Source organism: Diplotaxodon limnothrissa, linkage group LG4, assembly GCF_057381915.1.
Source record: "Diplotaxodon limnothrissa isolate DT_005_m linkage group LG4, D_limnothrissa_male_GT1.1, whole genome shotgun sequence".
NCBI lineage: Eukaryota > Metazoa > Chordata > Actinopteri > Cichliformes > Cichlidae > Diplotaxodon > Diplotaxodon limnothrissa.
This window is the reverse complement of record NC_140599.1, coordinates 30090491-30234669: the sequence shown is the minus strand read 5'-3', so window position 1 is coordinate 30234669 and position 144179 is coordinate 30090491. Positions and strand designations below refer to the sequence as shown.

Below are 144179 nucleotides of genomic sequence, written 5' to 3'. Positions count from 1 at the left end.
AGTGAAGGTGATGGGTGGGGGAGGGGTGTCAGGAATCTCACAGGAGGCAACATGTGAAGAGAGAGGCTGGCACAGTGGTGTGGCTCTGGATTCCAGGCTGACTGCAGGTGAGGTTGTGGGGGTGGGAGCAGACACTGTGGTGTCGAATCTATTGAAAAACAGATTCAACTCGTCGGCTCTATTCTCACCTCCCTCAGCTCCCCTGCTGTTGGTTGGCCTGAATCCAGTGATGGTCTTCATGCCCCTCCACACCTCTCTCATGCTGTTCTGCTGGAGTTTCCACTCCAGCTTCCTCCTGTAATTGTCCTTAGCCTCTCTGATCTTGTCCTTTAGTAACACCTGGACCTTCCTCACCTCCTCTTTGTTGCCCCCTCTGAAAGCCCTCTTCTTGTTGTTGAGGAGGGCTTTGATGTCCTTAGTCACCCACGGCTTGTTATTTGGGTAACAATGAACAGTCTGAGCTGGAACAATGGAGTCGGTGCAGAAAGTTATGTAGTCTGTGATACACTCAGTAAGCCCATTGATGTCCTCGGCGTGAGGCTCACAGAGTGTTTCCCAGTCGGTCACCTCGAAACAGCCCTGTAGTTCCGCTATTGCCTCCTCTGACCACCTCCTAACAGTCCTAGTGGTCACAGGTTCCCTCCTCACAATTGGCACATAGCGGGGGGTGAGGTGAATCAGGTTATGATCTGACCTACCAAGTGGGGGGAGGGAGGAGGAGCTGTATGCATCCTTGACGTTAGCATACAGTAAGTCTAAAGTTTTCTCTCCCCTGGTGGGACAGTCCACATATTGTTTGAATGTTGGTAGTGTATTGTCCAGTGATACATGGTTGAAGTCACCCGAGATCACAATAAAGGCACTCGGGTGCTGAGTCTGTAGCCGAGCTATGGCAGAGTGGATAGTGTCACATGCAGCTGTGGGGTTAGCAGAGGGGGGAACATAAACAGCCACCAAGATGACGTGAGAGAATTCCCTGGGTAAATAATACGGCCTGAGTCCAACAGCACACAGTTCAGTGTCCGGGCAACAAATCCTTTCTTTGATTGTTATGTTGGCAGGGTTACACCACCGGTTGTTAACTAAAACAGCAAGCCCACCTCCTTTGCGCTTACCGCTAGCGATGCTGTCCCTGTCCGCCCGAACAGTGTGGAAGCCTTCCACGGAAGCATTCTCATCGGGAATGACCTGGTGCAGCCATGATTCGGTGAAACACATCAGGCTACACTCTCGGTATTCCCTCTGACTCCGTACCAGTGCTGAGAGCTCGTCGATTTTACTTGCCAACGATCGCACATTTCCCATCACGATAGACGGCAGACACGGTTTAAACCTCCTCCTCGCTTCGAGCCTCCGCTGTCTCACCGTCACCTTTTTTCTTCTCTTCTGTCCTTGACCTCTGCATCCCCGATGTGTTTTCCTCCAAATTTCAGCTGGTACTTCTGCGGGCACTTCTGCGGGCCTGGCCAGCGAGCCGGCCGGCATCAGGGCGATCAGCTGATCTCTGGAGTAAACAGTCCGTGCGTGTAGGAGATGTGCCGCGGTCCCGTTCCATGATAAAAGTAACAGTTCCACGGCCACCAGAAGAACAAAAACTCTCTCAATCCACATGATTGAGTAAGAGATAGAAAACGGAGGAAAATACAAGTCAGAAAAAAAAAGAATACGTAAGAAAAAAGAGCTAAACTAAGAGAAAAGCAGGAGCGACTGTAACAGGCTGCACGCTGGTTGGCGCATGCGCACTGAGAATGATTACAAAATTAACTTCTTTTTGTGGTCATTAAGACTTCAAACTAACAACTGAGCACGTGAAGTCATCAGAAAAGTGTTTCCCGAGGTCACAAAGTGAGGAACCCAGGGCTTCCCCCCCCCCCCCCCGATTTCCATTTAACTCTGTTTGTAACCAGAATAGTCGCCCCCTAGTGGCCAGAAATAATGCAGGCATTTCTGCAGTGGCTTCTCTTGTAGTTATAGTTGTAGGTTCCCAGATCCAGACCAGCTAATGGTCCAAAGTATAGGCACATTTCTCACAACAGACATTGTGACAGTTTGGTAGAAAAGAGCAGGCGGAATTAATGATGGTGCAATTCCATTAAGTGTCCCAGTATGCCATGACAGTGAACCAGGATGCACAGTGGGAATGCAGCTGTCATTAATTAACTGGCTTTTATTATAAGCCAAAAAGTCCAAAAGCCTAGATGGTAGTTAACTAAACTAAAGGTACACAGACACAAAATCTTTTTAAATATATGTTGGATCTGAATATGTGTAGTTACCGTAATTGTCGGGCTATAAGCCGCTACTTTTTGCACAAGCTTTGAACCCTGCGGCTTTTAGTCAGGTGCGGCTTTTCTATGGATTTTCCATGATTTTTGTGATATCGTAAGACGATTTGTTTTGTTTGTTCCGCTGTTGTACGGCACTACGTTGCCTGGCGGAAGGATCGGGGTTCAAGAGTGGTATGTTAGTCACATGTCCGTCCGCCAGGCAACGTAGTGCCGTACGAAGTAGCGCGAAAAACAAACTTCAAAGTAGCGCTACGCATTCAGCGGGAGGCGTGGATGACGAGTGGCGATAAACTTGCGAAAAGCAAGTTATGCCCAACTCCACCGGTGGATTCTGACAGCGTGGAAAAGTGCGAAAACATCCACGATCACCAACGGATTTTGAAGGGCTGGACTGCTGCATGATGGAGAGGAGGACACCGCCACGGCCCTTCTGAGGGTGTTCGACTCTGACACTGACAACGAGGATTTCTTTGGTTTTGAAAGTGATAACGAAGGAGAGAAGCGGAGAGTGGATGACGAAGCCATCCTGAGCCTGTTCGTTTCCGACATTGGAGAAGAGGACTTTGGTGGTTTTAGAGCGCAGGAAGAAGAGAAAGATGGTGAATGACTGACTTTTCTTCTTGTTAAAGCCGTGTCACTGCACCTGAGCCTAAAAGGTAGTCCGAATCTATTTTTCTGGTGTGCTGTAGGTTACTGTTATGTACTACATGTGCAAATATGTACCCATAACTTGTTTTTCAAAATATTAATAAAAGGGGTGTGTCTCCAAACAGCCATCTCTTTCCTGACAATTCCCTTTGTGCATATTCTCTTACATATGATAAGTCAACATTGAAACACCTGCGGCTTTTAGTCAGGTGCGGCTAATGTATGTACAAAACAGGATTTTCCCCTGATTTTAGCTTGTGCGGCTAATATTCAGGTGCGCTTTGTAGTCCGGGAAATACGGTACTCATTTTGATTCTGCCAGCAACGCCGGCTCCTGCCAGTCAGATTTTTATTCTACTAACATGGTTTACCAAATAAGTTCTCTAAGAAAAAATATATCTTTTTTTTTCTTGCATTATGTATATCAGCAAAGTTTGTCTTTGGCAGAGAGGACTGTTAATGTTTTTTACATCACCGAGGGAGACCGGCATTCATATCCTTAATAAGGTTGCTTAGATTTAAGCAAAATAAAAGCTCCCTTTAATTGATGGCTTTTGTTAAATGCTGATTAAGTCAACACAATGCGTTTCACACTTCAAGACACTCTTTTACCCTGAACCTTCACTTAGTTTTGCTGCAATAGCCTTAGACTGCTGGGGTTTTCTCCTTCAGGCATTTATGTCTATGTGTGTATACATCACTGCTGTATTTAACCATTAACAATTATTAAACTCTGTCTCCCTCTGCTTTCTTCTCTCTCCCTAATCCTCAACCGGTGGCAGTAGATGGCTACCTCTACCTGAGCCTGGCTCTTCCTTTTAAAAGGGAGTTTTGCCTTCCCTTTGTCGCCAAGAGCTTGCACTTGCTCTGAGGGGTTGTGTGACCTTACCATATAAAGTATCTTGAGGCAACTGTTATGAATTGGCGCTATATAAATAAAATTGAATTGAATATAACTGAATAGGTTTCAGAACTAGCTCAGGTATGTCAGCGATCTGGGCTGAAATGGCTCCTGCAGAGAAATAAATTATATGCAATCTGAACTTGCCCACTACATTTAAATAGCTACATGATTCAGAGCTGCTGCTAGAAGGAGCCGGAGCTTTTCCCTTCATTGTTCATAAAATAAACATGGAGTGACTTTTGGTGTGAATGCAGAATGCGCAGTAAATTGCATGTGAGAGGTCAAGTGAAAGAAGTTGACCTTGAAGAGCATAGTTCAGAAAGGCCTGCTGCAGAGCTGTTTCTATCCTGCAAGTCAGTGGAAGGCGTGATATTTTTTAGAATAAGATTGCAAATTCAGCCGTAACATTCAGCAATAAGGACTAGCTTCACTTAATTTATGAAACTGCCTTTTATTATGGAATTAAACACTATTTCTTGTGAGAGCTGATTTGCTGTACTTCAGCCTAATCCACTGGAATTAAATGTTTGATTATGAAATCTTTAAAAGTGAACTGTAAACATGAACTTTTGAATCAGTTTTCATTGCACGTTGTTGCTCACCAGTTATCGACGTGACGGTCTCCTGTACTGGCATTTCTCTCCTCATGCAATTATGCATCTTCTGTATGTGTTTGCACTTTCTTTCCAAAAGTCTTCTCTGATCATTCCCAACCTCATCATGATCACTTGTTACCATGACAACTCTCTCATAGGACCAATCGCCCACCTCTCTCTCTTTCTCTTTCACTAGCTGTCTTTCTTCTGCTGGTCTCCATTTTCTTTGTCGTGACTCCTACTCACCCATCAGCCACTGCCATCACCTACTTTAATTTTTTAACAGAGGATTCCACTTTCTTCGTTTACTTAATCTTTTTTTTACCCTCCTTAGTTTCTTTCCTTTGCTTTTTTTGTTCATGAGATACCTTCAGCTGTGGGAAAATCAGTCGCATTTCCTTTTGTTAGCATCACCAGCCAGCACAGTCACAGCATCTGGCAGAGTACCCCTCCAGCAAACTTGGCGAGGTCACTCCAGTGTCTCTGCGAGGTTCTTTGGGGGGTTTTCCAACCTCCCTGACCTTAGACTGGAGCAATTTGGACAGGCCCTGTATGCAGTATGTGTTAAGGTCAAGAACTTCAAAGTCTTCTGTGAACCCCAGTGGCGTTAGGCGCAGTAGCTGAGGCTTTAAGTGCAGCCTTACACAAACAGGGACTTGAGGTCAGCGGTGAGGAAGCAGAGCATAAGACAGTTGGTATCCAACTGCTACTAAGGCACTGCTTTCCTTCTAGGACTCAAAATCTGCTGCCTGAATATGTTTACACAGTGATTTTTGAACATTGTGTGTTTAGGGACAGTCTCGCATTGTTGGTTTTTGTGTCCAAGTTGGACTTTTACAAGAACAACATTTGGTGGAGCTGTTCTGACTTCCCATGTTCCCAAAACTATTGGAATGACGTCAAAAAAAGGGGATCAGAAGAGAGCTGAAAATCTCTAATTTTTAGTTATAATTTCCACATGCAATTGTTTTATACAATAAAAATATCTAATGCTGGAACACATGACTGCATGTGAAAGGGGCTGCTTATAGTGGTGAACCCACAGAGATTTATCACCAACTCTGCAGTTCCCTGACCTCTCTGGGGCTTAATATGGATTTTTTTTTCTGTCAGAAGATTTACTGATTTCTTTCATTGTCAGCCTTCATGTAGCAGCAATCTTATTTTCAGATCAATGTTTAAAGCAAAAAATCTCCCCAATAATCCTGAAATGACACATGAAGTTAATGACATTATGCATAGTGGAGCATTTTGTTTTTACATTTTCTAGAGAATAGCAAAAAGAGAGCGAATGTTGGATCAGTGCTGATGATAGTTGAGGTTGTAGGCATGGGAAACTATTTGCTAAGAAGTTTGTCTCATGGTAAGAGACTATGATTAGTAAAAATTAGTATAAATATAAATCTAACAAACCATTTTTGATGTGCGTTTCCACCTCTGGCTACATTGTGGCACATTTTGATGCTGCCAGTTAGGCAAACAATTTTCTGACATTGTGCAGCATGCAGCGTGAAAGCTTGTCAGTATATTGGATATGTAAGTGGACTCTCGTGATTTGATATTTTTACATAATATGATTTTTTTGTGTGTACATAGAATATTAATTAGTTCTATGGCACGCCCTTATCAGCATTTTAAAACCACATAAAACAGCAAGCTCTTGTTAACATTCTTTCCTTTCTTAATAATATTGATTATAAAGGAGCTGCTATGGTTACGACCTTTCATTTGCTCTTATGATGTTTAATGCTCATTTCAAACATAGGTAAAGTTTTTTTTCTACTCGTTGGTCCGAGTGACTTCAGTTGGAGAGGATTGCTGATGGTTCCATTGTGCTTGCAGTACTCCCCCCAGTGAAGAACACCATCCGTGGGCGGAGGCTGCTGCTTTTGTGTAGTTTGGCTGGCGGTGCACCTCTTGAGTTTTGTAAGATTGCGTATTGTGCCTCTGCAGCCAGGCTGAAGACACGCTTTTACAATTGTGTCAGGTTTTACTGCCATTTTAAAGATCAGTGCAGAAATTCAGAGATTCTACAGAGGGTGATTTTGCTAAAGTTTGAAAAGATGAGACTTTATGTTTAAAAAAAAAATCACTTTGCTTCTGCCTTTGACTTTTTCTCCTCATATAGCATTGCTGATGTGGAAGTTTTGTCCGAGTGACAATGGCGATCATTCAGGTGAATACTGCAGTGGGTACCTGTCCCCTAAGCGTCGTATAAATATATGGAGCTGTTGCAAAATCACTGTTGTTGTGCTAAGTGACCAGTGCGATGGGTATAATGGGGCCCTTATATGGTTATCTCATGCATGGATGGAGCTGTGGCTCTGAGCACAGCAGGCCCACCCTCCTGCTCAGTCTGTCTTGGAAATGTTTCCACTTTGGGAGTTCTTTTCAAGCAAGGCTGATCAGAAATTTTTCCGATTGTGAAGAATGGGATGATAAGGATAAAGACGATACAGCAATAATGAAAGGCCAACCTGTTTGTTTGTAAGAAGCTGCATTTTTGGCTAGGCTAATGAATGTTAAAAGACAAGGCTGTTCCATCTATGAAGGGTAAGGTTGATGAGTCAGAATCACAAGCTGGAAGTATTATATCACAGAAATGTTTGTCTTGTAATCAGATAATCAGAATAGTCTCTGCTAAGCTCCTCTTAATGATTCTACACACTCTTACAAACTGGTCTTGTATGTGAGCAGTAACAGTTGGCTAATGAGGCTACAGCAGATTATTTCTCAACGGACCTTTTTTTTTGTTTTCCAATGGTGGAAACTTAATTCAGGTGGAAAGGGTACTGGAATGACTCCAGTGTGTACATTAAAGTAATCGTTGTGTTTTGAGACCAAGGTTTGTTTGGGTTTTTTTGTAACTTGTACAACATTAAACTGATTGGGCGGTGCTCACAAGCTCCAGGTTCTGGCTTTAAGGAAGCCAGGCGAATGGCTAGCAATCAGAAGAAAGCCAGCATTTAGATATGGGGACCTTTAAAAACTGCAGCTAGAACAGCTTGTTTGAGATCAAGGATGACCTCAATATGAATGTTTGTTTTTTTTTTACGTGTGCATCATACAGAGTTACTCTGAAATACTTAAGATGTTTAACTCGTCAGATTTCATATAAGTACTTGACTGCTAGCTCAGACTGAGAGGAGCCCTGTGGAGTTGTAGCCCAAACATTTCTTTCTGGTAATTTTCAGCATGCAGCATTTTGATGTCACACATCAGACAGACCTCAGTCGCCATCGACTACCAGCTGTTTCTTACACACACATGCAAGTTTGTCTTTTGATGTAACTGCACTCACAAGGTTTGCTTTCGTTATCACTCGGAAACAGGTGCCCTGAAGGGAGGAAGTTCCATCGTATAACCTTAACTAACCAGTCAGCATACATTTAGCTAACAAATGCTAATGTTTAAAGGGTACAATCAAAATCCATGTCAGAGAAAAAAAAAACTAGTATTTCATTTCAGTGTGACAGTGTTTGCTCAAACTAAAATCGAGGCTCCATTTATCATTTAGGCCCATCTCGGGAGCGCCCTCTGGGTGGATTTTTGGAGCCATATGATTGATAGGAAGCACAAATTTCTCTGATTTCACTCACTTGGAGCCATGTTTTCATCTAGCTGGTGGCTGTAGCTTTAATCTTCACTCTCTTCTAAACTCTATTTTTGGTCTGTATTAACTCTGGTGGGAATTATCTCGCTCTCTCGTTGCTTATTGCTGTACCTGTGGTGCTGGGCGGGTAATCAACAGTGCATTTTAAGAACTTTCTCAATGGAAACAGTCGCCTGCTATGAGAATTTTTTTAGTAAGCCTGAGGATCAGACGGCTAAACACTGAATTCCAGATTCAGGTGATAACTCTCTGCAGGCTCATCTCTACCAGAAAGCTGTTTTGCATTTCTTTGTCTGACTTTATCGTGTTTGCATTTACTTGAAAATCGCTTTAACTTAGAAAAGGGTTTCCTGTGCTCATGCCTCTCACCCTCCAACAAAACATGTACATATTTTGTCAGAATGAGTGTTTTTGTTTCACTAATGAATATTAGAGGGCAGCAAATGTCAGTTTGTATAGCGGGAGAAAAGGGTCTGACTCACTCGAGGCTATGCTGAGGGTCGCTGAAGTAGGTTTTAGTGATATTGTGAGATGTAGAATTTTCTTTCAGGCTGTGTTTCTCCCTTTTCTTTCTCGTCGTTTTGTTATTCTGTCTCTTCTTGTGCGCTGTCTCTATCTAGCGCTGGTAATGTCTCATCCAATCCCATCTCGTGGCACTACAGGAACCACAAAGCCAGGAGACTAATCTAATCATTTAGGGCCTGTGCTTGAGTAGTAAATAATTTTCTTGGCATTTCAAAAGATTTTTGAGTAGGTACAAGTGTGTGTGCGTGTGTGTGTGTGTGTGTGTGTGTGTGTGTGTACAAGTATTTCACTTTGCTCTTTCCAGCGTTTTCTCTCCTGAAGACAGCAGCAGCAGCCTTAGACCATTTTTTCTTCTCCTACAGTGACACACTATGGTCTATATTTCATGTCACTCTGACTAAACTGCTCCGCTGTTGAGATGTCCACTTTAAAGCTTGATGCACTCCTTCTGTATGGATTTGGCTGCCATGCCAGCAAAGCACTTTGCCTTGAGAAAGGAATTAAACCCCTGAGGTTTTTCTAAGATAGATTAAATAGGGAGGGGAGCTGAGAACGCTGGGCTCATGGGAGGGGCACTACCCAAATATAGAGAACCTGCCAAATGCCAGTGGGGTGTGGGCGGAGAGGCTGGCCTTTCTGATGTGTGTGTCTGTACGTGTGGGTGGGTGCATGCATGCATTATGAGGATTTTGAGGATGTGTGTAAAACTATAGATGTCTGCTCCTGTATATGTGTGTGTGTCTCTGTGCACACATGTTATGCACATGCAGTGGAGGTAAAGAGCCAGGATACAGCACAGGGCAGGTTTTGACATTGAACAGATGACCTCTGTGAGTGTATAAAAGTAGCATGAAACGCATTGTTGTCAAGCTTCTGAATTTTTTCGATTTGTCGTTTAACTTACTCATCGGTGTCTGCTCAGATGTTTTCTAGTTCAGGGTGAGTGAATCAACAAAGGCAGGTAATGCGCAGAACGCCTTTTGAAGAAGCGTCAGAATGGGAATTGCAAAAATAAAAAAACAAAAATAAAAAAAAGACGGAGAGCAGAGTCGAGCGAGAGAACGGGGGTTTTGTTTGCTACGTCTCACATGTTTGGTTACTCAAGCTAATGAGCAGCAATTAGACAGAAGCCAATTAACTCTGGCCATCAGACTGAGACAGAGGGAAATGATAAGAGGAGGAGTGAGGAAGTGAGAGAAGGGAAAAGAGTTTGAAAGGGGGGGGGGAGTAAATGACCTGGGAATCACAGCCGCTGTTATCTGCCAAGAACCTTCATGTGTGCGCTTGCATGCAAATGAGTATATGTGCTTGTTTGTGTGTGTACTGATGGGACTGTGTGCTTATGTGTGTTCCAGCAGAGGGAGCTGTGCATGCCCATGTCACTGTAAGTGCTCTACATGACCATCTGGCTCTCACTGTCAGACTGGATGCTGAACCTACAGTTAACTCCCTCGCTGCCAGCATCCACATCGCATCCAGATGACAGAAAAAAGGCCCTTGAACAGATGCTACGTTTGTCCCACTGACGACAGACAGAGGTAAGGACATCTTTGGCCATTTGTTATCGTCCAAACGGAACTACTCAAAGATCTAGGCTGCAGAATCACAAATACAGATGACTGATGACACGCTGATGGAGACGCCGCGTGACTCTGACTCTTCTCTGGCAGCCTGCATGCTGACCAGATTGTGTATCTGCTTCAGGCTGTGGAGAGAAGAAAGCAAATGGTTAATTTCTCTTTCTGACTGCTGATGCAGTGTTCCAGCTGAACCCCTTGGAGAGCCTCTTGCTCTCTCTCTCTTACATACACACACAAACACACATCGTCAAATACACACTTCTAGTGTAGTGTAGTGCTTGCCATCCTTCTGAGTAGCCCGCTGCCCTCTCTTTAATTAGGCTAATTGAAATGCAAGAATAACCATTTTCTTGATTGCTCATTATTTTGGGGCAGTTTAAAATGTAAAGCATGCTTACACATGCGGGAGCAATAAAGAGGCAAGCTTACAGTACCTCTCTCCTTGGACGACCCTCTTGCCTGGCAAGGATGGCCTCTGCAGACCGGGGCTCGGCAGTCTTACCCTCGGCCCTGGTTGGCTCCCCTTCTCACTTTACCCTGCTGTCCTTGCATCGTTGACATTCTGGCTTCTTCCTACCTCTGTCTTTCCAGAGGGAGCATCCCCCTGCCAGTGGCCTTAGTGTTGTTAAGTAAGAGAGTCAAGTGGGATTTTCCAGACATCCTTGAGACAAATTGTAAGAGGCGGTTTGTGCTTAAGTGCTCTTGGCAGGTCTACAGGTGGTTTGTCGGCTTTTGCTGTGTTGTTGGCGACTCTGTAAACCCCTGAGCAAGCCCACTCTTGGCCCTTAACTGTGACAGGAGCCTCCCCAGGGCAGCCTGAGCTTATAGAGAACAAGAGGGGGAAGAAAGAGAGAAGATTTTTTTATTTTTTTTATTTTTTTGAGAGAGAGAGAAATACACCTGAGTACATCTGGAGCAAAGAGCCGAGGAGCGAATGCATGTGTGTGACAGCCTGAGAAAATGTTCATATGTTTTGTGTCTTCCTGACAAGGTGGTGAGTCATTCCCTCAACACAAACTCACACACGAATGCACCCACTCAAGCATGCGTATACACACACACACACACACACACACACACACACATTCATCTCTTGCCTAGACTGCATGGGGGCAGATCATTAGGCCTGCTCATCATTAGCCCTGCAGAGAGGGGGTTGCAACAGGGTACAGTAATATTCACCTCATGATGTGAATTCAGTCATTTGTCATATGTACACATTATACACATATGGAGTCATTTGCCTTCGAGGAGCAATGCAATTTCCTCATTAACTTCTTGAAATGTAATGAGTCATTGAACCAAGTTCTGTAGCTCTGTTAATTATGGCCCCGTTTCAGCAGCTCTCTCCATGGCAACCTAAAGTTCTGCCTGTCACAACATGAGAGATGAAGGAATAAAGACGTTTTCCCATTATGCTGCTACCCAAGAGTGCATATTTCTCCTCAAGACAGACCTGCAGAATGCTGTGATCTATTAGCTCCCTCTGCTGTTTGATAGGTGAATATCAATTTAATTTAGCAAGGTTTTAGGTTACAATCTTTCATCTCTAACCGCTTATCTAATGGGCAATGGCCAGAGTCCACGGCAGAGAGATAAACTAACAGTAAGTGGTTGTTTTCAGGATTTGTTTTTTTAAAATTAGTTTTTTATTGTTTCAAAAGTGTTTGTTCAAGTTCCATTCTCAGTCATGTGAAAGAAAAAAAGTTTTCACAGTCAAGTGAAAAACTGACTGCATCTGTTTCCATAGGAATTAAAAGGGTCAGCAGAGCATTCTGGAGCATTCGTGTGTGTGATGAGGTATGTCACAATCATCCCAGATGTGGATGTCCTAAAAAATCCACCCCAAGGTCAGACTGTGGAGTGTAAGATCTCAGAATCTACAGGCCTCAGTTAGCATATTAATTGTTAATGGAAAGGACAGAATTACTATGGTTTCTTCGAAGATTAGTGGGGTTAGGTTAATTGGTGATTGAAAATAGGCCATCAGTGTGACCGTGAGTGCTAGTCTGTCTCTCTTTGATAGCCTTGTGTCAGACGGGCAACCTGCAAAGCTGCACCTGAGCAAACTTCAAGACTTCCATAACAATGAGTGGAAGCACAGCACCACATTTAGTGAAAACCAAACAGGATATTGTCACAAACACTTCATATAAACTTCAAGCATGTTTTGGGCTTGTTTTGAAGCCATAGGAGTTGGGCACTTTGTGTTCATTAAGTCAACAAATAACTCCTCCGCATACCGAAGTCGAGTCAAATGTGAAGCCATCTGTCCAACAGCTTTGCCCAAACTGGGTCACTCAGCAGCAGCAAATCAACAACAGAATGTTTGTAAAAGAAAAGAATCAGGTTAATGCAGGTGCCCAGTCAACGTGCAGACGTAAACCTGATGAAACGAGAGCTGTTCATAAACAAATGCCCACAAACTTCAATGAAATTTTAATGTTGTAAAGACGAGTGAGCCAAAACTCCTTTACCATGATGTGAGAAACTGATGACGTTGTACTTGTCTAAAGGTGGCTCTACAAGCTGCCAAGCTTTTGACAGGACTGCTTAAAGTACTGTGAAAACTTTCTTCTACAGCTGACGGTTTCTTAATTTTGCTTTTACTCTTTAGTCATACTATTAAAATTGTCAAACACAGAAAACCTATGTGAAGACCACTAACTCGAATTCATGTACCAAAACATTCACATGTTTGTTGTGTTCACAAAATTTTACCCCTGAAGGTCAACCAAGGAAATGATACGTGGCTATTAATGCTGAAAACCTAATAAACCCAACTGTAACACCAGTCATCACCCCTAACTGGTCATCTCTTTAGAGTATTTATTTTATTGTTTGATCTGAGAGTCATACAGTAACTATGACTAATATTACCAGAATTCTTTTTTTTAAATAGAAAAGCTGAGGTGTAGGTGTCTCTGAACAGTGAAAACTACTTGTCCCAACATGTCAGGGTGTCAAGGGGTTGTAGTGGTGTACAATACTGCACGTTTTGCTATCGATCCAGTACCAAATGTGTACTGGGCTTGTAATGCCGATACCAATCCTTTTAACTCATAAAGGCAGCTTATGCGTGGGAGAGCAGTGTCTCGTGACTTATGAGATGAATAATCATCAGTTTGCAAATTCTGAACACATTTTATTGACGGCTGTAGTTAGTTAACACAACAACAGCTTTTCATGTACATTGAAACTGGACTTTTGGAGACCTGGAAAAATAAAATAGAAGTGACAGCCAATGCACAAAAGGTTGAGACATTTTTAATAGTTTGTGTTTGAGGTACATTTTTTCAATTCCCCCCTCAAAAATGTAAACACAGTTCATTGGCCTTTATACTGAAACAAAGTATCAATCATTTTGTATTAATATTAATCTGATAACAGCGTTGATACTATCGATATTCGGTTGGTATTGTCATAATGATAACAGGCCTGAATCTGCTGGTTGGTGGTCTGAGGAGTCTTTTCAGCTATCAATATTCCCTCATCAAATCCCTGTATTGTTAAGCCATCAGGCAAATTCGCCCGCAGTGTCTTTTCACCACCTTTTTAGTACGTTTTTGGTGGGTGGAAGTCTTGTATGTTGGGTCTTATGGCTCAGGCCGCATTTTGAATTTTGAGAGCTCAGCGGCATTAAGGCTATTAGCATGCAAATGAGCTGTTTCCACTCATTATTGTTCTGGCAAACAAGCGTCTGTTAATGAGTGTGTGTTTACAATGCACCTACAGTCTGAAATGAGCTAGAGCTAATGAATGTAAACGAGCAGAGTTCAGAGTGCAGTTTGGCGAGGGCTACCGGTTTGCTCTGAAACGTGACAGCTGATATGAAAGTCACAAAAGATTTTTTACAGAAAAAGTGAGAAATAGAAGAAGCTGGATACACGGTGTAAACCGCTAAAGTCTATTTCTCTCAGCGTCACGCTTACCTTTCTCTTGTTCTCTTGTAAAACAGCTGAAGCATGAAACAGCTTGCTGCCCTTCAGCATTTCTTCTGACGTGACAGAAAGAGAAACTGAGCCGTGGGTGCAGCTCAAATTTCTGCACCACCAATTACAAGCTTCTGTGTTGTGTCTTAAGTGGTCCACTGGTGAAGCTGCCAAATGAAATATCTTGGGAAGACTCATGGCTTTTACGTTATTTATTTCCTCGCATTGTTGTCTGCATTATTTTTATATTTATCAAAATATGAGCAAGGGTCATCCTCATCATGGAAGCTGCTGCAATCAAAGCAAGATTATCGTGATCGCTCTTTAACAGCGGTGTATTTACTTGTAATAACCATTTTCTTTTGAGACGTTCTGTGGATGGAAGCCAAGACAAATTACAGACTTGCCCATAAGAGGGCTGGCAGAACACTTTACTGCAGGAAACAAGCACTCAGGTCATGCACTGGGTTTGTCATTCCCCATAAATGTACTCTTCTGCTTGTTGGAGGGTGACTCATGACAAAGTGATTTCCCCCACCCCCCCACCCGTGAGTTGACCACTGCCGCTGCCGGTGGCCTTTGTGCCTTGCTAAAGAGTGTTTTTAGGTGTCATAAAAGGTTTATTCATCGGTGAACTTGTTTATGACAGGATGCCTCTGTATTTTTGTAGTGGCCAGCCATCACTCAGTGACCCAAGGAGTCACTGAGTCACTGAAAAGCGCGCAGGTGTCCTTTAGCATTAGTGCTGTGAAGCACCGGGTTTAGGCACTACTGATAGGAAGCAGTGCACTCTCTCCAGGGGCCGGTGTCAAGGATATGTGGAACAACGTTTAATGTGTGCTGCTCTGCTGTTGGTTCTTTTAGCTAGAACACAGAAGAGGTAATATACAAAGAACTTCTTTGTACTGAAGTGAATTCAAGTGTTAAAAATAATGATAACGCTCCAATGTGGCTGTCTGTGTTCATCATGTCTGCTTTTTTTCATCTTTGATGGACTCTTTTTTTTAATTTTAATTTTAATTTTTAATGCTTCTTCTTCTTCTTCTTCTTCTTCGTGGTGAATTCCAGTGTCCTTCCCTTTAATGTCCAAGCCAACCGATCATCGTTCTATTGATACGTAACATCAGAAGGTTTTTTAATGGGTCTCCCGATCTCAGCTTGTTACATATAGATGCTTGTAAAGAAAGCGCCACACTGGGCAAACTTTATTCTTGAATAAAAAGAACAGAAACCAAGATGCAGTGGGGTGAATTTTTCCATATAAAATTTACTTGGATGATTGAGTGAGGGCCACATTTGCTTTGATTGACAGGTGTCCTTTCATAGGGAGCTGTTAGGCCTCACATTCCTAATTCATGTCAACGCCACTGTGTTTGCCCTTTGGAGCATTTTAAATGGACAGTCTGATTTAAATGAAGACTTACCATGTGGCACAGTCCCCTTCAGAAGTTTGTGCTTCAGATCTGGTGAATGAAATTCTAAAGTTTTATTTGCCTGTTACCTGTGAGTTGATATGTCCACGTGTGGTCTCTGTTTTCCACCCATGCAGGCAATGGAGACTATGAAGTGCATGGTGTTTTGCTCCCTAGCTATTGCTAGCAACACAAAACAAAAGTGCACTATATTCACGGGGAGGTCCTCGCCGGTGCACTGTGTATGGTTTATTTAGAGAGTCGGAAATACACAGCAGATTTAGTGCAGATCAGAGGCTTTACAGTTTTACTTTTTATGCATGCTGCTGTCATCTTGTGAAATCCGGGTTTGTCTGGCTAAGTGGGAAGTCTGACTTGAGTGGATGTTCTAGCTGTAAATTCTGACTGGGATCCTGGGATTTCTGGCGTTCTATTTCAATTAATATGCAGCATCAGCAGGCCACCCTCGCATTCAAGATCCAGAAAAACAACTTGGTGGCAGCCAAAAAGCTAGCATTGAGGTTTCAGAGTGCTGAGTCCAAAACCAATGGGGGTGACATTATGGTGAGTAGGCACATTCAACATCCACCCATCTATCCATATTTTTTTCCACTTATCCAATTTAGGGTCCCAGAGCTGGAACCTGCTCCAGCTGTCATTGGGTGAGAGGTTGGGTGCACCCTGGGCAGGTTTCAAGTTTATTACAAGTTTATTAAGGCTCTCACAGAGAGACAGACGCCCACTGATACTCACATTCACACTTAAACACATGATTTAGAATCACCAATTAACCCAAGGTGCTGGGAGACAGTCCACACAGGGGTAACATGCAAACTCCACACAGAAAAGCACCACCCAACAGGTGAATTTGAATCCAGGACGTTCTTGCTGCGAGGACAGTTCTACAGGCAGAAACATGGGTGTGCCATGGGCTCCCCAGTTTCACCCATCATGGCCAAATTGTACATGGAAGAAGTGGAAAAAAGAGGGCTTTGCTATCCTACCCTGGAACACCACCAAGCCATTGGTTCAGATATGTGGATGACACCTGGGTGAAAATCAAATCTCAGGACGTACCACAATTCACGGATCACATTAACTCGGTGGACCGACACATCAGATTCATCAGGGAGGATATTAAAAATGGCAGGTTAGCCTTCTTAGACTGTGAGAGTTCCTTCAGTAATGGGGGACATCTAAAAGCTGACGTGTACCGTAAACCTACGCATACGGATCAGTATTTAAAGTTTGACTCTCATCATCCACTGGAGCATAAACTGGGTGTCATCAGAATGTTACAACACAGAACGAATACCATCCCCACTGACACAGTGGCCAGGGAGGCAGAAGAACAGCACATCAAGAAGGCCCTGAGTAAATGTGATTATCCCAGCTGGACTTTTGTCAAAGCTGGGAAGGCGCCAAAAGAAAGCTCCAGCTGATCCAGGAGAGAAGGACAACCGCTGCCTAAGCAAAAACTTGTAGTCATGCCGTATGTGTCAGGAGTATCGGAGCAGTTGAGACGCATTTTTTCTAAACACTGTGGCTTTTAAACCCCAAAACACGCTGCGCCAAAAACTGGTCCACCCCAAGGATCGGGTCCCCCGACACTAACAGAGTAACATAGTGTACGCTGTTAAGTGCAGGAGGATTGCCAGGATTTATACATCGGGGAAACCAAACAACCTCTGGTGAAGCGGATGGCACAACACAGAAGAGTGTGGGGATGAACAAAAGTATTTTACCAGCATAATATAATCTGCAGTATGATCATTGCTTTAACAATGTAACAGATAGCTTTAAGATGGCCTTAAGATGTTTATGCATACTGTTATCATATTAACCTTGTATTTCAGATGCAGTTATAATTATTTTATACACATTGCATATCTGTGCTTATTTTGAGTTGATGTTCGGTTCATTAAGGGTCTTAAGCTTCACTGGCGTGACTGTCCAGGTGATACATACTGAGGGAAACTAGAACATAGAAGAAACTGCAATACATGCTTACAAAACACTTATATCAGGTCATTTTTATTATCATTTATAAGTTCATATTTTTGTATTAAGCTTTTAGTAGAGGTTCTTGATTAAAACATTTATTTAGTAGATGACATATACATAGTTTCAGTTCGGTTATTACATATATGAGAGTGGCTTCTGTCTCTCTGTCTGGTGAGAGGTCAGGAGCTAGTCGGCGAGGTGCAATTGTGGTTAGCACACACACACACACACACACACACACACACACACACACACACACACACACACTCAGTTAGAGAGAATCATTTATAGGTGAAAGTTTAATCATGTTTTGCTTGGGGTTGCAAAAAGAGCAGTTTGTCGCAGAACTGCTGCTGATGTGTCAAGATGACAAGCGAGCATCCGGCAGTAACAGGATGTACCTGTCATGAAGATGACGACAACGTTCTTTTTAAACTGTGTTAAAAGTCATTGTGGTTTTGATCTGATCTATGTATAAAATGTATCTGTGACGTTGAAGGGGCGTCATTAAATTTAAGCCCAGGTGATATAAAATATCTGTTTATGCTTTGATTAAGTCGAAGATCAATTGCTGTCTGTGGTGATCTTCCCACGCGTGTATTAAAATCATCGTTTGCCTTCACCCGGCCGGATCAGTGTGGTTATTCTTCAATCACCTCTTGTACCCTTCCTCAATATTGAACCCTTAACATTTTGGAGGCTCGTCCGGTTATTGAGGAGGGAGAGTGAGTTAGAGGTTTGGATGGGGAAATCCGGGGTCCGAGGTGGTCAGACGGGCAGACTTGACCAGTGGTCAAAAGTGAGTGGACGCACGCCGGCGCATCATATCTAAAAAGGTAAGACACTACCTGTTGAATTATTTCCAAAGTGTGTCAAATTGGGCTGTGAAAATTAAGTCTACTCACTGAAATTACTGGTGGATGTCTGTTTTGATTTTGATTTTGATGAAAGTCTCTTGATAGTATTGAGGATATAAATGATTGACTGCGGTTGGACCGCTTAAGGATTTAATACGGTTGGACCGTGTAAAGCAGTTGAAATGCTGAGTGGATTTAGTTTAATAGGTAATTGGTGAAGTGTTTGTGACAGTAAAGTCTCAATTGAATATAAAGCCGGGCTTGGACATCAATAGAATTTTGTGATGCGTGATTTTATGGGGTGTTTTCAAAGTAATTAAAGTTTTTAGGACGGGAGCGGTGCTCCTAGGACTGCACCAAGTTCAGGGGTGGGAACCCCCTCCCTTTTCCAGATGTGGAAAAGGGTCCTCCGGCGTGAGGTTATCCCAGGTGGCACCTGCCAATGACTTGGGACCTTGGTTAGAAATAGCCACTGGTATCTACCAGTTTGTCGCCCGGGACGACGGGGTGCAGTGTTTGGACAGGTAGAAACCGGGTTTCGGGCGTGAAACCTTAACTTAAAACTTCGGGCCAGGACTCTGCAGTCTATTTACACCTACAGGCCAGTGGAGGATTTTTCCATGATGAGGATGTACACATCCTGGACAGGGAGGAACGCTGGTTTGAGTGCGGAGTCAAGGAGGCCATTTACGTGAAAAGGGAAAGACCATCTCTGAATCGAGGAGGGGGCCTAAGGGTACATCTTTCGCCATCTTACAATGCTGTGATTGCAGCCATTCCCCAACACGCTGATCAATGGCCATGAGTACCATTCACAGTGGTTGTTGATCAATGGTCATGAAGATTTGCATAATTATGATGAAGGAACTGACCTCACTCTACCTCATATACTAGCTTTATGCAGAGGTTAGAAAATCATCCTTGCTGCTTGTAAACTATCTGGGTGTATCTTGTTTTGCTGAATTCAGATGTCCAAGTCCATAAAAAATCAGTGACCATAGCATCACAAAACAAGTTATTATGAGATTGTAAGTAATGATTTTCTCTGTGTTGAACTGCTACACCCAATGCTGTGTTCCTCCACCTGCCAAATCCAACTTTAACCTCTGATCACTGTCCTATTTTTCTGCTGCAGAAGGTAAAAGTCGCTCCATAGGCTAATTGAGTTGTTTAAAACCAAACAGCAGACATGCTTAGAAACTCTCTGCTGAACATTTGAGTACATAGAGGCTCTACAGCCTGTTTGTCTCTCCTCACTAGCTTGTGGAGAAGAAAACAAATGCTTGAGTTACATTCATCAAGTGGCTATTAAAATGAATGAATAATGATCTTGGACTGTAGCTGCTGCAAACAAAGTGTTTAGCATCAGATTACCAGTCTGTCAGTGTTCACAGCTTCTTTTTGCTGCGCCCAAATGCCAAATTAAAACAAGATTGGAGCTTTGAAGACTTTCTTCTACTCATGCCTTTTGTTTGCTAATGCAGCTGCTTTTCTGTGACTATCAAAATCCCAGATGAAATCCATCACAGCCCTTTTCAGCATACCTTATGCTTGGTTTTATTTGAAGTTTGTACCATTTCAAAAAGCACTGGCAAACTGTAGAAAAAGAGTGTCAGAGCTCATGTGAGATCGTCCGTGACTAAAGATCAGTGTGTATTTGCTGCAAGCAACCAAACTGTCATCAGGTATGAACGCAGAAGGAAATTCCTACTAGGGTGACATCATTATCTCCATTACTGCTATGGAAACAGACGTGCCACTATCCTCCCCTGCTTGTATTCAAGGCAAAACAGTGTGAGAGTGAGGAGTGTGTGTGTGCGTGTGTGTGTGTGTGTGTGTGTGTGTGTGTGTGTGTGTGTGTGTGTGTGTGTGTGTGTGTGTGTACATGTAATAACATCCACAGGGAGGACTGTGGGACTCCAGGGGGTGATGTCATAGTGATTCATAACACACACACACACTAATGACTCTTTTTCTCTGTCTCACACAACACACACTTTCCATCCCACATCTAATAACGCTTCTGTCACGGTCCTGGGTCTCCTGACCCAGCGTTTTTAGTTCTTTGTGATTTTCGTATTATTGTACTTGTGTGATTTATTCCATGGCTTCTAGTTTTGATCCCTTGCCCTTCATGTCTCCCTGTGTGCCCCTCTGTGTATCTGTGAGCCCTCGTCTCTCCTTATGTTTTATTCCATGCTTCCCCTGCCCATCATGTCTAAGTTCTCCCCGTGCTCTCTCTTCCCCCTGTGTGCCCTCTATGTATTTATGAGCCCTCGTCCCCTTTCGTGTTTATTCCGTGTCTCCCCTGCCTGTTACGTTGGTGTTCTACTCGTGCTCTCTCTCCTCCTGTCTGAACCTCTGTGCTCCTTGTTTCACCTCTCCCGTCAGTGTTCAGTTCACCCCGCCCTGTCTCGTTATGGCTATCAGTGTCACCTGTGTTCCCCGTGTGTTCCCACTCCCCTCGTTAACCCTCTGTGTATTTCTGTCTGCGTCTCCCTCTGTTCAGCGTGACGTCGTCCCTCATGTTGTGTGGATCTCCCTGTGTCTCTTCGCGTATGTTAGTTTACTTTTCCCAGTTTAGTTTTGTATTTCCTATGTTCGGCCATTCCAGCATTAAAGCTGTGATTTTGAGTTCATCCCCGTGTCTGTGAGTTTTGCGTTTGGGTCCTCCTCCTGCCTGCCACACAGCCGAGCCTTGACAGTACGACGTCACCAGATATGGACCCAGCAGCACTCAACCCACCGGAAGAACTGCGTCTGGACATTATCTACTCCGTGGAAAGACTCCTGCATCTGTGGCTCGAACATGAGGGAAAGGAATTTCGCCGTGCTGTGGAAACCAAACTACAGCGTTTAATCTCTGGTCTTCCCTGGCTACTCAGTGCGCTCCACCCACTCGAACAGGATTTAATCCGCAACGAGCTCCACCTTCATCCCCCAGCTGCTACTACCCACCTGCCTGAAGGGCCGGATGTGGAGCCGCTCGGCCCGTCAGAGCCATCATCAGAAAAGAAACGGCATTCACGCCGCCGACGCGCCACCCCACAGCCGGACATTCGGCCTTCTAATTCACCTGCTGTGCTACCAGAAGCTCCGTCGGCTCCCTCGCAGCCCTTCACAGCTCCGTCAGCTCCCTCGCAGCCCTTCACAGCTCCGTCAGCTCCCTCGCAGCCCTTCACAGCTCCGTCAGCTCCCTCGCAGCCCTTCACAGCTCCGTCAGCTCCCTCGCAGCCCTTCACAGCTCCGTCAGCTCCCTCGCAGCCCTTCACAGCTCCGTCAGCTCCCTCGCAGCCCTTCACAGCTCCGTCAGCTCCCTCGCAGCCCTCCACAGCTCCGCTAGCTCCCTCGCAGCCACCCTCAGTTCAGTCTCCTGTGTCCCCGCTAGCTCAGCCATTAACTCCACCACAAGCTCCATTTTCACCTCTACCATCGCTTCAGTCATCAGTTCGGTCTGCCACTCAGTCGCCCTTAGCTCCATCATCCACACTACCACCTGTTTCTCTTCCACCACAACCGTCACTACACCCAGCCACTCAGGCTGCTACTCAGTCAGTCATTCAACCCATAGCCCTGCCGTTAATATGCTCTGTAGCTGAGCCACTAGCCGCCCGACCCGCAGCCACTTCAGCCACTCCTCCACCCGTCACACCTCCACTACAACCATCACTGCAGTCTCTAGCGCAGTCACCTGCAGCTCTGCTTTCCCCAGTGCAGTCTCCAGTGTCCCCAGTGCAGTCTCCAGTGCAGTCTCCAGTGTCCCCAGTGCAGTCTCCAGTGTCCCCAGTGCAGTCTCCAGTGTCCCCAGTGCAGTCTCCTGCAGCCCTGCTTTCCCCAGTGCAGTCTCCAGTGTCCCCAGTGCAGCCTCCCTTAGCACAGTCATCCACTCAATCACCAGCTCCACTTTCCCCTCAACTATCACTACCACCTCTAGCTCAGTCTCCTGTGCACTCACCTCTGGTTCATTCTCCTGTGAAGTCATCAACTCCCCTGCCTTCTCCACTCTCACCACCTCCGTTACAACAGACATCAGTTCAGTCCCCTGTGCCAGTGCAGACGCCCTCAGTTCAGTCTCCCGTGCAGTTATCTACTTCACCACCGTCAGCAGCTCAGCTCCCACTCTCACCCGTGTCTCCAGCAGCTCAGCTCCCGCTCTCACCCGTGTCTCCAGCAGCTCAGCTCCCGCTCTCACCCGTGTCTCCAGCAGCTCAGCTCCCGCTCTCACCCGTGTCTCCAGCAGCTCAGCTCCCGCTCTCACCCGTGTCTCCAGTAACTCAGTTAGCTGCCCAGCAGCCACTCTCCGCTCAGTCTCCTGTGTCGCCAGTTTTGCTCATTCACTCCATGCAGAGAGGTAACTGGATTTCTACTCAGGGTACTTTCCATGGTTTAGCCGCCGTTGGCACAGTTTGCCACTCCAGGGCTTCCCCAGAGGCTAGGTCTCAGTCACCAGCTGATTCTGGACCCCTGAAGTTTAAGCAGCCCCCTAAGAACTGCACCATGTTCGCATTGCCTGGGCAGAGTCAGTGCTCAGTGCAGCGCCAGTTGTCCTCATGTCGGCCGAAGGACTTCATGCCTGTTGGCGTGGTCTTGGCCTCCGCTGGAGGGTCCGAGGGGCCCGTTCAGCCTCCTGTCTCCGCTGGAGGGTCCGAGGGGCCCGTTCAGCCTCCTGTCTCCGCTGGAGGGTCCGAGGGGCCCGTTCAGCCTCCTGTCTCCGCTGGAGGGTCCGAGGGGCCCATTCAGCCTCCTGTCTCCGCTGGAGGGTCCGAGGGGCCCGTTCAGCCTCACGCCGCATCAGCTGGAGGGCCCGAGGAGCCTGTCCAGCCGCCATCTGCGACCGCCTCGTCATCGCCTGGCCCGGCTACATCCGCCTGTGCTGCAGCTCCGCCTGGCCCGGCCTCAGCCTCTGCAACCTCGCCTGGCCCGGCCTCCTCAGAGTCTTCGTCCTCGCCTGGCCCGGCCTCAGCCTCTGCAACCTCGCCTGGCCCGGCCTCAGCCTCTGCAACCTCGCCTGGCCCGGCCTCAGCCTCTGCAACCTCGCCTGGCCCGGCCTCAGCCTCTGCAACCTCGCCTGGCCCGGCCTCAGCCTCTGCAACCTCGCCTGGCCCGGCCTCCGAGCCTTCGTCTGCCGCAGCCTCCTCTTCAGAGCCTTCGTCTGCCGCAGCCTCCTCTTCAGAGCCTTCGTCTGCCGCAGCCTCCTCTTCAGAGCCTTCGTCTGCCGCAGCCTCCTCTTCAGAGCCTTCGTCTGCCGCAGCCTCCTCTTCAGAGCCTTCGTCTGCCGCAGCCTCCTCTTCAGAGCCTTCGTCTGCCGCAGCCTCCTCTTCAGAGCCTTCGTCTGCCGCAGCCTCCTCTTCGGCTGCCTCGTCTGGTCCAGCATCCTCATCGGCTGGTCCAGCATCCTCATCGGCTGGTCCAGCATCCTCATCGGCTGGTCCAGCATCCTCATCGGCTGCCTCGGCTGGTCCAGCATCCTCATCGGCTGCCTCGTCTGGCCCTGCGCCCACCGGGCCATGGCCGGCACGCCTGGGACTGGAGGGCCGCCGCCTCCTTCGCCGCCGCCGCTGCCTTGCGCGCGGCCGGCCTCCTGAACTGTTTCCGCGTCGCCGCCGTTGCCTTGCGCGCGGCCGGCCTCCTGAACTGTTTCCGCGTCGCCGCCGTTGCCTTGCGCGCGGCCGGCCTCCTGAACTGTTTCCGCGTCGCCGCCGTTGCCTTGCGCGCGGCCGGCCTCCTGAACTGTTTCCGCGTCGCCGCCGTTGCCTTGCGCGCGGTCGGCCTCCTGAACTGTTTCCGCGTCTCCGCCGTTGCCTTCCGCGCGGTCGGCCCCCTGAACTGCTCTGTGTTTTGGGTTGTTTTCTTGGGCTCCGGTGTTTTCTGTGCTCTTTGTTTTCTGTTCCGAGCCCTCCGTCCTGGACCCCCGCCGCCCGCCCTGGGTTGTTTTCTGTTTGGTTTTGTTTTTCTGTGTTTGGGCTGTCTGGAGCCAGCCCTTGAGGGGGGGGTACTGTCACGGTCCTGGGTCTCCTGACCCAGCGTTTTTAGTTCTTTGTGATTTTCGTATTATTGTACTTGTGTGATTTATTCCATGGCTTCTAGTTTTGATCCCTTGCCCTTCATGTCTCCCTGTGTGCCCCTCTGTGTATCTGTGAGCCCTCGTCTCTCCTTATGTTTTATTCCATGCTTCCCCTGCCCATCATGTCTAAGTTCTCCCCGTGCTCTCTCTTCCCCCTGTGTGCCCTCTATGTATTTATGAGCCCTCGTCCCCTTTCGTGTTTATTCCGTGTCTCCCCTGCCTGTTACGTTGGTGTTCTACTCGTGCTCTCTCTCCTCCTGTCTGAACCTCTGTGCTCCTTGTTTCACCTCTCCCGTCAGTGTTCAGTTCACCCCGCCCTGTCTCGTTATGGCTATCAGTGTCACCTGTGTTCCCCGTGTGTTCCCACTCCCCTCGTTAACCCTCTGTGTATTTCTGTCTGCGTCTCCCTCTGTTCAGCGTGACGTCGTCCCTCATGTTGTGTGGATCTCCCTGTGTCTCTTCGCGTATGTTAGTTTACTTTTCCCAGTTTAGTTTTGTATTTCCTATGTTCGGCCATTCCAGCATTAAAGCTGTGATTTTGAGTTCATCCCCGTGTCTGTGAGTTTTGCGTTTGGGTCCTCCTCCTGCCTGCCACACAGCCGAGCCTTGACAGCTTCTTTTGTTTGTGTAACAGGTTCGGTTTTTATTTTAAAAAGACAGGGGATTTGAAAGGTCATACATTTACATGACAAAGAATGACACACAGCAACAGCACATATAGAGATACTATAATAGGCAAACCCAGCACGTTCCTCACTTTGGTAAAGATGCTCTCTGTGATAGTTACAATCTAATAACAGAAGATTAGATATTACAGACAGACAGAAAGACTAACTGTTCCCCAGGAGTTACCCAGAAGGAACAGTGTGACATGCTAAGAAATATTACTATTCCCCATGACATTTTCTCCTTTTCTAAAAGCAACTCGATGCTTTAATGACTTTAGTCCCATAGCAAAGATCATTGTGAACCATAATGACAGATAATAGGGCTCACCTGGATGTTGCACCTTTAACTAAAGGTGCAACATCAAAATTTTTAAATTATGAATGGACTTCATCTTTAAGCACTTTTCCTCTTTGATCTTCAAAGCCCTGCATGCACCTCATTTATGATTTTCGTGATAGAGTTGCTAAACTTTGAAAGGCCTTCTAACCAGGAGGGGACTCCGAGGTTCAGTGCAAAGGCGCTTTCACATCTAAACCTAATATTTTCGATTACTTGTGCTGCAGAGTTGAACAAATTTGAACTTAAAAATGAGGCAGGCAGCCAGCAGCAGGCAGGTGAGGTGAAAAAAGGCTTTCTTGGAAACAGATTTACTTCTTGTATGCAGGTTGGATCACATAGCTAGTTGGGCAGTTTTCTGTTCTCTCAATTGCTCTACAGATCTTTACATTTGTATCTGTTTGAAGTTGTGTATATTTATCTGCTAAAATGTTTCCTATAATGAACTTTCACCTCTGTACCATAGTCGGGTCTTTATCTTACAAAATAAAAAGGGGAATTTGTTGTGATTTGGCGATATATGATAAAGCTGAACTGAACCTCTCCCACAGTCTTATGGTGTTTTACATGAGGTGGCACATTGATGTGCAAGAGGTAACTGATAGTTGTGTGAAGTCATATGTATGATCCCTGCAATCCATGATTTCCATTCCAATCCATTGCAGGTTTTTGTTTAAATCTACATTGCGATGTTCTTTGCAGATACTTAATGCCCAAAGTGACAATGAAAACAGCTCGTGTTAACACTGGAAAATCTATCACAAGTAGAGGAATAAGCAGGTATAACAAACACAAATAGAAATGAAGTAGTCCTGAATAAACATAACGGGGTATTAAATAACCCCACTCAGACATTTTAGTTGCTAAAATAGCTCGGGCCCAGCCTTGCACAATGTCTTTTGTGAAAGCCCACAAGCCACTGGCTGACCCACTATCCCAAAATATGGCTTCTAATGACTGTAAAGCTGTCCTGTTTATATGCTGTGTGAGTGATAATGAATAACAAAGCGTAGGAATACAAAATTTAGGGAGTGTGTAAAAATTGAATGCAATGTATGCTAACAAGGCCCAGCTAGGAAGTTTTGTTGTTTATGTCAGCGTGTTATTAAATCTGTTTTTCAGCCTTCATCATATTTTGTAACAAGGCGTGAAAAATAAGTGTGTTTTATAATAACCTGCAGTTTAATATACCTGCTTGTTTTTAATGTAATACGTGTTAACAGACCTCTAACAGTTACTGGTTCAGTTTAGCAGGTACAATACTGGTGAAGAAATATTACACCATAAACTGTTTCTTAAACTGCAGTGTCATTCCAGCGCAGGGTGTTAAACTTGGACTGACTGATTGGGGTCAGTGGAAACAAACTAGTAGTGATCGTGTTGCCTTCACAAAGAGTATATGGCAACCCTGACTGCAAGCATTTCCCTCACTGATGCAGAGGCTGGGCAGAAAAGGACAAGCAATAAGAATTTCAAAATGATGAACAGCTGCAAATTGATAAACACATTTGAAGCAATATAAAAACATTTAGTTGTGTTTTTAGCCTTGTTGGAAATATTTGGTGTGTCTGTTTGTCTGCTGTAGCTGGTGCTGCTAAGGTCACATTGAGTGGATTTTAAGAGCATTTTCTCAGCTTGAGTAAGAGTGAACCAAAACTGTAAAGCTGTGAGCCCGAAAGAGTAAAACCAGCGAGGTGAAATATTAAGAGTTGCTTGAATATTCTCTGGATTCTCTTCTGGGTTTGCCACTGGGTTCAATCTCTTTCGCATACAAATAGTCAAGCAATAAATTCTTAATAGGAAAATAGTGATGAAAGCTGATTTAAGTCAACTCGGTATGAACTAAGACAGCATTGGACTTTGTGGGGTGTGAGTGGATGCTGGTGTGGGTAAAACAGCTTCACTGTTGGCTAACTGAGGGTTATACAGGATTCCTAATGACTTTCTGTTCCTTTAAACCACAAAAACAGAAGAGAAATACAGTCGACATGGCTTTCTGCATCTATTAGGCTGACTCCAACTGTACGGCTGCTTCGGAATAATTATAATCACAGTTTTAGCAACGCTTTCTTCATATATTGTGAGGCTTTGTGAGCATTTTAATTGCACGAGGCTTAAAAACAGCTTAAAGAAAATAGCAGTCCCACACACATTTTATTCAAGGGATAAGCCAAGGGGTGGCAGGAGATGGCTGCTGTAGACTAGCCCTGTGGCCACCCCACATAACCAATAATGACACCTATTAAAGGGCTATGTACAAACATACTCATACATTCTCTGACCTGCAGTGATTTTCCATGCAGGAAAAATAAAAATCCATGTGACGATGGATGTAATGGTCTTAGCTTGGCCACCCCTTTAAAATGTTCTGGCTACACCACTGACTCCAGCACCAAATAACTGTGTACCGTTATACTCCAGCATGTTATTTCTTTCTTTACATTAAAGCATTGTTTATTTATATGGCTTCAATACAAGTGGTCTATGCATAGTGTGTATATTAAAACATATATCAAAAGTCCTTCAAGAGATTACAAACCTGGGCACTTTTAAAAATCTCTGTATGTCAAAATCTCCATCGTCTTGTGCTGACACGCTTCTTTGGCTAACAGCTACTTTATGTGGACTTTTACAGCACTGATTTTGTGTTTTTTAGATGTTTATATATTTACTCAGGCTGTCATGTGGTATTTGATATAACAAAGATCTTTCACATTCAGGTAACTACACCACCTCCACGTAGTTGGCTGGGTAAAGCCCCTCCCACCCATCATCCTTCTTCCCTCGACACCATCCTTGGTCATCCTCATCCTCGATCTTTAGAAACTCTTCACCTGGAGGGAGGAAGAGAAAATTAATTTCTGTATTTGTTTTTTAAAACTATTGCAACATTTTTTTAAACATCAATTCAATTCAATATTATTTATATATAACAGTCACCTCAAGGTGCTTTATATTGTAAGGTAGACCCTACAATAACACATACAGAGGAAAAACCCAAAAATCATATGACCCCATATGAGCACTTTGGCGACAGTGGGAAGGAAAAACTCCTTTTTTAACAGGAAGAAACCTCTGGCAGAACCAGGCTCAGGGAGGGGCGGCCGTCTTCTGCAAACAGTTGGGGTGAGCGAAGCCTTATAACCCTTATTTGTTTTGTCAGGCCAGCAACCATAAAAAAGAGCCTATAACAGTTTAAACATATATTTTATTTAACTGTAAAATCAATGATTCAAACCATTCTGCTTAGTAATTTCATGTAATAATAGTCGTAGTACATTTGAAATAAAGCTGCTTTCAGCAAGTAAGGCACCAAAGTGCAGTTTCTCTAACGGCCACTTGAGGCAGCCTTCAAAAGCTAATACCCAAAGATTCACCGATAAAGTTGCAATCGATACATAAATATGTTTCTAGCTTTATTTTCAAGCTGATATACTAAAGTTCAGAGAAGGCAAGATGGGTAAATAAGGGCAACTAATCAAAATGTACAAAAGCTATCAAATAATCTGGGAAAACTTAAAGAGTAACAAAAAAAAAAAAAAAGAGGAAGACCCTTGGGATTGAGACACAGATGAAAAGAGTCACTAAAGGAAAAAGTAAAAATAATGCAAGGCATGAAAGGAACACAGCCTTCAACATATAAAAAGAAAACAACCAAAAGACACACTAAAATCAGACCAGACCTGAAAAATGTGGTGCAGACACTAACAGAAAGATGAGATAGAGGAAGGAACTGCGAAGTATAACTGCAACGAATAGCAACCAAGACATGAAACAAAACAATGCTGAAACTCATTACCAGAATGATCGTGAACTAGAAACAGGAACCAAATAAGGCGCACTATACTAGGATAATAAAGATGTGAAACAGGAACCCAACAATAATCAAAAACTGTGAGAAAAAGAATCTAAAAACTTAAAATCAACTTAAAACATTGAGACCAAAATACGTCGGCACTGCTGGTCTCTGTATATTTCATATACTTTTGTATACTTGGATTGTTACCGGTTATTTTTTTTGATGTACAGTACAAATAAATGGCTTGACTCGACATTAATGTAGCAATGTGGCCTCTTTGAATGACAGCTTCAGGTCACTGAGAAAAGCTTTTCTGCTGTTGACCATATAGGATGCAAAAACCTAACAGAGGGTCAGTTCTGACTGGCTACCCCATTGGAATTGAAAGTTTGCGAGCCAATGAGTGTGCGGTTTCATACGACAGCTAATCCTCCACTTTGAAATATGGTATGGACTTAATTTTGTATTCAGTGTGAGCCAGAATGTGTGACTGAGCCCATACACTAGGCAGGAAAGTATTTATGTGAGCCCTGCGCCCTCTCCTCCAAATATGGTCCACATTCTAGCTCCAAAAACATGACTGCAGCCTTAAAGCCAAATCTGAGGCTTCAAAATATGAATATACAGAGACGCGGCTGAGTTCACAGTGACGTCATTCATCTTGCAGTGTTTACCTGCTTTAAAGGACAGCTCATCTGTCTCCTGGCCGACGTAATCATACAGAGCTCTTACTTTCACTCCCCCGATCATCACGCTGTCAGTGGAAAAAAGAGAAGAAAGAGATTAATCTTTGATTGCTTCAAAAAAAGCTAGACAACATTAACAGTTCCCGTTCGGAATAATATCCTCACCTCTTCTCTATTGTTCCTGATTTTTCCACTTCTTTTTTCCCTTTTTTGCTTTTCTTTTCAGGTGTCCATTCCTGAAAAAACATTGGAATATAAGTAACTAAAATAAAGTGCACAGAGTTAAACTTAAAATGCTGGAAAATAAAGGGAAATACCTGGAAGTGAGGCCAGTCAGTTGGCATGCCCGGGCCGTGGGTGTTTTTCCACCAACGAAGGTCCTCTTGCTCATCGATGGCCATCAGTGTGTTGTGGAGCTCATTGTACACGGCCCGCACACTAAATGCCGAGAGATAAACACAAAAATCTCAAATTAGATTTTAATCTATGCTGATCCGTTCCTAAAATTTTGCTGGAAGAGATCATCTCTCCTCTAATAGTCCTACTTATCAAAAACAGTCGTGCTGTCTCGTGTGAATTTTGGATATTTTCCACAGCTCTTTTCTCACATTTAGCTTCAGAGAGGTTCACACTGCTGGAAATACCCTGTGTCCTTTAGGTATAGTATGTCTCATAGTACTTAATAAACACCATGCTATAAGAAACCCAATGATCTGGAATATATGTTACAAATTTTATGTGTACTCTGGATACTGATGATTATATAATTAAAAACATACTTAATTCACTTACACTGCAATCCGGGACACTTTAAGTTAAGTGTTCCCCCCAAATTAAGCAGATTAATAGTGTATATAATTTCTCTCCTCTCCCTGTGGCTTTGGCTCATTTTTATAAAGTAATTAAGTTGCCATCGTATCCAGTATTTCCTTTATCAGAGTAGAAGAGAGTCGGTGATGTGCTAATATATAGTGGTATAGCTTTTAATTAGAGGTAAATTAAGTCAAATTATTGATTTCAACATACTTAACTCTAAAGACAGCCCGACACAAGCTGCAGGGTTCACACATAAGACGAATCTGTGCTACTTGTTTAATCAAATACATCAATCCTCTAATCAGCAGCGGCAGCAGCACCTTTTCTCAACACCGCACACGTACAAAGCACCGTGCTTCACCTCTCATTGTTGGTAATGTCCAGGTGTTTGTGGATGGAGAGGAAAGCCTGTTTGAGAAATACAATCCTCTTGCGCTCCTCCTCCTGTGATTGGTCAAAGACGGACTCCATCTCCTCCATGTAGCGAGGAGCATAGTTGTTCACCTCCTCCAGGACCTTCTCGTAGCGGGCACGGACCTGAAAGTATTTCAAACCAAATTGGCAAATAAAACTTGAGCGGTGGAAATCTAACTGTCAAAAAAGCAAAACAAAAATTGTATTAAATGTGTGTCGAATGTCTTACACAAAACATTGCATCCCACTAAAAACATGCGAAACAAAGAACTTCAACAACAGTCTTCTAAGAAAAAACTTTGATAAACTGAAGCTAGCTCGCCAAGATAAACAAAACCATTTCAAAATGATTTCACCAGGTTCAGTCAGGTGATTAACTGATATAAAAATATTAACAAAGCAAAAAATTGCAACATTTAACCTCCCATAGACTATGCAGTCACAACTGGTAATGAATTTTAACTTGATATAACGCTTCACCCCAGTGCTGACATCACAGGTTTCCTGTGAAGTAGACATTATTACAGTACAACAGCAGAAACCACGTCATAAACTTGTGAGAGGATATGAAGATGACTGATTTAAACCACACGAAACATTTCCAGCACTCTTGCACTCCTTGGTCGCTCCACTCTGTCCCGTTTGTATAATTTGACTGTTTTCTGCGCTACTCTGGAGACTAACTATGCTGCTGATTGGTGCTGGCACCTGTCCGTCATCCTGCCTTCCTCAATTGTTTGCTCCTTCTGTGTTTTACCTGCTGCCACTTTGATTCATCTGGCGCCGTACTCCAACCGCAGCGGGGCTAATTATTGCAGCTGCTTTAAAAGGGGCTGTCAGGCCAGGGAGCAGTCTTTTCCATGTTTGGAATGGTCACTTGTACTTTGGTCACGTAATTTATAGTGAAGGGTTTACGCCTGCTAGGTTCTGATTCATCAACCTGCTTGTTTTGCTCTCCACTTGGGGGATTTGTAAATTAGGAAAGGTAACAGTACTTCTACTTATTGTTCACCACACAGTTAGATTCCTTTTATTAGAGATACTAGTAATAAGGGTCTTTCTTTTCTCTCTAACGTTTGCTTTGGACAGGCTAGTAAGACGTGTAATTAATTTCTTTGCTTTTGATAACTAGAATACAGATATTACATACTTAGCATGTGGAGTTGCATCCACATGCCCTCTGATTTATTAGTTTAAAACCATAAAGGAACACAATAACCTACTTAACAGTCACTAAACCTTTTCCCTGTGGTTTATTAATGTCACTCCCCTTTCTCCTGGTAAACCAGGATTGTAACAGGCACCCTTCCACCGAGCATCAGTGGTAAGGTACGGATCTACTCATGTTCCAAAGTGAGATTCCTTAACTCATCATTCATGCTTCACCTGTTTTAATTAATTAATAATTATGCAATAGTATTTTTTTTTAATGCTCCGTGGCCAGAAACTCCACAGTGCACGTAAGACAAAACTTACAGAAAGTTCAAGAAAACCAAATTAAAAAAATAAGGAAAAAAATAAGAAAGCAGTGACATGTGGTGTGCACCTTCTCGGCCTCCTGTTGAGCCACTTCTCTCTCCTCCTGGATCTTCTTCTGTTTGTCTATGGAGACGTCCGGGTTTCCCTGAGCGTGTGCCTCTCGCTCTCTGGCTACCTGCTCTTTACGGCTCACTTTATGGTATGCTCTTCTTGCTTTATCCAGCTGTGGATGCAAACCAAAGCACAGACTGACTATATGGAGTCAATGCACAATAGATAGGGATAGAAATACACCGATTACACTAACACCAATTGACTTACAGGCACTTCAGAGGCACTTAAGCTAAGATGCACCTGACTCTGAAAAGCACATTACTGAATAAATTCATTTTGAAATAGCAGTGCATTAGCTTCCTGTTTTCTAAATATAGTATTTGAATTGAGGCCATTTACTTAATGAGAAACCATCTGCGATGCCACAGTCACTTCTAGTATATATGAAAAATTGATCCCCTAAGGGCTCGTCTTTTGAGGCAAAATTATATTTTTGATGCATGTCCCTTGCTGCTCTCATTTCACTGTAAGGTACAGATTCAAGTGGCTCATTGCATCAGAACACAAACACTCTTGAGAACTGGGTTTCTGGCACTGGCACAAAATAAGGCTTGGGAATGTCACAGAGAAAAGGCTCCCAGAAGCGAACATTAAAATGTCATGATGACCAGAGCTGTCTGGAGTGGAGCTGTGAAGCCATGGACTGTATATAAAAGATGTATTGATGCCCTCTAGTGGTTACAGAGACTTTACATGGACTCCACTAGCACTAAGTTAGACTCCAGAGTAAACCTCCAGAGAAGCTAAGCAAAATGAAGTTAAGCAGGAAGTAGCAAAAACTGTAGTTCCTCTGGTGACCACTTGAGGCTGGCTTCACGAGAGTGAGTGAATCTCCACAGACTTCCATGTTAAAATGTTCAACTAGTGTGTGTTGCACCTGGGTAGTTTATCAGTTTATGAATGCAACTTGCGAACCAAACATGCTAGCATTCACTGATTACTTAGCATCCTTTTACTCATATAAAGTGCAACAACAACATGGCAGCTGACATTATGGCTTCAAAATGCAGAGTTCAAAACCAATGTGTAATCTCAAGATGGCTACATCCTCATTTTATATATTATCAACAGTTACACTGCTAATAAAACATGTGCGTAGCCTCTCAGGTCTGATAAATGAAGCTAATGTGGTTGCTAAATCTTTAGAAATCTAAAACAAAAACACATGACTTCAACCTCTCTGATCACTTTGGGGTTTTAACCACTAGAAAAACTAAATTAAATTGAAAAAAAAATATTAGCTACGTTTTTCTTTAGGAACAGGTGTATTGCTGCTGGAGCGCGAGAACTACACTCCACTTTTATCTCTCAAAATCAGGAAGGAAAATATTGCATCGGTGAAGCTTATTTCATTAAAGATTTCATTAAATGAGAAATAATTTCAAAATGGTAAATGAACTGGTTCTTATATAGCGCTTTTCTACTCTTCTGAGCACTCAAAGCGCTTCACACAACTTGTGCATTCACCCATTCACACCAGCACATTTTTCTAGATGCTTTCTAAGTAACATTCATACACATTCGCACTCCGATGGATGCTTCGGAGAGCAACGTGGGGTTAGTATCTTGCCCAAGGATATTTGGCATGCAGACAAGGAGCAGCCTACGATCGAACCACCGACCTTCTGGTTAGTGGCTGATCGGCTCTGCCACCTGAGCTACAGCCAAATGGTCAAAATGTTGATTAAGTAAAAATGTGAGTGAGTGAGTAAGATGGTAGCGGTCTTCAAAAGCCTCCAGGCTGCAAGTTTATTGTTAATTTACATATCAGTAAAAACAAATTCTTTATTTTTTAAGACTGAATTTGGGAAGAGCTTAATTAAATGTAAAATAATACTGTACGTTTTGAAACTGCTTCTAAAACAAAGTGCTCAAAGAGGCAAAAAGCATGTGTGCAGAAAAAAGAAAAATAAGAACATATTGTTCAAAGATTATCCCAATCAAAGCAGTGTGACAAATAACAGCTGCCACAAGCGCCAAGACAAACTGTACTTTAGTGGCTGCCTCAGTATGTAATTTATTGCTTCACAACATACTAAACTAACTTTAACGTGGCATTTTATATCTTTGTACACAGCTCAGTGACTGAGATCAGACAAAAGCTTTTAATTAATATGACGATGTGTAACTACCATAAACAAATCTGGAAAAAAAATCTGACCTTTTTAAGTCGTTTGGCCCACGGCTTCTGAGCACGTGCAAACCCCGTCTCAATGTCGTGGGACTCCTTGAAACCCCCAAATAACTTCTTGTGGAAGGTGTCCTTCTGCCAGGTCCTGACCCGGTCCCCATCCTCCGACACCAGGGAGCGACAGATGGTGGCGTGTAGGGCGGCAAGCCTGTCGGCGGAGGACAGAAAACACTGCCAAGCCTTCATAAGAGAGCCATATAGAGGACCTGAGGGAGGGAGGAGGAGAAGAAGATGACACACCATTAAAATTACTGTTGTATTTCAGTAATAATTGGGACATGATTTAGAAATAAGATCATTTCCACGTTCATTATGTGTTGCGGTTACTGATCTTACTAGAGTCCACCACCGGCTTCCACTTGTTGCTCCATTCACTGAGCTGCTGGGCGTACTGCCTCTCCACGCGCGCTCTCTCTTGGAAACATGCCACTATGTCATTACAGGCCTGGAAAGCATCTTCTGTTCGCTTCGCAGTGCGCTGATAGTTCCCAGGCTGCCAGGACACAAAGAGAGAGGAAGATTTGCTTTCCACATCATAAACACATGAAGTGGATGGAAGGTTAAATTGATTTGATGCTTTAAACTCTAAGTCTTTTAATTTTTTGGCTTTAAAAGGTTAGAAGTTAACAAAAAATGTTCCAGTGTTCAGTGATTCAGTTTCTTTTCTTTAGTTTTATTATTTCAGTGCCAGAGAATCCAAAACGGTACATTTGTTCGGTGTATTCTTGGAAATATGGAGACCCAAAACTGAATAACACAAACAAAAAGATTACTCCAACTGGTATTACAAGCACACTGCTACTGTTGCTTGTTACTACTACTGCTTCTAATTTGTAATACTAGTAACATATTAAAAATAGACTAATATTATAAGTAGAAATATTAGGGCAAATATTCGCTGCCTGAAGCTTCGTTTTTTATAGTAACTCAGTTTTGTTGTTTAGATTACTCAAAGCAGACCTATTATGGTCATTTCCAGCGCCATGTTTTTAATCTCGGGCTCTACTAGAGTAGCTTAGTATGTGTCACAGTTTAAAATAATCCTTATTTAACCTATGATGGATCTTGGTGCAGACCCTCAGTTAATCTTGTGTCCACCCCCTTTCCTTTAACCTAGCCGTCTTCTGATTGGCTGCCCCTCGTAAACAGAAGGTTTGAACAGCAAGTCATTTTGTCCTCAAGAAAAGGGAATTCAAATCTTCGTCTAAATTGTAAATAAATTTGCCACATATTTTAAGGGTAACTGTTTAACTACATTTAGTACAGTTTAAACCCTCAAACCCTTGAATGGAGCCGTGGATCCTGCATGTTCAAACCTTACTGCACACTACTAACATATCAGAAGCTATTTTCCTGGCAACAACTAATAATCTATACTCAAAATGAGATTTGATTGCAATACTGTGGAAGCTCATTGAGAGAGAGGTGAGAAGATTGAGCCCTCTCTTAACTGTTCCCTTAATATATGACTGCTCTCAGGAACTGCAAACAAAGCTTGGCTTTGTTTAAAGCATGGCTTTAAACAAAGCCTCCAACACATCTAAAGCTCATCAAAAGCTCACTAATTACATTTTGTGTTTAAAACAATGATTTGTTTTAATGGTTTTGTGCCAGAATATTTGTTAGCCAGAAACTGTAACTTTCTGGAGGTTTGCTGTCAGTTGCTTCAGCTTTCTGCAATGCTAAGCAGACTCCAGCTGCACACATTCACTCTACATATGTATAGTAAATATATATAGTATTGATTTCATTTACTTGTGTGTGTTTCTCTAAATGATCCTCTAAATCATTGTCATAATGACGTCTTACTAAGTTCCACTGAATAATGCACAGTACCACAGCTAAATGAAATACACCCATTACCGTCTTCCTGTTAATCGTGTTGTGCAGACGTTGGCTGCAGTTAAATCTGGGGTACAGCAGAGGGTGCTACCAAGGATAAGAGTGAATTGAGCTAAACAGCTAAAATAATTATTTCCACATGCTTCTTAATAAAATACCAACATGAAAAGAAAACTGAATTTTATTTTACTTTTCACAAATAATGTATGGAAAACTGTCTGACCAGATGATGACTGCTACATGAGACTCTTGCTGCTGTTTAATGCATGAAATCAAAATGTTGGATTCAGTAAGTGAAAGCATCCCCTATGAAACTGAAAGTCCACATAAGCGTGATTTCTTGAATGTTTAGTATTCCTTTGTTTTGTAGTACAAAAGACAAAAATATTAAGGTAGAAATGCTACCCTTCCATCATAGTCCTTCCATAGCTGTGACGCTGCAGCAGCAATGTAAGGCTAATCCTCCCACGTGCCACGAGTGACACTTCACTGGCACTGAGTTTCCGCTGGTAGCACAAATGCCGGCCACAGTGTGAGGCGCGGTCGAAGCCCGTCCATAAAAAGCCAGACAGAGTGAGGACAAGAGAGCAGCAGAGGCAGGGCCCTAAATGTAATAACATCTCTGAAGCAAGTGTGTTGTTTGTGGATGTGGAATTTGGAAATCTCTGCAATTTTCCTGGCAGCTGTCATCAGCTCCTTCTCAGCACTGACTCCTACTCTCTTTTTCACTTTCTGTCAGACTCTATCTGGTTGTCACTGACACATTTAGACAGCTGCTTCAGTGTGATTGTTCGCCATGCTGTTTTAAATTACTTGAGGCAATATAGTTGATGTAAATACCACAAAAAAAAAAAAGACATGAGTGAACAAGACGTCCCTAAAGCCAATGTTTTACCTGTCAAACACACATGTAACTAATAACCTCAATATTGGGGCTCTGGTTACGGGTTTTGTACGTGTTGGATCACAGACATGGCTTACTTGGATAGCTCCAAGAGACTATAGTAAAACTGTCTGCGTGCTTTCAGTGCGTCATATACTTTTGGATACTGTAACACAGAATACGCTTCTTTACTTATTTTCTTTGGCAAATTCAGTGTAAGATGATAAGCCTCTAGAGTTACAACAACAGCCTTTTCTTGCAATGTCCAAAGTCTGTAATGGGACTCTTAATTAGTAGTTAATTAAATGCAGGGACAACAGAAAGGTCAGTTGTTGTTTGTGAAAAGTAGTGCTAGCAGCAAACATTAAACAAATATGCAGTTTTGTGCTTCAGGTAACTAAAGCAATCAACCGATGCATCTTTATTATAATGTGACATTTTTCTTAACTCATATTTTTCATGTATCATACATATATCTCTTTTTCATTCTAATTGCAAATGATTTGTTTACTAATCCTGCATTTTAATGTTTCTGTTCAAGTGTAGTTTAGAGTGCTTTAAAGAGTGCTGCACGTAGAAGGACAAAGACCCTGAATGTAAAAGTTTTTCATTGTCTGTATTAACACCCTTCAAAAAAAGCAATCAGAGCCCTCAGTGTGCCTTTAATGAAACACTGTAGTTTTAAATGCTTTAATCACGAGGTGTCATGGTCCCTGTGCCTCCCCGGCCAGCCCAGTGTGGCCACAAGTGTTTGTTGTTTTTCTCTCACTCTGTCTCTCCTACCTGTCTGCCTGGGCGGAGCTCTGATTGGGCTCCTGCCCTTGGCCCACGCACCTGCAGCTGATCTCGAGCGGATTGCAGTTCTCTGGCTCTTAAGGCTGGGGCTCTGAGCTGTTCGTCGCTGGAATATTGAGTAACTCTCGTTAGTACTGCCTGGCTTCCTTGCGATTCTACCGTTCCCGTGTTTGCCTTCGACTTACCCTCGTCTGTGTAAACAGGTTTACCTGGATCAGCCCTTTTGTGACCCCTGGACCCCGTGAGTAGGAGAGTGAGCTGAGCTGCTTGTGTGGAGACTGTTTGGACGAGGAGCAGAGCGAGTGCGAAGAAGTGTGTCTCCCCAGCCAAGTGATCCCCGGGACCCTGGTGTTCCCCCCCCCTTCACGTGTATATAGTGCACCAGTGTGATTAATAAAGTGTCGTTGAACTGTGCTACCTCAGTCTGCGCCTGAGTCCGTTCCACTCCCGTGACACGAGGAGTGTTTCACACAAGCGCCCTCCTCCTTCCTCCTCTATCCTTCCTTTCTTTTTGCCTCTGTTGTGGTTTGCACTGACTTTCCTCACTCGTCTGCGAATTAAGCAGAAACAGCTGAGGAATCCAGTTTGAGGCCAGCGGCAACGCTGCAGAGACCCAGTTGGCCAATAACCGAGGCAGATGCAAATCCGCTACTAGAGAATCAGTCCAAGCAACAAAAGCGGTATCGAAGGAAATGACTAAAGACTTCTGCTGAAAAAAAATTACCTCTCATATAAATAAATGATCGCATTCAAACTGTTAAAAGCCTGGCGAGTTTTCATTATAGAACTGCATTAGTGTTAAATGTAGATGAATGGATGGGATGATGAAATTGACATGTTCCAGATTTTATGTTTCACAACCTGCATATGTGTGTCAAGTTAAAGTATTAGCTGGTAGTAGTGTAGCAGTACCACAGTAGATGCTGCTCTGATGCTTCGTAGCTGTGATAAAGTTTTAAAGTAAATGTATAATAAGTAAAAGGTAGTGAAAGCAATGGCAGTAAAACTATTAATAAAAGATGAAATGGCATAAAAGAAACATTTCCAGACTATACTCCAAAGTGACTTTACCGCAACTCAAGCAAAGAGCAGATGACAGATTCAGGGAAAGCGAGTCAAAAAATGTTTGTTCTAGAAAGGAAAAGAAAGTCTGTTACAAATCAAACTCTTAAATCTTTAGTTTTCTACTTGAAAACAAGTGAAAATGTGTTTGAAATATGTGATAATCGCATTTTTACTTTAGTAGCAGACATGCAGGTGTCACAGAATGCCCTTATTTAATATAACAAAGCATATAATAGCATATATAATCCCTTTATATAACTGTGGCATTAATGTTTTAAAAGGGACATGCACTGGGTCCAGAGACTGTTATCACTATGTATAAAGTTGAGGTGACTTTGCCAATGCAAAACCGAAATGCTGAAGTTTGCAGTATAATGACAGGCAGGCAGCCTTTGAGCACGGCGGCAGGATGACACAGACGGGAACTGGCCTGGAAACACATCCAGCACAACAGGAGGCTTCCAAATTACAGGAGGGGAGAGATGAAAGTGGGGCAGCCAATTGAGGCCAATAGCAGACAAAGCCAATATTAAAGCGGCAGCACACTCAAATTAGACAGTCAGGCACTCTGAAATGTTTACAGCCTTAAAATATGGTGGCAAAACTGGGCTATGACTGGTAAACAGAGTGTACGGTAGTTCACAGAGATGGGTATATGGCCGATATGCTGTGTGTACATTTAGGCTTCGGTGAGAGAGATAATGCTTAGGATTTATCTTTTATGTTTGTGGAAACAGGTCTGTTCTACAGACTGTTTATTTTTCTCATTCTGTCTACGTTGGTGCTGTGAAATAAAAGCCACTTTTGTATTGTATATAAAAATGCAGCAGAAGGTCTAAACTTGATCCCTGTTTTCCTTTTGTGCTGCAGATTTTATTCTGTACCTCTCTGATGTCTCTGTTTAGTGTGAAGCTGCAGCCTGTTAAATGAGCTCGGCACTTAGCCTGCAGCCTCGTTATCACTGCACCAGGTAAAGAAACGATCTGGGACTGGGACACATCCATCATTAATATATCAGTGTGTCCTAAGCGTACTGTTGTTTTCTTATGGATTAAATAAACATGTTAATTAGCGACATCTGGAGATGCTGGTGGAATAAGTGCAACAATGTAATATAACCAAGAACTTTTTAGACTTCTTCTTGATACAGTTTGCACTGAATGGATCCCGATGGACGTGTAGCCCATTTTGGAGAGGAGGTTTTGAAACAGAAAATATAGTTACATTTTTAGATGATTTTTTAACTTAATATCTTTCTTTCTTAAGATTTCATTTTGACAGTTTTGCAGGGAAGCGTAGAAAGGAAAGAGGAGGAGAGAGAGTGGACTCAAACTCAGGCTTCTGCACTTCAGACATAAGGTAGAGACACCTGCTTAACTGCACCAGCCAAACCAGAACCCTAAGTAAGGCCTTTCTGTCAGTACTGGGAACACTGAGGCACCATGAGATACTTTACAGCACTCGTCAATTTATATTTATTCATCAAGCAGCAGCAGACCCCCTGATAGCAGTCACCTTCAATCACCACAGCCAGCTGCTTTGTGTATACATGTGGAAGTTTCTGCTATGGCTTGACTTCTAACATCTGTTTTAGTTGTCATTTGGAAATGTGTGCTTAAGAAAGTGTGTCACGTCCAAAGACAGAAAAAAAATGGAGAAAGCTTCAAGGTCTGAAAAGTGAAGCCAGCTTGAAAGTGCGTAAACCTGATTTCTTTTTTCATGTGCACCAGGGGGTGATACCTGTGGCTACAGAAAGACCTCGTGTCCCATATAATTCAATGGCAAGACAGTCCTCGGAGCTGATCTCTGTAAACACTTTTCTGATAAGTTTATGGGCTCAGTCAGCGATTTCAGCCCGTACTGAATAAAACATTAAATCCATTTTGTTTTAGAAAGGAGGATAATCCAGGATACGCTCGTCTCATCTTTGTGGTCCTGATGTAAATTCTTCACAAACAAATTAAGATGTATTAGCAGAATGCAAGCATTTCAGGTTTCTTTTTTTTTCCTCTACAAGGAGCTGCATAGAATTATTTCAGCTGTATTTTCATTTGCTACATACGGGCTGTCACTGCTGCTCCTGAGACTGAATTTCGGCCAGTTATGTTCCACAATGGGATCAACAGGAAGTGAAATGGCTCCCATAGTTCTAAGGCTAGCTGGTGGCAAGATATTAAGTATATATATCAAACTATTCTGTTAAGTCTCATGCAAAAAAAGAGCACAAAAAAAAACAAAGAAAATAACTTTCTGTGAAAGCATTAAGTTTTTATAGGAAAAAAACATTTTTTATTTGGTCCCCAGACTCAGTCCAGACAAACACATAGAATAAGTCAATGAGCCAAAAGCCTTCAGCGAGAGCTGTGTTAAATCCTTGCGAGGCGGTTCGGAGAGTAACTATTCATACTTAAAAATGAAAACACAGCCTTGTTTAAAAAGTTGTGTTGCCTGAACGACAAAACTCTGGACTGTTTTGGCTGCATGTTCGCTCAGACTTGAGATACGGGGGGGAGCTATCTTGTGTAGTATATCTCCCTGTCCCATCATAAGGTATAAACATGTAAACACACAAAGCCAGAGCCCCGCACACACACACACACTGAGTACACATACCATCCAGAAGCTGCGATTGTAGGCATCTTCAAGGCTGTTTTCTGATGGCAAGGTCGACATCCTGTTTTCTGAGAAAGTAAAGAATATCTGATTAGTTTGGACTATATTTTCTATCATGCTGCCTTTCACTGTGATCTTTATGTAGCTGCCATTATCACCTTTCATTTATTGGCTTTAGATTGTTGCAGCTTCAGTATTTGGGACAAATGTTTGAAATAAGGGACACGTTTAGCCAAAATTATTTTCAGGTACAAAATGTAGATACTTCATAAAATTTAATACTTGAGTTCTTGTTTTATCAGACATGCCCCACAGACCTGACATCACTAACACCACTGTTATAATGGTTACACGATAAACTACTGGATAAAACAGGGATTTTACTTTTATAAATTTAAGCTGCAAATATTAATTTAAGCTAATTACCAGTCCACTCTGTTATTTTAAATGTAGTTATTTTTACATATTCACTGTTTTCAAGTCTTTATCTTTTACTTTTATGTATCTATTTAACAATTTCCTTGGTTACTTTTGATGGACTGTTTCTCTGTCTACTGCATTTAGCTATCCCTTTCTCCTTGTTGTGTTTTTCAGTGCTCTTAGTGATAGCTCAGTGGGTGGAGATAACTCTAAATTAAATCAGCCCTTTTATATAATAATGTATTTGATCAAATTACCACTTCCCATAAATCCCTTGGCACCAACATGATTCACCACTGGCACAAGTGCTCCGGGTTGGAAATCAATTCTCTCCTGCTATTTTAGGCTCCATGACATGAAGGCATTTCATATCTGTTCAGATAAATAACTAGTTCAACACATGTCAGGACCCATGTGAGACTATACAGCAGGTGTAACACAGTGACTGAATCAAATATGGAGGCTTTGTACGCCCATCTAAGCGTTGGAAGTTGACGTGCACGTTAAATAGGACCGGGATAGTGCAGAAGCTCTGACAACACCAGCAGACATGGACTGTCCTCTCCCAGCATTCCCAGCTTCTGAAACATGAGCTATCCAAAAATAAACAGGGGCTAAGGGTCGGCACATCCTATCACACACTCATTTTCTTCCCATGCTAGTCACGCTTTGCTCATTTAATATTGACCCATAAACATCACACTTTCTTTGAACGTAATCATGCTCTTAGCTGAGTGTTACTTTATGTTCATGTGGTTCTACCTCAAAAAAAAGAGAAAGTTTTCCAGTTAAATATTTAAGCACACAGCAGCTTTGCTTCAAATCCTCGAAGCACCCAAAAGCTGAACTCCACCCTGACAGAGCCTTCGTGACTGGCCTGTTTTTCCTGCCTGCAGACATCTCCCCTCATGGCTCCGTTATGCTCACAATTAGATTCAATGATCTTCCCTCAACATCCTGCTGTTCACGGGGCATCACATGCTCCGCTAAGAGAATAATGTCCTGCCTCTTCCTGGCCTCAATCTGCCTCAGTTTGCTTCATCACCACCACTGAGGACTTGTAAATTACGCAACCCAGATCTCTGCAAGAGGTCATGAAAATAAAGAATACCCTCTCTTTTAACCCATTTGACCCTGACTTCCTTTCCCTCTTGCTTTCTGGCTTTCCTCATTGTATGACCAAGTTTCCAGATAAAATGTGGGAGTGGGGTAGCTCCCGTCATGATATTAATTAATGTGACTACACGGTTTACTACAAACGGTATACTTTTTACTACGTTTTAGAGTTGCAACCACACTACTTGTGTCTGTGTAATAGCAGATTTATGTATAAATCCCTTATAAGCTGGTAGGAAAGTAAAATCTTTAACCTCCATTCTGGGTTAGCTGTGACTGACTTGTATGTCTCTCCTCAGGTTTATCAGCATTATGCTTCAGTTTATGTGTTTAAAAAAAAAAGAAAAGAAAAGTATGCCGTGCAACTCTGTATCTACTGGGAATGTTTTGTTAGTGACATACGCCTTTCAACAGTGATTTCATAACTCCTTAAATCGATTTTGAGATCCTCTAAAAATGTGGGACTGGCCTAAAGATTTAAAAACCTCCAGAAATATTTATATAAAGATGAAATAAAGTGATCCCTAGTGTCATTTCCAGTTAGCTCACTGTGACGTCTGTGGTATTAGTGAGGCATACCCCATTACTTCTTACTTTCTGACTTTAAATAAGCCACAAACTATGCATCACGTGGTTGCTTTTTCACACAAAAAATATACTACTACTTACCGCCTACAAGCACAAATCTATATCCACCATGAATCCTCCAGACTTTGTATAATATATGTGCATGTCAGATATAAAATTAGCTCCCCCCGATTCTAAAAGGTTCGCGATTGATTATCAGTATCTTGCATTAACTCAGACTTCATGGATCTAAAACTCCAACTTCTTCACTTGAAAACCCAACCAGCTGAACCCAGAGCCCGTTCAAGTCCATCTGGAGCTTTGATCCAACCAAACTCTCTCACATCTGTATGCTGAACGCACTTTTGCACACACACTCACTCCTCCCTCTGTCCCCGTTTCATCTGTCATGCATAACTCAACACACACGCATTGCATAGAGGAAATATATAGCAACAACTGAACACAGAGCAGAAATAGGAGCGCCGTCACTCCATCTGATCTCACTGAAATGCATCCATTCAGCCATGGCAGGCTAATAGTTTCCTTACCTCTGAACGCTGGGGCCCCTCTCTCATTCACCCCCTGCTCTCTTCTTTTGTTTGCCTAGTTAAAACAGTTTTTTCTTCCCGTCTCCAGTCTGTGTGGAGTCTCTCAGGCTCTTTCCCTCTCTGTCTAGTCTTCTTTATGCTCTTCCTCACTCTCTCCAACTTTGATTTTTCCACCCCTGTTGGACAGTGTTGCTCCTGCTCTTCCCCTTTCTTTGGCCCACTGTTTGTGTCAGATGAGTTGGCTTTTTTCCCCCCTCCCTTCCTCCTTCTCCTCTTGCCTCCCTCCCTCAACGTCTCTCACTCTCTCTCTCCTCCTCTCTCAGTAAAACAGCTACAGGAAGCGTATTCCTCTTGTTCTTCGTCAAATATCTACTTTGTCTTTTTCCCTTTCATTTGGTCACTTTACCTCCCTCACACCACTGTTAATGAAGTGTGGCAGAACATTGGTTTGGGGTGTTTCTTTGTGTCTGTGTGTGTGCATCTCTAAGTGAGTCAGACAATAGCTGAGTCACCCAACCAAAGTTTATGTTTGGCATGTGTGTTTGGGAGTTAATAACCCTAGTAACCACCTTTTAGAGTTTTAAAAAGAAATACAAAGCAGCATGGCCAGATAAGGAAACTCCATCTCTCTGCGCTTGCCTTTAACCCCCTTTTTGCTCCCCACTATTTTCCCTTGGGATCATTTGGTAGGCCTGCTTCCACAGCTGGAGGATACATCCGGTGTGTGAGTGTGCATATGTGCATGTTTATGTGTTAAAGGCAGAGCTGTTTGAGTGCAAAGCCCTCTAACGAAAACTTGCCCGCACTCACATATGCTGCTTTTGGTGACATAAAGCCCCGTGCAGTGCTGAACTCATGAAACTTCTCCTTGCCAGAACATGCCATGTAAATAACTAGACAGCTGTACATTGCAGTGCTTACACACAGCTGCAACCTGCTGTTAGGAGACAGTAATCCTATGCTGGGAGTACTATAATCAAATGTGGAAGCATAGGAGACAGATATCATGACAACACCGTGAGATCCTGTCATTAAAATGATAATAGACATAAATGTCAACACCTGATGTCAGATCCCACTCAAACAGTACAATTGTATTCACCATGTACACTTCATATGTTTAACCCTCAAAAAGCCAAGATGTTTTAGTGATTAAAAGGACCCAGTGTGTTAAAGTTTTGTGTTTATCATGTGCTGTTTCCCTTGTGCAAGATGTATTGCACATATCTGCAACATGGAGTTAAAAAAAACAAAAAACAAAAAAAACTGAAACACTAAATCACATTTATTTAGGAATCCTTGTCTCTTCTTCTTACAAAGCAAATTTTCTTGTTTCAATAATACCACAAAATCATACTTTTAAATTTCAGGCATGTTTTCAACTATCCTTGCATCATGTTCATCCCAAAATGCAAATGAACTGGTGACTCAGTAACATCGCCTGTTTCTTCCATGCATCCTTTTTAACTTTAATTTAAAACTTTTTTTTTGTATTTGAGGAATATTTTAAAATACTTTGTGCAGAAAAAAGCTCAGAATACATTAAAATATCTGAAAATCGGGACTTTAAAAGTGAGGTGCACTATGTGGAATAGTTACAAACAAATACATTTCAAAAATAGCCCAACTCCATGCATGTGTTTGGACTGTGGGATGAAGCCAGAGAACCCAGGTAGACACTGGGAGAGCATGTAGACTTCACAACCCAAGACCTCCTTCACCACAAGTCACAGACTTTGGTCTATTGTAAATGACGACTCATCCACCTGCATTGTTTTATAGTCCCAACGACTGCAGAAAACAACAGCCAACCACTGACCACATTTTGGGACCTATGAATAAAACTGCCCTCTACTGGTTACTAAGGGTAACTGTACCTGCAACCCTCTGGTCTAGCCTTAACTTTAATGGTAATAAAGTAGTAATATTAATCATTGTGACCACCAGGGGGCAGAAATCCATACAAGACAAAATTACAAACACAAAATCACGTTTTTCACTAACTCTACTCCTCACAGATTCACTCATTACAACTGCTTCCCTTTCATTCGCATACATATATTCTAGATTAGAATAAAGAAAAAAATAAACATTTTAATAAAGTATGCTTTCAGTTTTATCTATTGTTTCAAGGGCCTTTTTACCACATTGTAGGTTCAACATCTACAATCGAAACTGTTTCTGAAGTCATGGTGCTATTATACTCTGGTACAGTAGGTGGCGACATACGCCTTTAAATAGCTTCACAGTCTGCCACTGAAGCCAAAGAAGAAAAAGAAGACGAAGACTACCGCGGTAGCAGAAGCAGAAGCACAAGCACGCTTTGTTTTCTGGTGGAAATGGTAAGATCATATTATGAATGTTGCTCAGGTTAAGGTTTGTTTTGTGTTGTTATCTGTGGCAGTTTCAGGTGAAGCGGTCCGACTGACGGCACATCTGTAGGTGGAAACAGTTGCGACCTTTTGCTCGGACATTACATTTTTAAGGTCTCTTCTAAGTATTGTGAGCAAAGGCACCTTTGAACATATCTGAAGTAACTTGAGCTGGTTGCGATGCTGTTGTTGGTTCACATGTTTACTAGCAGTGGAAGTAACCCGACCATCGTGGGCCTGTCTCCACGTGGTCAGCCTTTAGCATGGTAGCTCACAGTGTGTTGCCATGTGAGGAGTAATTGGAGTATGATCAGGCAGTAAGACTTGAATTAATTTTGGGTTGTAGTGATTAGTAATACTGCATGATCGCTTTTATTTCAAGCGGTATGAGGATGTGCTTCCCCCCTCCCCTGATGACTTGCACTGGGCTCTGAGTCTGGATGAAGACAGCTGTGCATCTTTGGCCCTGACAAGCCAGAGTTTCTGAGGAGAAAGCAAACCAAGTGTTACACGTGCTGAGCTTCTTTACACTTCACTGACTTTGTTTTTTCTTATTTGTTAATGTTTTCAGGACTTTGAGTGAAACCGCTCAGCTGCAGCGGAGCCTTAAAGGTAAGGATTATTTGGGGTTTTCAGCACTCATTCTTTAGTTAGGATGTGTAATCTTATGAGTCCTTGCAAAATTAAGAGACAGATGCAGTTTCAGTCTGTGTCCACTTGAGAACATTAAAGACTTCCTGAGGACTATGATGGTGGGGTGAGCATCCATCCATCTGTTTATTCATTTTCAAATACTTGTCTGGAGCATGTGGGCAGCAGTCTAAACAGAAAGGCCCATCTCTACCCAGCTCCTCCAGGTCTTTTGGGGCTGTTCACATGCCAGCTAAGAGATGAAATCTCTAGTGGGTCCTGGGTCTGCTCCAGGGCCAGCTCCTTGTTGGACATGTATGGAAATTCTAATGTTAATCTGTGCCAGAGTAAATAAAAGCACCCTTAGAAAAATAAGTATTTTATTACAATCCTTCGGAGGAAAGCCAAACCCTGTTAGGGTTCACAACAATCATTTGTATTCAGGAAAAAAAGATAAAACAGGATCTGTTTTATTGTGACTGATCAGTTATTAACCAATAGGAGTGCAGCGTTCCTCAGTTTTTCAGGCGGATCCTCCTTACGTTCTTGGTGGCTGCTCTGTTTTATATATGCTGTCTATGATTTGTAGCTGTCCTTCTCCCCTGATGACTTGCACTGGGCTCTGAGTCTGGATGGAGACAGTCGTGCATCTTTGGCCCTGACAAGCCAGAGTTTCTGAGGAGAAAATCAGAAACTCTGCTGTAAAAGTAATAGCTGTGACCAAAAAAAAAAATCCCTAACTCTTTATTTTTGTCCTTTCAGTTCTGAAAAGGTGGAAATCCTCCGAGGATGGACATTAATCAGGTTCGTGTCATGTAACACTGCTTTTTCATATCTAAAGTCTCATTTCTGGTGATGCTTTGCACTGGGCTCAGAAATCAGTGGTGACAGAAGTGCAGCTCTGCCCTTGACAAGGCGGAGTCTGAGGAGATGAGCAAGCAAAAAATTAAAATTGTAGGTCTTCACTGACTGAACTGTTTGCCTGACTGCTGTTTTGTTACTTTTTCAGGTACTGATACTCCAGAAGAGAACTTCCTCATAACAATTCTGTGATTATTTTCTTATTTGTTGTGATGTTTTAATTGTAATATCTCATATTTGCTCTGATTCATCAAATAAAATCATACATCTTATGTTTGTTTGGTCTCTCTTCTACAAATATCAGCTGAAGATGTGGTGACTTTGTGTTGGATAGCAAAAGTCTTGAACAAGGGGGTTTGAGTGAGTCATCACAGGTAACACACCTGTGATTACTCAGTTTGTGGTGTCATGCTCACGTGCTCATAACAGCAGGCATGTATCCAGGATTTAAAATGGAGTGGTGTCTTTGAGTGGATCCTGGTTTAACAATCGAGCAGTTAAAATACCCTGACATGTGCATGCATTGAGAGACGTGGCTACACTGAAGCACCATGGGGATTCTATTGAAGCACATGACATAGATGGGTGGCTCTGCTAGGAGGCCTAGGGGTACCACTGTTCACCTCTGGTACTCTAAGGCTTTTTTATTTTTTTTCTTCTGTCATTCACCACAGCACTACATGTCTGATTTGACATACTTTATTTTATTTACATCAGGTAACTTTTCTGACGCAGCTGAGGAATTTATCTTCTCCCAGATCTGAACCAGCGATCTTTTGTTTGTTAGGCCAGCATGTAAACCACTGATTCACTGTGTGTGTGGTATTGTAGTATTACTGTTATGTATTTTGATTGATCTAGTAAGGTCAGCGCTGCTTCCCAGGAAAAAAAAGATGATTATAAAACAGTCAGGAAAACACCTTAGGCCGGGCTTAAAGTACAGAACAGCACCACTGCTCCTTTGGACATTCAGTAGCTAACATACGAGGACAAACAGGCCAAGAAAACTTTCACTTGTACCTTACGATTTTCTGTTACCTCATTAAGGGTATAATGTGATTAGTTTGTGGTTTTTTTTGTTTTGTTTTGTTTTTTGCTGCTGCTGCAAGAATTACTTTGTTACGGCTGTATTTGCAGATTAGAAGTGGATAACTTATTTTATTTCTGTTATTATAAGAGTGACTTGTTCTTACACAGTATTGATTTAACAAATTAAAAAATCGGAGGCACCAATTTGATGATCTCAAGAAAATATCACATTAATTTGGACTGATATCTATCTGGAGATAGAGTCACTTAAAAGAAATGATTCTAAGGCCCTTTAATATTACATTTTTGCTCTGTTATTCACCTGGGTGTAGACTTTTTGTCTACACCCAGCATATATTCTGCACTGTGGGATTATAAAGTAACACTTTCATCCCTAAGGTTGCTTAATGTGCTAAAATATTGCTATGCCATGTTTTTTCTTTAATGGCACAGTATCAGGCTGTTGCCAGATTAGCATGAAGTCTTCAACAATTTCTTCAGATGATGATAAATTTGTGACCTAAAAAGTGAGTTGGGTAGATGGAAAGATGATGAAAGAAATCATTCAAGAAATTACAAACCATTAATTAGAACTTTGTTTCTGTATCTTTATTATAATTCTAACAATTTATCTCTTAAAACATTTGAAATTCATATATGTTTTATATGAATGTGTGTATATGCATATCACATATACATATATATTCTGTAAGTTACTTTTCAGCAGTTCATATTCTCATTTTTTTAAAAGATCTCTTAAAGGAAAAGAAGTGCTTTCTATAGAGTCAGACCGATTCCCTCCGATATTCACTTCTCCAATGCGACTACGAAACGCAAAGAAAGGCTTAAAAAACAAAAAACAGCATCTCACCAGTCACTTAACAAGATCGTTGTATGAGCAAGATGTTTTTTTAAATCTTATCCAGAGTTCTTAATTGGCCCTATGTGCACTAGCAGACTTTGAGACATGTAGAGTCACACTCGACTTGTTCACCCCTTCAAAACCTCCGAAAGGGAAATGTGAAAAAGCTGGTAGTGGAAATGGGGCCGTTGCATATTATGCTGGTAATAAAACAATGAGCTATGAGCATACTAGCACATGTTAGCGACTGCAGAGGGTGCTCTGTACATACGGGAAGATGCAAACGATGGGTGAATACGGAGCAGAGCTCCTAATCCCATCAGATTATCAACAGTGGGAGGAGGGGGTGGTTGCAGAGAACAGGTCGAACTGTATAGAAAGCAGAAGAGTTAAATAAATACAATTTACCTTTTCATGTTAAACATTATTTGGAAGACAGAGATTCTTTAGAACTTTTGAGATATTTTTTTCTTTTTTACATCTTAAACCATAGTTAGACCATTATTTTCATCGTCCTTATTGCTATTTCCCTTGAATTCAAATATAGTCTTTCCTTAGCCATCTGCAAAGAGCAAATACAAAAACTGTCCCCCCTTAGTTACCTTTGCTAAATCGCATATATAGTCTGTATGGATGCATTCATGCATGTGCACTTTTAAGCAAGGTGACTATGAAAATTCTTAAATCTTTTGGCAAAAATAGACTGACGAAAGCAGAAAAAATGCACATTTGATATGTGTTCATGGACTCAAAAGCAGCAGGAGAGGTGAAGCGTTGTTCAAGGTAGAGAGGTCATGACAGAGCCCTTATATTTAATCTCAGCAATAGTAAGACAAGCAGGACTTGGGGATGGGATGAGATGTAAATGTGCCACAAAAGCTGATGTCGGGGGGATCACACCGGGTCACAGGAGAAGAGTTAAACTTGGGTCTCAAATCAATCGCCAGGGAGTGAGATATATATATATATATATATATATAGATTAGAATGTTATAGAGAATTTAAAAAATATTATTTTGTATTATTCTAAATCATTTTCACTCAGAGCAACAGCTGCTACATTTTTACAGCATATTAAGTGGTGAATAACTTTTAAAAGCGTGAGAAAAATATATTTTGAGGCCTTAAAGGTTAAAAGGTGATTTTGATTAAAGCTTCACAGTCTCACAACAAGAGAAACAATAAGGAGAAAGGGGGGAAAACATAATATTCTTAAATGTGCTTCACATTTAATTGCAGTGCTTCTTGTCACATAGAAGCTATGTTAAGGGTACATTATGCATCTTTCAGTTCAAAAATACCTACATGTACATATATATATTTATATATCTATATAACCACAACAATTATCTTCACTTCACAGTCAGAGAAATAAGCTGACTGCACGAAAGCGCCACCTTAGCCACCAAAGGCAGAAACCGGGACTCTCTGAAGATCCAATAACAGTAAGGACGATGATAGTAATGATAGATAGTAACAATAAATCTCTTCATATCAATATCAGTATTCCAGTATTCCCATTTAAAGTTTAAAAAGTGTAAGAACAATCATAGTATTAAAACTCGATATAAGCGTTTTTCTCTGGGATCCCCTCGGCCGGGTTTTTCCTCCTGGGTTTCGTCGACAGACGGAGAGAGGCCACTCCTGGAAGGAGCCGGGGGGATTAAGTGGGAAAGAACAAGAAAATGGCAGTTTTTACTCCTTCCCTCCCCTCTCCTTTCCAGTCTGCCTCGCACAGAAGGCCTGAATGAGAGTACAACACTTGCCTTGATGCTGAGAAAGTCTTTCTCCGTAAATAAAATCAGTCTCTTTGCGTCGTCGCAAATCCCAATGAAAGCACAGTCTGTCTCCGTTTTGTACATCTCGGATCCAAACGTAGCGTGTGTGTCTATATATAAGGTGTCCCATAAATTCTAACACAAACACAGGGAAGTGCTTGTGTTTGTGTTTACATGTTGGTGTATGCATGCAGGCATGGATAGAGTAACTCGGGTGCCTGTGTGTGCATATCTGTGTGTTCATTTACTTTTATGTTGTTGGTCTGGGCACTTATTTTTGCTACAAATTTGTGATACAGTGACCAGTCTGTATATACGTCATTATAAGACTTAAGATAATAAAGAGCTATAGAGAGAAACACACATACACGCGTGATCCCGATCACAGGATCTGCAGTGAGGACAGAGCCCTACCAGTGGTGAGGTAAAAACAAGACGCAACCAAACACGCAGCTTATCCACACGCAGCTTATCCACCGGCGACCTCGCCTCGTTTTAAAGAGACGCGGAGGCCGTCGCGATAACCTGCCCTACGTTCACCATTCACACAGATAAAGCCTCACTCTGGCACACATTCATCCTCATTCACCCTCAAGTACTCAGTCCTCTGGGATATTTATTATGAAGTCAGCATCCGCTCTTTAATCGTAAACTTTAAACCAGCCAGCTGAGGGGGTAAGAGCACTACTCAACAAGATGACTACGTGACACCTTTTCATTTCTTCAGGCTGCCTCTTTTCCAGTCTAACTGGCTTATTTTTGTTCCTCTCAAGTATTTGTAATCTCTGCTGCAGCCACAGACATTTTGGATGAGAGGGCGTTTGCGTTAATTGTGTTGATTGGTGTGACCGTGCGTGCGCGTGGGGAGTGTATTTGTGTAAATCAGCCTGCCACATGTGAGCAGCGCCAGCCGGTGTCTTTATGGATCGCCAGCCCTTCCTCCATCCCTGTGTTTCCACCTCCCCTTGGGCCTCGACTTCCTCTTTCTGATGCTCTCTGTGTGAAATCTGGCCCCCCTTCATTTGTTGTGTGAATCCACCATGGATAGCAGCAGCAGTTGTGTCTTCCTCCCTCATTGGCTTCAACCCCTCCTTCTGTGCCTCTCTCTCCATCTCTGTATTTGCAGCCTCAGCTCCGACTCCCGTCGTCCCTCCTCCTGTCCGTCTGTCCATCCCGAGGTGAGAGAACAGAAATGGGAAAGGGGCTGCTGGACAGCCTGCGGACAAAAGAAAAAACGCAGGACACGCGTGATGTTTCCAGCTTTCTGTGTTTGTTCGTCCGTGGTGTGGTTGTGTGTAGTTCTACCCTCTGACCCACGTTTGTAAAATGGAGAGAATAAATTGGTAAATCTGCTGTGACTCATGCAAATGGACAAGCAGTGTGACTAAGAAAACCGGGAAAACATTGGCCATCGCACTTGATGCCTGAGCAGTTGGGTGTATCTAAGTTCACCCTGTTCTTCCTGTAACACTGTAGTTAATGTTGCTCCAGGATCGTCACTGCAGCTGACCGATCATGGTGCTCGGAAGTCACAGCTTTGTGACACAAGTTAGGAAAAGTTTGACTTTAAAGTTTTCTGGAAGTCAGGTGAGGTGATAAGACCAGCAAGATGGCAGACGAAGCAGAAGTCTGTACTAAAAGGCCGAGTTTGGGGCTTGGCAAGATAACTTCATATTTGACCTTGAGTTGTGTGTTACTGTTCCATAAACCCTAACTTATGATCTTATAACAGGGCAACTATTTGTACTCGTTGACCTTATATCAGATTTATTTATATAGTGCTTCTGTATTCTTGCCAACCATTCACAACACTTTATCTGCCTCATATTCACGCCGATTTAAAATCAGAAAAATCTTTATTTTTATATCTGTATAAGCTTATTGGTGCTGCCCTGCACAGCAGTTTCAGTTTCTGCATGACCCTTGGAAAAATTAGTTGCCACTCTTAGAACAAATAATTATTATATCTTTGTCAGATCTTCCTGTATCTAATGATAGTTATAATACTAACATTATCGTGAAAGGTCTGCCTTCTGTTCAGATTTCAAATTAATTAAAGTGCACACTCTCTCATACAGAACTTTTATTATCACACATACTCAGTTATGCTGTTTAAACTCTTCAGATATTTCTAACATTACAGTTTGCTCTGTAAAATATTCTGGTCAGCTGCCAGTAGAACCGTCCATACTCATGGCTGGTCATAATGCTGACAACATGCATTCTCATAGCCACATTGGGAAACCCTGGTTTGCTTTATGGAGTTGGTATCCACCTTTCGGTCACCTCCTAGCCTGATTGGTAAAGTTGGGAAAAGTGTATTCACACAAGGAAAAGATATCGTCGGCAAGTTAAATTCAGTTCCAAGCACAATCTTCAGGTTGTGTTTGTTAAATTTCACTGCACAGACTGTAGTTTTGTCCTATGCAAATCTAAAAGTAATTGTTAAGTTTTTATTTTTAGACATTCTGGAAAATTTGTTCATGCATTCATGTCTAGTGGGCCTGATTACTGCAATGCTAGTTTTGCTAGAGATAAGTAGGCTGCAGTCTATTCAGAATTCAGCTGTAATGTTATTAACTAAAACTCACTCCAGTTTTGGAAGGGCTAAACTGGCTTCCAGTATCCCATAGAAGTGATTTTGGAATGCTCTTATTGTATTTTAAGCCCTAAATGGTCTTGGACCATGGTACAACAGTCTGTTACTTTACGTCCCATCTCGCACTCTTAAATCTGTCACTGCCAAAACGTTAGACATATAATTTCCTCGGAGAGATAAATTTGGGATGTAGTGTTTTCTGTTGCCAGCTTATCCTGCCCAAAACGTTGGAACAACCTACCTCAAAATATTCAGGAAGCAATCTCTAAGAGTTTCTCGAAAGCATTGGTCTTTAATCTTGCAATTAACTTGTGGCCCTACTTGAAATTAATCACTGAATCCAATTCAAGCAAGAGGGTGCTGTTCTTCAGTGACAATAAATCTAAAGCTGTCAGGATCCTGAGGTAAGAGGGGTCATTCTAGGAACCCACCGGGTGTCCTCTGCTGACTTTGCAGGGCTTGCAGTGTAGCCAGCAGATATTTCTCCAAAGACTTCCTGTGCCACTAATTGATTAAAAATCCAAAGGATTATTTTTTTAAGGACTATGATAAGCAAAATGATGTTAAAGTGATGGTTAAAAGATTGCATTACAGCAGTCATTTGTTCTGAAAACTTTTTTACATGTATGCACCAAAGTCAGTTCACATATGATTGGTCAACAGAAGTCACACCACAAACAGGAAGTGGAAATCGCTCACCTACAGATGTCTAGACAGACAACCTGTCTAGACAGGGCTGACTAGTTTAAAGGGCTGACAACCTTTAAACTATAGTAACTGGCCCCATGTTACTTTTCCCCATGGTGTCCCCAATCACCACTATGTGTAGACTTGGAGATATATAACAAAATAAGAAAAATAACCCGAATAACAAGGAGTAATAACACAAAAATCTTTTATCTTTACCTAATTCCACTGATAATGAAAAAAGTAACATTGATGCAATGTCAGGTCAATTTATGTCTTGGCAAAAATCATTTTAAAAATACTGAAACTGCCATGTTATTTTTATCTTATGGAGCCCTGGAATTCCCAAAAGGTGAGCTTTTTATCTGCAAACAAGATCACTGAATTGTGGTGAATTAATTGTCTTGTGCATGCAGAAATTAATATGCTGCTCTAAAAGCTTAAGCTACCCTCAGCCACATTACAATGGGCAGAAATAAAATAGCGAAGTTTTATATTGACGAATATAATTTACAGTGAGTCTCTAACACTTTCAGATACACTATATTTGGTAGCTGTCCACATTTGAAGTTGTATGTATGTCAAGTTATCAAAGTAATAGCTTATGTATGCACAAATGAGAATAATTTAGTGCATATGAGTACGAAATTTTACGACATAGGACTTCAGTAGCATGTGGATTTTTTAAGGTAAGATAAGGAGAATGCTTATTATTGGGGCGATCGTGGCTCAAGAGTTGGCAGTTCATCTTGTAGCCCCAGCTTGGACAGTCTCAGTCGTTGTGTCCTTGGGCAAGACACTTCACCCACCGCCTACTGGTGATGGCCAGAGGGGCCGATGGCGCGATATGGCAGCCTCGCTTCTGTCAGTCTGCCCCAGGGCAGCTGTGGCTACAACTGTAGCTTGCCTCCACCAGTGTGTGAATGTGAGAGTGGATGAATAATGGAATTGTAAAGCGCTTTGAGGTTCTCGAAAAGTGCTATATAAATGCAATACATTATTATTATTATTATTATTATTAACATCGGGTGTAAGTGCTATAAGCACACATAGTACTGAATGGTATTAACCAGATAGAAATCGCATTTTAAAGGTGGCATTAAAGAGGCTTTACAGGTTGCACTTAGCAGCCATACCTGTCCATTACACTCCTCAGGGCTCGTTCTATATTCATGCGGTGACCCACTCGTGTCACACCCAAATCCAGATAGTCGTCCTTGGTCAGGGAGGGCAGGTGGGTGCCATCAATCTCATTATCCAGGAAACGCTCTCTGTGCTCCCCCAAGTTCAGGTATCCCAGCCAGTCTGCGACGTCATACTTGGTCCAGTAGGGCAGCGGCTTGGAGGCGAAGGGCTTTGTGGGAGAAGGGGGAGGTAAATGGGGGTAACTCAAGCAGGGAGGCGGAGGGAGAGGGTGTAGAGGTGGAGAAGAGGCCCCAGACAGGAAATGAGTTGGAGAAAGTGATCGAGAAACTACTAAGGTTGAGTTTGGAGGAGGCGGCGCGCCAGAGGGGGCAAACAGGGGAGGCGAAGGAGAGAAGTAGGGGTCTCCGAGAGGGTTCCCAGGTGATGGCGGAGTGACCGAACCGCGGAGATCATAGATGGCACTGTACAGAGGTGAGGTAGGGAGAAGTGGAAGGGATGATGGCCGTGGTGGGCCCATATTGGGTCTCTCTGAGGGTGAGATGAGGGGGCTGGGTGCTCGCCTTCGCTGGAGAATGTGTGATTCTGCTTTACGGGACTCACGACTGGGGATAAACTGGAATTCCAAGGCTTTGGTCCTGTAGACAGGTCTGTGTTTGGGAGAAGTAGGATAAGGGGAGTAAGATGTCGGTGACAGTGGGGAATGTGAACGTGGCGGCTGAGAAGTTGCTGGAGGCTGCGGAGATGGTGATCGTCCCCAGTTGGGGTACTGGGAGGCAGGGGTGGGAGACAGAGACAACGATGGCTGCGATAATGAGATCGGCGACGGCGACAGAGATCGAGCTGAGGGCGGGCTCAGAGCTGAGGCTGAGTCTTCTGAAAATCTGTGAGAAGAAAGAGAGAAATTATCACAGGGGAAAAACAGTGATGTAAAAAAAATTACAAACATACACACACTAAGGGAAACAGTGTCCAGCTATTTTAGACCGTGTGGAGTAAAGTGCAAAAAATTGATTTGAAGGTTAACATTTTTATATTTTTTCCTGTCACATTATCAAAGTTATCACAGCCATGAGTCCATGATAATGATAATATCACAATATTTACACAAAATTAATTCCTTAACCATAGTTTTACAGTATTTTACAGACAAAGGGCTTCAGCATGGTTTGGTATGTTGCATTCAAAATGAGAGTAAACAAAATAAGCAGAATGTATTTAAAACTTTTTAAAAGGCATTATAATATTCAAAATATTATTATATCTTGGTCAAATCATCACAACCTCCTAGCATTAACCAGGCTCCCAGTCACATCATTTAGATTAACCTCCCTCTTTATAAAGATTTCTTATAGAGATTTCTCTAGTTCTTCTTATAAAAGAACTGTGAGGCCACTAAATACCTGAGACTTCTCATTTCTGATTCTAACTTGTTTAGCACGTGGCTAAAATGCAACCTAATCCTATCCCCGGTGGACGTTAAGTGACAAAATAATAATTCCCTATATATTTGTAATGTTATATATGTAGTGTTCAGTGTGTAGACAAAACATCATCAAAGGAAATAGACCAACAAACTGCAGAGACTCAATCAGGTCAGCCACAACATGTGACACACCTTTGAGTCAAGCTGCGGGGCAAAGTAGTGTATTTTAACGGAGCTGCGAGTAGTAGAGGAGAAGAAGCAGCAAGAGTGGACAACAAACTGGTCATTAAAAAGAAAATAAAGTCCTCAAAAGCTTCACTCGGCAGTGTAACAGCTTAACTGAACCTATGCGAGTGACTCAGTGGGTTTGTTTTGGAACGTGAATATCTCCCATGTGAGAAAAGGAGCTGCAGGAACAGAGAAGCGTAGTAATCTCCCTACTTTAGTCAGCAGTAGTTAAAGCAGTTACTGAAAAGCAGGAAAGCTGTAATTAACCAAAACACAACTCTCTAATAATGACTGTCCTGGCATTGGATTGTTTTGTAATATTATTATGTGCACATTTTTAAATTGATATATATATATTTTCATTTTTAATTATCACTGTCAATACGGTATGCTGCAATATCCTTGATTAGAGATAGAAAACAAAATAGTGTGGAAGTGCTCTATTACCTGTTTCTGCTTCTGAGAGAAAAACATGGAAAAAGCCAGAGAAATAAGAGAGGTTTACACAGTATAGACACACTTACGCAAGACATAAACAGACAGTGCACAGTTTGAGGTTTTTTCCACAGAAGCTTGCACATCACAAGTGATGTATTCAGACATTGACAGAATGACAGTAACGAAAAATGAAGTTCATGCTTTGACGAGAAAACATAATGCAGTCAAGTTACGGCAAGCCGTACCTGTGTCTGCTCAGCTGTGTCTGGCTGCTCCAGCTGTCCTTGGTTCTTTGCTGCAGCTTGCTGCTCAGTTCATTGATGATGCTGGGCTTCATACTGGATGCGGGAGGGTAAATTTTCTTCCCCTCTAAAAGCGCCCCACGCTGGCCGCTCCCATCGCCAGACATCTGACTCTCTCCCCAAAGAGGCTTCATCTCAGGAGTGCGTGGCCGCTCAAAATATGGTGAAGTGGGACGTCCCAGATTCTGCATGTCCCTTACTCCATATCTGTCCTGGCCGCTTTCGTCCTCTGCCACTCCCTCCTCGATCTCATCCTCTTCCTGTTCATCTCGCCGCCTGTGGGAGTGGAAGGACGCGGGAGCAGTGCTGGTTTGTCTTTGTAGCTCCCCGGCACGACCTCCCTCTCTGAACCTGCTTGTTTTAGGGTAGGTGGATGCTGCTGCCGTAGCGTTCTGCATCTCAAAAGTCTGTCCATCCAGGTAGCTCATGTAAGACTCCAGAAAATCTCCTGCCCTCTCTGCATCCCCTCCCCCTCCCATCCGTCCTCCAGGTCCTCCTCTCTCCCCTCTATCTAGTCTGTCTCCCCTTAGAGCCAGGATGCTGTCCAGGTGGTGGTCACTGCTGCTGCGACTGTCCAGCTCTTCGATCCCAGAGTCCACCACAGTCTCCTGGGACTCTCCTTTCTTGGCGGTCGGGGGAAGACGGTGGTGCTCTCCTGGCCTTCGGCTTCCTGTGATTGCGGCAGAAGATGCCGAATGCGTGGTGTGTGTTCGCTCCTGGTAGAGCTGCGTGGAGGTGCTTGTTGTGGTGGCAGCGGTGGTGGTTGTAGCAGCACAGCTAGCGGTCGTGGCATGAGAGGCAGTGCCCCTTTGTGGGACAGTGGTGGCAGCAGTGGACGAGGGCGCTGGGGGACCACGGTAGGCTGGAGGAGGAGCAACAGTGTGAGGGGGAGGTGTTGGTGAAGAGCGCCCATGAGTGTGAGTGCTGTTGTAAAGATGGTGGGACATAGAAAAGGGTCTGTGGTAAGAGCCAGGAGGAGGTGGGGGTGAGACTGATGGTGGAGGTGGAGGGCCCGAGGTGGGCTGCAGAGTAGAGGGTGAGGGTGGAGGCTGTGGGTTGGGTGATGTTTGTGATGGGGAGGGAGCAGACTGAGTCAGGTTTGCCACCTCACTGTCATAAGATGTGAGACTAGAGGCGGTGGAGTCCCCGGCCTGAGGTGAGTGAAGGGGTGTATGAGCAGGAAACCCACTTATAAATTGTTCTTTTTGGGGGGGCGGAGGGGGCGGTGGTGGAGGAGGTGGGGGTGGTGGTGGAGGGGGCGGGACCTGCTGTTGGCGGGAGGTCAGGTTGTTGGAGAGCATTGCGCGTTGTGAGTATCCCGATATTCCCCTGTCGAAGCTGTTGGCGAACTCTAAAGGGGGCGGGAGTGGGTCTGCGTAGACAAATTCATCATCTGCATCGACTGAGGGGGCAGGGGGAGGGAGAACCATTAGCCCACTTCCCGTGCTCCCTGTAGTGCTCCTTGTCTGCTGAGCACTGGTAGGAGGAGGAGAGGGAGGTGTGAGGGATAGTATAGTGGCATCACTTTGACTTTCCATCCTGAGAAAAGTGGGCCTCCGCGGCTGCTGTGACTGAGCGGCCTGGTGGGCGGCGCTTTCAGCCGCTGCTGCATTAGCAGCTGCCTGTTCCACCCTCCTCATGTAGCCCTCTCTCTCCTTGTCCCTCTCCCTTTCCCTGGACAGCTCCCTCTCCCTTTCTCTCTCCCTCGATCTCTCCCGCTCCCTCTCCTTGTAACTTGGCTGATACGGCTGAGACTGATAGTGGTGTGTGTGGACTGTTTTGTCCTCTGAAAAGCGAACTCTTAGCCCCTCACGGGCCCCTCCTCCTTCCCGCTCCCTCTCCCCACCGCCACCGTCCTCACCCCAAACTGTCCCAACTCCTCTGAGGATTCTGGGTGAGGGTGGCCGTCCGACAGTGGCTGTTGTGGCCGCCAGAGAAGAGGAGGTCACCAGGTACGAACTTGAAGACTGGGAGGCGGATGACACTGGTTGAGAGGTGACACTAGATGAAGGAAACACCACGCTCGACATTTGGCGGGTAAAGTGATGCTCCGCTCCCCTCCTTAACCTGCTGTCATCTCTCAGAGCACGCTCTCTGGCAGCTAGGGCAAGGCCTAGTGGCGATGTGGGGTCAAGAGCCTTTCCTGTTAGAGGGTGGATGAAGGTGGTGGTAGTAGCGGGTGCTGGCTGCCTGCCTGCTGCTGTGTATAAATCAGTAGGCACAGACTTGGGCTGATAGTCCAGAGCAGATGAAGAGTACTCAGGTAAGCCAAAAGCAGGAGGCATACTGCGAGTATGATGGATGAAAGTATCCCCAGAGAACATGCCCTCATCAATGGACTTGGACGGGCGCAGCCTCGTTGATGAACTTTCAGCCTGTGTGTTAAGCGGTTGCTGTGATACCTGAGTCCGTGTTACTCCTCCTATTCCATCGCTCACTCCTCCGAGGCTCACATCCTCCTCAGCAGACATGAACAAGGAGGCACTCTTTCTGCGGGCTTCGTGAAACCGCTCCCTGTCTCGCCGAGCTGCGCCCACAATGGCGGCCCCAAACTGGCTGGTAAAGTCCAGATTATCCTGGGCTCGAATAGAAGGCAAGGATGGAGGTGGGGGTGCTGGAATGGATGGTGGAGCAGGGGGCTGTGGAGCAGGGGTGGAGGGTGGAGGACCATGCGGTGTTTTGGATTCATCTGCCTCCCCTGATGCTGGAACGTCAGCCTCCACGCTGCTGCCCTGGCTGCTCCGCCCACTGCTGCTGGTTGAGGGGGCCTTAACGATGATGGTGGGAATAGGAATGGAGCTTTTCTCCATGGAGCCTTTGCCCCCCAGCGTGCCCTGGCCCATACGCAGGTCCTCCACTTTAGACTGCTTTACCAATGGACCCTTACCTCGCCGCGCCCCTCCTTTAGGACCACCTGCTCCAGCGCCAGCTGCACTGCGGTCTGCACGCTGGGGTTGACTCTGGGTAGTCTGTTGTTGCTGAGGCATTACAGTGGCAATGCTAGACGGGGGGACAGCAGTGCTGTATCCTCTCCTAAGACCAGCTGCCTTGGCCCCTGCACCAGCCCCTACGCCAGCTCCAACAGGCTCCCCAGTGTAGGCAACCTTCCGCGAAGCAGTCCTGCTTTGAGCAGTGTGGGCAGCTGCGTGTGCATACGGGGTTGTGTGGTCCACCGCTCCAGCACTGGGGCCTGTGCTGGCACCACCAGTCCTCTCCCTGCCTCCATGAGTGAAGTGTAATGCCTGGGAGTAGGGCTGGTAGTGTGCAGAGGTGGATGTGGACTGGGACACGGAGACAGAGGGCTGCTGCGATGTTTTTGTTCTCCAACCGAGTGGCGGAGCAGAGGAGAACGGTGGATCCGGTGGGGCTGTGGTGGGAGGAGGGGGGATGTCATCTGGGCCAGGCACCGACAAACTCCGGGCAAACTTCATGGCTGGAGGATGGAGGAACTGCTTCTCCTCCTCAGGCACCCCTACATAAAAGGAAAAAATAGGGATGAATTGGGGTTTAACTATGAGCATATAAGAAATAAGAAAAAAAGAAAGGGGGGGGGGGGGGGTGTTAAATGTACAAAGGTAGAGAACAAGAGAAGCTGAGAGTAATATATGAGAGTGTCTGTCTAAATCTGCCTGCCCAAGCACCTGCCAGCAAGTCTGTCCTCAAATCTTATGTTTGTTAGTATATAATTCAGTTAGTGCTACATATTCCACAAGCACTAGCAATTAGTAAGCGAAGCACAGCAGCATTTTTGATGTGGATCACAAGAGAGCACATGAATATTTCTGAGGGAACCTTAGCAAAGCCTTACTAAGCAACACACCCATAAAATAACCCATCAGAGGGAAAGAAAAATGTAGGTTACCAGCACTACTTCAGCACTACCAGCACTGTTAGAAATAGTATAAGACAAACAAATATCTTTTTTTCTACAGATAAAATGCACAGAGTTTAGAGCCACAGACAGGACATTTTTGGCTACAGACAAACAGGTCAGCACAGCACAGACCTCTACTGGCCCAGAGGACAGACGGACAGGTGGACAGAGGGGCAGACGGAAAAAACAGACAGCCTCACCGATGGATTTTTGCCGCAGCATACCGTGCGGTGGGCCATGACCTGAGGTGTATTGTCCACGGTCGTAGCCTAGGCCCAACCCCGATGACATCACCCCCATCCCGGACTGATCCCCGTAGTTTGGCTGAAATGATAAAAATCAAAAGCCTGAGAGTCATGAGACGCACATGTATATAACACTGCATGGGAACAACAATAGATGAGACTAAAACAAGTCTGCAAATAGTTTCTTGTTTTGTTCTTCTTCACCGGTACAGCACTTGTTCACTTAGCAATATTTGTATGATTTTAAAGGTACTTTGTGTAATCATCCTCAGCAGAATTTGTCTTAACTTTCGCCACCAGGTGGCAGCATTCTACTGCTCATTGTTGCAAATAAAATTTAAGATGTGCTGCTATTCTTTTCACAATTTCTCTTTAGCTACAGCCATTTTTTCAAGGTTCTTTTCCTTTTGCCAGGACTTGCCATATATTGTTATGTTAATTTTATTATAAATTGTAAAACTTGTTGTGAGCAGTTTCATGTAGGAACTATTTTCTTTGAACATTTATTGCCATCTGCTTTGTTTATAATAGTTGTGCACCAATGGTTGGTTAGTAGATTTTCATCGTAGGACCATGTTTAGATTATAGCAGTAACATTTATAGACAAAAGTAAATACTACTTCTGGCTACTTTCGGCTTAGTCATAGTATGACCAAGATTGTCAAAGAAGACTTCATTTTTTATTCAATATGATGCATAATGAGTGACTAAGACCATAAAGTCATCAGCAATTGGTTTATATGTGGTTTCTAGTCTATCCTAAAGACTTGTATATTATAGGAAGTCTTTTGTCAATTACAGCTATCGCCATCTTGTGGTCGTTAGATAGAATGCAGGTTTAGACACTTCTGTATTGTTTTAATTTTTCCAATGTGGAAGAATGTCTATACTTGTGACAAAGACCTTCTTTCCCCATAGGCCTATATGTCCATTCTAACAGGCATTGGCCACTCAATTATTTGTTTTGTTTGTTTGTTTTTTAGCTTAGTTAGTTTTTTTTGTTTTTTTTTCAGCCCTAAAGCTTCTTTTATAAGCATAGTTTAACTGGTAATGTATTGATAGCATTTTTTTACGAGATTAAGCATTGTTTTAAGTGACCTGATAATACTGAGAAAGGCCAACTGACCACACTTTACCGCGCTATTATCTAAAACTACTTCTATCATATTTTTCTTTGAAATTTTATCCCACATATTTTTATCTCATTTTATGGTAGCCATGTTGGCACATACACACAAACACACACACACACACACACATCTCTGAACACTCGTAAATTTACTGCAGCACAATACACACCTCATTGCCATAGAAACTTCTTCCCCTGTCCCTTTTTGGCCCCTGTCCCCGTGTCCCCGGCGCCTCATTGGTGCTGATTGTCTGCTGAGCTGCTGCAAGAATTTCATCGAGTTTATCTGAGAGAAGAAAAAAGGGGGAAAGAGACAGACAGAGAGAAGCAGAAAGAAAGAGAGCAAGAGAGACAAAGGAACATACGACAATGAAACAGAAAAATGGACAGCAACAAAATGAAGGGAACAATGTGCAGGAAGGGCCACACTTGACAAAGGTGGATGAGAAAGAGAGGAAGAGGTTCAGGAAACATCCGCTGAAAGACACGAGGTTTCTTACTCAAAGCCATCTGATAGACTGTCCTCTTCTTCTCGGTAACTTGTGAGGATTCGAATTCTATAGGAAGAAACGCAGGACAAGCTCGGTAAGACACTGCGTGGTGAGTGCCAAGTCATTTTGGACAGACATAAATACAATGCCTTAAACGGGAGTGCACCAGAGCATACCTGATTTTTTTTTCCAAGGGGTAGCAGCTGGAAGGAGGACAAAAGGAGACTTAAGTTTTGGCAGGATTGAAAGTGCAATAGCGTTGTTAATGTGAATACTAATCATATTCCCCAGAGCCCGACAAACTGAGTCACCTCTCCAAGCTTTTTCGATCTTCGATGTAAAACAACGTGCATCACACCCACGCTTTAGGACGGCTAAAGCATGCACACTAGTGTTACAGTAAATATGCTGTACACACATACAATATGCTCTGACCAACACACACACTATTGGAAGCAGACTGAAGCCAACTCCCACCTCTCTCCACTGTGAAATGGTTAAGATCCCGTCAGCAGGGGAGTGAGGACAAAGGAGACAAAGAAAAGCAGAGTTAGTGGTTAACCGAGTGAACAGGCAGGAGGAAAGTCGAGGAATTAAAGGTGACCCTTAGCATTCGCTGGTTTGAGTGAGTTTGTGTATGTGTATGCGTGTGTGTGTGTGTGTGGGGGGGGGGTGCTCATCTGCGCTACTCATACTCGAGCAGTTATATTTCATAATGTGTGGTTTATTGAGCTTGATTAAACAGCAATTAAATCTAATGCACAATGGTTAAACCAGCTATGAAGGGTTTCTGTGCTTGTGTTTGTTTCATCTCTCACAAAATCTACACTGCACACATCTTTTCAAAATAAGCCATATTTTTATTGAAACAAGTGTCCAAACATATTTAAACAAAGCTTGAATGTAATTACTGTCAAGAAAACAACAATTTGTTGAATAAAGTGCACCGCAGGATCACTCTGGTTTTAATGCCCTTGTTATCTTGCAGCATGACTTCTAGCTGAACCGGGACACTGCACCAATGACAGGGGTGAGATAGTTTAATAAGCATCACAGCTAAATGAATTCTAATGCATTAGAGTAAGCATATGGCAGCGGCTGACATGGCTTCATCACACATTGTGCTCCTCTCACCTTGATTTAGTAGAGGAGGCACAAGCAACCAGATTCAAGTGCAAATGAAGAAACCAGATCTCAACTTTGGTTATTAAAGGACGAATGCACTTTATATTGAGTCAGACTTTAGATAAAGAGAGATTAGATTTACATGCTAAGCATCGCCATGGAGTATAGTGAACAGCACCCATGGGAGACTACTGTAACCCCAAAGATGGCGGTTGTCCCACCTCTGCCCTTAGAATAAGCCAATAAAATAGTCGAACTGGGACTCAACTATGATATTCATTTTGTTATACTGACACATGCAGACAGCAGAGGTTCACGGCAGATTTAGTTGCCTCGCATAAGGTAAAGCTCCTTGTTATCAAAGCAAAGATGTCGTAAATGCACTTTTTGACATTGTTCTTGGCTTACTATATCTATAACTTGAGTGCTCTGCTGTTGGTGAAGTCATAATATCGTGCAACTTTTCTACAGAAGTATAATATTCTGGGGCAAAGTTTTCAAGCCTGAATCTAAACTTCTTTTTTTCATCAAATTTCATGCAGTTTTTATGTCCCAGTGGCCAATGGTGTTATAGTTATGGATACATTCTCACTTAATTAGTACAGGAGTTTCAGAATAGTTGCCCAGAGACATTTAAAAAACCACTCCAAAGTGGAAAGACTTTCTTCTGCCCTGGCTGGGCACGAAGTTTTCAGGCCAAAAACCCGGTATGATCATATGATAACAGTATATAAGGCTTGACAGATTTTTCTTGTTTTAAATTAACACATAAATAGATAATATTGATGCAGATACCTTGTTAGGAATTGTGAAAAAGATATACAATAGAGTGGTTACAAATTATGCAGCATATGCTTGTATGTTTCTTAAGCTTAGTTTGGCTCCTCCCTCACTCATAAGGGGTCGCCACATTTGGTAGCTCAGCATATTTTTATACAGAATCCACTTCCTGATGCAACCCCAAATGGATTTGGAGTTGCATCAGGAAGGGAATCCTTCACTTGCTAGGTGAACAGTACTAAAAGCAACAATATTAATATGACTATTATTGTGTGTGCATTAACACTTTTGTTGCTTGGAGTGAAACTGTAAGGATCAGATCATACATACAGTGTTACTGGTAAGATTGAGGAGTCTATAGTGAGCATTGGGACAGTAGGAAAGTGGGTTAAGGGGTTTAGGAAACCTGCACTTGTGTGTCAGACTGGGTGCTCATGCTTTGGGTGGTCAGGTGAGATCACACCACAAAAACAGGGCAGGTGAGGGGAGGAGATGGGGGCGGAATTAAGCAAAAGCCTAATCTCTACACTCAGGTTCATCAAGTCTGATCCTGATTTGGACAAGACTAGAATAATAAGAAGAACAAGCTACTTGAAAATGATTAAACTGGACGCCCCAGAGGGGGCATCTCCTGCCAGGATGAAACCAGGGATCTTTTGCATGTTAGGTAAAACCACTAAAACAAGCCCAGATATTTTTTTGACACTGGCCCCTGGAGAGTGTATATGCAGCGACATCATGTAGAAGAGTGTGTATAGCTCTGGATAGCACATATGGGTCAACAATGCAAGGAGCTCAAGAGTTTATAAAAACAGATCTGAGACTACCTAACAAAGCCTAGCTGATCATTCTACTTATTCTCATGTCATCAGCTCTCATATATTATTAGCCGTTAACTGGGCATGCTCAGAACCAGAGCGTTTTAAGTGCTTGGAAGATATAACCCAATCAGCAGTAAAATACTGGCCAGCGTTCTGATCAGCAACTCTCCTCCCACTATTTTGCCTCAAATAGAGATGGCATAGCCACACATAATGCAGTCACCATAGCAACAGACCTGGAACAAAGTTTTTTTTTTTCTTTCTTTCAATTTTTTTTTTTCAAAAATTACTCATCTCAATAATTTTATCCTTGGTGTGATTTTCTTCCAAATCAATAACAGAGATTTTCAACAAAAAAATAAATTAATTAAAAAATGGAGTGGCTATTTTGCAACTTTCTCACAGATGTATTAAGACCAGACACCTCGCTCTGATGCATGTAGCACCCGCAAACTCTGTTCAGGTGATACCTTTGCAGTTTCAGTGTTACCTTGGCGACAAATGCTTGCTGAGTGTCAGCATGAGTGCGAGCAGAGGGGCTGGTAGGCTACTCTGTGGGTGCTGGGGTTAAGTGGGCGGGGCCAGGGAGCAGTAAGGGGTGCAAGGGGTAAGAGGCAAGAGAAGCGGGCAGTGAGAGAGGGATCACAGGGTAGATGGCGACACTCGTTTTGGGTGGGGTTACCTGTAGTGGGGGTGCTGGAAGTGACAGTGTGGAACCTCTGAAAGAACAGTGAAATGCATTGAGACTGTCATCCATGGCGGCAGCCAATCTTCTTTCCTGCTAGTTTCTATCACTGAATAAGTGCGCTCTCTCCTCACTACTGTCTTGCCATCTAAATTTAGCCCTTGCTCAACTCTCCTTCACACTTACAGCATCTTTAACAACCCCCAACTCTGGTTTCACACTGTCCTATCATTCAACACCACCTCAATCTGTTTCTACCCAGTACAGCACCCCGCTTCTTTGTCTACATCTTCCTAGCTCCCCTTACTTGTTTCAATTCATCTCTTTAAAAAAAAACAGTGGTTTAAACTAGTTTCTTACCCATCTCCTCCAATTCTGACGTCATTGATTTGGACCGCAGGGCAATAGCTGGAGTGCTCAGCCTTTTACTCTGCTGGGGGACTGGAGGAGAGTGAAGAGAAAAGGAAGCAGTGGTCAGTCAAGCTGTTCACGAACAAGGTTCAATTAGGACCAGAATTCATCAACAGCAGCCAACACCAACGTGTTCTCATCCCGTATACTGCCGTCCCGTCAGATGCCGCTGGCATCACTGAGATATCCACAAGATGTCCTTTGGCACTGGTTATGATGGTTGAGTGCCAATTTAGGGAGCCAGCATATGATTCAAGCCTGCACAGGAAAATTATACAAACACTTTTAGAGAGTGTTTTTAAAGGTGAGACCACAGTTTTTGTCCATTCAGATGATGGCAGTTTGTGCTGCATCACAGTTTTTCAACCATCTGTGGGGTGTCTGGTAGGGCTGGTTATTTAGTCAGATTTTAACCACAATTAGGACTTTGACTTCCTACAGTAAAAAAACCCCAAAATAATCTAAAGATGAACTAAAACTCATTTGTAGTTGAACCGTGTTTCCCATCTGGGAGCTTTCACTTGTTGGTTGGTTTAGGCACAGAAAACTTCTCGGTTAGCTCTGTTAGACTGTGCCTTTGCTTTAAATATACTTCTTCAAACATTAACCCTGCAAATTGACAAATGATGCCTACACAGTGATTAAACATGGCTCTGCGAGAGCTGGAAGTGAGAGAGTTGTCTATGCATTATGATAGACCTGTGTGCCACAGCAAAGGACATCTTGCGCAGTCGTCTGTAAGTGTCAAATAGTGACATTTTGTCAATGTCAAATTTGACACCCTAGGAATGAGAACAGGATGGCACTCCAGGAAGAAGAAAGCAGACTCTTACTTTTCTTCCTTGAACCCTCCTCCATGTCAGGGTTGCGGGTTACCATTACAACCTTGACCATGAGGCTGTTACCACCCTGCCGGATCATGTTGACGACCTGCCGGTGACCAACTTTCACCACATTCTGACCGTTGACCTGGGGCACAACACAGGTGTAGATATTTATTTCTTTTAAGAAAATTCATTTTTATAACTTTCCCCTTCATTTACAGCATGTCAATGAACCAGATGGTTGACAACGTTAAGCACTTGTAGTTTAGAGTTTCTACACATCACTATTTATAAAAATTGTTCTTTGTTAGCTTTGGCTCACAAGGAATTGTTTCAAACTTTTTGTTTTTTGCTACTCTTGATTCTGTGTGATGTCAATGAAAGTTGGCTTAAAGGAAGAGGAAAACTGATGATCTGCACCAAAGCTTAGTAAAAGACAAATAATGACCTTTTTATTTAACTATAGAGCTACTTTAGCAAACTACAGAATAAAAATACAAACCAGGAAATGGGCAGAAGTAGTCTACTGTAATGTCTTTTTATTCACACTCACACTTGTCTAGATTGCTTCTCCTCATCTGCTGATTTTCATGGTGATTCAGTTGCAGATATAGCATTTTAATCAAGTTTTCTGACTTTGGAAATCAGATTCACTGGTAAATAATGACTATAATAAATAATAAATAATGATAATCACTACCTCTATTAGGAAATCCCCCATCCTGAGACCGGCTCTCCAGGCCACACCTCCCTCATCCACTGACTCCAAGTACTGCAGGGCAGGGAAGGCCGGGGTGGGGGTAAACTCTTCGATAGGAGTCTGAGCTGAAGATGGTGTGACAATATGAGATTGCATTAGCACTGCGTGTAAGATACTGTATTTTCAGTAAGGTTTTGTGAGCGTGCTCATGTCTTACCTTTTGCACCTCTTAGGACAAAGCCAAAACCCTCGCTATCTTTTTTCTGCAGAAGCACTGTCTTCTCCTTGATTATATAGTCACTACCAGAGAGACAGAGGAGACACAGAGTATGATGGTTAGACACGTGCTGTACATCGTTGCTCATTCACGATGATGGTTGGAAAAGCACATCACATCAACCTTTTTTCAACTATACCACTCCAGTCCAGTCTTCACGATTCCAACTTCCCCCCTGCGGTTACATCACCTGAAACTCCTATCAGCTGTGTATGGGTGTGAAACAGGTGCTCTGTATGAGGTTATACTTCAGCTTAGATTTTTTTGATATTATTAATATCTGCTCAAGAATTTGTTTTCAAATGAAATTATATCATAGCATCCTATTTATGTTTTTAAAGTCTAACATCCAGAAAAGTCCACCTCCAAGACTTCAGAGTTTGTCATTCATTATATTTCCAAGGTAGCTATAAAAGGGGCTTAAAATTATAGCAGATCTAATATAAAGCCTAATGTGACTGGCATTTTATATACTCTGAAATATGTTGCTCCTGAAAACATTAGAGAGGGATCAAAGGTAAAGGTTTATTCCTGGAATATTGTAGTTCCAGCCTAAAACTAGTTAATCTTAGCCAAACTTTAACCACCTTTAAATTGCAATCTATGCCAGTACAAGTACAGTGATGACTTAGAATCGTGTCTTTTTGCGCTTCACTTTCGTGTATGCTTTTTGACAGCGAGCATGGAGCCAGTTTTTACCAGAACCTCAGTCAGAGATGCTATATACAGTTCTATGGCGCTGCTTGTTGCCTCAGCAACAGCTAGAACTGGACGCAGGGAAATTTGGGTAGGTCCACACCAGAGCCAAGCTATGTAATGGTAAACTATTAGTCACTGACAGCAGAGAACAGGCACTGCATGCTCACAGGTGCGGCTCATATAGTATAGTATATTTTCTGTTCTGTGCTGTGGCACAGATGGAGTGTAAGCAGCCTGAGGTGTGATAGAAGTGCATTTACTGAAGTTCAAGTATAACAGCATTTCCTTTTAAACTTACTCTTTACAGTTATGGTTACAGAAACTCTCTCAACACCATGTATGTCCAAAGACAACACACAGAAAACAAAGTTATGCTTAAGCTAACTAATAGCTCTAAGGCCAGCTTACACTGGATAGGCTAACATACAAAAACACACAAAACAAAGAGCAATTCAGAATCACCAATGTGCCCAACACAAGAGAAAGGCCACCCAGAAAGATCCCAGCAGGTTCGAACCCAGAGCCTCCTGGTATGAGGTAACTACACAAGTACATAAAAGGACTTTTATTCACAGTCATTGCATTTCAGTGTTTGTCTTTATATTTACTTTGTGATGACAAAGATACGATGATTTATCAGCCAGCAGTGCTGAACACACAATACTCCAAAATTTTAATATATAATCACCGAGGACATTTTTCTCGACGAGTACTTTTTTTCCTTCTGATACTTCCTGGTAGGGCTGCCACGATTAGTCGACTAGTCACGATTATGTCGACTATTAAAATCGTCGACGACTAATTTAATAGTCGACGCATCGTTTGAAGCTTTGTAAGATCACAAAGGACGCAGGAATGAGTAGTAGGATTTAAGAGTGTAATAACGGACTGAAACAGAAGATGGCAGCACTGCATGTACAAGGATGCCAGCTGCCGTTAAACCCCGAAGAAGAAGAAGCTGTGTCCCAGAATTCATAGCGCAGTTGTCAACAATGGCGGCAGCTAGTTAGTTTTAACTTTACTCTTATTATTCTTTCTGGGGCACAAAATAAACGTTTAACATATTTTCAGGCTTGAATGTAGCTGTGTAAACCTCAAATATCTGCTCAGTTTATCAAGACACCACATATTTTCAAAAGCGCTCCGACGTTTTCAGAGACGTCTGTTACCCAGTAGCTCGTTAGCTAGGCGGGGGCAAGGCTAACTAGAGCCGTGAGAACACCGGACTCCCGGCAAATCGTTTTCAAACCCACCGCCGTCTTTCGCTAGTCAGGTTAAACATATATATAAGTCACTTAGATAACTTAAAAATGTTATTGTTTGGCTTTCTTTAGTATTTTATTTGTTCCTGAGTAAATCGGTTTGGCTGAGATTAAAGTTATAGTTTTTGCACAGCTAAAACTGTCAAGCAGACAGCTGATTGTCAGAAGTGTGAGACGCTGGAGAATATACTCCGGTGTCTTGTTATATTTTAGAAAGCAAGGAGTTTATTAAACTTCACCGAAATAATCTGCAAATTTCATTAAAAATTAATAAACTACCATCTTGTCTTTATTTTTAGTTAGCACAAACACTTCAAGCTGTAAGCTAATGATAGTTATATAAGAGCAGATGCTGCTGGTGCAATAAGCTGTACGCTGTACGTCCAATGGATGATGATCTGATTAGTCGACTAATCGCAAAAATAATCGGTGACTAGTCGACTATCAAAATAATCGTTTGTGGCAGCCCTACTTCCTGGTTATTAAAACCTTGGCTGTTTTCTTTATAATGGTTTATGTAGACAATATAATCACTTCTTACATCACTGAACACAGTGGTTCACAACATGAAGGGCAAGCAAATTTAGATACTACATATTTGTGCATTATATTTTCATAACCAGACGCTTTTGTTGTCCTGTTAGCACAGAGGTCAGACATATGAGACAATCTAAGGTCCACCACAACCTCAGAGGTATGCAAAGCTTGTTGTTATGAATGAAAAGGCCATACAAGCAACCGCTCAGTCACCAAGTGAGTCAGAGAGGTATATACATAAAACACGTTTCAGCTGTAACATACTGTAACCACTTGCTGATAATCCCACCGTGCACCAAAATAGTCCCAACCCACTCCATCTGTTCATCCCGCTCTCTTTTTCTCTTTACTGGCTTTTTCCTTATTTTACATTTTTCCATCCTGACGGCCTTTCCAAAAAGCTCTCAATATTGGCTTCTTGCCCTTGTTCTCCAAACTTCTAATCATACAGTAACTTTTTTTTCTAATCACATTTCCCCCTCTTGATCTTTTTCTCTCAGTCCATTGAGTGCATGGTACTCTACAAGCTATGAGAGCCTCTCTATCTGTGCCAAGGCTGTGTCTCTTTGTTATTCTCATCCGTTTCTGTCCATTTCTGCTACCCAGCACAGATCTCAAATGAAGGACCAAGTTAATGACTTTGCACGCAATACGGCAATAGGCATAATTACCAAAAAAATAAGGTAGGAATGAGCAGTAGCAAAAATCGCATTCATCCATAGAATTGCACAGCGTAGCACATTTTCTATAAAATATGACCTGTCAGAACTGTTAAATGCACACAGACATCAGACTGACGCTGGGTTAACCTGCTCTGTCTCGACATACAACATAAGCAACAAGTCATTGACTTATGTGCAGGTAACTTATTTCTTTACTGAAAAGGTTTATAGTCAAAAGGTGGTTTTTATTTCATCTGCAGTCCTTTATATTAAGTGGCATGGCTGTAATCTTCAAAAGCAGCAGCTGCAGTGAGACCAGAGAACAGAAGAGAGGAGGCACTGATGACAACAGATGTGATTACAGCAATGATAAGGAGAAGCAGTGGAGAGGGTTGCAAAGTGGCTTGCAGACGTTAAAGCAGCTTAAATATGGCATCTTTACAAATGGCCAAAAAATAAATGACTGATCACAAAGTTTTCATAGATTTGTTCAAGTTTTAGAAGAGAGGTAACACTACAGAAAAAGATCCTTCAAGAAGTGTTACATCTATGATATACCCCATGAATAAGCTCTGAAAGTTGAGGCTTTTATTTCTGAAAACAAATGATGCATTATGAGTGCCCAAACCCAGAGCTATTAATCAATCAGTATTTGGGAATATAAAAAAATAAATAAAAATAAAAAATGCAGAGAAATGTGGAATATTGTATCAAAAGTTTAAGAACCAAACAGTTTAAATTATTTACATTTTTAATTAAAAGTTAGTCAGTGGAAGATGAGTGCGATCAAAAGTCACTTACTTAGTTTATCGACATGTGACTTCTTTGGACATCAATAAAAAAAACCTGCCCATTTAAAAGCTACTGCAAATGCAGCCTAATTTTACTCATCTTTGGAATCTTTCACCATGCTGGTCAACAAACTGCTCAAGCAAGTTTTATTATTCAGATAATTACCAATCAGTTGTACACAAGGAATTTGGTTCAGTGTCCCAATGACAGAAGCCAGCCATGAACACTTGTTGTTAGCAGTCTGGTCATGTTAGAGAATTACAGAAAAATCTTAACATTATTTCCAAGTTATGTGTGCTTGTCAAACCTGTGAGCGGATTTAATTAAACGTATCCCTGATTAAATCTCCACTTTTCTTTTTTTTTTTAGTTTTTGGAGATTGTTTTCTTCTCAAGTTGATACCTGAACACAACACAGGTTTCAGACTGTGAGCTTCTGCCGTCTCATTTAATGAGGAGGAAGAGGTTCAGGCGCTCAGATACACCTCTGTGCACTGCATCGCTCAGAGGATCCAGCCACTGACCCAGGACACAGTGTTGTCATCAGAAAGCGATTGAGCTGGACAATGCAGCACAGTGTAGAGTGTGTCTCATGCTGCATAGGTAGGAAGCCAAGGCATTAAACAGGTTTGGCCAAGCAGGCTTCCATAGAGGTGTCAGAGAGAAGCTGGAACTTGTAATGCATGCTGCATCCTTAAAACTCCCTCACCATGCGCTGTTTCCTTTCTGTCGGCAGTCCCCCCTTTTTTATCTCTCTCACACACGGACACATGTACGTACATTCTGGTAAACATACAGAAACACGCCACACAGCAAACAGGACACAAGAACATATACAATCAACCAGCCAATATGGGGGGACGGGGGGTAATTTGCTTGCCATTTACCTTTTTTTTTTTTTGTCTTAGATGGACAGCAGCAAACATGCCATCCATCTATCCAGAGCGCGCACACACATACAAACACACAGACATTGGCATGCATGCACGCAAACAAACACGCTATCAATCTGCACGTCAGTAAAAGCAGCAAGCGTCACTTCTCCCGGTGCAGCATTGCAAGAGAACAGTTGAGAGAACAGAGAGCGATTCAAAGCAGAGAGAAAGAAGATGACACACACATGTTCATACAGCGAAACACAGAACGACTGCACTGCTCATACACCGGGCTGTGCAGCAGCAGCACTCGTCCGTCTTCACACACATGCATCACACACACTCACACTCAGGCACGCTGAATCACAAACATCTGTCTGCAGGCATGCTTTGTAACAGCTGTCAGTCTATCTAATCGATCCTGCCCTGCCATCCATGATGTCCACATGCATGCATCCCTCCCTCTGCCCCTCCATCTCCTCCCCCCCGGCAACTGGAGGAAGAGGGGGGAAAAGAGAGGCAGGAAGCAGAGGGTAGGGGGGGTATAAAAAGCCATGGCAGGTACCTGTAAATGAACCAGACGCTCCTATTCACAGGGCCGAGCGATGGCCAGGAAGAAGAGAGGGAGAGGGAGAGGGAGAGATCCTCCTCGCCGCATGCCCCCATCGCCATTTCCTCCCCTCCCTCTCCTCCTCCTCCTTCTCCTGCTCCTTCTCCTTCTCGTCTTCCAGCGAGACAGTAGAGAGCGCGAGCCGCGAGAGAGGAGGAGAAGGAGAGGAGGAGGAAGAGGAGGAGAGAGAAATGGAAGAAGGGAAAGGGAGAGGGAGAGGGCCGAGCACTCCCAGCCCCTTCATACTTAAGACAGAGAGAGAGGAGGAATGGGAGAGAGAGTGAGGGATGGAGATGGTTCGCTGTGACTGCGACACAGAGCGAGAGAGAGAGAGAGAGGGAGAGAAAAGAGAAGGAGGGGGAGAGGAAGGAGAATAAGGTGGCTTAAAAAGAGAAAGGGAGAGAGAAAGAGAAAGAGAGAACTGAGGGCATTTAGGAAGAGAGCGAGAAAAAGAGGTGATTGGGTTTCTCCGCGGGGGGGGCTTCATGCACACACAAACACACACATACAGTCCAGGCATGGCAGCATTCATGCAGTTAACTCACACACAGCCCCCAAAAACACGTACACACTCTTCCCCTTCGCACACTTCCCCTCACTCCTCCACTTCCTATAGTTTATATGTATAGTATTCACTCTGCCTATTTATCACTGTCATGATTTCCCATTCATAAAAATGGATGTGACTCTGATAAGTCTGCTATCGAGGGAATGACAGAGGCCTCTCACATTACTGAAAAAGGTATTACCATTGTTAGACACAATATGAAAAGATAAGGCAAATTAAATTATCTAACATTACACAATTTTTTTAAAATGTAAAGAATCCACTTGGCTTGTGTGTGTAATAAAAATAAATCTGAGTTTGTACAGTTTGTCCTGGAGCCTCTTCTGCTGTCCTCCTGCTGTTATTGACCCCGCATGCCTATAAATCACACTTAACTAACCTCACCCACCCCCTGTTTTTTTTCTTCTTCTATTCTTTGCTGCCTCTAACATGCACACACACACATACCTCACATAAACCATGCACACACTCAAACATGCGTCGCCCCCCCCCCCCTCTCCTCACATTTGCTGTAAACGAAGCATGAATGAGAGGGTCTTGCAAACGGGGGTGGGTGGGCATCGATGCAGACAGGAAGCGGAGAGAGGACAGAGAAACAGCTGGTGGATGAGTGGCGGAAGAAGGAAGAGGAAGAGGAGGAGGAGGAGGGGGAGAGAAAGAGAGAGGAGAGGTACAGATTCTCCCAAATAGGCACTCACATCATCTCTTAGTCAGAGGCTCCGTCCACGTATGTCGTAGTTGTTATGCCGTCTTACCCTCCCTCCCTCCCTCCTTCCTTCTCTCCCTTCTCTCTCTCTCTCTCTCTCTCTATATCTACGTTTGCTCAATCCCTTTCTCTCTCATCCTCTTGCCTCCCTCCTGCATCCAAGGACGATCACAGCTCTTATCCTCTCTTTTCTCGCATGCCTGCCCATTTGTTACTCTCCGTGCATGTCAGGCCATACCACTGTGAATTTGTGTGTATAATATGTGTGTCCATGCATGTGTGATGAGGGAGAGAGAGAGAGAGGAAGAGAGGGGGAGAGGTGGGGCAGGAAGCAAATGTTGACAGAAGGTCCACATGATCATGTGTTTTTGTTTTTCAGCCTGTCAGTCTGTCCTCTGTTATCCTGTGTGTGTGTATGTGTGTGTGCAGTTTATCTACAGCAAAGCATGTTCTTAACAAGACATGACAAACCACCACAAGAGCGTTTAACGGGATGTTCTCTGTGCGCCGCTCGTCCTTATTTGACCCGCTGTTGGCCCAAAAGACGAGTCTCATGTACAGATTGTGTGCAGTTGCTCAGCGCATCTGTGATAATGACACTGAGAGCTAATGATCTGCCAGTTTAGCTTTCATCTCTTTCACTGAGAGCCCAAGTGTAGGGGCTTTTAAAGATTTTAAAGCCAGTTTAAAGTTAAGCATGTAGCAAAGGCAGCCTAAATACAGTAGCAGAGTTAATAAAAATGCTTTAAAACAATACACAAGTTGCTATATGCACTTGGGTTCATGTGCAGATTCAGATATATGCAGTGTCTTCTCATGTTAAGGAAATCCTTTTGAAAGAATGGGATGGCTGAGTGAGCTCAACTCACTCTTCTTGCTTGTCTTTCTGTACAGCCTGAGAGAGGCTGAGTTTGGGTCCAGATGGACGTCTGGATCTGGATTATATTGAGAACATCAACATGATGTCTCCCAGTTGTTCTTATTTCAGTATGATATGTAAAATGTTCAGTTTTTCCACTTTTACATTTAATCAAACAAATCAATGAATCTAAACTGACCTCTGATACAAATTTTAATTACAATCCAGATATCGTAACAATCCTGCAAAACAGACAAATAAACAAGTGCCCAAACGAATCATATACCTGACGTGATTATGTGCAAAAACCTTTTAATCACTTTGAGAAAACATAAACACATTCACCAAAGTCAACAACGAATGAACAAATTTACACAGGTGTTTTCAGCAGACACCGACAACAAAGTAATTATTAAAAATTTAATGTAGCTAGTTTATGGTAGTATTTAAAAAATATTACAATTAAAAGAATTTACTTTTTCCTTCTTTCTTTCAAATTTTGCCTGTTGCTGAATTTCATTGCCACGCCACACTATCTGGTTGCGACATTGCTGCTAGTCTCTTCCTGTGTGCACGCTTCTTTAATTAATTGGATGCAGCTCATTACAGAGCAGCAATGACGCTGCTGAAAATATGTGTGCTGTGATGATGATGGTAGCAATCAAATGTTCACACATTTCTTGTTTTGACTGTGCTAAATTTGGATATTGAAGATCGTTATACCAAGGTCCAAAAAGAAAAAAAACAAAAGATACATGTGGAATTATTTAGAGGAATTTAGGAATATATATATCAAAAGTTGAGTGGCATCGGAGATATACACATTTCTCATTCGTCACCGAGATTTTTTGATCTTGATCACATAAATTAATGCGTTTAAACACCACTTTGCCTTTACTCATTATTATTATTTTTGATCTCAGTCTTCTTACTCGGTCTTGTCTCCCTTCTGTCACCCCCACCCGGTCACAACAGACAGCTGCCCCTTCCTGATCCTGGCTCTGCTGGAGGTTTCCTGTTAAAAGTGAGTTTTTTCTTCCCACTGTCACCAAGTGCTTGCTCATAGAGGGCCCTTTCATTGTTATTGTAGGGTCTTTACCTTAAAATATAAAACAGCAACTGTTTTTGTGATTTGGCACTTTATAAATAAAACTAAATTGAACTTGATCTTTTTACTATAACTATCATACCTTAAAACTGAGGGAAAGCTTTATGCTTTGACTGGTTCAATTCAATTCAATTCAATTTTATTTATATAGCACCAAATCACAACAACAGTCGCCTTAAGGCGCTTTATATTGTAAGGGAGACCCAATGATAATGCATACAGAGAAAAACCCAACAATCATATGACCCCCTATGTGCAAGCACTTTGGCGACAGTGGGAAGGAAAAACTCCCTTTTAACAGGAAGAAAGAACCAGGCTCAGGGAGGGGCGGCCATCTGCTGCGACCGGTTGGGGTGAGAGAAGGAAGACAGGATAAAGACATGCTGTAGAAGAGAGACAGAGATTAATAACAGGTATGATTCAATGCAGAGAGGTCTATTAACACATAATGAGTGAGAAAGGTGACTGAAAAGGAAAAACTCAATGCATCATGGGAATCCCCCAGCATCCTATACCTATTGCAGGATTCAGGGTCACCTGGTCCAGTCCTAACTACATGCTTTAGCAAAAAGGAAAGTTTTAAGCCTAATCTTAAAAGTAGAGATAGTGTCTGTTTCCCGAATCCAAACTGGAAGCTGGTTCCACAGAAGAGGGGCCTGAAAAGCCTGCAGTGCGAGAGCGAAGTGCTCTAATGGGGTGATATGGTACTACTGGTGGGTTTAGGATGGCAGGTTTTGCTACAGTGGCACAGTTTATCTCATTCTGTCCAAGTCAGGCTACGAAGAATATCCAGGTTTCAACAGGAGAATTGACAGACATAAAGATGGAGTTACAAAGATGTGTCTAAGAGATGAGCCAGTATGTTGAAAAGGAATATCATTCCAATTTGCAAAGCTAGCCTCAGACATTCCAGTCCGCAAAACAAATCCTGTATTAGAGAAAGTAAAGCTTTTGAAAACTTTACAAAGAGAGAATTTACTTCAAAGTCAGTACAAATAATTCAAGTTGTTGTTTGTTTCTTTTGGTCAGAGTGGGGCAAAAATAGAAACTCATCCATTCAAAATTACTTCTCTAGCACACAACTTCTTCGACTTTTTATTGCCAGCCCGAGCTATACAAGAGCCAAAATGTCCATTTTTTAAAGATAAAGAATTTATCGGTGAAATTTCTTTCAACGTCATAAACAAGATGCTGTCTCGCTTTGGTCATTCCAATCAGGATGAAGAAACTTAAAGTAAGCCAAAGGGTAAACTTTTTCCTCCTCAGACCTCCTGTTGCTTCCATAAAACACAGTTTATGTCTCTTGCCACCTATTTGTGAACACGAAATTCCTGTCTTCCTTTGTCCGAGCACTTCTTCCCCCTCGATAACTCTCCGCTCCCATTTGAGTGCCCTTCACTGTCTGACCTCCAGATGGAGACACCACAGGGAGGAGAGGGTGATAGAAAGAAAATTAAAAAGTACAGGGGGGTTAGCAATGCAGTGATAAATAGAAAGCGAAGGAGGGATGCAGAGATGGTCAGGAGACACGGCCAAATATAGAGGGATATAAGGAGGAATAGGTGCGATATTACATGTAGTGATAAAGGCTGTGAAAGTGGGCCCATGTGAGGGCGGCTCTGAGTCAGCCATGCCTGCCTGCCTGGCCAAACCAGCATCTCTGCTACAACGCGCCTTTAATTATCCATGATGTGTGTGTGCTATAGAGTGTGTGTGTGTGTGTGTGTGTGTACAAACATATGTGTTTGAGTTTGCACTGCTGAGTGTGTCGCTTCCATGAAATGTCACTGTTGATGAAAAGCCAGTTAATAATAAATGATAACGTGCGTATGCGAGAGAAGCACAGTCAGAGCAAATGTAGGCCTTTTGGTTAAAGTTGAGGAATCAAGACGAATAATGATGAGTGTGAAAATGATAGAAGAGGCATGGCTTCACATAAATAATGAATAATCTAACTGATAATAGCTTTATTTATACGTCTTTGTTGAGTACGAGTTCTGGACACTGAAAAGAGTTTACCTGAAACCAATTCACCGTGATGCTGTGACACACAGTGAATGACGAGTTAATGGGAAGATGTTGGTTTCAGACTTGTGCTTTTACAGACCAGAATATTACACTAGTGGGAGCCTCGAAGGCTAGAAAATCACGCCCTTTGCAAAAAACTGCACTTCCTCTAATGGCCACTTGAGGGCGGCTCCAAAAGGGAGTCCCCATAGACTCCCCTGTTAAAAAGCTAAACTTTACAGCAGCAGTCCCCAACCCCAGTACCAGTCCGTGAGTCGTTTGGTACCGGGCTGTGAGAGTTGAGGCTCGGGTGTGAAATTTATGGTTTTCAGGGTTTTCATCGGTTTTTATCGTTATTTTTTATAGTTTTTATCATTAACTCGGTTTCCCTGGGTCTTTTCTGTGTGTTATGAATAAATCTTCTTTTGTTGGTACCGGTACTGGTTTTATTTTGTTGTATTTATCCAAAAAACCTTAAAGGCTGGGGGCTAGGCTTAAAGTTAGTGTGCTGAACAAGGAAGCTATAGCTAATAGAAAGACCTAACCTCCACCAATATGAGTCACTAAACTGGATCTTTCCACCTTCTATTTTAGGATTGGTTTACTGTTTGCCACAGCTTATCAAAGATATTTATCTCCAGTTTTGGTAAGTGAAATTCATTTTTTTTATATTAGTCTGTTACTTAGTTACTCACTGATTAGCACCCATATACTAGGGCCTGCTCAACAAGCCTCCTGGCATTCCCTCGTTTAAATATCATCACTTCAGGGTCCAAAAAGCAACTTAGAAGCATGCAAAAGGCTAAAGTTTGGGGATTAAAAAATGGTCCCAAACCAGTTACTGATTACTGATATCCAGTCTACAAGTATGCACGGGGCAGGGTGAGGTAACTGACTGAAATATCCACAGTTTCAACTCAACTCAGGCGAGTTGTTGCATCTGTGAAGGTGCCCTTTAAGAACGAACACTGAGTAAAAGCGGATGCTGATTAAGTCACAGTGGGTGGATGACTAGCTCTATTAACGCAGAAAAGTACAATAATCTTCTGTCAAAAGTTAAAGATCTCAGCTGTTGTTCTGAGATTATTTCTGGCCGGTCCCACAGAACATTAATACATATGCATTACTTCAGCTTGCGTGGTCATCGGGGGCAGTAATGATCATCTGGTGATTTCATAACTCCGGTCAACACAAAGAAATTTCAGATGTATTAGTCACCGAAGTGCACTAAAAGCACCAACAAGTTCAGCCCACCCTGAAATCTGCAACCTAGCAAAGCAGCTCTGCAGCTTGGAGGCAAAAAGCAGACATCAAAAAGACGAAGCTTACTCTAAAATCCTGATATGACACAAATTTACCTCTCAGCACAGGTTAAATTCAGCAAAACCTGCTAGTCAAAACACAACTGGTACACCTCTGCCTGGAGGATAACTTCAGCAGCAGGCAGATCAGCTTCTAGACTGGAGGCAGCAAACCGTCACACATCGTCATCCTGCTGCATGAATCACTCACAACACATCACATCATCAAAGTATCACTGGAACTTATGAATCATCTGGGTAGATGGATACAGTATGTTACGATACAAACAAATCCCCTGCCAACATGTGCAGTATGTCTAAACAGTGAAGCAGCAGCGTCATAATGAAAAGGCTGTCAGCTCTCAGTGCCCCCTGGGAGGACTGACGAGACACATCATGCTCTTTAGCAAAGTACATAACCCCTCATTTCCTGAGCTGAGCTGCTCAGAGGCCAGTGGTAGAAAACAGCAGTAGTCATGTTTAAACCTTTATTTATCCACAATGGGACACTTTCTTGCATCATTCTGGTCACACTTAACAAGCAGCTGGAGCATCTAAACGTCTCTTTTGTCAATCCAAGTGCCCCAAAGTGCTTTTGTGTTCAACTCAAATGCCCCTCTGTTAGGTGGGGTACCACTGTGATGTGACCTCACCGTAAACGAACCCTTCCTCTTGTCCTGTGAGTGGCTAGGAGGCGTTTGTCTGTGCCCCTGCTGCTTAATGAATCTGTGCACACCACTGTGTCTTTTGATGAAACTGGCAGCTGCTCAGCTCAGGTATCAGTAACAGCTAGATGCATGGCAGCTCTTACCTGGGAGCGTCAAAGCTGTCGTAGGATCCCACAGTGTAATGGCGGAACAGTCTTTTGGCACGCTCTCCGCGGCTCTCTGTGAAACATGAAATCACACAGACATCAGAATAGTTTGACCTATATTAAATACCAGAGGTGTGGACTCGAGTCACATGACTTGGACTCGAGTCAGACTCGAGTCATTAATTTTATGACTTTAGACTTGACTTGAAAAAATGTTCTAAGACTTGTGACTTGACTTGGACTTTTACACCAATGACTTGGGACTTGAATTGGACTTGAACCGGTTTACTTGAAAAGACTTGATATTTTACCCCAAATACAAAATTTAACATGCATATTATATAGAGATTGAAAATGTGACGTCATTCACGGGTAGAACCGCAAAGGATTCTGGGAACTCGTGGCAAGCGGTACTAGCGCACGCAGGCTTTCAATTAAAATCAGTTATACAGCGATAAAAAGAAACACAAGAAGCCGTTGTATTATTAACTGCAATAGCCGGTCGCATGACAGCCATGGGAAGCCGACGGGTAAAGAGATCGGTTGTTATCGGATTACGTCGTTGAAGAGAAATTGTTCGAGCCATGTTTCCGAAGTAACAAAGAGGCGACAGGTGGCCTGGATTGCAGCCATTCAAAGGTCAAATATAACGTCCCAGAACCCTCCAGCTCACAGGTTAGTCTGCTCCAAGCATTTACACAAAGGTCAGTGTTTTTTAGTAGTTAATACGTCACTTTCATAACATAACTGGTGATATAGGTTACAAGCAAGTCTGGCGCTGAACAGAAATTGTCGCGCTATGCTCCTTTATTTATTGTGCATAAATAGTGAATTGTCCTGACACAATATTGCGTTTCGCCTCTGTTATTATGGTACATTGACAAAAACATATACTTTTATTCACAGGATAAAACAGGTTTTTTGTATCACTAATTGCCCAGTACGATTACAGCATACAGTATTATTGTCACTGCTACATTTCTGTGATGCTACCAGAAATTATTTCCACTGCTAATTAATTACCGTTGAGCTCAAAGGTCCTATTAATAAACGGTTAACGAATGTGTATTTATGACGACGATTTGTGAGACTGGTAAACTTATGATAAGTACGATGGTCTTTACTTTCTACACGGTGCATTTCAAGGTCCTGTACCCATCTGTCGGTAAACTGTACCTGGGCTTGTTGCAGTGACCTGAAGTTACTAAACTTCATGAGTGTATGCACTCACTCCAAGAACCGTATGATTATAAATATGCATATAAATATGCTACGATGAGATAGCTGACTTCATCTAACTAGCAAATGTTGTCCAGGCTACGTTGGTGATACAGTTTTTTTAATGTGTATGATATTTTTGTCATGCGATTTTAAAGCCGGTCCTACAACCGCATCCAAGAATAACATGCAGCTTATCTCAGAACTGTCGGTGAAAATTATTCTTGGAGCTAGGTTTAATTGAGCTGCATTTTAAAGAGGTGCAATTTCACAATTTGTGTATATTTTCTAAGTTCACTATTTTGTCATGTGTTGAGAAAAACACAGATTTTAAAATTACATGGTCTAACATTTACATTTAGCATAACTGCAACATTATTTTTTCGTTGTTTTTTTTTTTTTAAAGACTCGAAAGGACTTGAAATTCAAAGTTTCAGACTTGTGACTTTACTTGGACTTTTACACCAGTGACTTGAGACTCGACTCTGACTTGCCTGACATTACTTGAGACTTGAGGATAAAGACTTGAGACTTACTTGAGACTTGCAAAACAATGACTTGGTCCCACCTCTGTTAAATACATTTGCAGTTTCATTACATAACTGCTAATACTGTAATAATATGGAGCCATCTCTCTGGATTTTTGTCCCCAAGTCACCTGTAAGCTAAAATAAATATGCATATTAATCATGAAATAATTAGCTGACTAACTGACTGGTGTAAAAGCAATTGTATGAATGAATTTAATGAGTAGGTTAAAGAAATTAACGGGAACTTATTATGCTTATTTCCATTTAAATTTCACTTCTGTCTGTAACAAGCCATTTTAGCTCTTCTGATTGGCTTAACCTTATATTTAACCCTTAACCTTACTAGTGAAAACCGTGACTGTTGAATAGGACGTGAAATAAACACAAACCGAGACCATAACATCGCATTTGCAGGCGACTGATGAATACGAAAATCTAAAGAACTGGGACCTATAATAAATGCTTTGAGTTTTGAGATGGGCCCACACGCCCACAGAAATAGGTTACATACAGATTTGTACACCAGATAGATATATACATATATACACTATGATCACTATAGTAAGATACAAAGGCAAGAGTCGGAAAACTCAACTCTTAAAACTTTGACCACGCTAATATAGGCATATACCAATACATCATACATACAGTGTGTGGCAGGAAAAAAGTCTGCTTTAATTTTTAAGTAGTCATTTGTTTCCTGTCATCTAAAAAAACACTCATGTAAGTGTCCTGAAATGTCATTTGTAGTTCTGTACAGTAAAACAGTGACAAAAATCTGTGTTAGGGACTAATACTGACTTTTGACCAGGAGGCTGGGTTCAAGATAAAACAAATACTTGGAAAATCTTTCACTTTTGCTACAAGACTTGTCAAATTGGTTGAGCTCATATAGGCAGAAACAGAAAAGAAAGAAAGTAAAAAAGTTTGACCGACCTCTTTACTTGAAGGAATATTTTTTATTCACACTTTGATAAATCCTGTTAACCAGTGTGTTGTTTGTCTGATCATCATTTCAAGGTCAGAGTCAAATTTTTAAGTCATTTTTTGACATACTTCCCACATACCTGTTTAACTAGAGCATCCAGTCGTATGAATTGTTAATCAATAAATGTTAGCATGCTAAAACATGTTTCTATAGCTAACTGTCCAGTCCACATGTTCTGTGCTTCACTTCCTGGTCACCTCTTGATAAGATTACTGTAATGTCATTCTCTCTGCTCATGTTTTATACACCTTTGTTATTTTGTGGTGTTAATGTGGATCTTGTTAATTGTGTCTTGTATAACAATTAAATGTCATTACCATTAAAATAAATCAGCACAGCATAAGCATGATAAACAAAGGTGAAGATGGGAACCATATCTACTACATATCATACTTACCACTACATGATGATAGTGTTAGCTGTTGCGTTTTGTGGTCTCTTAGTTCTTCTTTAACTATATTGAATATTTCCCTAAAAAAGCATGTCTATCACATTGGTGATTATAGTCAAAGTGAAAAATTGAGCTGGTCTTGCATAAGGTGAAAGAAAAAAAACATTTTATTTACCACTTAAAATAGGATATGGTGTATAAGAAGAAAGTGTTAAACAAGAACTAAGGCAGGGGTGCTCAATACGTCGATCGCGATCGACCCGTCGATCGCAAAGGTAGTATTGGTAGATCGCATGGCATTAAAAAAATAGATGCCAGCCTATCATCCATCCCGTCACTTGATTGATACAGGGAAGCCAGTCAGATGACAGCAGATTTTTTCTGACGCTTAGGTCGCTGCGCATGCGCAAACAGCGGCGCGAAGTGTAGTAAAACTGACAAGCTAGTCAGCGAGTTAACTCCAATTTTTAGCTCTCGGTTTTTTCTCTTAAACCTGGCCGTCAGCAGCTACTGTCCGGACTATGCATCCCTGGCTGATTCAATTCAGTGCAAGTCATCAGAGTAAACTCAGGTAATGACAAAAAATTTACATAGTTAATTGTGTTGTGAAATATTGGATATTGCGGTTATGCATGTATATACATTGTAGATATAAAGAATCCTCAATATATTTATAAATAAGTATATGTTTTGGATTTTTGTAGTGGGTAGATCATTTTGACTTGGTCATTTTATAAGTAGCTCACATGCGGAAAAAGTGTGAGCACCCCTGAACTAAGGCATTGTAAGCGGACTCTCCGTCAATCTGCGGATGGTGGTGCTTTGAGCTAAATGTTAATGTGGTTATTTTAACAATGGCAGGGAGCGAGCATACAAAGGTGATGCAGACAAGAAGGGAACAAACAGACTAAATACACAAAATATAAGGCACAGGCTGTTGCAAAAAAGAAGAAAAGGCAGACGCAAACTGCTTGAGGAACTAACCTTCCAAATAAAACAGGATGGAAAACACAAACGGAGACCATATGATGCATGTGATGATTCATATTTACCAATAATCTAAAAATAGCCCTAAAATTGAAAAATCCCATGCTTATGATGCTAAATGTTCTACAAACCACCCTTAAAATTCAACACCATAAGTTTTTGATCTAGTAACGGATCACAAAACAAAGGTTTCAAATACAAATAAGCTGTATACTCAGGGAGGGTAAATGCAAAACTGAAATGTTTTCTCAGCACTTTTTTCCTCCTGTGCATTTGTGAGTGTGCGCCACAGCTGGTCGTCCTCACCTGTACGGTTGTCTTGGCTTCGAAGCATCACTTCCTCCACACAGTCAGAGGGAAACCATCCCGTGCGACCTCTGACCGTCCCCTCCCAGTAACCGCCCTCGCCAACACTCAGTACTAAAGACGGGGACAGGGAAGAGAAATATGTTAAGAAAAAAAAGGTGACACAACCAACACAAACACACACAGACACATCGATGAGAAATGAACGCACACAAAAAGACAAGTACAGACGGAAAAAAAATAAATGTGGACACACACGTGGACATGCAAACCTCCTACATACTCACCAAGACATACATACCTGGCGACACCTTAGACTCACTCACAAACACACACATATTCATACCTGCAGACATTAAATACAAACATATATAGAGACCTTACACTCATGTCAGGACATGACCATCTAACAAACTCATCTGACGACACTGTGGACTGGATTTGGATTTGGCCCACGAGACAGAGAAGCTGCCTTTACAGCAGGGCCCTCATTTATAAAACACTCACGGCTCAAAGCAAAAAAACACTCATAAGCAGTTATTTATAAAGCCATACTTTGATGAGGAAATGAGCTCATCTCTGGGCAAAGTCGGAGCATTGCATTCGCCAGCCGCAGATTTTGTCTTTGCTGCAACACGCTATCGAGCTCTTTGTCAGGCAGTCCTTGAAGGTTTCACGGCAGTTCACGAAACAGTCACGCCCTTAAATCTATCGATTTGTGTTTCTGGACATGAATCTGGTGTTGTTCATGAATCTGTCTGTGCATGTTCAAGTATATGAACTTATTATTTTTGACTTTTAAAGGTCAAAAAAGTCCACATTTGGAGGATGGAAGGGTTACCGGGGGAGTGAATCGTATCACCCGTCACACCACAGACACAGTTTGAGTCGTAAACCTGACAGATTTTTACACTTCATTTGTTTTATTTAAACAATTCAATCGTTTAAAATTAACTTAATTATCATTAAACTGACTTGGTTAGGTTTATGTAATAGTTTAAAGCAGTGGTCCCCAACCCCCGGGCTGATCCGTGAGTCGTTTGGTACCGGGCCGCACAAGTTAAAGCTCGGGTGTGAGGTTTATGGTTTTCAGGGTTTTTATCGTTAACTCCCTGGGTCTTTGTAGTTGTGTGTCTTATTTTGAAAGAAATATTTACATGTTACCATAGCGTCCAGGGAGCGTTAAAGGGCTGAGGGGAGGATGTTACTCTCAATGTTGTTGGCACATTGTCAGGAGGGCGCTGCTAATGAAGTTACACAATTACACAGTGAATTCGCATTTATTATTATATTTACAAAATACCACAGTTTTTGTGTTAGCCATATCATTTTTTTTTTTGTTGTATTTATCCGCAACACATCAAAGGCCGATCCGTGAAGATATTGTCTGACATTATACTGGTCCGTGTAGCAAAATAAGTTGGGGACCGCTGGTTCAGAGTAATACTTAAATAAATGTAGCCCCCGCTGTTTCAACATGGATATTTTTTGCATGTCTCTAACACTTTGATCTCGGTTTAAAGTTTGGGTGGACTGCAGTAGGGCTGCCACAAACGATTATTTTGATAGTCGACTAGTCACCGATTATTTTTGCGATTAGTCGACTAATCAGATCATCATCCATTGGACGTACAGCGTACAGCTTATTGCACCAGCAGCATCTGGTCTTATATAACTATCATTAGCTTACAGCTTGAAGTGTTTGTGCTAACTAAAAATAAAGACAAGATGGTAGTTTATTAATTTTTAATGAAATTTGCAGATTGTTTCGGTGAAGTTTAATAAACTCCTTGCTTTCTAAAATATAACAGGACACCGGAGTATATTCTCCAGCGTCTCACACTTCTGATAATCAGCTGTCTGCTTGACAGTTTTAGCTGTGCAAAAACTATAACTTTAATCTCAGCCAAACCGATTTACTCAGGAACAAATAAAATACTAAAGAAAGCCAAACAATAACATTTTTAAGTTATCTAAGTGACTTATATATATGTTTAACCTGACTAGCAAAAGACAGCGGTGGGTTTGAAAACGATTTGCCGGGAGTCCGGTGTTCTCACGGCTCTAGTTAGCCTTGCCCCCGCCTAGCTAACGAGCTAGTGGGTAACAGACGTCTCCGAAAACGTCGGAGCGCTTTTGAAAATATGTGGTGTCTTGATAAACTGAGCAGATATTTGAGGTTTACACAGCTACATTCTCGCCTGAAAATATGTTAAACGTTTATTTTGTGACCCAGAAAGAATAATAAGAGTAAAGTTAAAACTAACTAGCTGCCGCCATTGTTGACAACTGCGCTGGGCTGCGCTATGAATTCTGGGACACAGCTTCTTCTTCTTCGGGGTTTAACGGCAGCTGGCATCCTTGAACATGCAGTGCTGCCATCTTCTGTTTCAGTCCGTTATTACACTCTTAAATCCTACTACTCATTCCTGCGTCCTTTGTGATCTTACAAAGCTTCAAACGATGCGTCGACTATTAAATTAGTCGTCGACGATTTTAATAGTCGACATAATCGTGACTAGTCGACTAATCGTGGCAGCCCTAGACTGCAGTAAAATTATCTACAGTCATTCATTGTCCTTAATGGACGACAGCTGAAAGTTCTCCAGGTATTCTAGTCTGAGCAACTCAGGCTTCTTCACTGTCACCAGAGGATGGCTCCTCCTGACTGTAGTGAATGTCTCATTTTTCTCCAAAGGTTGTGGAGTTCCATCCATTTCAAAGTCTCTGTTTTCTCAAGATCCATCTGTAGTTTGGTTGAGAACGCTCACCAACTCCCAGCTACAGTGGATATCAAAGGGCTGATACTGTAATCCCAACTCTGTAGCCTGACACACATTTTTAGCCACTGTAGCCACTTTTTTTTTTGTTTTGTTTGGATCCTGCAAGCCGTGCAACATAAGCTGGATGCAAATAACAAAAGCTGAAAAGCTGAAAGAAGAACAAATATTGAACTTGCTTGTGTTGTTCTGTGCCTTGATGAATGTATTTGTAGTCATTTGTTTGGCATGTTATACATATCAATAAAACCTTGATTAGGCAGTAGTATATTAGGTTCCGCTAATACTCTGATGGATGCATCATCTGCCATCCGTCATCAGTTAGCTAAATAATGTTAATGTAAAAGCTGTCACCTCTGATCTTGTTAAAGCCTTACAGTCAGCAGCTTATATATTAGAAGGAACTTTTGGGGCTATGCCAGACTCCCAGAGATTTCCAGTAAAATGAGCTCATGTGACATCATGTTACGTTAAACGGTTTCTGCAGTGTTGCTTTTCATGTCTTAAATGTGCTTTTCTTGTGCGCCTATTAAAGATACCTCTTGTGGAGCTTGTGCTTTCTTACAGTCTCTTTGTGTCAAGTACCAGGTGAGAAACAGCATCACTAACTTTGAGTTGACATGGAAGACAAAATGTTTTGACTGTCTGCCACACAAACCTTCACATGATGTGAAAATGGAGTTACACTCACCTTTGACCCTGTCCCCCTTGTTGAAGCTGATTTCTCTCTCCCCCTGTGCAGAATGTGATCGAGTGGCTATAAAAACACGTCCTGGGACGGCGCTGTACAGGCGTCTTCGCTGTCCCGCAGTTTGAACCGTGGTGGTGGCTGGGCCAGGCCTGAGAGGGGAGGAGGATTTGAAACTGCAGTTTAAGGTTCAGGAACCTCTGTAGCATTTTATGTCCAGGACTGAGCTGCTGACTGAGCCCTTGGTACATCAAATGAAACTTTCTGGGACTCAAGTGACTTAAATTATTTTGAGAAATTAGCTACTTTGTTTTACAGAAAGAAAGAAAAAGTCACCATTGAACTGTTTAGTTTACGTGTTTATTTCTATGACTTTTCAGGGAGCTGTTATAAACGTTCCCTAAACATTGTGTGATTTCTGTTGAGTGTGACTTTGTTCTTTAACATAAAAATTAAGAATTGGCTGAATTATCAGAATTATTATTGATCTGAATGACTCTTAGTTTCCATTTTCAGAGAATACTAACAAATACTAACAATACTACACCAAATGAACCATATTCAACTCCTTTCATGGCTCTTTAAGAACGTGACTCACATAATCCACTTAAAAGAGTTTAACATCTGTCACCCAGCACAAAAGCCTCAAAAGCACTTCGATTGATCCATCTGAATCTGCAGGAAGTGGAAACAAAGCTCCTGTTTAACAGCACTTTGTCCTCCGACTCCTCCACTCACCCCTGTCTCCGACTCTGCCTGCTCCGGTCCTCTTTGTCTCCGATCCTCCCACGGGAAGGAGAGCGTGTCCGTGCCCCCCTGGGACTGCTGGAGCTCCGCAGGGTTCCTGTATGCTTGTAGCCCTGTCGGTCAGAGAAGGAAAGGTGAGAAATCTCAAATATGACCTACTTTAATGACATTTAACATTTTTCTGGGCTGTAAACCTAAAGAGGATAACAATAAGAACTGGTGATTAATCTTCTGCTCCAAAGCACATACTATATAAAATGTGAGAAGATAAGGCCCTGCAATTAGCAGTATTCACCACTAGAGGTTGATAAAGGTCATCCCCTGCGTTATATTGTGCACATGTTCCATCATGTTGGAAATGGGTGTTTTGCAGGCAAGCAGTAAGTTTAAAGAACCCATATATAAATCCCCTTCCAATTAGACAACAAGCTCCACATCCCATGACCAACCCTGCAGAATGGAGCAGAAAAAAATACTAGCTCTGATGGATTAAACTATGTTTGATGCACTTGTGCACTTAGAAATGCTTGCTGTGTGCTTTGCATCATTCATTTCAACAACACAAGTTGCTAAAATGTTTTAAGCTTTGAGATACGGCTGTTTTATCAGCTGCTGTCTCCATTGTTGGTAAAAAAAAATAATAATAATAATCTGAGCTTTCTAATTAAAACGAGTAAAACATCCAGTAAAAATCTCTCTGAAAAACGAAAAGGTTACAAAATCGACCCATAGGTGTTTCCTGTGTCGATAATTTGAACTCTGACCTCCTCACACAGAGACAAACACAGACACCTGCACAGAGACGATGTTGGTGCCCGGGGCGTTGGGCACTGCCATCCAGTCTGGAAGGTTCATGCTGTTGTCGCTGTTGGCTCTGAGGAAGGGATGAGGAGGTATTGTCAGCGTCCGGGAGCTCTCCCGCCTCTGGGGGGCGTACTTTGGAGACTCCACAAAGGGGACTAGGGGAGACAGAAGAGATTTCATTCTTCTTTTCATATCATCCTACAAACCGTGATGCATGTTTCTTTACACTCTCCATCCACATGCTACTTCTTTGTATTTAAATTGTTATTGGCCCTTGCTGCTGAAAGAAGTCCTGCTGATTTAAGGTTAAGTAAGAGAGCCTGTGTGTTGTGTTAGCTTAAGAAAAACACCTTGCAGAACAAATCTGAGACCAGACATCAGTTATAGCACTTACCCACATCTGTGGCTCTGTGGTTTTTGATTATTTCTCCCAGCTCAAAATGGCCAGACATAACAGCCACCTGATGAACAAAACGCACACACACACACACACACACACACACACACACACACACACACACACACACACACACACACACACACACACACTCCTTATGTTTAAGATAACTCTAATTAGGATGAGCAATATAGCCTCAAAATTATATAATGATATTTCAGAAGTATAGGGAAAAAAATTATTGAACACTTTATTTATTATTATTTATAAGTCTAAGTAAATGAAGGGCATTTTCCATCCTCTTTCTTCAGTGACGTGCTCTCATTAACGACACATTTTCTGATATGAAGTGTGAATGCACAGTAGTGACGCATCATTATCATAATAACAGAGAAAAAGTCATATTTAAGCACAAAGGAGCTTTGGTGGTGTTTTCCCTGGAAATTTAAGTAAAATTAATATCTTAATATCTTAGTTTAATAATTATAACAGTGTCTGCACAACACATTACTTAATAAAACTGAAAAATAGTTTCTACCTGGGATCTTATAGTTTTAAGCATGTACTAAAAGTTAGTGTGGGATAAATAAGGATGCTTTTGAACAATGAATCATGCAAAGCTACTTAAGCAGAGCACTAGATGAAACTATATTGGAATTGGAAATTAGCAATATTAATTTAAAAAAAATTATAGAATGAAAATTGATAAAGTAAATAAAATTAAAATAAATAATTATTTATTAAATAGAATTAATAGAAAATCATTACATAAAAACTATATCTCTGATGCATAAAATTTAAAATTATATTTTGTTTTCCTTTGGGAGTAATTTTCTTAGGTATCTATGATGGTTTTATCTTGTGCAAGTCAAAGGTAAATAGACAGTTTGCTCAAATTATTACCGTTCTGTTGCTTTTACTAGTATAAAATGTTTCTTCCATGTTTTCTTTCATGTTCTTTGTGTGTTCGAGTGTTACAGAAACATCTTTTCTGAATTAGCTGTTTTCCCTTTTCTGGAGCATATATATATATATATATATATATATATATATATATATATATATATATATATATATATATATATATATATATATATATATATATATATATATATATATATATATATATATCCATATCCATATTTAGGGGTCACGTGCATTTCCAACACCTGAGACATCTGTATGCACTGCAGCACAGTGCTGGCCTGAAGTGAAATTAGGCACTAGCACTTTATACTTTATGCTATGCTAAGTTAATAAGACAATAAACCACACCATGCATAATTACCCAGCCAGACACTCAGCATTTACCTGAAAGGGGGTTTGCCCGCTGTTATTCTTTGTGTCTTTATTTGCTCCCCGGTAGAGCAGAATTCGTGCACAGCTTTCCTGTAACAAACAGCATTGATTAACGTATCTTTAATGCAAGTGCAATACAAAGGGCAGGATTCTCTACTGGCATTCCCCTGTGCCATCATTGCTTTTACTTAGTTTGTTGATGAAAACAAAAGCAGGTTGATCTTTTTTAAAAACACAGTTTTAAAGATCATTGCATCAAATTTCGGTACAGTCGGGGGAAGGCGATACTTGATTTGTACTCTGTGAAATACCTTATTGTATAAAGCACAGATGTGCAAGGCAGTGTTTCCAGAGGCATTCTGGGAGGAAGAATCCGCCCCGTAGAATAGGAGGTGCTCCAGATGCTGGGAGTTACCATTCTGACAGGCCTGAGAATGAAAACAGTTTGGTAGTAAGACCGAAAGAAAGAGCGAAAGCAAGGCGTCAAAGAGGAAAGATTTATGTGGTTGTTTAATAGAGAGAAAAGAGAGACGGGGGGGGCAAGCAAGGGTGAAGAGGAGACGATGGCCAAAGGTGGCAGTAACACCAAATTTAATTAACACAACCTCCAAACTCAGGGGCAATAAAACACTGACAATACAAATATACACAATACAGTATGACAGTAATAAAGTCATTGCTAGAAAAACGAGCAGCATTATACACGCAGACACAATGACCCACGTGATTTACTTATTTTTTTAATTTAAAGTGAGAAAAAAGTCAACATGTTAAAGTACATGTGATGTAAGTCACAGTATTTTGAATAACTGTTTTATTTAATATAATAATATAATAGAATCCATGTACTTCACTGATCTTGAAGTCAAAGCTTTTTAAATCGTTTTTGCCTGAAATATCAACTGTGTCTCAAACATGCTTTAAACATTTTTCACTTATTATACAAATAAATAACCCACTCATTTATCTTGCAGCTATTACATATCATAGCCCTAAGCTAGGTTATTTTATCTCTTCAGATTTTTTTATTTGCTTGTAATGTTAATTAATTTTTAATTTTTGTTTAATTTATGGTCAAACCACTGGTTCTTATAGGGTGCAGTTTTTGATGTCTTTCTGTCTCTATAATATATCCCATGATGCTGACGCTCAGTCATGATTAATAAAATGAGATTTAGGGTTGATATTGTGGAACTTGAAGTGAATGTAAAATCAATTTGGTTGCAGTTTTTTGTGTTTTGGCCCAGAAAACGTTATGAGGATCTTTCCTCTATTAATGAAATTTTGAGTATTCAAATATACTGACAAATATAGCAAACTAAAGAGTGCAAAATTTATCCCCGTTATATCACAAAATATTCATGGTTTAGCATCCTCTCATTGAATGTACAACAGTTATTATGGAAAAGTAACAGCTGATTGCTAGAGGCGGGCTGACATGATGTGAAATTACCCTGCACCCAAATGCAACAGAACAATCTTCAATCCGTCAGACATGAGATAAAATGCAGCTTCTTTTAGTGGCCTCATCCAAAAATCTTATTAGTGTTGAATTTATGAGTCAAATCATACTTAACGCACACACACCAACGGTTTCTTTTGGAGTCCCTGTCTGACAAATAGAGCTGAGGAGACAGATGCTTACGCAGTGAACACACTGAGATGAACAAGCTGATACCTTCATTTTTCCTCGCGGCCTTCCCTGTCCACTTCACAGCTGTTACATGAGGCCACTGAAGCAGGATGGGTAGGATGTGATGTGAAAGGTGAAGTGTTTCATGGCATGAATGGGTTTTGACGCAGACACACACTGGAACACAGAGTAGACTGGTACATTACAAAAAGTGATGTGGCATACTTCTGCAATATGAACAACAAGAACATGAGCTCCGAAAGTCCAGACGCCTTTTTCTGGTGCTTTCACATCTCAGCTCCCAAATAGATGTAAATCAGGCCACTGACCTCATTAGACTGAAAGAGTTTGTTTCAAGGATCCTCAAACAGAAAGTTTTACAGTTGATTTGGTGTTTTCGCTTTTATTGAAAACACAGGAGATTAACTGTATTTATTTTGTCCTAGATTTGCTTGAGGTGACTTATTTTTTTTAAAAAGTGTTTACCTGATGTGTTTCATCCCAGCCGTTCTCGTCCCTGATGCCCAGTTTGGCGTGATGGTAAAGCATTGTTTCGCAGCAGGAGGTGTCGCCCCCTGTCAGCACAGTGTGGTAAAGAGGCGTCAGCCCTCGCCGGTCCTTATAATCTGGGGACGCCCCCAGAGAGAGCAGAACCTGTATGATGGCACAAAAGAAAAAAACCCCTCATGCTGAAGCCTTTGTTAAACTCTGACAGTAATGATAAAGATAAATTACTAAGATAAATAGCAATGATTTAAAGGGGACATGTTTGAAAATAATCCACTAGACCCAAAGCTATTTCCACTTTGTTTGCGTCCAGAAGAACATAATTATATTAAAAATTAATTAACGTCAGTCTTTTAAATGCCAAAAACTAACTAACTAAATGTTACACACTTGGTCGATAACGGATAAGATAAGAAACACTAGAAAGTCTAGCGTACATATAAAAAAATGTTTGGAGACACTATCTGAATCTATAAAAGATTTGAAAGCCAGTTTGAATGATAGATTCTCATCAACCATGCACTGTCTCTAAGAAGCAAATGATTTGATACAGATTCCCATGTAAGAGGACATTTGTTGTTGTTGTCTTTTGTTTCTGTGTTTTCCTTCGTTCCTTTTTTGCACCAACACAGAGAGACCACCGGTGCCTGTTTTCTTCGCAGTCACTTTCAGTGATTTTGGCATCAGAACAGGATAAGCACTGCTCCTGGCTGACGAGCGGACATGCCTTTTTAAAATCAGCAATTGCTTCACAGTCCGCCATTTTTATTTAGTCCCCAGAGTAGCTTCTGCCAGCTTTAACTTTAAAATGTCTCAGCCATAGGCGTTGCACACCAAATGTTCAGTTGTTGGCTGCAAGAGTGAACGCAAGAGTCCTTATGCGCTCCCTGTATCTGAGCTACTGAAGACTGAGAACTGGAGTGGAGTACTGTAATTCTTGATTTTCACTGTGCAACAACAACAAAAAAAGAAAATCCTTACCCCTAGCATGTTGTGTGGCTAATGTAGCTAATGTAATGATGGTGAACGCAAAGACAGAGAGGCCACCGGGAAAGGCAGGCAAGTTCTTGGGGACTGAGGGCAAACTAGAGAAATGTGCCAAGTTTGCAGTGACAGTACGAGAGGCCTGACTTCCTGAATGGTTGCGTGATTCTGTCTAAACCTAACGATATCAGTGAAAGCCTCTCATCATCTTTCTGGGAGTGAAAAAAGAAAGAAGAAAAAAGAAGAAGAGGAGAAATAAGCCAAGACAGATTCAGCACAGCAGTAATTGACTTGTTAGCATTCATATCAGGCTAGGAGAACATATACAGTAATGTTTACAGTTTACACAACACTTCATAAATGATCGACTTGGTTTTTGGCATTGACTCCAAAATAAACATGGTTTCCTCCATTTATGGATTAATGTTTTATTTATTTATAGGACTGTTGTTGCTGCTGCTGCTGTCAGATTATTTATGTCATGATACTGATAGAGTCTGGTTGGTTTGGTTTACCTAGATCACCAACAAACTGGAACCATGACTGTCCACAGCCTCAGCTATATCGAAATGTAGAAATGCAGACCAATTTGAAACCAAAGAACACAGACTTTAATAAAAGTTACTGCAAGACTAAAACTATATATTGAATACTTACTAAACTAGTTTTAGTAATCTGTCAAGATTTATGTCAAATTTATGAACAGAAATAGCACGAGGAAGCATTTGTGCAAGTGTGCATTGTCAAAATAAAGTGCTCTGCATGAATAATATTAGCTTTCAGAACTCAGAAATCTTATTATAAAAATTACCTTAATATTGTAATAAGAAAAGCAAAAACTAATATTAAAAACTTCTACATTCGTTTAAAATAATAAAAACTAAACTTCAAAGTCACTCTTAAAAATAACCAAAGATTAAACTGCGAACTATAAAAACATACAACTGTGTCTTAGCTCCTTCCTTTATTAGCATTTCATTAATGGTGCACATGTTTATGCTAATTATATACACATTTCCATTTATATTTAGTGTTTATGTGTTTTGGGCATTTACATGTTTGAATGTTTACATATACACCTTTCAAAACAATAATAATAATGTGTTGACTCCACCTCATTGGTTTTCCCACATCTACCTAAGTCTAGGACTTCCTGGCTTCTGATTGGTCTGTAGAGTCACATGGGGAATCCGAACAAGGAAGTTGTTGTGCTGAAGTGGGCCAATAGCATAACTGCTGCTAAGAAAGTTATCCGTCTCCGTGTATGGAGTTAAATCAGGGCCACGCTGTTTATCTTAATTGAGAGAGATTTATTATCGTATAGAAACCCTCATGTCACACAGTTTTAATGAAAACATTGTGCTTTGTGTAACTTAAAAGATCCTACAAGAGTTTTTTTCTTATTATTATTTTTGGCTCAATTTCTGTTCAAACACCTATTCCCAGTTGATGCTTCTTAAAGGGCTACACTTACACTTAAATCTGAGGTTACAATACGTAACTAAAGTCATTCTGCCTTGTTTTCTTCTTGAGAGGGCGTAGGCAGCTTATTTCTTTTCAAGACACGAAACTAGTCCATTTTTATCATGGAAGAATTGGCAATCTGCACTGTATTTTGAGCCAAAACTTGCTCCAACTAGTTAAATATATAGAATGTAGAACCTTTAAAACCTTCATCAAGTAAAACAATAGTACAGTAGGAAGGAAAAAATATATCTTGATGATAGTTTCCTAATTCAAGTTGAGGAATATTCATAGAATTCAAATCAGGATGGAAACTCATAGCTGGGGGTTCAGAGAGGTCACGTTACACCCCAGGCTGGGGAAAATGATGTATTCAATCAGAGTCTGATGTAAACCTTTGTGCAGTTTAGCAGAGTTTCTTTCCTTTGTGGAAAACATAGGCTCTAACAATGTTAACGCTTGCAATTATCTCCCCCAATGAGGTTCTCGTCTACAGCTACCTGTATTCTCAGCAATTTGAGAGCTGAAAATCTGGATAAACGCCTAAAATGTAAATGTGTCAAAACCAGGCAATCTGGATGTTAACGCCTCTCTTTCTCTCTGGCTGAATCAAATAATAGAGTTATTTGTTTGCATATTGTGTGTGGGTGGGTGTGGATCGCTGAGTGGGAGGGTCTTTTTGTTCGGGCTTTAGCTTGTTTAGATATACAGCAACGCAAATGAAGAGAATACAGTGTCACTTTCAGGGCAAATATCCATCTTGCAAGATATACACCCTGTTCTAGGTTGATGTTTTTTCTCTTTTTGTTACATAATACATGCAAAATCATCACTTTCCACAGGCAAATAGCAGTATGAAAGGACTCCAACATATGCAAATGTTTACCAGCAGGGCTGTATGGTGGTGGCCTCGAACAGCCTTGTGTAGCGGTGTGAGTCCATCTTTGGCACGGAAGTCAATATGAGCTCCTCCATCCACCAGGACCCGGATGGCCTCTCCTCCACCTGGCTCACACTGCACTGCCAGGGTCAGAGGAGTCTCTAAAGAACACACACAGAGACACACATATGCAGCTTTATTTAAATGGGACTGTTATAGAGCAGGGAGTTCACAGCTGATTTGCTGGAGAACAGTAGCTCTTTCCAAACTCCTGAGACAGAAACAAACATTTAAAAAAGAAACATTTAATGCATTTTAGTTTTTATGGTTATGATTTAACAATTGAATGACGTGTGAGGTGAAAAAGAGTTTGTGCATCACAGTAATGAAGCTGAGAAAGTGCAGCAAATGCCTACACATCTAACCTACAATTTACTGATAATCATGTAAAGTTCTTGCGTTTTCCATGTATTTTCAAACCAAATCTTTTGTCTGTGTAATCTTATTGTACCTTTAGATCTGGGCAGATCCTGTTTCCATGTAAGGAAAAACATGCAATAAAGAGGATTTAATGAAGTGACTGCACATACATAAATGTGCACAACTCACTTTGGAGATGACCATCAATCCTGCAATTACATGATGCTGCCCGTCCAAAAACTCTTCCTATGCAAAAGAGTTGAGCAACTAAACTTGGCACACAGGTACATCCCAGACCTCTTAATGTTTTTATCTATATCAGATATTATCATAACATAACATTACTTAGCATCCATGTTCCAACAGACAGAAATGACCTATTTTTAGCATTCTTGCAGGTATAACACCCTTAAAAAAGTGTTGGATAATTTAAATTTTACAACAGTAATCATGATGCAACCATTTATTTATTTTTAAAGAAGAAGGTTTTTCAAACGATGAATATACAATACATAGCTTTCCCATATTCCATATTTTTGTCTTTAAAGTTGTGAATATAGCAAATGGCACATGTTTCATGGAAATCTATTCAAGAGTCATTATAGACTAAAAGAACACACTAATGTGAAATTCATCTTGACAAAGTGTTTCTATCATTGTCCTCCACTTCTACAACTTTAATAAAGAAAATTAGTTAACTACCTTTGTACGACAACATGTAAATTTAAAATAAAAAAGCTGAATTTGGGCAGATATAAACAAGTAAAATCCCCTTATGTGTGACAACACTGTTTTATTATTTTGAACATGAAAGTTAGACAATCCTAAATCTCACCACCATCAACTTGCTTCCTGATTACGACATCCCGATCAGCCAACTTTAAGTCTTCTGCAAATATTTATATTCCTTTCTGTGATAGTGTGAGGGGAAATGAAAAAAGCCTCTGCATTAGTTCCATCTAACAGGTAACATTACTACTTTCCAGCTGAATGTTTTGCCAGTGCACTGATGTTTTGCCGTTATCCTGATGTCATATAAAGAAACAAAGAAGCTCAAAATATCATTTATTGCAGTCAAAAAAGTGCTGTGTCACTTTTTTGGCTAACTTGATCCTTTCCAGAAAGACAGTTCACCAGCACCTACAAGAATAAAACCATTCAAAGTGTTCCCAGTTGAAACAGGGTACACAGCACCGTCTGCAAGGGGATTTTTCTGGCAAAGAAGAAAATGACTGAAGGCTTTCATCACTGAACACTTTCTGTAGATCTCAGGTTCAAACAATTTGGAGAAATGTTTTGACTGCGCTTCCTCTGAAGTTATACTGTCAGGATGAGTCAGGGAATACCCATTTATGAGTTTCCTTGGCAGTGATCGACATGAGTGTGTGTCCTGGCCGGAGCCAGGCTAATTATGGCAGAATTATTTCATGTCCTAATGAAGGCATTCTCTGTGAGGCTTCTGGAAGCCCACGGAGAAAGTTTCAAGGAGACAAACGGGTCAAAAAAGTATTAACAAGGTTGGATATATCTCTGTCTGCAGGCTTTTTATCACCTCTCTGCCCTGTCTGCATAGGACTAATGCTGCATTCACTGTTCCTGGACTTCCTTTCAAAATACCTTCACATAACCATAAAGTCAAAAGGCAGGAGAAGCTATTTCAGGACACAGGGATATCACTTATATCAGACTTTGACTGATATTAAACAGCTTTTTTCAACACCCCCAAATCTAAATCCAGTTCATACAAAATTCAGTTAAACCAACAAATCTCATTCAATTCATTTCCTGAAACCACAGAGTCATATACTGTATATATGTTTGATTCCACAAACTTTAATGCAGAAGGACAGAAACTAGGATCCAGCAACAAGTCCTCCATCCGTTTTCTTCCTCCTGTCTAATTCAGGTCATGGATTGGCTGGAGCCTATCCCAGCTGCCATTGTGCAAGAGGCAGGAAACATTCTTGAACAGGTCAACAATCTGCAGCAGGTCTAACACAGAGAGACAGCCAATTTAGAATCACCAATTAACCTAACATACCCGGGGGGAACCCACATAAACACAGAGAGAGCACGCAAACTCCACATGGAAACGCTGTGGCCAGTCAATAGATTTGAACAAAGGATTAGTTTTCATGTGGTCTCACATCACTGGGGCTAAAACAAATGCTTTCCTGCTCCGCCCCACAATTACTTTTACCAGGTTTGTTTTGCCAAAATGCCAAGGAGTGGTTAAATCGCATGCATTAAATATACACATATATATCAGTACTAAAACTACACCTTTTCAGCTCAGTCATAGAAAAGACTATTGTGCCCCAGAACCTTGAATAGGAGGACCCTGAAACAACAGCACTATTAGCTAATTAGCTCCCACTACTGCTTAGAGCAGAATCACTGATCAGACTAAAAACACATAATCTGTACTTTCTTTAACCCTAGTGGCAAAGTAAGAGAAGAGTTTCTCCTCAAGACATGATAAATATTATTTTAAAGTGGCCCTGCGACAGACAGGCGATCTGTCCATAGAGCGTACCCTACCTCCCGCCCTTTGGTAGCTGGGATAGACTCCAGCCCCCCTGCGACCCTGATAATGATAAGCAGAAGAGAATGAATGAATGGAATTAATATTTTAAAGTGCTCTGGTGGATGTGGATCATCCAAACTTGCAGTTTGTACAAAAAATCTTTGTTTCTTTTCATTTAAAGGGTGATGAGAGTATCCAGGACACGAAACAGATGGAAAATGGTCACGCTTGCGCTTCTGTTCAGTGTATGATATGCTAGACCAGCAAAGATGGTAAAAAAAAACAAAACAACAACAACAAAGTGTAATTTTTATGGGGGGGAAATGTTTTTTAAAAGAACTGTATTTAGGGAGAAACGCCACAGACATTTTAAACAGTTTTAATTCCATCTGATTTCTAAACTGGCATTGGTATGGACGTGAGGGTCCTTATTTCTATCTTTCAGGATAAAACCCTGTGATTTACTGGCAACCTTTCACTCTTCATTTTTATATTCTAGTGACCACTGAAATGAAAAATATCTGCTCAAATAAGTGCCTAGAGTTGAGGTCCAGCCCATTTAGATAGCTGTTGCAGACTTTAACATGACTAAAAACCATGAATGCAGTACAGGAACAGCATGTTTGTGAGGGAGGCTCATCGAGGCTCTCTGTCTCCCCCCTGTGTTGTGCGCCGGGAGCGTGTTTCACACCCATCATGACAGGCTGTGTTTTGTGTTTTGACACTTGCTCCCTGAACGGCTGGAGCAACACAGAGCAGCACACCCAAACTGTAAATGAGCCGTCTGCTGTGCCCCCCTGAGCACTAACAGGATCTAGGAAAAGCCACCAAAATTGTGAACAGCACTGGCTCAGATCCCTCACAAAGTGTTAGGCCAACATACTGCAGAGCTGAGGGCAGAAAACAGAGGGGGAGGAATTGAAAACAGTTTAAAGAGTCCATACAGGAGAGCTTCAGGTTCCATAGCTGCTGACTATCTTTGTGCTTTCTTAGCTGCTTGCATATTTGGAGTTCCCGTTTTGGCTAACTGTAACAGAGAGATCATCACCAACTCTTTTATAAATGTGTTTGTTTTATCTTGTGAAACACCTTTTTAAATTGGGCTGCATGACAGCTGTTAAATGTTATCCGTGTAACAAGAGAAAATTTGCACTGTGTAGATAAAATAACTAAGTGCTCGTGTGCAGTTGGGGGAGTGGAAGGAATCCTTACCACCAGTGTCAGAATCCTGGTAGTTGGGATCGAGGCCCTTGTCTAAGAACTTGGCCATCTTGTCCACAGCGCTGGTTTGAATGTAATCCATGAACTTCTTCAGGCTGGCCTACATGTAAAAGAAATAAAAACAAAAACTTCCCACGTGTAACTGATAAATATTCAGAAAAAATTGGATAGTTTGGTGAAAATAAAAACAGCAAAAGCAGGTTCAGGAAAAGCTATCCATATAGTAGATTTTACAATTGCAAAAGGGTTTTTGTCAATTTTATGTCATTGGTTTGTTTGTCTAAGTTAAGCTTTAATTATTTATTTCAATACAATAAATTAACATATATAAAACATTACTGAACAATCAAATGCATCCTGCATAAATCTGCACAGATGTACACATGCACCACTGCATGCTTAGTGACACTTACACAAACATGGAGATGCAAACTGTAACACATATCACATATTAGCGATCTGGAAGTTTCATACCTTAGTGTGCAGTTTGGCCAGCTGCTTCTCATCTAGATTTGTTTGTTTGTACACCCTGGTTTTATAACGAAACTAAACCAGTGACAGAAAAAGAGAAAGGAAACCAAGAGTTAATCCTAACACAGAGGGCCTTTGTCCTCAATTCTCTTAGCTTTTGGCCTAGATCCACAAAATAGAGCCTGGAGAAGATTTATCTGGTTTTCTATACAGGCTTTCTTCTCTGTTGCACCAAAGACAAGAAATGGGGAAGAAACAGCCTGACGTCACAGCAGTTTAAATACTCTCTAGCTTAAAAAGTTGGAAAACTAATAATAATAATAATAATAATTACAATTATACTTTTACTTTAGTTATAATTATAATCTACTTAACAGTGTCATGCACCCGCAGCTTTGCTGGGTGACAATCAATATAAGATTTCATAAATAGTCAGCAGCTTGGCATGAACTTTAGATTAATTAGCCTAGGTAATTAAACTTTTCTGACTTTTCCTGAACATATCATTAGATTTATTTTAAAATCCTGTTAATAGGAAACAATCAGAATCTGTTTTATTGCACAAAAGTGACATCTTGTGGGCAAAAAGCTAGTATTACACTCTGTGTTTCATGAAACTGTCAATAAGAGGATCGGTTATTACCTCCAAATATGGTACACCTTTCTCAAAGGACTGTGGGTACTCTTTTAGCAGCCTCTCTTCCTCCAGGAACTTGGCATCGTGGCCGTCCGTGGCAGGCTGGAACAGACCATAGTTCAGGACATCTCGCAGAGACTCGGTCAGGGAGCACAGCACCTGCTGCTTGGCCTTCCACACAGTGGCATCTGGATTAAACCGCAAACATTTCTGCAAGAGATACCAAAGTAAATATTGAAGCTAGCTCAGGTGAAATATTCTGAGAACAGTTGTGGTTTGAAAAAGAGATTTACAGGATGAGTATATACAGTGGATACAGATTCAACACGGCAACAATCAAATGCATGTAATACACAAGTTAACAAACCTGATTTTAAAACACATATAAATCTAAAAAGTAGAAAGGAAATGGAAACATATTCACTGATCTGACAAAAGTGTGTAAACTGTGATAAATCAGTCTGAGGGCTTTAATCTGATCATATGAGGTGAAGTGGCCTTTGAATCTGTGCCTTTAAAACGAACAGTAACTAATGGAAAAATTAGATGAACTAAAATCAGGGGAACTTTTCTACACCAGGAACAGCCCAACTTCTGCCTGAGTGTTTCACCTGCTAGTACTCGTTACTTTTCAAAAACACAACTGATTTGGATTAAATCTTTAAACAGCTGAAATATATTTGTTTTTTGTAACAAAGAACAACAAATAAATGTCAGCTAGCTACAGTACCACAGCTGTTTTTGACCTCCTGTATTAGGATATAATGTAACTCTTATTAGAACTAATAAGCTGTCGCTCAGCGATAAAGAAATCAGACTTGCGTCCAAGAATTACTGATTTGAACTACAGTGCTGACAAGCACTCTTCCCTCTGGGTGTAACTGTATCCCATGTCTGAATATACAAATATGTAACCAAGTGAAAACTAATATTGAAAACACAAACTTCGATTCTATACAGGAGTTAAGAGCAGGTTAAGCTTCTCGTGCTCATTTTTCATTAGTGTGATGGCCCTCCTGCCCTGCCTGGGCCTGCTGTGTGTTTTTCCCCTCCTTCGCTCTGCGTGTTGCTTTGCCCCATCTTCCTGTTAGTGAGTTAATCAGCACAACTAAAGGACCGAGCAGTGTCTTGGATAACCCAGCTGTTCTAAGAAGAAATAATGACTGCCAAAGAGACTACAAACTTCTGAATGTTCTCTAAATGAAGGATTTAAGTTCTCATTATCTTTTGTTTTATTTTTAAAATATATCTATTAAAAAACATACAAACAAAAAGGAGCTTCTACCCACCTCCATATTCTTTTTTTTTTTTTTTTACGATGATATATGGGAATATAACAGTAAATACTAAATATTAAACATTATTGTGCAGTACGTGAGATCGACAGCACACAGTGTTCTTTGAGGTAGGAGCCAAAAAGGGTGTAGTTTGTGTGTGTGAGCACCTCCATATTCCTATTACAGGGATTACTTGTGCATATGCTGACCTCTCTGTTGAAAAGTTGACCATGTTTAATGTGAGCGTTCTCCAGTCTTACATTAAATATATATGAAGGAAAATAAGGTGAAAGAGAAGTTTACAGGAGTTTGAAAAAAGTGAAAGGTCTAAATGTATTATAATAAACTGCATATATCTGAGTAGACTAGAAATCTGGTTCTTTTTTCTAATCTGTCTGGGTAAAAAGATTATAAACATACTTCTCTCCTGCTGCATAAACTATTTGCTGGCTTAAAGTGGGCCTTTGGTAAGCTAATAACAAACATGAACTAGCTGTGCAGTCATAACTTTTTCTTTTTGTAATTAAAAATTTTAAAAAGTAAATAAACTCCCAGTGCTGCACGCATTATGCGGTATTATGCAGATGGTTCAATTGTGTGTGGTTTTATAGAATAATGAGATTTTTGGTGACTATTGGTCCATGCGTGGTTAAGGTAATAAATCTGTGCTGTATTCATTTTCCTGTTATTTCTGGCTGTTTGATAAACACAATTATCGTTTATCAGTAAAAACTCTTCAAGAATCCTTTAGTGAATCAGAAATGATTGTTTGGATGCCTGAGAGGGGTCATGAGATCAAGCTCTGTGACAGTGTATGTTCTCTTTGGCTGCAGAACACTGAGGCCGGCGCCCCCCTGATCCAGAAGGGGGAGACAGCGGCTGAGTAAATCGGGTGATTCCCAGAGGTCTCATTCCGGGATATGAATGTCAGTTGGGTGCAGCTTTAAGTGTCTCCGATGGGGTTGTGAATGGCCAAATGCATAACGGCCTAGAAGCTCAGTCAGCAAAGTGGAGCCTAACTCACTACACAGATGGCTGACAAAAGGTTTTTTGGCATTGCTCCCCTCCCGCCTCCCTCTTATCGCCCAGAGTGCAGTTGGGCTGCTTTCTGACCTTGAGGCAGCAGCAGCAGGACGGTCGGCCCACGCAGAGCACAGCCAGCTGCAAGGATCCCTGCGTACTGCTGCATTAGGCCCTCTGCATGGGCTCAAGTCTCCAGCCAGCACTGCGTGTAACACGTTACACTCATTCATTAATTGTCACTCATCTTAATCTCTTCACACACGCACACACTGACACACATTTCTGTGACTGTTCGTGTCCTACAAAGGGAAGGATATAAAAACCCCACACGGGGGGGGGTGCAGAGGAGTAACACAACATTTTCTCCCTCTATTTTATTCAGTGTCTCCATTCGCACACAGCCAACCCGGTCACCACGGCAACCAGTTCATTAGTGGAGCAAGCTGCTTGTTGCCATAGAGACATCCTTGTGTTCCCTAGGAGATGTGGTACTGGGAAGGTGTGCGTGCATTTGTGTGTGAGGATGTGCATCAGTGTGTGTGTGTGTGTGTGTGTGTGTGTGTGTGTGTTACAGCAGCGTGGCAAAATAGAACAGAGTAAAAGGGAGGCGAACGCCTTCGATTTTGAGTTTGTGAGAGGGAGCAAGAGGATGAAGAGGTGTGTCTGTTTGAATTAGATTAGTTTTCTCTATCTCTCTCACACACACACACACACACACACACACACACACACACACACACACACACACACACACACACAACCTACACACTGCACTTACAGTCCCATCAAAGGAAGCCAGCAAACACTTTAAAATGAATCACAATCACAGCATGAGGGAATGAAGGTTAAGGATTTGGTTATCAGAGAGGAAGAATATTCCCACAGTCAACCGTAACAATATTAGATCATAAAACACTGATTATCATCATAAAACGCATTTCTGTAATAACCCTGCTTTTGGCCTAAAATGGTTTTAGACGCTTGGAGACTTTACTGAGGCAGCCGTGTTGCTTATTGATCTGTACACCTCCAGGAAAATGATTGATCCTCTAGCTTCTAACTGAACCAGCCAATTAGGGGCATCGCCCATTTATTATTCTGATCAGGCCTTCAAAATGCTGCTTAGTTCAGTTTTCTCACTGATCCTCCAATCCTGCAGGCATTTTTGTATTGCTCGACATTAAAAAAAGCAACACTATGCTTTTGCGTCTGGGATTTGCAACACTGACAGCTGCCTAATCTGTCCACCAATTGCAGACTTGCAGTGTTTAGAGCACCCTCTGCTGGGTGTAGAAATCTGTATGTTCAAGGATAAATGTAAAGACTTAAATACCAAACACATATACTAGCTAATTCCTTCAGCCTATTCAGTGCTTTGCAGATGTCTGTTTGGCTCTGATTTTTTAAATACATTTGCATAAATCTACAAAACAACAACGACATGCTTTTACTTTATTAAATGGTGGGACAAAATGCCAGTGAGGGTCATATGAAATTAAAGGGGATCTGAGTCACTCGCTCTTCGCTATTTGTTACTTTGTTGTGAGTTCAGCTTGTGGTTGTTGTTGTTTTTTTTTTCATTTTGCATAAAATAGCACATCTATTTTACTCACTTTGCTAAACTTTAGAAGGGAACACCTAATCCCTGTGACACTTGTGGTTTATACTCAAATGATCCTCTGATCTTGAGGTCCTCTGTGGATCTCAGGATGTCTACATCATAGACATTAGATTTTTGCACTTTTCTTCTTGAAAATATGATAAACTTCCATAAGTCACAAGCTACCCTTAGACACAAGGAGCCACCACAACAGGTACCTCCACATATTTGAATTGGCAGATTTTTATGGCATCCTTGCATATCTTTCAGTTCCATAATGTAGTGGTTTAAATGTTCACCTAATACGTACAAGATCCTACTTGAAAACATGCTATATCCTCTGATAATGATGCTCAAACTCAGTAATAGAAAAAAATGAACAGAAGCAAGATTTTGGCTTTAGATTGTGCGACTTGAAGTGGCTATAAAATAGCTTTATAATAGTTATTATTAACCTGTGTCTCTCTTCCACATTCTTTCTTTTGTTCTGTCTTCCTTGCCTCACCCCAAACAGTCACAGCAAATAGCCACTGTTTTCTGGTTGTGCTCGAGGTTTCTTCCTGTTAAAAGGGAGTTTTTCCTTCCCCCTGTCACCAGGTGCTTGCCCATAGGGGGTCATTTGACTGTTGGGATTTTCTGTCTCTTATTCTAGTGACTTTATAATATAAAGAGCCACGAGGAGACTGTTTCTCTGATTTGACACAATATAAATAAAACTTCAACCTCAAATTGTGTGATATTTGGTTCCACCGTTAGGGTGTGTAATGTTGCTATTATAAATGTAAAATTTAGCCTGCCTTCACTAAATATAATTAAACTTACACGTAAGTTCAGTAAAAATGATCTGCAATCACTCTTCTGCCTGCTTTCCTTGGTGTTTGGCTGCTAGTCTGTTCTATCACCTCCTCTTTCCCTTGCTGTTAAACTCCATACTGACATCATTAAACTAGTCCAATCATATTCTTGCTTTTTGCTTCTTCTTCTTCTTCTTCTTCAGGCCAATCAGCCGTTATTCTGTGTGCATTAAATCTCAGGGCTCTTCCATCATTCTAGCTTTTAGATTCTCATTCGTGCAACCCACTTCTTCCCCATCTGCACCTCACCCAAGTTACTCAGCGCTCCATCCAAGCTGCCATCGTCATCTTCACCACAAGTAGCTTCTAGACTCCGGGGGTTCCTGTGTCCGAACTCCTATCATTGCTGGGATTCGGTTCTGTCATGATGGGTCATTGGGGTCTATTCAGCAGTCTGGATTCATTAATTTTTTTCTCTATAAATCATGTTCAATTCTTCCAAATGGTCTCCCCTGAACTGAAATTATTGTACATAAAGAAATCCAACTGTTAGTTTCTTTATGCTTCTATTTTAGCCCTGGAAATCTAATTTGTTTCTTTAAAGTGCTCTTTGCATGCAGCATGTTAGCTAATGTTAGCCCTACAAAAAAAGACCCAGTGCCAGCACAGGCAGTCAAAACAGTCCTTTTATTCTAAGGGACATTACACATAAAAGTTGTACATTTCGAGTCCAGCAAATAGTCAGAAAAATAGTCAGCTTTCACATTATCAAAAGTGAAAGCATTGCCCTTCTGGGGGAAAAAAGCAAGCTGGTTTATTAAAAATATTACATTAGGCTTTTAATATTAACATCAACTCAAAAAGCTGCACTTTTGGAATAAACTGGTCTCCAACCAGACAGTGGTATTTTTTTTTCAAGCGAATGCAATCCCAAAATATTGTGAGTCACTGGTTTAATCTTTTGTAATAAATTATTTATTCTCTTATATTTTATTAATCTGAAATGTAACTGTAGGTCTGAAATAAATGTAGCAGAAGCACGGCACTGCCCTCTGAAATAGGATAACCCATCCCCACTGCCCTATTTATTTCAAAAGAAAATGTTAAAATGTTCACTACATTTAATCCATTTGTCAAATTCAAAGTGGTGGAGAGTCATCATCTCACCCAGGGGTCAACTTCAGCTGTAAACCAATGAGTCTTTGGTTATGGTGTTCCTGACCCTTTGGTCAAGAGAGCAGACTTGATCCTACATGTTTTTGAGGGTAAGAGAAACCAGAGCATCAGGAGAACATGCAAACACAACAGAGAAGAGCTCATCCCTGGTAGGCATAAAAATGCAGGTAAGTACGTGAGATATAGGAGATATATGAGAGAGGCATGGTGCTCCTATGGTCCCAGAAAGCCAAACTAGGATTCATGCTGTGCAACTTTGCTGAAATAAAATATAAATTGTGGGGGCAAAAAAGCTAATTACCTAAAAAAAACATATTTAGGTAATTGTGTAGATGCTGATAAACCAGTATTAATGCTAGGTTTGGGTTTTTGTTTTGTTTTTTACAGCTATTTATTACCCTGATATTTTTTGCAGTGTAGAAAGACATCATCTGGTCTGCTGGGTGAATCTCTGGGGCAATGCATGATTCTTTTTCAGGGTTTCTGGTGCAGCCAGACAGTTTGATAAATAGATAGTTTAAGATGTTCTGTTCCATAAGTAGGTCGTGTTTCGAATTAAACTTAATGTAACAAAACAGGCATCACAAGTGTGCAGTGGTTAGCACCGTTGCCTCCCAGCAGGAGAGACTTGGATTTGGATCCACTGTCCTTGGATACTATGACGTCCAACCACAATCCAAAGACATGTTTGAAATTCATGACTGGCTGTAGGAGTGAATGGTTATCTGCCTCTATGTGTTAGCCCTCTGATCTCCAGGGTGTAACTTGGTACCCGTGATGGTCTCCAACCCCCCCCCCCCCCCCCCCCCCCCACAACCCTGAATTGGATAAGTAGAAAAAAACTGATGGATGAAAAATGTATGTCAGACAATAAGCAATAGCATATACAATCTCCCTTTATGCTATACATAGACTGTTTAAGTGCATGAAACCAAAGCCTGCTTGAAGCATTTACATGCTTTTCATCTCTGAATACAGGTTTATCTAGATTAACATGATAGCAAGCATAGTCAGATTTCTGCAGTTTTTCATGGTAGTGAGTTTTGACTCATCAAAATCTGAGATTTACTTTTCTGAACTCTGCATTTGCTTCTCTGCTGGATATGGCTTCTCCATCTGTTCATCAGTAATATAAAAAAAAATTGAAAGTCAGACTCTGTTGTCTCTTTCATTTGGTGCGAGCAACATAACAGCGAATGAGGTGTTCATACTCCACAGGATGCTGATTTTCATACTCCAGCTCCAAGAACGCTCCAACATACACGCACTCAGTCTCACAGCTTTTCCAGCACTTAAAACTTCCATATGATTCTTAGTTTTACATTAAAATCTTTATGCACCTTTAAGCCCTTCTGTTCCTCTTGTGGCTTTATCATTATGCAGACCGAAAATTCTGTCTTACCTCCTAAAGCTGTGATCACACTTTCCCACTCACACACGCCCACTCACTCTGTCCATGCTGCTCTTTATCTTCCCTTGCCTATCTTATTCTCCTTCCTCCTCCTCCCCCCCCCTCGCTCTCTCCATCTTCCTATAACAGCTCTGTCACTTATCTATACAGAAATAAGAGACTGTGCTCGCTCTCCCACTCCACTTTCTGTCTCTAGCTCTCTTTATCGCTGCCCCCTCTGGCCTTTTTCTGCAGGCCAATTGCAGGGGGACTAGAAGCCTTTAATGAGATCTATGGGGAAATAACCCCCCCACCACACACAGACACACACACACATATGCGAGTGCGTGCGTGTGTGCCTGGCATGTCGTCATTTAACTACTCTCTCCCTGTAATGCACTCCAACCAGACGTTTTCTTTACAGAAGATGAGAACAATGAATTCATTTTAAAGCATTCCTGTCATCCCTTATCTTCCCCGTCCTTTCTTCCTCCATTGTCTTCATCAACTTTCCATCTCTCTCACATGTATACTGCCCTGCCTCCTCTCCTCCTGTCATACTTCCCTCTCTATTATCTCAGTACTTCTGTTCACCTCTGGGGCTCATCTTTCATTAACATGCAAACCCTAAAGTGCTGTAGCACGTCGGACTCTATGCCTTGTAGTCTGACTAGTTCACATATCTTAACAAGGCACTGGAAGATAATAGTGCGGAAGTTCGTTTGCGAGGCCAAATCCTGCACGAGGGCTGCAGCTTTCACTTCAGGGTTTGAAAGAATTCAGCTCAAGTCAAACAGCGTAGAAAAACTCATCTGTTTCATGCTGTTTAATGCACTCAGCGGGCAAATGCCAACTTGACTTGGCGTGCACGAGTCTGACAATCTAATAAACCTGCAGATACGACTGCCTTCACCTCCCGCTGTGACAGCATGGTATGAACAACTCGTGATACACAGATCTAAGTGTCTCTGTGCACACGAGTGAGTTAATGTACCAGCAGCTTTTATGTGTGCTACCAGTTGATGATAAGGTAGGATCAGATGTTTATGCTACTTCATACACTTGATTATGATGTGCACTTTTATTTCAAAAACATAGTGTGTAATCAGATACTTACTCTTTATTGCAATATGAGAAAATCTGGAGTCATTTCTGTTATCAGGACATGTCCTTTAACTGCTCATGTGATTGTTCTAAAAGCCAATATGTCCCCTTTACTGAATTATCTTCACTGCCTTCCTGTTAAATCCAGAATTGCATTTAAAACCCTTCTCCTCACATACAGTCTTAAGTGAATAGGCCCCATTATATCTTAAAGATCTAATAGTTCCATATTGTCCTAACAGAGCTCTTCATTCTCAGGCTGCAGGCTTACATGTGGTTCCTACAGTTTAAAAGTAGAATAGGAGGCAGAGCCTTCAGCTTTCAGACCCCTGTCCTGTAGATCCAGCTCCCAGTTTAGGTTCAGGAGACAGAAAACCACTTCAAATTTTCATTTTTCAGTGACGCTTAGATTCATCTGACCCCGAAGCATCCCTTAATGCTGGTTCAGGAAGCTGGACTTCCCATCACTCCATGCACTCGAGCACTTCTCCTCAACTCCCCCCTTTACACCCCCTTGCAGTTATACGCCACTGCTGCATGCAATATTTGTCTACTTTCTCTTGCACTTTGTGTTTTTGTGTGTTTGTTGTTTGTGATGTCATTCTGATTATTTTTCCTCTTTTATTTATTTGCCCTCATCCCTTAAACCAGGCCCATCCCTGAGCCTGGCTCTGTTAAAAGCTCCGTCGCCTTATTAGAGCTGATATTTCTAAGAGTCTTTCTTTAATATTGTGGATTCCTCATCTGACCATTTAAAGCGCCATCAGACGACTGTTGTCAGAAACTGGAGATATTAAAATGAAACAGAATAAAAGTGAACGTATTTATTTGACCAGCAAAAAGACTTCAGCTCAGCTACATTCCAAAATGTGGCGTCTACCTCAATGCACTACAGAGTCTCAATAAAGTTTAATGAATCAAGGTCTGAAAGCACACAAATCGTGCTATAGTGTAATGTTATAAAGCTTAAGCATTTTAAATAATTGGGTTAAACACCTCAATCCTTACAATAATGCGTCCATATTTTTGCTCTTTGGTTGTTACACCAGCACGGATGTGAAACATTGACAAGCCTAAATAAAGCGTCTGACCCTTGTATGTTTTTTCACTTTACATTGGCTTAAGAACCACAAAGCAAGTTATTAGTTTACACTTTTTAGCAACCAAAATAATAGATGCAAAGTTTCCAGCTGGCCAACAAAATCCAGATGATTATAAACAGATCTGTAGTAAATACACAATATATAAAAGAGTACTTCCAAAAGGAATTCACCATTAGAGTGTCACTGTGATCTCTGAGCTGGTAATTTGTAGGTCAGAACCTACCTTTGAAAAAAAAAGTGGACTAGATTACAAATAAGAGCATTTCAAAGACGGCATTTTAACCTGACTCAGGTCACAACTTTGACTCCTTCAAATACCGAAGACATCTGAAAACACTTTAAGCAGCTGGATTTGACATAGCAGACATAGCTTCGACCTTTAGAGAATAAAATGTGAAATGACTGTGACAGTGAAAAATATTATTTTACATAACACCCTGAACTGTCTCTTCCTTCTTCTTAACCTATAACCACTACCTGCAAATCCCCTCTTGATAAATATAATAAGCTGCTACATCTCCTGCTCTCTTTGTAAGTATCAGTGCACCAGCGGTGCAGTCTTGATTGATAGTGACTTGTGAGAGATCTCCCCAGCAGGATTGTGCAGCTCTATTAAGGGAGTTTTAACGCCTCAAAGGTAAATGCCACTGTGTGGGGAGAAAGGATATATCCTCTGATTTTCACAGATGCCACATGTGATGTAGCAAAGTAGCAAAGGCAACAGAAGTAAATGCAGGAAGAAGGTGCTGTGTTCTGGACAATTACACAACACTGAGAATTTTTTGTTCATGTCACAGCTAATTGCTCACCCGTACAGACCTTTGCACATCTATAGTACCGTCCACCATTTAAAATACAAAGCATACGTGGCTAAATGTTTTGTTTTTTAGCTCAAACTTGTAACGTACACCTGGAAGTTGGTTCGGATTGGGGTCTGATCACTTTCACATCATAAACGAACCGCTCTGGAGTTAATTTGGAACCGTACCGAGACCACCTACTCCAAAGGGTCTTGGTGCGATTACTGTGTTCACAGGTGCCAAGGAGGAAAACGAACACAAGTTCAATTTAAATGGACTAAACACAGCAGGTGTGAAACATCCTAAGACCGTGTGATGGATAGGAATCGTTTTGGTGATACTCGTGGATACAAATTGCCCCATTTTGTGTAATGACAGAGCTCAACTTTAAGCCTGATGTATTTCAGTGGAAAATGTGTTTCATATCTGCAGCATGCATATTCGCAAGAGTCTTCAGTGGAATCCCTGGCAACCAAGAAAACAGAGCTTTTAGATAAGTAGCAACAATTTTCTCCAGCCAAACAATGATCTTTGTCTGACCCTAACCGAGCTTCTAATGACAGTTAATAATGCGATTAAAGTCTAAAAATCCGTCCCCGCTGGTCCAATCACTCTTAACGCTGCTGACCCCATCCAGCCTCCAATGCACATGAACACAAATCAGTAGACAGGAGATCGGTCAGATGAAAAATCATGTTCAAGGTGATGGAAAAAATGGAAAATTCATATCCAGAGACACAAATTAATAGCTTAAAAGTTGTAACTACTTAAAAAAGCTGCCACAAGACTGTTACTGTGACTGCTGTAACAGTATTCTGTGACTGCAGCTACAACCCACAGCTACCAAAGAGACTCTCTGTGGAAAATGGATGTAGAAGATGGATCGAAAAAGTGAAGCCTATGCAGAAGTGTGATAAACCTAGCAAACAGGGGTGATTGTAAAAGAAGTCATATTGCATAGACATTTATGGTAATACAGTGTTCAGGTTCCTTGATCTGTCGCCTCAGTAAATAGAATAGAATAGAAGAATCCTTTAATTGTCCCACAAGGGGGAAATTTGGTTGTATCAGCAGCAACAACAAATATGCAAACAGAACAGGACACAGAACAAAAACACAATTTTTACATATTTACATCATGGACAATGGTTACCAAAGCAGAGTACTGTACAGTTATTAAAATTTGAGTACAGATAAGTGGCAAACCCAGGTTGTAAAAGGTTGTAAAATACTGAGTTTGTCCACTAACCAGCTGAAAGGAATATAAAATGATGTCCTGGTCAACTCAGCTCAGAGAACACCAAAGCAAATCCAATAAGAGCCATGCATCTAGATAACGTGCCCGTTTCTATTTATGTCCCACAATGTGGATTACAGTGTGCTTATAAGAGTGCTAAAAATGCACAGCATCTCAGCACTCGTAAAGAAAGCAAAGCTTAAAACACTCAGAACAACCGCCAGTCCAAACTTTTACTGCATACTTCATGTCATCAATAGCTTGTATTTGTGGATACACTGAGAAATTTCCTTATGATCCAGAATAGATTTTAAGATCATGCTGATTTTTTCCTGTCTACTGTACAAATATAATCTGCTGTGCAACAGCTCCAATGAAATCATAATATAAATTGCCATGTCAGAGTCAATTGGTGTAGGTCAATTTGTATTTAAACTGCATCTAATGCATCATTTCCTAGATGCACACCACTGATTAGTGCACATTAAATATTAGAGCTGGTTTTCTGCAAAAAAAAGAAAAAAAAAGGCAAAATAATTACCAGTGTGTAACACCTGCTTAGTATAGTAGGGTTAAACTTATAGACTAGATTCGAGAGGAGTAAAATAAATTTGAGAGAATTGAGTGTTGAACAGCCGGCAGATTTATTACAATGTTACAGTGGTGCAATAATCCAATGTAAACAGCATAGAAAATTAACAGAAGATCAACAGAGAAGAGCGCTCTTTTGAAAATAACAACAAAATAAAATAAAATAAGTAGTCTCTTTAGACCTGACTCCTGATGAGCAGGATATTGGGAGTTCAATAGTTTCCCAGAGAAACAATCCGTATGAAGTAAGCAGTTTTTGCTCTTGCTTATCTGAAATCCTGCGATTCGAAGTAATTCAGACTGTAGCTCTACTCCTGCATCCAGAACAGCTGGCCACACTGCTTTTGGATTCGCCAAGAGTTTTCACAGGGTCTGGCTCGCCATCCATATCCAGAACCACTTCAGATCCAGGATCACAAAAAACCAGTCGGAATTCCCAAGAAACAAATACACGCTCTGCCTGGTTTTGGTCGAGAGTAAAACACATAAAGGCCTTGTGTAGCTTGTTATTTGCTCTCGGTGTCTTGCTCCGTTTTGCCTAGCTTAATGCAGCAACGTGCTTTTGTTGCATTCACTGAACTACAGAAAATCAAAGTGTGTTCAAGGGGTGTCGGAAATAATAATACCAGGTAAAAACAAGAAAATACTAGTAACCATGTCTATAGGGGTTACACCCTCCCCCTTTGAATAAACATGAGTGCCTTCATGTACTTAAAATGTATCTAAACATCATAGATTTGAGTGTTTTCATAGCTACTAAACGACTCAAGAGCTTGGTTAAAGTTATCCAGAAATCGTTGTGCAAAGGATATAAGGGGTTGACCCAACTGGGGATAATGAAACCGTCCTGGGGGTCGCTTTAATCTCTCAGATTTTCTCACTTGAGGTGTTTCAGGAGTTATTTCAGGTGTTTGTTCAGCATGTTGGTCAGTGATATTTTCACTCTGCTCTATGTTTTCTATCTCAACATCTGGTTCTCCTTGAACTTGGACAATATGATTCTCTCCCATGATGTTGGAGTGAGATTCCTCATTCAGCAATTCAGGTTCAGTTTGATTTCCCTGTCCATGGTCATTCTCGTCCGAGATTGTCTCTATTGGTTGAAGCAAAGAGTTGTCACTTTTGAGCGTACATGGATCATTTTGAATTTCGGAGCTTGTTGTCTCATTTTGCACATGGGAATGGTTTTGAGTTTGGTCACAAATTCTGATAAACGTCTTGGTTTGGATTGAGGGATGACTTGAAATGCATTCATACTCCTCCTCAGACTCTGACATTTCTGTATCTTTAGGTTCAGAAGGGCTCTGCCGAGTCTTAGGTCGACGTGGAGGTTTGGGCTTTGTCTCAACCTCATCCTCAATGTCTGAGAGATCACCACATGCAAGTAAAAGGTCTCGATGAAGATTTTCCAGTTTCTTAACAACACGGTACACCATGTGTTCCCATTTATCGCCAAGTTTGTGTTTACTGCGCAAACGAACGTTCTTGACTAAGACTCTGTCCCCAGCTTGAAGTGTGGACTCTCTGACTTTTTTATCAAACCTGTTCTTGTTTCGCTCAGCAACTCTCTTGGAGTTTTCGAGTGCAATCTGGTAACTTTCCTCAAGCCTAGCTTTCAGATTGCGCACATACTGGGAATGGGATGTTGGTGAGTCCCCTGTAACTGGCAACCCAAAGGCAAGGTCGACTGGTAGCTTGGGTTTTCGACCAAACATTAGCTCGTAAGGGCTAAACCCGGTAACCTCACTCTTTGAACAGTTGTAGGCGTGGGTAAGAGGCTTGACAAAATCACGCCAATGAATCTTTTGCTCATCCTTCAGAGTGCCCAGCATACCAAGCAGGGTGCGATTGAATCGCTCAACGGGGTTACCTCTCGGGTGATAAGGACTGGTCCTTACTTTTTTAATGCCTGTGGTTGAGCACAATTCCCTAATAACATGTGACTCAAAATCCCTCCCCTGGTCACTATGGAGGCGTTCGGGGAACCCATAGTGAACTAAAAAGTTTTCCCAAAGATTTTTGGCCACAGTGGTTGCCTTTTGGTCTCGGGTGGGCAAGGCCACTGCATATTTCGTGAAATGATCTGTGATGACCAACACGTCTTTGGTACTCTTACTGTCGGGTTCAATAGAAAGAAAGTCCATACACACCAATTCCATTGGGCGTGTGGTTTTGATGTTAACCAGTGGTGCTGCTTTTTCAGGCAAGGACTTCCTTCTAACACAACGACCACAGTTCTTTATTTTAGTCTCAATATCAGCACCCATCTTAGGCCAATAAAATCTTGCCCTCACTAGATCATGAGTCCTCTCCCACCCCATATGACCCATATCATCATGGAGCAGCTTGAGAACAGTAGACCTAAGAGAGACAGGGAGTACAAGCTGGTAAGTTGTAACTGAGTCACACTGTCGTTTCCTATACAGAAGGCCATTTCTCATTTCAAAACGTTTCCATTCTCTGAGCATCAGTTTTATGTCAAATGTTTCAGACCTGTTTTCGCATGGAACATCAGCACCAGATTCTAGTAACTGAATGACGTGGTTTATGCTTGGGTCAGATCTTTGGTGTTCTTTAAGCTCATGCTCAGAAAACAAGGGAGCAGCTACTTGACCAGATGTTTCAGCATCACTGTATGCATCAGGAATGGCATCAGCACTCATAGCCAAGGACTCAACCAGAATGACACAAGGTGAGTTCTCACTGTTCTCATTGAGAAGATGCTTATTACATATAGCTGCTACAGTGTCAGGGCATACACTGTTAGAGCTTGGAAGGGATCCGAGAAGGCGTGAGGTGAGTTGTTGAATCCTGTTTTCCTCTTCCAATGTCACACTATCTGCAGCCAGAGTTTGATGAGGCCTCCGTGATAGGCCGTCGGCATCCTGGTTAGCCTTCCCAGCTCTGTATTTGATTTGGAAGTTGAAGGTAGACAACGCTGCTAACCAGCGATAACTCGCTGCGTCAAGTTTTGCCGTGGTCAGAATATATGTAAGCGGGTTGTTATCCGTTACAACGATGAACTCGTTACCGTAAAGGTAATCATGGAATTTTTCGACAATGGACCATTTCAGAGCTAGAAATTCTAGCTTATGAGCTGGATATCTGGTCTCGCTTGGTGTCAATCCCCTACTAGCATAGGCAATGACGCGCATTTTACCATCCTGCTCCTGATAAAGAGCGGCACCCAGGCCCGTGGTACTAGCGTCAGTGTGCAGAGCATATTGGAGCTTTGGATCTGCAAACCCCAATACAGGGGATGATGTTAACTTCTCCTTAATGCATTCAAAGGCTGACTGACAAACAGGTGTCCATCTGTCTGCAAAGGGTTCTCGAGGATTGAGATATTTAGAAGTGCCTGTTTGTTTCTGGCCTTTTCTGAGAGGTGGATAGCCACATGTGAGATCGTTTAAGGGCCGGACTATCTTTGAATAGTCCTTAACAAATCGACGATAATAGCCTGTGAACCCTAAAAATGACTTCAGCTGTTTCAAGTTTTGTGGCACTGGCCAGGTCTTGATAGCAGCAACCTTTTCAGGATCAGTCTGCACACCATTTTTGGAGACAATATGGCCCAAATATTTAACTGATGTCTGGAAAAAGCGACATTTTTTCGGGGACAACTTTAAGCCATATTCACGAAGACGGTCCAAAACATGCTTTAGCCTCTGTTCATGTTGCTCGAGGGAGTCTGAGAAAACAATCAAATCGTCTAGGAAGACGAGTACCTCCTTGAGATTAATGTCTCCCATACACCTCTCCATTAACCTCTGAAAGGTGCTGGGAGCATTTGTGATGCCTTGGGGCATTCGATTGGACTCATAAAACCCCAGTGGGCATACGAAGGCTGTTTTGGCTTTATCCTCCTCCTCCATCTCTATCTGGTAATAGCCTGACTTCAAGTCCATGACAGAAAACCAGTTTGAACCAGATAGGGCGGAGAAGGTCTCTTCGAGGTTTGGCAACACGTAAGCATCTTTTACCGTTTGCACATTAAGCTTGCGGTAATCCACACAGAGGCGTACCTCACCATTCTTTTTCTTGACTACAACGATGGGGAATGAGAAGGGAGATTCTGACTGTCTTATTACCCCAGCATCGAGAAGCATTTTAAGGTGTTTCCTGACTGCTTCGTAGTCATTTGGATGAATGGGCCGCGATCTCTGTTTTATAGGCGTTTCGTCTTTAAGCTTGATCTTATGCTTAACTTTAGTGGCATGGCCAAAGTCGAGATCGTGGCATGCAAAAACGTCACGGTAGGCACTAAGACTCTGCGTGACCCGACTTTCCCATTCCTTGGGCAGAGGTGAATCGCCAAAATCAAAGGTCAACTGGTCACTGGGTAATGAACATGAGTCTGCCGACAGGCTGCAACAGCCTGCAGAGTTTGCACTCGACGTGGTTTGAGTTTCAAGGACTTGGTCTGCAATGTGTAGTTCAGCAAGAACGCAGTTGACAGGAAGGATGATGTCATGATCGGTTTCGTTTCTGATCCAAATAGGATGCTTGTAAGGACTTTGACGTGGCACTGTGATAAGGCAGCAATCGACAAAGATTCCTCCCGGAAGGGCTGAGGAAGTTGGCTGCTCTACAACTGCCCATCTGTCAGTGGTTGGTGAATTTAGGTGGGCGTAACTCTCTAGGCAAACCCTTTCATGAGCTGGTATTACGTAAGGTGTGTTGCCCCTCAGTGTCATTAGTCCAAGCTTTCCTGTGCTTTTTGTTTCATGTCTATGTTCAAGGATTTTTAAAATCTGACTATAGCCATAGACAGCTGATGAAATAGGAGTATCCCTACAGTGTTCCTCATATAAAACATCAAGGGCATTTGTACCAATTAAAACTGGTAAGTCTGTGCTGGAACGTAAATCAGGGACAATGAGAGCTAATGTAGAAATTTGGGGCTCAGACTCAACAAACTCCTTTGGAAAGCCAATTGGAACTTCTACATACCCTAGATAAGGTACAACTTGTCCATTTGCACCCTCAACATCTAAGTCACTGATTGGCTGGATGGGAAGATCAGACAAATGTCTCTGGTAAAATGAGTGTGAAATAGTCGTTACTTGCGACCCAGAGTCTAACAAAGAATTGCAACTCACTCCAGCTATGTTGACATTAGCTGTGCACTTCTTGCCAATTAAGCCCTTTGGAAAGCTGGAATGACGCATACTTGTTTGTGCACAACACTTTTTTGTTGGGCGGTTTTGAGTGGGACTTTTGTCGCTTCTAGTTCCAGTTTGTCCCTCAACTGAAACAGGAACTAGTTTAAATCAGAGTCACATTGGTCTTCCCAAGCTTTTTGTTTTACCCTTAGCTCTTTCCGCTTGGCTTCAACAGTACTGGGATTCGGCTCATTGTCACAAGAGGGAGCTATATGGCCATCCTCGCCACAGTTAAAGCAGAACCATGGGCGAGGCTTTTTGTTTTTGCCAAAGCCTTCATTTTTCAACGGAGAGTTCTGTGTTTGTGCCTCCTTTAGCTGCTGTTTCTTTACAGCTTTTGGGAACTTTGCCTGAGGTTTCTTTGCAACCATGGTTTCCATTGAAGCTTTTAAGGAACTTAACTGTTCTTGCAGTTGAGCAATTTGTTTTTGCAGTTTCTTGGCAGATGCTTGAGCGGAGCTGTCAGTAGCAGCAGCAGCTTGAAACTCAGTGGTTGGGTAAACATTTAAAGGATTGGACTGCACCTTTACTTTTGAAATTCCCAAGTGCTGCTTCATGCGAGTTGACTTGGCTGCCTGCTTATCTTCCTCTGTTCGCAAGAGTAAAAGCAGCTCAGAAAAGGAGGGTGGACTGGATTTCTTTTGCTCTAGATGGAGGCTAGCGATTAGGTTATCATCCCAGCATCCCCTACAGAACTGCTTCAAAAGCTGCTGATCGAAATCACTAACTGGGACTCCTCCCCCTTTTACAACTTTGTCAAGGGTAGTCTGCAGCCTGTGCACATAGGCTGAAGGTTTTTCGCCAGCATTTTGGTTTGTACTCAAGAATTTTGCGAACAGCTCATCAACGTCATCTACAGTTCCATATGTAGAATCAAGCAAGCTCAAAAAGTCTTTGAGGCTGGACAAGGGACCCAATTGTTTAACAATGTTTGCAGCTGGCGGTAAGAGGCTGTCAATGATCTTCCGTACTACTTGTCTTTCAGGAACAGAAGAATCTGCAAGATAAAACTCAACATGACTTCGCCAAGTGTCATAGTCAACCTCCGTATTAGGGCATGGAGTTTTTCCAGAAAAGGACCTGAATTTTACAGAGCTTGGATAGGATTGGGACATATCAGTACTTTTGACAATGTGCTCCACAATGACCCTCTGGACTTCAGGTGTGGTCAAGTGTTCAGGGTTCAAAATAGGAGCTGGTCTGTCAGTAAGGGAAGGATTGATGGTGTCAGTGGTCAGAGTGGGTGGGATAGTTTCACTGCTTGGTCGTCTCAAAACAGAACCAGGTATTAAAGGGACTGGGTCATCTACTGAAATGACCTTAGAGGAGGCTGTACCCTCCCTTTCCCCAGCAGAGGCCTGAAGTTTGTTAAGTTCACTAAGTAGCATTTTCTCATAATCTACCCCACTCACCTTAGCAATACCCTTTAAATTAGAAAGGTAAGACTCTGTAGTACTAGCCGTTAGCTTAGCACTGTAAATTGGGGATAAGAGTTGGATGCTGTGAACTACATTTGGGTCAGATGTTGTTCTGTGACAGGGTAGTTCACCCTGAATCGACTCAATGGCTGTGCCATACTCAAACTCAACTATAACTGTATCTTTAAAGTCAGGGTCAGAACTAGCAATTTTCACTGTTCGTGCAATAGAACCATAGTGTTGCAAAAACTTAACAACTTCTTCATCAGTCTCTGTACCAGAAAACCCACTGATTAGTACAGCATTTGGTACCTTGATACGTTCACGTTCAATGACATCCATGTTACTTCAGTGGAAAAATGTGCAAAAATTGTCATAAAACTGCCAACTGTGTGCCAATGATTGGATTAAAGGCATTAAATAGCCAAACTCCTCCTGGCTGGCTCGCCACTTTTATGTAACACCTGCTTAGTATAGTAGGGTTAAACTTATAGACTAGATTCGAGAGGAGTAAAATAAATTTGAGAGAATTGAGTGTTGAACAGCCGGCAGATTTATTACAATGTTACAGTGGTGCAATAATCCAATGTAAACAGCATAGAAAATTAACAGAAGATCAACAGAGAAGAGCGCTCTTTTGAAAATAACAACAAAATAAAATAAAATAAGTAGTCTCTTTAGACCTGACTCCTGATGAGCAGGATATTGGGAGTTCAATAGTTTCCCAGAGAAACAATCCGTATGAAGTAAGCAGTTTTTGCTCTTGCTTATCTGAAATCCTGCGATTCGAAGTAATTCAGACTGTAGCTCTACTCCTGCATCCAGAACAGCTGGCCACACTGCTTTTGGATTCGCCAAGAGTTTTCACAGGGTCTGGCTCGCCATCCATATCCAGAACCACTTCAGATCCAGGATCACAAAAAACCAGTCGGAATTCCCAAGAAACAAATACACGCTCTGCCTGGTTTTGGTCGAGAGTAAAACACATAAAGGCCTTGTGTAGCTTGTTATTTGCTCTCGGTGTCTTGCTCCGTTTTGCCTAGCTTAATGCAGCAACGTGCTTTTGTTGCATTCACTGAACTACAGAAAATCAAAGTGTGTTCAAGGGGTGTCGGAAATAATAATACCAGGTAAAAACAAGAAAATACTAGTAACCATGTCTATAGGGGTTACAAGTGTCTGTGTGTATTTATCTGTGTCCTGTGCATTACTGCATGTAGATGCTCTTCCATCACTCCATATCCTCCTCCCTCAATTAATAACCTTTCCATTTGCATACTACGGTCAGTCCCTTGATTCATTATAATACAATTAAAATGCAATTAGGGCTTATTTAGGAGGAATTAGCCGAAGTGTAGAACAGAGCTAAAGCAGTGGGTGAAGGTGGGAGGGGGAAGGAATGATACTTCACATCAGTGACAGGACAGAGGAGGAGGATAAAGGGCCCGGTGGCGCCAGTGTCCGGCAGCCTCGCCTCTGTCAGTGCGCCCCAGGGCAGCTGTGGCTACAATGTAGCTTGCCATCGCCAGTGTGTGAATGTGTGTGTGAATGGGTGAATGACTGAATGTAGTGTGAAGCGCTTTGGGGTCCTTAGGGACTAGAAAAGCGCTATACAAATGCAGGCCATTTTCCATTAAAGAGCAAGAGATTGACCAAGAGGGATAACTGTGGACTTCAGATGTTTTCATTCTGAAAGTACAGTCTGAGATTGAGAAAGGGAGTTAAACAATGACCCAAGGAGGCTGAGACAGGACAGGAAGAGTGCAAGAGTATGAAATGTCAGAGAGATGCCGCTGGGTTCTAACGCTCATGACCTTGAGGAGTAAGACAATATGCACTCAGTCAGTACACCTCGGCAGGAAGTCGATGAGGTTATGTTTCAGCTCTTTCTTATGTTAATGTTTATCTGCAAGTGTGAGTTTATCTTTAGAATCAGCTCAGAAATAGAGCACAAAAAATGGAAGAGATCAAAGGGGCTTTAAATAACTGAAGAAGACATTAAAAGAGTGCACACTTAGACAAATATTTCAAAACAAGTTAATGAATGCGATTACAAGCCTTTTAGAATTGTTTTTAGGTCTGTGTAATTTAAGAAAGCAAATTACACAGATTGCAAAAGCAATTCAGCATCTAATTGCTTTAAAGACATATAATTATTTATTATTTATTTTGTGTAATCCTTTGCACCACCCGCACAAAAAGAAAAGATCTGAAGTGTCAGGGTCCCTGTGCCTACCCGGTCGGCTCAGTATGGCTACATATGTTTTTACATTCTTTTTTGTTCCTGCTCTCTCCCTTCCCCCTTTCCCTTCTCCCTCTGCCTGGGCGGAGCTCACCTGTGGGCTCCTGCCCTTGGCCCACGCACCGGGTCGCAATCACGCACCTGCGGCTCATCATGAGTGTTCCAGCTCCTTTATAAGATGGCAGCTCTGTGTTTCTCGTCGCTGGACCGTTGCCGACCCTCGTCAGTGTAACCCCAGCTCAATTACTTCTAGAGTGTTTTCACAGCGATTTGCCTTACAATCCCTTCGTGTCTCTGTGTACAGATTCCCTGGACCAACCCCTGTGTTACCCGAGTGATTGGAGTGTGAAGAGGAGCGTGAGGAGTGGACGGAGTGTGTGTGTGTGACTATCGGCGTCTTTCCCGTTCGTGTGTGGACCCCCGGAGCCCGGCTTTCCCCTCACTTTTGTAAATAATCACCTGACGTATCATAATAAAGACTCTTGTGCTTTCAAGACCTAGAGCCTGCGCGTGAGTCCGTTCAGTCCCGCTGTGACATGAAGAGGCATAAAAATCTTTCCTATTAAAAGACTGAACTCAAACAGGCTTCATTTTTGTTGTTTTTCTCAAAAAAATATTTGAAAGTTCTTCTGTGGAGGAGTTCTCCGATAGTACCCGCCTATCTCAGTGTTTTTAAGTGTTTTTGATCCATGTCAAATATTATTTGATTATATTTGATTCCTGATTTGCTCATTTCCTACTTGCCCACCTAGTTTCACAAAAGACAGAAAAAACTGTCACTGATTGCATTCCTCTACCTCAGCTCTCTCCTTGGTAAAGACATTTTTTTTTAAAAAACTGAGAAATGTTACACATTAAAAGCAAATCTTTATGCTCATTTCCAGCTTCTTATTCTTGTACTTGGACTTCAAATTGCTCCGTATTTAGCTTAAATGAGCTTTGGTGGAACCCGTCACGTCATCCTCTGTTTGAAACAGCCTGTTTTAGCTTCCTTCTGATTGGCTACCTCTCACAAACAGAGTGTCAGAACAGCAGGTGGGGGGTTTAAGTGCTGGAGCCGAATGTAACTCGACTTCTTTGGGGGATTATGAAGACGTTGGGATTGTGAAGCTTCTTCAGTGCTAGACAATGATGGGGAATCTTGGGTATTTAACCTCTTGGAGTACCTGAGAGTTGAAGACCCACCCTGAAGCCTTTTGGATGAGTCATGAAATTTCTTCATGAATCTAAGGAAAAGTCAAGTTGATTTCTAATGGAGGAGAACCTACAGAGACTTATAACAGGTGGCGCTTCTGTGCTCACGCCCGGAGCTGTTGGATTGTCTCGGCTATATTATAAATTTCCACTCTCAATGACATCATGCAGAGCCAAGAGTAGAAAAACTGAGTGTTTAGATCAGACCGAAGCCAGGGTTTTCAGCTCATATGAATTCCCTGCACATGCTGCGATCTGATTGATATTCTGGGCAGGTTTAATATGGGCATCCACTAATGGAGCAGCATATGTGATGGAACATAAAGAAAAGCAGAAGAGCTCCACTTAAAGTGTAGCTGATTAATGCGATGCTAATGCTAATACTTTTTAGTATTGCAATCACAGTTTTTAAGGTGGCTGCAGTAACAAGTTATTTCAGATTGAAGTGAATCTTAAATGTTCAGATGTAAAGATACAGAAAAATCAACATAAAAAATGGCATAATGTTAGCTAAAGGTCAACATGAACCTGCAACCACCTCCTTTCTGTAGAGCTATTTTCATTTCACCTTTATTTACTTCTGTCTGCTTCACTTTATCAATCTCAATCCCTCTCTAACTCCTACATCTACCTATCTCACAGCTTCATTCCACTTTGATCTACTCCCATTTCCCCCCATTTACCTTTGCCTCTATCTTCTTCGTACTTTCATCTACTCTGTCTCCATCTTTTTACCCCTCTCTCTTTTTGCATCAGTGCCATTTTCTGTCTTTATGGAACTGTCTAGTAAATTTCTGAGGTTTTGCCCCCAAGCATAAATGAGCATCTTCCCCCAAAACCCTTTTCATTTATTCATATTTTTACAGTAAAACTTTGATTCTGTTGTTAGAATAAACAGGGAGAAGTGAATTATTTACGGTCTAATTTAAAAAATACCAAATCACGCAGACACAAACACATGCATGCACACAGATACACACAGCAAAAACACAGCTGAAAACACCCATGCACAGATCAATAATAAATCACACAGCAGCAAGAGGGAGGAAGAAGGCATGAGCGAAGCATTTATAGCGCTCTGGGATGGTAAATACAAAATATGGACAGCCATCCACACGTTTGGAGTCATATTCTTGCTGTTGGTGTATAAAGCAACCAATAAATACATGACAGAGGCCAAGATCACATAACCGAATAAAGAAACGGGGACAGATAGTAAATGGTAATGGTAAATGGCCTGTATTTGTATAGCGCTTTTCTAGTCGCTAAGGACCCCAAAGCGCTTTACACAACCAGTCATCCACACACAGGTGATGGAAAGCTACATTGTAGCCACAGCCACCCTGGGGCGCACTGACAGAGGCCAGGCTGCCGGACACTGGCGCCACCGGGCCCTCTGACCACCACCAGTAGGCAACGGGTGAAGCGTCTTGCCCAAGGACACAACGATCGAGACTGTCCAAGCCGGGGCTCGAACCAGCAACCTTCCTATTATAAGGCGAACTCCCAACTCTTGAACCACGATCGCACCGTTAGCGACTTTAATCTGGACATGAGCAAAGATGCATCCACAATGATTTCCTCAATTATCAGTGAGTTTAATTTTAACAGATCGCTCATCACTGAGATTCAAGTGGGGGGAAAAGGCTGAAAAATGCCTGGCACCGATTTCTGCCTGATTTTTGTGAGTGGTTAAAGTAAAGTACTGTACACGGAGGCAGCTCCATCTCCAACCCGTAAAGCCAATTTAGACACACTTGTGTTGCACTGATGTGATGTAAGACCGCATCCGGGGAAATGCAGAGCGATGGCAGATTGGTCTATCGTGATTCTGGACAGCCCTCTTAAAACCAGTCACACCTAAAAGGGCTTTTCACACCATGCTTTATTGCACCATTTAAAATCTCTTTGGTAACATTAAGCTAGGGCCCCCCCCGTAACTCCTCTCTCCACTTTAGCTTCACTCAGTTTGGCTGAATCCTTTCCTGCTTTGCAAAATCTAATTCTTGTCCACATACTCTCATCCTAATTGCTTTTGTGTGCATTTTGGCTCTGCCTCTCGCTCTCTTCGTCTTTTCTCGGGAGTTGGGTCACCTTGAAAGTCCCTCTCTTTCTCTCTCTCTCAGAGAGCCACTTTGCTGAAAGTGTTTGCGCTTCTCTTGGTTGTTCACTGTGGATGCAGTGAGACAGCAAGAAAGAAAGAGAGAATTATACTCTCCCACACTGCACATTGTCCATTTAGACTGAACTGGCCGCATGTACTGTCATACATTCGTGGACGGATTAAGAAACGACTGGCCCCAGGGCAACAATGCTGAACACGGCTCCCTCCTACCTAACACCAAGGAGTCAGTACAGAGGCATAGATGTTCCACAGTAAACCTGAGGCGACGTGTATTTCTTTGAAGGTGTCACGAAGGCTTCCTTGTTTTCACACCTTGAAAATTTTTATTTCTTCACAGATCTTTCGCTCAACTGTACTATCTATGTCTCTGGTCACTGAAAGCAGCTGCGTTTTTTACAGCTCTTTTATAAAAGCAGGCACCAAATTGGTGATTTTTTTTTCTTCAGTTGTCTGCTTATGTTTTCTAAATCATGCCACACTGATTCTCATTTAAAGAATGTAAAATCTTGCAGGTTTTCAGTGCAGCTTTCGTGGATCAGTTGTGTTCAAGTTCTTCATTAAAGCATGGAGTTGTGGTGTGTTAAGGAGTGTAAGAGTGTAGTGATTAGTTAGTAGGCTGTCACGTCCAAAAACTGGGAAGATTTAGGCAAAACTGTGCTGTTTACGTTGGAAATCTAACCTGAACTGAAGACTCCAGGTTGGACTCGCTGTAGTTGTTGTGCTGGAATATCAGCACAAGCAGTCGTGGCAAGATGCAAAGTGATCATGGAGTTTTTTGTCAAGGTTTTCTCTAAAAATTCTCATCTTCTCAAGCTGTTGCAGCATGTATTATCTAAGGCCATACTGCATAATTTAAGAATCTCTGAGTTCCTGTAGTAATATGTCAATAAAATTGCCCACTTGTGTCATTGTGTCTTCAACCCAGCAGCATAAATAAATGATATCAAACTGTACCGGCAGTTATAATGGCACTTTTCATGCTGCCGCTCGTGAGGGAAACAATAAGTGTAAACTAGCTGTCACCCTCCAAATGCAGACTTTGTAGGTCTGTAAAACTAAATAAGTGCATCATGATGTCAAAGATGTCAAAAGACACTTTATGCATAAAGTTACCAAATAGGAGGCATCTGACCAAACAGCAATTGGACAGAGTAAGTATGATTATATGCAACTGGAAACATCATAAACTGGTACCAGAAGCTTCTGCAGCAGGTGAATAAACTCCCCAGAACACTGACAATCCTCATCAGTACAATTCAATTCAATTTTAATTATATAGCGCAAAATCACAACAACAGTCACATCAAAGCGTTTAATATTGTAAGGTAAAGATCCACCATTAATTCAGAGAAAACCCCAACTATCAGATGACCCAGTATGACCAAGCACTTGGCGACAGTGGGAAGGAAAAACCTCCTTTTAACAGGAAGAAACCTCTGGCAGTACCAGGCTCAGGTCAGGGCAGCCATCTCCATCACAGGAGAGGGCGACAGGACAAAAAAACACATCTAACAACTTTTTGATTTGGATCTTTGGATTCAGTTCAGCTTTAGTTGTTTCCTTAGATGGAATTGTTTTTATTGTTTAAAACTATTCCGCTTTAGTATTTTTAATGTGTGTGTTAGGAGCATTTAAGCTGTTCAGAACATATAGAGTGCTAACATGTAAGTATTACGTACACATCCCAAAGCCTCCCCATGATGGTTATGATCAAACTGAAAAAGACTAAAACTAAAGATGTTTTCTCCATACACACAATATTAAGACAGTTATTATTTTTCATTTTCTGATATTATATTTAAAAAAGAAACCTTGTGTTGCATGATTCATAACTGAATGAATCTTGATTCTTGGGTGTTGAAACTGTTGGAACAGCAGGTGGACTTCAGGCTGTTTATAAACTTGTCAGTGATTGTTGCTGTGTGCAGACAGCACTCACCGTTTGCTTTATGTCTGGGATGCCAATGCGAAACACCATCATGGCAATGTGGGCGTCCTCAGATGGCAACGAGCTGGCGCTGTGTTCCTTCAGCCTCCTCTGCTGCTGCTGCTGCTGCTGTATCTGATTGGCCTGCTGTTGGTGTGTGGGTCCGGGGTTAGACGAATAGGGGTTTCCAGGATTCCCCGGTCGGACCTGCCTGTCCCCTGTGGGACGTCCGGCAATTTTACCTGACTGCCTGTGTCCCTCGCCTCTGCCGCCCCGTGAGAGGCCTCCACGCCTGACCTCCTCCACCATCTCCTCCTCCTCGTCTTCCTCCTCCCCCTCTAGCTCGCCATTCTCCTCCTCTTCCCCTTCATCATCGCGTTCATCTTCCTCCATTTCCTCTTCCTCCTCTTCCTCCTCCTCTTCCTCGTCCTCTGCCCCAGGATAGAGATGTCGACTGTTTCCCAGCATCCTTTGTTGCTCCTCGTCGCTGGACAGGGGGCTAAATGGCATCGTCATGGCGACAGAGAGGGCGGCAAAAGTGGCAACACCATCATTCCCAGAGATACACTGCAAGGTGAAAAAGAAAGGAGGAGAGGACATGATCAGGAACAAACTGCAGAAGAAAAAGTTTTTAAGTAGAGCATCTACACAGCATCACTCTAAAATAATGTGGTCGCTATGGTAACAGACATGCAGTACTTCTAACCCTGAACACATGATGACATACTATTCACACCTCATCTATAATTGAAGCCACTTGTGATGTTAATTTTCAGCTCCCCGACTCTCGACAGACATTAAACTCAATACAAGTCTGAACTTTTGGAAGCTTTCCGTCTCCATTACATGCTGGTATTTGACTCTGATAAATAGAACTGTACCACTAAGTGCTTCTGTACTGACATAGACTCTTAAGGAGTTACCACTGAGACAACTTGTACTACATATACAAGGTGGACACAGTCAGAGATCAGCTGGTCCCCAAGTGAACCTGGTGAAACCCTCGAAGATCAGCAGATAAAGGCTGCTGCAGGTAGCCTGAGTTTTAGTTCCTGTTTTTTCTTTGATATTTCCTTCCTCGTGTTTCTGAGTGTTTGCTTTCCCCCCATGTTTTTTCTGTTCTGGTCTGTTTATCCCTCTGTATGTCTGAATCACTCATAGTCGCTCCCTATTTTGTTTTGGTTGTTGTGTTTTATACTGAACTTTCTACTCTTTTACTTCCTGCCTTGGTTAGCTTCACACCCTCAAGTGTTCACCTCCTCTGTTTCCTTCATTCTTTGCAAGATAGTCATTTATCCTGCTCCAGTCTACTTCCTAGTGTTTCCCAGCGGGGTTTTTTCTGTCAGGTGTTTTTTATATGGTTTTTATTCAATTACAAATACAACACATATGTACGTGTAAATCACTTTTATTATTGCTACTTTGCTCAGGTGTGCAGAACCTGTAAGGCCTACGAAATTCCCTAAGACTTCTTTCAGCACATTTCAAAGAGATTGTTTCAAACTTTTGATACAAAAATCCTCCTACAGTAAAAATATCTGTAGCAACTTCTTCCAGTGATCCTGGAGCAATTTTGTGCCAACTGTGCATTTTTTCCTGTAATGATGTTAAATGGCAAAAGTGATAACTGAATGGCTTGGAGTTTACTAAATTTAATACTTTGGATCCATGGCCAGGAATATTGCCAGATCTTAATCCAATTGAGAATCTACAGTCAAGCCTCAAAAAAGCAGGTGGACAGGCTGAAACCAACAAATTGAGATCAACTTGCTCAAAGGCATCTCAGGATTTGACCCAGAAGCTTGAACTATCACTAATGATAACACCGTAAATACTCTTTGCATAAGTTTGATTTATCTGCAAATTAAAGTCAGTATATTGTAGAAACATGTTGAAAGCAATCTGAATAAAACCAGAAGTGAAAAAGTTAATGAAACACAAAAATTAGTTTTTACTGCCAAAACCTTTGTCTTGGGCTATACAAATATTGTTCTTACACTTTCTTTTAGGCAGGATTAAACTAAATGACAGTTTTTGGTCAATCAGTGCCTCAAAGCTGGGGGAAATATCTAGGATAGACTTTTCCATTGGTGAGTTCTCACAATTTTGATGGAGCTTTTTTGGACAGGACCATGTTCTGTGTGGCGTTTTCTGCCTCTACTGAATCATCAGGGACAGACTGGCTGCTTGTTCTGTGCCGAGGCTCACTGTGTTCCCTTATTTCAAGGAGAGAATAAAGAAAAAAACTGTGGGATGTTCATACCAGCTGCATGGCTGTTTTGATTTTTATTTCATACGTTTTATCCTTCCCTGTAATAATCATCAATAAACCAACACAGCCAAATCTAACCCTACATAGCAGACAATGTGTCGATGCACATCTGCAGTGCAGACACTTGTAAAGGACTATAGCACTTCATATAACAGAAAAACCATACACTCGTGCTCTTGCCATCACCCCTGAGAGAGCTGAGAAGCCACTTCAGAGCGCCAGTGAGCAAGATAACAGATCTGTCCCTGAAGGACTCCGCTTGGCTCTGTGCACTGTTTTCAGGATTTTCAGCACCACTACATTCTGGACAGCTCCACACAGACCCAAACAGCTGAATAACAAACGGCGAGGAAGACACCGCTCGGGTTTACACGCGAGGATAGACGAGTCAACAGAGAGAGATGCCAGAGAGAGATGCAGGAGAAAGCAAGGAAACATCTCATTTATCATCCCATTTGTAAGCAATTACACAAATTTCCTCAAGTAGCTCTAATTACCAGTCATTTTGCAAATCTTTACATGCAGATGTTAATGCCTTTCTCACAGCTGATCTAAAAAAGTATGCAGCATCAAGTATTAAGTTGGTTTTGATTTGACTTGAATGAATGTAAAGCCCATATAATAAGGGAAATTTACAATTTAAATGGACTTATGTGGTGTGTGTGTGTGTGTGTGTCTATGTGCATGTGTCACGAGGCTGCCGAGAGACTCAGGGGGACTCTGAGTCATGTTGTGGATTGAAAAAATGTGTCAGACTTGTAACGTTGAGGCTTTGGCTTTCCTCGTGGGAGCGAGAGTTAAAACTACCATCTGTCCAGCTCGAAGAGAAACAAAAGGGTCGAATAAAACAAATCTACACGGAAATGAAACAGCGAAGACAGGAGTGGATGACAGGGCTATTCATGTGGCAAAGCATAATCACCTTAAGATGCCATTTGGATTGGTATAAAGTCTGAAATTCCTGAAAAATAGAAGCACCTTTCTTTAATATAACCAGCTCAAAGAGTTGCCTTGATTTATTTAATGCGAGTGTAGAAAATATACATCGATCCGAATAGCTGAAATAAATGAAACTTATAAAAAATACAAAAATACCAGAGTCCAACAAAAAAACATGATCTAAAACCTTAATTTGAGGCTAAACGGCTCACTGTTTTGATACTTTGTGTCTGCCTTGAGATGCTATTCTATGTCAGCCTTCTGTGTCCTTTCATTTTCTTCTCACTTCTCACACACACAAACAAACTCAGTCAATGCAGAGCTGGTTGTGACAACTACTGACTGGCTGAAAACATTTCTGTCTGAACTTCTGCTCACAGTCAGGAAAAAAAGGGCTTGTGCAGCAAACTGTAGAGCACAACCCCCCACCCCCCCCACCCCCACCACCACCACCACAAACGTACCAAAGAAATGTCAAATCAATTATTTTATAATTAGCATTTTATCATTAACATTAACGCAGAAGTAGCATTTCAAAAATGTGTCTTACTGAGTTTTTTTGTAAGAGTTTCTGCAGAAACACGTCTAGGTGACTGATCATAACTGAACATGGAAACAACAAATTGACTAAATTAAAGGAAAAATCTCAAGTTGTCAGCAATTCTGTGTAACATAAACGATTTATCAAACCACAGTGTTTGGCGTATAATTTAGTGCTCACTCATACTCATGCCCCTGAGTACAAATGGTTGATCAGCCCTAGCAAACTTGGTTTTAATGGCCAGGCTTTTGTTCTCTTGCTTTGGTAATTAGGCACAGCTTACAGCATATCTCATTTGAAGGTAAAACAAAACGCTAAGAGCTGTTATCAGAGCTGACATTAATTTGAAAATGACGCACACAGAGTATAAACCCACTGCATTTGTAAGTTGCTGTTACAGCTAGCCTTCAGAATAGCTTTCATGTTAGCTGCAATGTCTTGTTAGGTGGCAGTTTCTACTCACTTCCTTTGCCCAATGTGTGCCTTTCTCTTTTTTTGTGTATATTCCTCTGGATTGTATACATCTCTTCTGTTTGCTATTGATTCCTGCTCTCTTACTATTTATATTTTACTCCTGCACACTTGGCATGGAGCACCCATAATTTCATTGTACATGTACAATCATAATAAAAGACTCTTCTTTCCTATTCTATTCTTTAAGTGGGAGGAATAGGAGTACCCGGAGAGAACCCAAACATACAGAGAGACAGCATGCAAACACAGAAGGTCCCCAGCTGGCTGATGGAGGTGAACCCAGGACCTTCTTGATGTGAGACTATTAGCTTTGCAGTGTAGAGGAGAAAGGGTCAAAGATTACAAGGGCTGCTGTATTGTACTCTATCATTTATGATGAAAAGATATGGTTTCAAGACCAAGCATTTAAAGAAACGAAATTCTGGTTATTTTTTGCTTAATTTGTTCTTTCTTCTTGATTCAGTTTTTTTTTTTAAACTAACAAAGATTTGAGGGTCACATGCAAGAAGAATTTTGTTAATTTTGTTGTTTTACTTTGCATTATTTCTTATTTTTGGACACAAGAGTAGCTTTAATTAAAAGACCGGGTATACAGTCACTATTTGATACATAGATTGTGGACTTTATAAGCAAATAATAAATCAAAACAAAATCTTTTTTCTACTGCAGTAAACAGTAAACACAATCATAAGATAAATGTAGTGGATAGAGAAGTGCCTAAGTGCACTTGGGTCAAGTAAATATATAGAGTATTAACTTGCAAATATTGCATTTTAAAATTTCAGGAAAAGGTTAAAACTCCCATAAATGTCAACAAATTCATGAGGCCTCTATAGAAACATCAGTAATCTGACTAAGCATACAGAGACGATGGCTGAGATGGAGAAGCAGGATTGGAAGCAATTTTCTTTTAAAGGAAACTGACAAACAAAAAAGACACAAGGGCAAAGAGAGAGAAGGAAAGAGAACAGGCCGCCTTCTGAAGTTTCATCAGAAAGCTGACCAATCAGAGATACAGTAAGTACCTCCAGAAGATATGGTAATAAATGGAAGTGAACAATCCATAATTTTGCATACTGCTGATTAAGCAAATATGTACAGGGAAGCAGCGAGGTGTGAGAGATAGGAATGAAGAAACAGGAGACGGAGAGAAAAGTGCAAATGTAAATCCTGCCAATCCATAAGAGCAACTCAAAGGGTCACCGCGACTTCAATTTTAGTCACCTGCTCATGTTTGTGAATATTTTGTACTGCAAAAACGCTTACTGTACACATCGTAGAAAAGAAAACTAGACTTTTGTTTCCGACACTGTGCATATGCTCGCAAAATAATCATAAATCACAACTAAGCCTGACAGATAAGTCATTTGTTTCGCTTTCAAGTTAAATATTTGAACAGATCTATCAACAGATAGATCAAAAAGACTCCATTTCCAGTTTGTGGCACATATGTTCAACATATTTTCAACTTTTGCTATTGCTTGGTGGTCAGTTAGCAAGTGGTTGCTATAGCCACATCTGCTCGTAACCGAAGGAATCACCAAACCAATGAAAGAAGAACCAGATAAATGTTGTCCAGCTGAATGCGCTGGAGAAACAGTTACAGTCCAGACAGTTTATCCTCTCATGGTAGATTAAGTGTTAGTCTTTAAATAATTTAATCAGCTGGCCAGTCAGTCTTATTTAAACTGAACTCTGAATCAGGCTAACTTTAAACTGAACTTCTGCTCTGTTTGCTAAACTATGATTAACAAACAGAACACACACAGCCACCCTTAGAGGCAATGTGGTATCTGTGAGGCGAGAGCAGCACGTTGCAGAAAATATAACAAGAAAATGGCACACATGGATGATGATGACTGAAGAAGAGTGAGAGAAAAGAGAGGAAGGATATAAAAAAAACTGTGGAGATATTGTGATGGAACAAATGAACTCTGAAGGAGGAGAGTGAGGATGGGAGTCGAATGTGAGAGGTGTCTGTGAAACCAGAAGGTGTGAACTCACAGAGCCGATGGTGGAGAGAAGAGAGGAAAAGAAGACAGCGAGGAGGAAGGTCAGGTTGAACCATGAATCTACTGCCAATTTTTTTATTATTATTAAAGCTGCCAATTCCCAGAGTCAACGCTGTTTTTAGATTTGGCCTTTTCCCACATTTTTTAGCCAAAAACTTGAAAGGAGAACACCTTTATGCATAATTCAATTCTGTCAGGTTGGAGAAGGCTCTGAAACACCACTAAAACACTCATGAGATGCTAAAACACTCCAGTGAAAGCCATGATGAAATTTATTTTACGGTGAGGAGCTCGTTAAAGCAGGCAGAGCAGGTTGCTTTGCAGGTTTTTAACGGACTCGTACCTTGAAGCTGTGGAGTAAAATCCTCCCACACTGCACAGCGATCATCTGCCGTCTGAAATAATAATCTGAAAGTGGCTGGCGTGACAGAGCCATTTGTCACACATTCTTAGCTATTTATTCATATATTTTTAAGCTAGATACTAGCATGGTCCCAAAGGATGGAGCAGCAGCTAAAAAAGCGTGATCCAAACTTTTGAAAGAATCACTCATTGTCAATTACGCCGGAACAGGTCAGAGGGAAAATTATGAGAGGGAAAGTGATAATCAGCTCCCAAGAGAAAAGCCATGACTCACACATAAAAGATCTTCATAATGAATGCTCTGTGTGTGCGCACTTATGTGTGTCTATCTCAGTGATGAGGAAGAGGGCGATGATGCGATTAGATACTGCCTAATTCCAACAAGTGATAATCGTCTCCTCAGCTTTTGTATCTGACTACAGAAAATCTCCATCTCTCGCCATTCTCCTTGGAGAGCTGTTTTAGTTTCAGGTCATATCATTAACACTTTAGTCAGTCCTGCAACCTAAAACTGCATTAACCCTGCTGACCTTCACCTCATTGAGCAATCAGGCTGACATTAGCCACACAAGGGAAGCAAGGAAAACGTGGGAACAGCGACTAAGTCAATCAGATTAAATACAAAAAATGTAATGCTTTTTTCCCCTTACACCCAATGCTGAGGGTCGTGCTGTTAAAACCTGCTAACATGTGACGCGATATGTTGCGTCATTGCGTCAGTGTGTTTCTTACTGCAACATGTATTTTAGAAACAATGTGTTTTCTTCCTTGTTGCAGAGGAAGATCAGAAGATTGAAGAGGCTTTCATGTCTGTCCAGTAAATTTAAAATTAAGCCTGCAGCTGGTTATCTTAGCTGAGCACAAACACTGGAAGCGGGGAGAAGCGAGTCACCGAGAACAGTGCTGATTATGGATTAAGGATCACTCGATATCAGGAAGACTCGCCCTGCTGAGGAGGTCCACATGGTTCTCACTCACAGGGTGTCAAATACTGCCTATACTGGGTCATTTTTCTGTGTGAAGGTTTTTGGCCTAAAAAGGTTCCAACAAACAGTATGCAAAACAAAACTAAACAGCAGGAAAAGCAGCGTTTTGATTTGTGTGACAGCCACGTTTCCTCTCAGCAGTTTGTGCATATCTCTGAGCCACCATCACTCTGCAAGAAAACACATTTGAACCCCTGGGAGGGGAAAACTGTAGGCTGGTCAGGAATACTGATTTTACAGGAACGATCAAGCAACCAAGTTATTTTAGAAACTAAAATCACCATTTATGAGCCCAGTATAGATTTTGTTTTTATTGAAGGATCTACTTGTGTTTTTTGTGACAGACATTTTGAAACATTGATTACTTCGGGCATCAGATATCTCCTGCATTGTGAAGTTTGCGGACAACACTACAGTGGTGGGTCTTATCACCAACAGTGATGAGACAGCTTACAGGGAGGAGGTCAGCGCCCTGACCCACTGGTGTCAAGACAACCATCTCACCCTCAACGTCGCAAAGACAAAGGAGTTGATAGTGGACTTCCGGAGGTGCAGAGAAGTACACACCCCCATCACCATCAACGGCGCTGCTGTGGAGAGAGTGAGCAGCTTCCGGTTCCTTGGCGTACACCTGGCTGAGGATCTTACGTGGTCAGTACACACAAACAAAACAGTGAAGAAGGCGCAGCAGCGCCTCTTCTTTCTCAGGAGACTGAAAAGATTCGGCATGAGCCCCCGCATCCTCAGGACCTTCTATCACTGTGCCATTGAGAGCATCCTCACTGGATGCATCACCACCTGGTATGGCAACAGCACCGCCTACAACTGCAAAGCTCTCCAGCGAGTAGTGCGGTGCTCTGAACGGATAATTGGAGGTGAGCTTCCCTCCCTCCAAGACATCTACAGGAAGCGGTGCCTGAGGAAAGCGGGGAGGATCATCAAGGACTCCAGTCACCCCAGCCATAAACTGTTCAGACTGCTTCCATCAGGAAGGAGGTTCTGCAGCATCCGGTCCCGTACCAGCAGACTGAGAGACAGCTTCTTCCATCAGGCCATCAGACTGCTGAACACGTCATAGACACCTCAGCTTCACTACTGGAACTTTAACATTATGCACTCCATACTGTACAGTAATGCCACTGTTTTGCACATGTCTCAACTCTGTATATTTTTATATATTTTATTTATTGTTTACTCTATTTAATTTGTAAAATATGTGTACACACACACACACACACACACACACACGTAGAAAAATATTTAGTATACACATCCAGAAATGCATATACTATTATATATTGTACATATATTTATTAGTTTCAGATGTAGCCATTCTTGTATTTTGCTTGTTTACATTATTGTATTTTGCACAACTCTGTTGCTTGTGAAGCTCGCACACAAGAATTTCACTCACATGTGCTGTACCAATGTACCTGCACATGTGATGTGACAATAAAAGTGATTTGATTTGATTTGCAAGGCCTCTGCAGCAGTAAATCTTGATGCTCTATAGGTCTATTAGCCATGCTTCACTGCACAACAGTGCAATGCAGTAATTAGAAGTGGAAAATTAAAATCTTTGCCACTTCAGTGGAGCAGTCCATGAGAAAACTATGAAAATTTGCAGGAGAAGTGGAGAGAAAGAGTCAGCAGCAACTTAATATTCAGCTGCGGTCACTTGAAGTTTAACAGGAAGAGCTAGCCATTAGCTTTCTGAGCCAAGCTACCTCATGAGCAAGATGTCAACAAGTCACAGCTTCCTCCCAACAACATAAATCTCACAACTTTGCTGCATTTAAACTTTCTGTGTGGACATAAATGGTAATTTGTGATTTTTTTAGACATACTGCTTGGCAGATTTAGGGGAGCTTCTGTATAAAAGATGGTGGTAGGCATACTTTGTTAAGCTAGGGAAGGACTTTAAGCTAAATTAGCTAGCTTTTGGCAGTAGCTTCATTTCATCATAAAGACATGACAGGATGATTAATCCTCTTATCTAACTCTTGGCATTAAATTGAGCAAAGTTATTGCATTAAATGCCAAACTGCTACTTTAAACACCCTCCTTTTATCCAAGAATGCACTTGGATCAATAAGCGTACGAGTACGAGGCGTGCACAATGAGTTAATGGACATTGGCAAACTGAAAACTTTATTTGTTCTGCTGCTGGCAGTGTCGAGCTCGTGTGCCCCTGCCTTCACACATTTGCTGGAGATTCATTTGTACTCCTGAGAAGATCTGACAGCTTTCATATTTATCTGCTCTGTTGGCAGTGTCGCTCTCAAAAGTGTTTGTCATTGAGTCTCTTAGTTCAGACACACCAGTGTGTTATGCAAACACAGTCTGCGTCAGTCTCGTTTTTACGTGTTAGAGTTTGTATTGTTGATTGTCATTTATGCTTAGAAATATTTAACCATAGATGCTTAGAGGTGTATAATCAATTGTGTAGTGATAAGTTGTGTGATCTTTAACAGGCTACAGAGGCTTGGTGTGTATTCCACACTAGAATGCACACCTATATCCTGGGAGCATGGGAAAGTTCGTACCTTGTCTTAATTGTTTTATGGTAGGATTAACGTAGCTACGTCTGTTCTAGTCTAAGTGCTTTTCTGTTTAGATGAACTGCTGGACTTCCTCACCGGGGGGGGGTCTAGTCTACCCTCTTCCTGACCAAGGATGTTTGACCCTTTGATCAGCAACACACACACACACACACACACACACACACACACACAGGCAAGGTACTCTTTGTTTGTATGTAGACGTCGTATGTTAATGAACCTATGCATATTCATGTAACCTCAATAAAAGGACAGTGGTACGGGAGGACGGACGAGAGCGACTGGGGTCAAGCGAAGGGACGGCGCTCTGTCCGGTCTCTCCCGTGCACGAGTAACATGAAGAACTTTGCCTATTTGTGTCTTGCTTAGCAGTGTAATTATATTGTCTTCAACGTTCCAGCGGATGGGTTCAAGCTACAAACCTATCATTAATTGGTCCTTCGAGCCAGAGCCCTGGAATCGCATTCACCGAGGGGAGGAGAGGCACGCTGAAAGACTGACGTCAGCCAGGAAGTTCCTGTGGATTCGCGGTCTGTCTTTTCTCCTCGATGAATGACGGTCGGCGGGATTCGGGCTGATATTACACTCTAAGCAATGCCAAGTAAGTTTAAAGAGGCCGACTCTATAACCGTGTCGTTGTGCAGTCTCCGCCACTGTGTGAGGCGTTGAGAAGAGCCCGACTCTATAACCGTGTGGTTGTGCAGTCTCCGCCACTGTGTGAGGCGTTGAGAAGTTCGCTACTTTGTGGAGTGATACCCGGGTTCCTTGCTACTTTGTGGAGCAAGAGGTTCCTCGCTACTTTGTGTGGCGAGAGGTGAGTTCTCCGCCACTTTGTGGGGCGTTGAGAAGTTCCGCGGGGTCCAGACTGTGCTGGACGATAGGCCTATTTTGTGTTGTTTTTGTTGTTGTCGTCGTCGTTGTTGTTGTTGTGTGGGTGTGTGCGGAGCAGAACATCTGGTCTGTGACACCGACTGTTGTTGTTATCATGGGTTTCTAAGCAACCAAGAGTGGGTCGGAGGGAGACAGACGTTTGTGCTGGACTTTGCTCCTGGCAGCACAAAGTATTTATGTAAAAAAGAGAGGGAGCGACGGCTCCACAGCTGCGCGGGTTCACGCAAGCGCGGTCACGCGGGTTTCACGCGGACCTGAGCCGTGCGGTTAATCGCAGGCTTATAAATGGAAGAGATTAAGATGTTAAGAAGTTTTCAGAAAACACACCAGCCTTGAAGAGCGTGTGGAGAAGGCCAGCCCACATCAGCAGCTATGCTCTGGTGGGTGGCTGTCCCCCCACCCCTTGCTGACACAAAACGTTAACTCTTCAGCCTGTGTGCCAGACCATAGACGTAATTGAGGTGGATAGTTGTTAAAAGTAATCTACATTACGCTTGTGGTTGCTCAAATTCAGTACAATGACATGTAAGGTGAAGTGATATAGATAAATATTTAAACTAATGAAGTGCATAGAGGCACTTGACCTGTGTGGAAGACTGTCGTCTTATTATGAACCATTGTTGAGATATACAGCACACCTGTGAAAACAACTAATATGCTGAACCCTGTATGAAACATCTAAAAGTACATGATGGAGAAGCTGTGTTGAATATGAAAGTGTAAGACTTTGCCGCTGTGGGCAGAGCATGCAACTACTGTGTGATGTTGCGTTGCGGTTTTTTTTTTTCTTCTGAGCTGATGAGCAAGCTACACATTATCAGATCAAGAGCTGTCTGAGAACTACTCAAAGAGAGGGAAACAGAGCTATGAGTGTGCACCGTTCCCGTGAGCAGTTTTCCTGCACCTTGACTCGTGTGTGTAGCATCAGCATCATGTGTTTGTTTATTTGTTTTGTTGGGTTAATAATAATTAAATAAACTGGTGATCATATTTATGGATCACCATGGCACATATCATCAGTCATGTGATTTATTTACGCAGATCACAAAGTGAGTGTGAATGTGTCTGACATCACAGTGTTTTTGTGCACTGTGCAAAAGTAATTGCCTTTGATTGTGAGTGACAGCGGTGATTTTGCAGGTCGCCAGCTATTGTAAAAAAAAAAAAAAAAAAAAAAAAAAAAGAGTGAATAAGAGGGAGAATTTATATTGTAGGAAAAAAATAATCATAGGAAAAAGGTTTTGTGTTGATCAACCAAAAAAAACAACTATAATTTCATTTTCTGCTTTTAAGAAAGGATTGTTCACAAAAACAGGAGAGAGGCTTCAGGAGGATCAGAGATCATCTTCAGCACAGCAGACATGACACAGAGAGCTGTGCTACTGAGTTTCCAGGAGATTTTAAATAAAATGAAAGATTCAATATTGACGCTGAGGAAGACAACTAAGGTGTACGACGTGCTCTGCCTTAAACCTTCAGCAGCGTTGGAACATGAAAACTCGTGGGATGAGGGGAGCGTGCCAAGCTCCATCGACAGCGCAGAAGGAGTTCGGGGATGACATCATGATTCTGTGAAAGCACAGGAACCAGAAGCTATGGTGGTGATGACAGCGGTTTCCTATGAACATCACCTAATGCTGTGCCACTATACTGTGCATACGATGACACTCTGAAGGCTGCTGGGATCATAACAGCAGTAAGACAACAGAACCCTGCACCCTTTCAACAGAGGTGTTTCTCTGCAGAGCGTGGACAATGAAGGAGTCATAAATATCCCCCTCGCAGGATGAAGGCCTGAAG

General features: G+C 42.0%; 2 protein-coding genes and 3 non-coding genes across 7 annotated transcripts; 3 read left to right on the top strand and 2 right to left on the bottom strand.

Moving 5' to 3' along the window:
* Window positions 1-25051: 25051 nt before the first annotated feature.
* Window positions 25052-44988, bottom strand: LOC146634166 (protein kinase C and casein kinase substrate in neurons protein 3). Of its 2 annotated transcripts, none has more exons than XM_085351830.1 (10): window positions 44780-44988; window positions 42126-42193; window positions 35264-35420; window positions 34898-35133; window positions 32690-32845; window positions 31091-31266; window positions 30231-30351; window positions 30079-30149; window positions 29902-29981; window positions 25052-28262 (listed from the first exon to the last, which is right to left on the bottom strand). In XM_085351830.1, the coding sequence occupies exons 2-10, from the start codon at window positions 42183-42185 to the stop codon at window positions 28153-28155; spliced, it is 1167 nt and encodes a 388-aa protein (XP_085207956.1). In that variant the 5' UTR covers window positions 42186-42193; window positions 44780-44988; the 3' UTR covers window positions 25052-28152. The 2 variants fall into 2 exon arrangements, with proteins under 2 accessions (XP_085207956.1, XP_085207957.1); XM_085351831.1 differs by lacking the exon at window positions 44780-44988 and adding an exon at window positions 44331-44558.
* Window positions 44989-47553: 2565 nt separating this feature from the next.
* LOC146634165 (small nucleolar RNA SNORD88) lies at window positions 47554-47645 on the top strand. Its single transcript, XR_014906185.1, has one exon. It is a non-coding gene; the product is annotated as a small nucleolar RNA SNORD88 (small nucleolar RNA).
* A 730-nt stretch (window positions 47646-48375) lies between these two features.
* LOC146634164 (small nucleolar RNA SNORD88) lies at window positions 48376-48467 on the top strand. The gene has a single exon (XR_014906184.1). It is a non-coding gene; the product is annotated as a small nucleolar RNA SNORD88 (small nucleolar RNA).
* Window positions 48468-48625: 158 nt separating this feature from the next.
* LOC146634163 (small nucleolar RNA SNORD88) lies at window positions 48626-48714 on the top strand. The gene has a single exon (XR_014906186.1). It is a non-coding gene; the product is annotated as a small nucleolar RNA SNORD88 (small nucleolar RNA).
* A 4725-nt stretch (window positions 48715-53439) lies between these two features.
* On the bottom strand, window positions 53440-131856 carry shank1 (SH3 and multiple ankyrin repeat domains 1). Of its 2 annotated transcripts, XM_085352837.1 has the most exons (27): window positions 131353-131856; window positions 105181-105384; window positions 104541-104612; window positions 104058-104166; window positions 99905-100059; window positions 96550-96717; window positions 94742-94858; window positions 94443-94520; window positions 93129-93195; window positions 92723-92889; window positions 91922-92043; window positions 91187-91335; window positions 87716-87829; window positions 83293-83368; window positions 70437-70519; window positions 70220-70344; window positions 69529-69664; window positions 68645-68725; window positions 65351-65359; window positions 65050-65076; window positions 64883-64939; window positions 64553-64668; window positions 63209-63332; window positions 60736-62606; window positions 59078-60699; window positions 56734-57624; window positions 53440-53527 (listed from the first exon to the last, which is right to left on the bottom strand). In XM_085352837.1, the coding sequence occupies exons 1-27, from the start codon at window positions 131854-131856 to the stop codon at window positions 53440-53442; spliced, it is 7332 nt and encodes a 2443-aa protein (XP_085208963.1). The 2 variants fall into 2 exon arrangements, with proteins under 2 accessions (XP_085208963.1, XP_085208962.1); XM_085352836.1 differs by lacking the exon at window positions 65351-65359 and having other exon boundaries at window positions 59078-62606.
* Window positions 131857-144179: the final 12323 nt, after the last annotated feature.

Bases quoted from the DNA above. Each gene is read 5' to 3' on its own strand.
- LOC146634166 (XM_085351830.1), bottom strand. From the start codon at position 42,185: ATGTCGACCTTGCCATCAGAAAACAGCCTTGAAGATGCCTACAATCGC. The intron at 35,134-35,263 runs GTAAGATCAGTA...TCCCTCCCTCAG, and splicing joins GAAGCCGGTGGTGGACTCTA to GTCCTCTATATGGCTCTCTT. The intron at 30,352-31,090 runs GTGAAGCACGGT...CTCGGCATTTAG, and splicing joins GACATTACCAACAATGAGAG to TGTGCGGGCCGTGTACAATG.
- shank1 (XM_085352836.1), bottom strand. From the start codon at position 131,856: ATGACGATGCCATTTAGCCCCCTGTCCAGCGACGAGGAGCAACAAAGG. The intron at 65,077-68,644 runs GTAAGAAACTAG...TCCTCCTTCCAG, and splicing joins GTCAGAATTGGAGGAGATGG to CTGCTACCCCTTGGAAAAAA. The intron at 53,528-56,733 runs GTATGGCTGCTA...TTTTGTCCGCAG, and splicing joins CTGAGGAGTGTAATGGACAG to GCTGTCCAGCAGCCCCTTTC.